This window comes from Doryrhamphus excisus, chromosome 17 (assembly GCF_030265055.1).
Source record: "Doryrhamphus excisus isolate RoL2022-K1 chromosome 17, RoL_Dexc_1.0, whole genome shotgun sequence".
Lineage (NCBI taxonomy): Eukaryota > Metazoa > Chordata > Actinopteri > Syngnathiformes > Syngnathidae > Doryrhamphus > Doryrhamphus excisus.
The window spans coordinates 2,724,648-2,865,744 of NC_080482.1; the positions used below are offsets into that span (position 1 = coordinate 2,724,648).

The window sequence follows — 141,097 nt, forward strand, 5'->3', positions numbered from 1 at the left end:
CGTCAAAATGGGTATTTCCTATGACTTTCATTGCTAGCTAGCTCATATTAACACATTTTAATGCACTAGAATGCACAAAAAAGGGAAAAAAAGCACTTCCCCTTTAAGATTATGAGCTGTTCAATGACACTAAATCCTTCTTCCAGCGCAAAACACGACCGCCGCCCCTACAAACACGTCAGAGGGGATCCTCACACGGCCGGCTGACGTTTCGGTGTTTTTGGGAGACCCGGCCGTGTTCATCTGTGGTGTGCCTGAAGGATCTCCTGATGTTATTTTCACCTTGTCTGGAGGCCACGGCAGCTATAACCTCACCTGCCCTGACGGACATGTGGAGGACATCCCCCAGGTCATATGGAAAACCTTGATGAGTATTCCATCAAGTATTCCAAAGTGGCTGTGTTGGAAAATCACAAACATTTGCAAACCTCAATACATTTTCTGTGTGTGAAACTTTACTCTGAATTATGTGCGTTGCCAATAATAAGGGATTGATTTGGTCCTTTTTTTTTTATTCCGTCATATCTGTCATCAGGCTCTGTACGGAACTTGTGAAACCAAAAGAGGAAAGTCGCTGGCCGTGTGGACCTTCAAAGGAACTTCTTCTTCTGACAACAACACAAGAGTTGATTGTCAGTTGCCAAACGGTTCCGACTCTGCCACGGCCTTCCTGCGTGTTTATGGTGAGAATGGATGCTCTTTCTTTTACGTCACACTGTTTGAATGCAAGGGCTGCACGGTGGTCGAGTGGTTAGACCTCACAGCTAGGAGACCCAAGTTCAATTCCATCCTCGGCCATCTCTGTGTGGAGTTTGTATGTTCTCCCCTGGGTTTTCTCCGGGTACTCCGGTTTCCTCCCACATTCCAAAAACATGCTAGGTTAATTAGCGACTCCAAATTGTCCATAGGTATGAATGTGAGTGTGAATGGTTGTTTGTCTATATGTGCCCTGTGATTGGCTGGCTCGTCCAAAGACAGCTGGGATAGGCTCCAGCACCCCCTGCGACCCTCGTGAGGATAAGCGGGAGAAAATGAATAAATGAATGAATATATTTTTTGCCAAAAATCTGCTATAGTATACAATAAAAGTAAACAATAACATAGATAAAACATAAAATATAAAAATAAAATTATATATTGTAATAAAAATTAATTTACATAATTGTATTTTAATATTAATATGTATGTTATAATATATGTAATTATTTATTACATAAATAATTATAAATATACAATGATTTATCATTATTTATAATTTAAATTATAATTATTATATAAATAATTATAAATAAATTATTTATATATTGTTTAAATAAATGTGTTTGATTATGTATTAATATTCATTCATTCATTCATTCATTTTCTACTGCTTTTCTTCATATTTGCCACATTTCTTATTAAATATCATTTTTTATTATGGTATGAATGTGAGTGTGAATGGTTGTTTGTCTATATGTGCCCTGTGATTGGCTGGCCACCAGTCCAGGGTGTACCCCGCCTCTCGCCCAAAGACAGCTGGGATAGGCTCCAGCATCCCCGACCCTCATGAGGATAAGCGCTAGAAAATGAATGAATGAATGAATGTTTGAATACAAATATCAGAGGTGAGTAATATGATACCATGGACATTTTAATATACTTCTGCAAATATAGAATTTTTTTTACAGCAGAAAAAACACATTTATATATACATAACGATGCAGATACCAACAAATATTGTCTTTATTCTTCTGTATCTCTCTAAAGTCTGATGTCTTTGTTTAGATAATGGCGGAAACTTTACCATCCTCCTTGGCTGTGCCATCGGGGCCTTCTTTGGCATTTCTCTGGTGTTTGCTTTGTCGTACACCCTTCTGCAAAGATCAGAAACACTGCAGAGATGGTTCCGTAAGTTTAAGTTCCGTAACTTGTGCTGCTCAAATCAGCAACAAGGATGAGACAATATTGTTTTTTTTTCCTTGCAGGAGGAAAGGAAGGAGAAGATGATACATTGTCAATAGTATCCAAGGGTTCGTGAAGCACAATGGCTGACAGTGGAGAAGCTGCTGGGGTGTGGCATAAACTTCAAATGAGCAAATCTGATTTTATTTTTAATTGTCGAAACAATTAATCTGACTCTGTGAGGAAAACACCATGTCATAACCATGTCACTTTTTTATGTAATCAATGCTTAACAATAACAACAACAATAATACATATTCATATGTGTGATTTCAATGACATACTACATGAAGTAGGGGAGGAATCACATGACTGTTCCAGAGAAATACAGAGGGATTATGAAGATACACTTTGCTGCTTATTCACCCCTTAAAAAGAAGAAATTAAATGTATTTATGTGTGAGTGTTTATTAAAAATTCTGTAATACTTTTATTTCTACCTACTTGCAAAATTGTTGCACTACTGTGGAAAAGTTTTACTTACCGACATTAGAAATGTTGATTTATCAATACTTTAATAGTTTGAATATCATTTAATAGAGAGCAAAGGCACCTGACTATTAATTTGTACAATATGTGATTGACAGCAGCAGCTTTTACTGACGGTATCTTTAGTGCTACAGGCCATTGTTTAAAAGGCGCTATGGCTCCCTCTAGCGGTCATTTAGATTAACAACAATTCAAGCTTGTGGAAATGCTGCTCCTCTGTGTTTGGACTTCATTTTGCAAGTCCTGCCTGGATTTTAATTCTTCATTTCATCAAGACATTTTCAACAACTGCATGAATCCGAGTTTTGTGGGAAGGCCCTTTTCATCATGTTCCAACATGATGGAGCTCTGACGCACGAAGCAAGGTCCATAAAGGCATGTTTGGTGTGGGAGAACTTGCACAGAAACCGAGGGGCAATAAAGAAAAATGAAGGACAATAAGGAAAAGTATGGCCTTTCCACCACAATTTCAGCAATGTTTTATTGTTACAAAATGTCTTGGACCAACAACCGCAAGTTAAGGGCTGAAGAGGGCCTCCAGGCCGCACTTTGAACACCCCTGGTCAAGGGGTCAAGGTCCGGACAATTGCTGTTTTTATTCAGTATGTATACAATTGTTTAAAACTAGTTTCCATAAGCTAAAATATTCATTCATTCATTCATTTTCTACCGCTTATCCTCACCAGGGTCGCGTGGGGTGCTGGAGTCTATCCCAGCTGTCTTCGGGCGAAAGGCGGGGTACACCCTGGACTGGTGGCCAGCCAATCAATGGGCACATAACTACCACTCAGAAGTTTGGGATCACTTGGAAATGTTTTTGGCCAGTCTGAGAGACCGGAGAAAACCCACGGGAGAACATGCTAACTCCACACACGAGTGGTGGCTGAAGACTTATGTTAATACTAAATTCACAAAAGAAACAAGAACCATCATGAAGATCTGCAAGTACACACAATTGTGATTGCTAAATCACCCAGATCAAGTCGCTGTATTTAATATTTCTTCCTCATTTTCATCATAATAGCTTACTACAGCCCTGAATTGAACGTCTGAAATCTGAAATCATTTGCATCATGAAGTCCAAATGATCGGTAAACAAAGAAACAACGCGGCTTTGTGCTCGTTATCAAGTTATCATTTGTGTTGTGACACCTGTGTCAGACACACACGTGCACGTCAGCGGGAGAGAATTCTCTCTCGACGCGTCTAAAGTGTTGCTTCAGCTGCTGAGTTAAAATGGCTTTCGGCGTCTGACCGTAAAGTCTCTCCTCGACTCGGGATTTCCAACCTGCTGATGGACTCGGTTTCAGGCACAGCGTCGGTTAACCTGTTCTAAGCCCCTTTTGTTCCGCTGTTTGGAGACAAACACACAAAATACCACCATAACGACAAGAATGCTGTGCAAGAGTGTGTGTGTGTGTGTGTGTGTTGCCACTGATAACCTCCACTGTTCGGCGTGTGTTCTCAGGACGACCTCCAACTGACAGTGAGCGTATACCTTCCTTACCTGAGGAAAGGAAAGGACAAAGTCCCTGAAAAAAGAATGGAAGATTTTAACGTTGAAGTCAAACAAGACAAAAAAAGACTTTCATTTGAATTTGAGTGTATAGCATGATTGTTTTAAAGCAGGGGTGAGCAAACTACGGCCCCTGGGGCCACATGCGGCCCGCCAAGCGTTTGAATCCGACCCCTCCAGTTGCTTACTAAGGATTTCAACTTTTAACATGCAAACTGGCAACATGACTTATCACTTTCGGAGGTCTTATTTAGTAAAAAAAAAACAGCAAAACTGTAAAATTAAATGACATAGTTTGATTTGGTCTGATGTTAAAATGCTTCTGAAAAATTGACATGAGAACATACAGCTGATAGTATAACAGATAAGAGATTACAGATAAAATTAGACAAATAATTCAACGAAAATTCATTAATTTTCTGCTGCTAATCCTCACTAGGGTCGTGGGGGGGGGGTGCTGAAGCCTATCCCAGCTGTCTTCGGGCGAGAGGCGGGGTACACCCTGGACTGGTCAATCACAGGGCACATATAAACAAACAACCATTCACACTCACATTCATACCTATGGACAATTTGGAGTCGCTAATTAACTCAAGGAAAATTGTAACCATAAAATAGTGTGTGTATGTTAAATATATGTTCTGGCCCCCCAGGACAATTTTGTTAACTCAATGTGGCCCACGAATCATAATATTTGCCCACCCCTGTTCTAAATCTCTTCACTTTCAGTCACTTTTATTTCAAATGTTGATCCGAAATCCGAAAGCTTTACAGGAGGATTTTGAAGGGGACAGGCTACATTAGCTAGTATATTGGTGTCATCACGTCTATCGTCATTTAGCGTCTTTGAGTACTCTAAAAAGCGCTATACAAATAAAATGTATTATTATTTATATTATTATTATTGTCGTCATGCTATGTACTTTCAAATGAAATCCCATTCACGCACCTCAACAACACACTCTTTGGACTATTAGTGGATGTCACTATCATACCTGAGGATGCTAGCTTATCACCAAACAAACATGTGTGGTAACTGATGTCATTGACAATTGAAAGGTTGTTAAACATTTGTCCGAAACCCTTCCTCCCTCCCTCCCTGCCTGACCACCATTAAACTAACACAGCATTGAGTGGGACGGAGTCAGCCAAACATACTGAGTCAGCATAAAAGGGTTTAATCATTGAAACTAAATATGTGTGTATTAATTATTATTAAAATGACCTACATAAACTAAAAACAAATTGCAGACAAGACTAATGGGTATTTATTCGGTATGACCCTGTGGTATGCCGTGTCTCAGTATCATCTCATACCTCGAACTGTACACTCAGCGGCCTTGCAGGAAGAGCAACAAAGACATTAACACTTGGGTATAGATACGGTGTGAAGGCCTCAATGACAATCGGTTGTTTATGGAAAAAACACTATCTTCGAGTGGCTCCTGCATGCACATACACAATAGTTTATACACCAAACAAAGAGGAGGAGCAGGCGCTTCAAATTAAGCTCAAACAAAAGAAAATAGGGATTCGTATGTAGACGCACACCCCAGCAACATCCACGCACACTTCGCCCTGCGGTACGCATCAGTTCAGGTAAGCCCAATTAGGATTGAGCAAGGCATGATGGGAGTCAGAGTCATACAGATTTATAGTTTTGAGCGTTTGAGGTATTGATGAGACTTTAAAGTCAAACTCCAGCATGACCTTTATCTTGCTGGCTGTGCAGTGACCTTCAAACAGAGGTCAAGCTGGAAGATAACAAACAATGAAGGATTAGAGGACTAATTTAACATCTTTATTTTATTTTATTTGATGTTGTTTTAAGTTGTGTGGTTTGCTATCATTATATTTGTGGTTGCAACGGCAAGGTCATTTAGAGGTGAGTGGAATTTTTTTTTAATAAAAACATTACTTATGCTCTTCAAACGCATTAGGAATATTTGGAAAAAGAATATTTTCTTGACGGATGAATCACTATTCTACTGTGTGATACTGTATATGGGGCGTGGCTTGCAATGATTGACAGTTTTTTGAAGCACCGTTAAAATAAGTAGTAATTACATAAATACGTTAAGTATTTTTGACCTTGATTTCAGATGTTTCATCTTCTGGAATTTCAATTTTTACACTGTAAACATGTATATAGAAATATGTCAATATGCTAAATTTAACAAAAATAGAATAGAATTGGCACTAATGACATATTTTTCCCGACAATACGGCCCATGACGCTGTTTTGACTAAAAGTTTTAAATCTTTTTTTTAATTCTTTTTGTTGACTGGAAACTTGGTGCCGACTGTTTATTCTCCAAACACCCAAAATGCATCCCTGCTGACGGAACTCTGACCTCTCACACCACAAAGACATTCCCCCCCGAGGAGATGGAGACGTGTGTGTGTGTGTGTGTGTGTGTGTGTGTGTGTTAGTGTGTATGAAACTGGGGAAAAGTCACGAGAACCAAATCTCTTCTGCTATTCAATTTCACACTCGTATGTTTTCTTTTCCTCTCACTGGTTTGTATGTCTTAGCCGTGTTGAAGATGGGACGTATCACTCTTGTGGCTGTTATAGCAGGTAACTACAAGTACAAGTCACATCTATTACGCGGCAAATAATCAAGAAAGTCGCAAAGACCAAACAACTGATGTCTATATTGCAACAACCTCCACAATTAAGACATTCTCCGTCTCCTTTTCTTACAGCGCTCTTCTCTCTTTTCACTGAAACGGAAGCAAGTAAGGCCAACATCTTCTTCTTGCCTTTTCATCTCTTTAAGATAATATGTAAAATGCTTTAGGGGAACGCTATGAAATATAAATGTAAAATGTTCTTGTGTATTTAGAGACCCTTTCCCAACCAAAAGTCTGATTGTTACATGCTTCTTGGGACTGATGTTTTTTTTCTATATTCCAGGTGCATTTGTTTATAGTAAGTACACATCTCTTCTATCATCATTTTTAATAACCAATTTCCTAAAAATGTTATCCTACAAGAGAGGAGAAATATGATCTCAGGGAAGACCTAATTTTTAAACACTTATATGCTAGGACTATGTTAAAAAGGCATAGCATTTCAGTATGTGGAATCATATACGTACTTCGGTACGTGATGAAAAATTAAAAATTAAAAATTAAAAATTAAAAATTAAAAATTAAAAATTAAAAATTAAAAATTAAAAATTAAAAATTAAAAATAAAAAATAAAAAATAAAAAATAAAAAATAAAAAATAAAAAATAAAAAATAAAAAATAAAAAATAAAAAATAAAAAATAAAAAATAAAAAATAAAAAATTAAAAATTAAAAATTAAAAATTAAATTAGGAAAGCAGGAAGTGAACAAATGTAACAGTTACTGATTGTAAAAGTACCAGATGGACTCAATTGTAATCCGATGCATGTTCAAATGAAATAAAACCATTACCATTACCAATTGTCACAGTCGCAAACCATGCGAGATGATGTATAGTCATAAATCCAATGTATAGTAATATATAAATTCATCCATGTACTGTATATACATTCAGAGAATATGATTATTGATCAGCAATAGAATGATGATGTCAGGACATTTGGTGATATTAATAATGTACTGTATTTCTTTTGTAAGAGCTAATTTCTGCTTTAACCTGTGAAATTGTTTTCTGACAGACTACGAGAGACTTCGAATCGTCGGCCTGGTTTGTTCGGGCCTTTTATTTATTGGGGGACTAAGTGTTTTACTGTGTAAGTACCACATCCAAACAGTTAATTAGTTAATGTGTTAGTAAGGTCAACTTGGTGACAGCTCGTTTTTTTATTGGTTTGCTAGCTACTCATTCCAAGAGTACGACAAAGCAGAGTTATTTGTACTCATGTTGTTTACTGATGCAATTCGGACTTCTTTATGTTGGTTGAAGATTGCCTGCACTCCATAAACGTAGAGTTTTAACTTACACAACCGTGTTATTATTCTGCCTTTTAACTCAAACCCGAACTAAACGCCTGTGGTTTCTGGTGCTTGTGCATCCCATTTCATTACATTACACCATGACACCATCAGTGTAAAATACTACATATCATCACAGCGTCTTTGTATACGTTTTCTGAATGGCTTATATTTGTATTTTAGACAGGGGCGTCACTAGGTTCTGAGGACAGGGGGGGCTTAGCCCCCTGGAGATGCACAGGATATGAATGAATGTATAGTAGACATTCCAAAAGATCCAAAAAACTAATAAAGGACAAAAACCGGGATATAACTTTCCCACTTTTGGACAGATTTAGTAGAGATACTCAATTGTTTTAGGCCACCATTAAATGTACACAAGTACACACAATATACACTGCAAAACCGCTGGACAGTGATCAATTATATAATAATCATTATTATATTATTAATTAGCCTATTATTATTACTATAATCATTATTTTTCTTCTGATTATTACTACTACTACAAGTACTAGTAGTAGGCTAGTATTATTATTATTGCTTATTAGCCTGCTTTTGCCCTATCATATGAAATTTTTCTGAGATTTTTTTTGTAAAAAAAATCAATAAAAAATTTGATAAAAATCTATAAAAAATATCAAATTATTTAGGGGGACTTAAGAACATTAGGCCTATTTTAGGGGGTCTGAAGCCCCCCTAAAATAGGCCTAATGACACCACTGATGTTGGACTTTTTTTTGTTGCCATTTTAATGTTTAAAAATGCTTCATTGAACCAGAAATACATACAATTTCATATTTTTTGTGTACATTGTGTACACGGGCCAATAAAAAACAAGCCAAGGCACCTTGACCAGACTTTGGATAACCCTGCTTTAAATGGTGGCGATTTAAAGTCAATAGTTGTTGTTTTTTTGTGTGAAAGCGTATCTGTTTGTCTCGGCATTGACCCCATTCCGTTCCTAACCTTATTGTGAATGCCCGTCTCTAAGCATCCTCACAATAGCCACCGTGCTAATAGACGCTTTCTTTCACAGACAACAAGTGCAGCAGGAAGCCCAAGTAAGATTTTTGTCCCTCATAGTCCACCGAATTATATTGTTTTATAAACTGTCTAATGCTAATTGCGCCCCGCCCTCCTCTGTGGCTTACCTCCCATTGCAGGAAAGAAGATGACAGCAGTGAAATCTGATATGGAACCTGACAAACCGGTTTCCTGGTAGAACAGCAGACAGGGGAAGGGTGGAGATGAAGGGTGGGAGGTCTTTTGGAGGAAAACACACCATCTCAGTGAAACCTGCACAAAAAAAATTGTTAAAGAAGTCAATGTGCATCCCAATACCATCATCCATGTTCCTTGAGTTGTACAGAGGAATGATATACAACTGACATATTAGAATGCATGAATTAGCTACTATTAGCTACTATTAGCTACTATCACTATTAGCTACTATTTAGCTAATTAGCTACTATTATTGTTTGTAGAAGTAACTTAAATGTACTTAAATGTGGTCAAACATTTCAATCCTGAAAACATGTTCTAATAAATCAATAAAACATGTTTGTTTTGTTTTCAACAGAGTAATTTTAGTGTGATACTGTATTGACTTTACTGCATTTTTTCCAACTTCCCTGTCCTTCGACCACCAATATTAGCATCTTTATCATCACATCACCTTTATCATAACAAAGCATAATAGTCGGTAACCGTCACAACAACGGTAAACGATATCTTAGCCTATCCTTCACTGAAGCTAATCAACCCCCTGAGCAAACTTTTGACATGTTCTTTCTCGATAAGCAAACACAACATCGCCACTCCTTCTCTTCACTGGTAAGCCCCGATTCAGGACCAGCGTACACGCCCCTCGTGCGTGTCCTCCGGCGCTCGTGGCGCAACCGAAACAGATCCGAGATCAGAACTCTTGTTTGGCTTCTCCGTTGTAAAAAGCCTTGCCAACCTGTGGAGCATTTCAGTGGAGAAGGGTGTTAACGCACCGAGCGGTCGACCGGGCTCACTTTATTTGACATTATCTTCGTTTTAGGACTTCAGCTCGTCAAGGGTGAGTTTTATCGAACACATTAGTTTCCGTGTTTCAAGCGAGTTTATCCTCTCAAGACTCAGGAAATATGCTAATGAATCTGTGCATCTTTTTTTTATATAAACTCAGTTGTACTCATTTTAGCTCCTTGTGTTCAAACACGTCTTCTTCGCACTCACTCAACTGGTTTAAAACTGTTTTTTAATCAGAAACATTTTTAAAAAGTGTCAAATATATTGTATATGCTGTATGTAAAACCTGGCATTCAATATTATTAAGGGACACATGTAGTAAAATGTATCCCAATAAATGATGCCATACTAATTGTGTATATTGCTGTTCCATTGCTGTTGTATCCTCCGTGTTTTGCGTGTGTCCGGGTGTCCTGTGTGAAAAGGCCACCTGATAAAAGCAGTGCTGATAACATTTGGCTACTATGTGACACAAGGACATAAATGAAGTACATAAATATCCTTTCTTGAGGACAAATATTGTTATCATAAGGGCTGTCAAATAATTTAAAACATTTTTTATCGATTAATCACGGTTTGAAAATTAATTAATCTTGATTAATCACCACGGATTAACATCTCCAAATCAAATTAATACAACCGCATTAGATACCTCTTTAATACGAGCAATGTGGGGTTGCATTCAAAGACATCATTTAAGATAAATGTACTTGTTTTCAGTGTATTTTACATAGATAAATACAGCAGATTTATAGCAGATTGTCCATTTGTATTAAGAATTATGAAGTGCGTGTAATTGTTGTTCTCGGCACACTAATGTACTCCGGCACAGTGCTTGGGAATGACTGTTCTGTTGATTCATCCTGACTAATGCTTTCCATTATAAGATGGGATATTTTCTAAATGGCATTTCACAGTTCGTTCTTAATGGCGACTTGAAACCACACAGGAAGTTTTTTTTTAAATTATTAATACTAATACAGCACAGAATTAGATGATGAATGTAGAATCTCGAGGAAAATAAGTACGGCTCCATTCTCTTGTATTAGTTTTTCCACACAGTTCCACCCACTAGGGATGCTCCAAACCATCAACCACCGATTGTGTGTTTGTATTTTAGCCATTTTCATGCTTGAAAATGCTTAATTTAGGAAAAATATGCATGTTTTCTTAGGCCATACTCCACCATGAAGCATCATTTATTCAGTAATTAATATTTGCAGTAATATTTGAGATGTGTGGATACTATGTGTGGATGAAATACCTGTGTGAAAAGGATAACATGACATCTTGTGGTTGTAGAATAACATTTGACTCGTTGGTGTGACTCTCATTATTGACATTATTACTCTTTAACATTTCTTTCTCGTCCAAATTTGGACATTTGAATGCACCCCGGCTCCTTTCAAGCGACTACGGTAGATGGAGGATGGGAATGTGGGAGGATGAAATGGAGAAAGGGGTGACAGACAGACAGAGTTGTCTTTCCCATCCCAGGCGAGACAGACCCGTTGTTCTTCTCCCTCTTTGCATGACCGCAGACTTAGAAAAAAAAAAACAAAAGAAGGGTGAAGCCGGTGGCGAGGAGAGAGGGACCTTCAGAGGACTTTTTGTAGTGACCTGCACTGGCTCCTCACCTTTCCTTGCATCCTTTTGGCGCCTCGCAAACACACTAAATTTAGAAGCTTTATTAGAGAGGAGGCCATTGATTTATTTTCAGGGATGCACCCGTGACCTTCAAACCATCTTATATAATTTGCTAAGGTGCATGACCACACCCATCCATCCATTTTCTATGCCGCTTATCCTCACTAGGGTCGCGGGTATGCTGGAGCCTATCCCAGCTGTCTTCGGGCGAGAGGCTGGGTACACCCTGGACTGGTGGTCAACCAATCACAGGGCACATATAGACAAACAAACAATCATTCACGCTCACATTTGGGAGTCACCAATTACCCGGAGTACATGGAGATAAAGTACACACAACAGGGAATCAAACCCAAGTCACATGTCAGTAATGTTACCACTGAAGTAAAAAAAAAGAAGCAAAATCTTCCAATGCTGACATTCATTCATTCATTCATTTTCTACCACTTTTTCCTCACAAGGGTCGCGGGGGTGCTGGAGCCTATCCCAGCTGTCTTCGGGCGAGAGGCGGGGTACACCCTGGACTGGTGGCCAGCCAATCACAGGGCACATATAGACAAACAACCATTCACACTCACATTCATACCTATGGACAATTTGGAGTTGCTAATTAACCTAGCATGTTTTTGGAATGTGGAGTACCCGGAAAAAACCCACGCATGCACGGGGAGAACATGCAAACTCCACACAGATGATGCCCGAGGGTGGAATTGAACCCTGGTCTCCTAGCTGTGAGGTCTGCGCGCTAACCACTCAACCGCCGTGCCGCCCCAATGCTGACATGTGTGTCTTATTTTCTATTATTATGTCTACTATAGTGAATAGTACAGTGTAAGAATAACTATAGGGGTGTTATTTAATATCTAGAGGGCTCTAATAGAAGAATATTTAGAAGGTCTTAACTAGGTTTTTTATGTTTAAGAAAATGTTCCATTCATAAATAGGGATTCACTTATCACGGTTGGGTCTGTAATAAATAACAGTGATAAACGAGGGACGAGTGTACTTGCATTAAGATAAGCACTGACCCAAACGACTTTTGTTTGGTTTGTTCCATCGTCTAAGTCGAAGTGTTTTTACGTACTTGTTACTTACTAGTGATGACTGCTGGTCTGAAACTGTCGGCATTGACGACCTTGTATGACCTTCACCGACTTCACTGGCAATACCCTGGTTACGTGTTGGAGCACATTTGTGGCAGACCACTCCTTCATTCCTTGTCAAACTTTGCCTGTGACTTATGGAAGGGCGCTGTGATGTTGGAGCTATACACCGAAGAGCATACAAGCTAGCGCTGCGTTGTGTGACTCACTGCCTCAGTATGCTCCACTCCCTCTTTCCGTCTTTCCTATGACCGTATCCCTCCTTCCTCTCCTTCCCTTCCCATTTTTTCCTGTCTCAAACCGTCACTCACTGAGTTTTTTTTTTTTATGTACTTATATCAGCTAGCTATGTCTAAAGGGAGTCCTTGAAGTGAAGTTTAAGTTCAACTTTATCTCAGCCTTGTGTCAAAAGCCGGAATTCGGTGCTGCTAATTTCGGAATAAACATGTCCCAGAACAACAGCTGTCTTTGTAGCGTACGACAGGAACACACACATGCACGCATACCGGTGGGTGTGCAGTATTCAAGTGGGTGGGTGTAATGAGGGAAAAATAGAAACAACAATGTGAGTCAGACGTTGTGTGCAACATGTTCCATATGGTGTACACATAAAGTTGAGTATGCGCAAAAAGTAGTAAGTATGTACTTGTAGAGTTTTTGTGTGTGTGTAAATGACCTCCATTTTTATCCAATTACAAAACAATTGTGACATTTGGTGTTGATTCTGAAGTGAATGTTCTTTCCACTCGCCGGTGTGACTCTTTTCAACATGTCATAGTTTGACGATAAGCGCCTTAACAAGTCAAATGTTACATAAAGGCTCCTCTGTTGACCTTTCCCCCACTGCCACTCATGCATTTGTTTGTGGTTGCCGGTCATGGGAGTTGAAGGGACTCCAACCCAGACTCGTACATAAGCGTATTAAAGTATTGTGACAGCCTCGCCCGATTGTGCAACTTCATGAGGAGAGTACATGAGAGCGGGAGTGGGTACGCAACGCCGCGGTTGTACCGTTTTGATGAACACGCCGCAACATGTATATACACGGGTACGCTCTCATCTGGTTTGTGTCTTCATTGTGGAGTTGTGTGACATCATCACGGATGAATCGGCATTGAATTGAAAGAACAGTACCCACACTGGTGTTGTTCTCGTTCTATTGTTGTGGTCGTACAGTGCCAGTTACCAGTTCAGTGTGTAGTTCCTCCCGTCGGGTATCGTATCACCGTAGTTGTTACGCCAAGCGAAGCATGCCAAATAGTGTGCAGTTAGTTTATTCTAATACTTTTTAGTGACTGTTCGAGTATGAGCATGGGCTTGGAAGAGATGAATGAGAGCAGAGAAAAGGAGATTGAAAGAAAAAAAAAGGCGCAGCATAGAACAGAAAAGTCTTTATCCTGGGACCACCAGGCACAGCAAGAGAAGTGGCTCCACGGGGGGATTGGAGGCCAATGGGAGGACAATGTAACCTCAATGGCGTCTCACTGGCATTTTTATCATTTTATCATTTTTGGTAGTTCTGTGGTTGTCATCACATTTTTATGCTATTGCCCGTATCCTTCTGTGGTTGATTTCCAGGCACTCCAGCATCCTCCCGCATTCTTAAAATATGCATGCTAGGTTAAGTGGGGACTCTAAATCAAGGGTCGGCAAACTACGGCGCAGGGGCCACATCCGGCCCGCCAAGTGTCTAAATACGGCTCGCCCGTTCTTTCAAAAGTACAGTAAACCTCGGATATATCGGACTCGGATATATCGGAAATTCGCTCACAACGGACAGATAAAAAAGAACCAATTTTTCTGTAATGCATTTCCAATAAAAATTCATTGCATATATCGGATTTTTTATAACGGATTTCGCCTATTTCGGACAAAATCTCCAGTCCCGTTCCAATGCATTTCCATTAAATTTCCCTCGCATATATCGGATGGCCGCATCGTGGCGCTCCGATTCGCCGAATCGTGACAGGCCGCTATACGACGTCATTTGCAGCGTTTGCAGCGTTGACTGCGCGTCCAGGTACATTGGAAACATAGTCAAGGAAGTGCCTTTTTATAACGGATAAAATCCGATTTACGCATATACCGGATATAAATCCGATATATGCGTAAAACGGACATTTTCCGGTATACGCATATAACGGATTTCGCTTATATCGGACAAAACCAGTGGGAACAATTGAATCCGATATATCCGAGGTTTACTGTATTTAATTGAAACTTAACATAAACCTTGCATCATGGCTTGAGTCAACCTTTTAATGGTTTAGGTAGCTTTTTATCAATATGGTTATTTGACATGGCTGCGCGGCGGTCGGGTGGTTAGCACGCAGACCTCACAGCTAGGAGACCAGGGTTCAATTCCACCCTCGGCCATCTCTGTGTGGAGTTTGCATGTTCTCCCCGTGCATGCATGGGTTTTCTCCGGGTACTCCGGTTTCCTCCCACATTCCAAAAAAACATGCTAGGTTAATTGGCGACTCCAAATTGTGATTAAGGTATGAATGTGAGTGTGAATGGTTGTTTGTCTATATGTGCCCTGTGATTGGCTGGCGACCAGTCCAGGGTGTACCCCGCCTCTCGCCCGAAGACAGCTGGGATAGGCTCCAGCACCCCCCGCGACCCTCGTGAGGAAAAAGCGGTAGAAAATGAATGAATGAATGAATGAATGTGAGTGTGAATGGTTGTTTGTCTATATGTGCCCTGTGATTGGCTGGCCACCAGTCCAGGACGTACCACGCCTCTATTTGATCTCAGGCGCCATCACTTATACCTGCCTACATTACACTTCTTTGTCCTTGCACTATCCCACGCCCGCTCACCCTTGAGGTTCACCTGCAGTTTGCCCCCCTCCCCCTCCCCTCAGGGGGCTTCTCTTCTCCCCCTGCCCTTCTCTCTCCTGTTTCACTCTCTGTCTCCTCCTCATCGACACTCCTCGGTGTTTACATATTCTCTCCTGAGGTAAACCGTCCTCTAGTGGTTGTTGGCTTGTTTCCCATACGCAGCATTCCCGTCGCGTCCTGGTGGGTTGCTGTGGTGAGGCACCAGGAGAGAACATTTGCCTCGCTCTTCTTTTCCTCCTCCGTTCCAAGTTTGAAATAACAGCAGCAGATGCTTTCTCTCTCACATTGTCCTTTATTTCTATACGACAACTTTTACACAGTTATCAATTGTTGTGCACAACAATGGCATAAATTCACATACATATCTGTAGATCATAATCAGCCATCGGAATTAAGAGTACAGGTATGGATAACAAGCGAGTGCATGTTTGCAGACGTTATCAAAGTAAAAGCATATAACGATGGAAGTGCTGCATGGAAACAGGCGCAGGTGTGTTTGCTCTTAAGTGAGCAAGAATCTGCTGAACGGAAAAGGGCAGCAGTGGAAAATCACTGCAGTGATGCAGAAGGTGTTTGCTTGACTTTGTGCTGCGCCGTCGTCGTTGTCGTTGCATAGACACGGAAGACGGGTCAGGCGCACCGTGGAATCTAATTGCAGTTGTCACAAACCGCTTTTTGCAGTAATAATGATGTAAAAGCACAAGTCGATACACTCTAATATTAAGAAAATAATACGATTAAAATGACACGACAGACAAGAATAACCTTTGATGGGTTAGTGCAGTCTAATAATGTTTTTATGGATTTTTGTGTCAGCTGGGAAAAATAAGTATTGGATGGCAGCCCCACATATCTACGGCATATGCATTATTCATATTTAATTTAATACACCCATACTTTAAAAGACAAGGCTTTTACATGATGTAAGTGCAAAACATAGAGTATGTTGAGCTAAGATGCATACCAAAAATGTCCCTGTGTTAATTAATTGCAGCTAAATGCTAATATTTGATATGAATGTTTCTCTTCTCAGGCAGAACAACAACAAGTGAGAAGATGTCAAAATCCTGTGCTTTGGTGGTGATGATGACAAGTGAGTAAAATGTTACCCCAGAGTATGAGGTTTCGTGAGGTGCTGGAGCCTATCCCAGCTGTCTTGGGACGAGAGGCGGGGTACACCCTGGAACGGTCGCCGACCAATTACAGGGCACATATAGACAAACAACCATTCACACTCACATTCATACCTATGGACAATTTGGAGTCGCTACTTAACCTAGCGGGCGGCACGGTGGTTTAGTGGTTATCGCACAGACCTCACAGCTAGGAGACCAGGGTTCAATTCCACCCTCGGGCATCTCTGTGTGGAGTTTGCATGTTCTCCCCGTGCATGCGTGGGTTTTCTCCGGGTACTCCGGTTTCCTCCCACATTCCGAAAACATGCTAGGTTAATTGGCTACTCCAAATTGTCCATAGGTATGAATGTGAGTGTGAATGGTTGTTTGTCTATGTGTGCCCTGTGATTGGCTGGCGACCAGTCCAGGGTGTACCCCGCCTTACGCCCGAAGACAGCTGGGATAGGCTCCAGCACCCCCCGCGACCCTCGTGAGGAAAAAGCGGTAGAAAATGAATGAATGAATAATTAACCTAGCATGGTTTTTGGAATGTGGGAGGAAACCGGAGTACCCGGAGAAAACCCGGGGAGAACATGCAAACTCCACACAGAGATTGCCAAGGGTACAAAATCCTTCTTTTTTACTAAATATCTGCTAACACAAAAAATGCTAAGTATCAAAGTAACATAAACACTTGGAAGAAAACACAAAACTTACCATAGGAGGTGGAAACGGGAACGAGAAGAATTCCAGAAAACAGGAAACTGTTTGATGGGGATGATATCGGCCGATACCGATTGATCAGAGCGATTTATGTCCTATTGATATCAGACAATTTACGTTGTGTAAAGTCTGCGTTTTATCTGTTGACTATTTGATTTGTCTTTTTACTGTACAAGACCCACAAAATGTCTCCAAACTAATGGTGCTTCTCCCCTTTGATCTCTTGCAGTCGTCTCACTGGTGTTGGCTGAAGAGAATTGTAAGTGCGCTTGATTTTTACATCAAATGTTTTCTGGATGTCAACTAACTTTATGTAATTGTTTAAATGTCTCCATCCCCGAAATTGCCACTATATTGTGTTCTAAATATACCAGAAAGTAAACCTTGCAGTGTCTGAGCGTGATGGTCAATCATTACTGAGGGAACACAACGAGGACATAGTGTGTGCTCGTCTTACTTTGTACTGTTGACTCGATAATGTCACTCTTTGATATTTGGATGGTTGTACCTGCCACTCATGCTAACATATGACCTACTTTGTTTCTGTCTACAGCTGAAGATGACCCATTTACCTTTGGTAATGTATTTGTTTTCTACCTACTACTTTCTAACAAAGTATTTATACATTCATTTATTCATTTTCTACCGCTTATCCTCACGAGGGTTGCGGGGGGTGCTGGAGCCTATCACAGCTGTCTTCGGGCGAGAGGCGGGGCACACCCTGGACCGGTCGCCAGCCAATCACAGGGCACATATAGACAAACAACCATTCACACTCACATTCATACCTATGGACAATTTGGAGTCGCTAATTAACCTAGCATGTTTTTGGAATGTGGGAGTACCCGGAGAAAACCCACGCATGCAAACTCCACACAGAGATGCCCGAGGGTGGAATTGAACTCCGGTCTCCTAGCTGTAAGATCCGCTAACCACTCGACCGCCGTGCAGCCGAGTATTTGAACAGTGTACCTTTACGCACCATCACAACCAATTTGACAGTCATTTAGCGTAGCTTATTTACTTCCATGGCAACACTCGGGAAGCAAGCATGAAAGGTGCTGACGCAAGTAAATAAAACCATCATTATGCTGAAACTAAATAAGCCTCACAGAGTTGATGAAATATCCGAAAGCAAACAAAAAAACGGGAAGACTGCATTGATGAGCTAAGTACCAACCGAAGGCCTGGCAGACCACCAACAACCAGCGAGAAGAAGGGTTCATAGAATTCACAGGAACACTTGTCGAGAATAGGGGCCTCCAAGCGGTCGCTCTCGAGCTACCTGTAGCTTGCCAGCCGCTATTGAGTGGCTCATCAAAGGGTCAATGAATATTTACTCTGAATTCAAACATTATGTTTCTACTTCCGGGTAATGAAAGATGACCAACAGTTCGTAAAGACCGTGACTGCGGCTGCAGTGTAAATAAAGTGCAATTTGAATTCTTACGCCACCTGGCTGGCAATCACAGGGCACATATAGACAAACAACCATTCACACTCACATTCATACCTATGGACAATTTGGAGTCGCTAATTAAACCTAGCATGTTTTTGGAATGTGGAGTACCCGGAAAAAACCCACGCATGCACGGGGAGAACATGCAAACTCCACACAGATGATTGCCGAGGGTGGAATTGAACCCTGGTCTCCTAGCTGTGAGGTCTGCGCGCTAACCACTCGACCGCCGTGCCGCGCCAATGCTGACATGTGTGTCTTATTTTCCATTATTATGTCTACTATAGTGAGTAATACAGTGTAAGAATGACTATAGGGGTGTTATTTAATATCGAGAGGGCTCTAATAGGGTTAAAAGGATATTTAGAAGGTCTTAACTAGGTTTTCTATGTTTAAGAAAATGTTCCATTCATAAATAGGGATTCACTTATCACGGTCGGGTCTGTAACTAAATAACAGTGATAAACGAGGGACGAGTGTACTTGCATTAAGATAAGCACTGACCCAAACGACTAGTAACCGCACTTTTGTTTGGTTTGTTCCAAGTGTTTTGACGTACTTGCCACTTAGTAGTAATGACTGCTGGTCTGAAACTGTCGCATTGACGACCTTCTATGACCTTCACTGACTTCACTGGTTAATACCCTGGTTACGTGTTGGAGCACATTTGTGGCAGACCACTCCTTCATTCCTTGACAAATTGACAATCCTTGACAATTTGGAGTCGCTAATTAAACCTAGCATGTTTTTGGAATGTGGGAGGAAACCGGAGTACCCGGAGAAAACCCACGCATGCACGGGGAGAACATGCAAATTCCACACAGAGATGACCGAGGGTGGAATTGAACCCTGGTCTCCTAGCTTTGAGGTCTGGTTCTAATACTTATGAGACAAATCTAAAGGAGAAAGACCCACATACGTTTGCCTAAATGTGCCCTGCGATTGGCTGGCAACCAGTACAGGGTGTACCCCGCCTGTTAGGCTGGGATAGGCTCCAGCACAGCCTTTCCCTGATACTCTCATCCATGGATATGCACCTCTACGTTTCCGTATCAGCTGATGGAAATCCTGATTTTCTTTTCACAGACTACCACAGACTCCGTGTTGGAGGTCTGATTTTAGCAGCTGTCCTTTGTCTCATTGGCATTACCATCCTTCTCAGTAAGATGATGCGTGATACACACACACACACACACACACACACTTTCTTGAACTGTTCTAAAAACGGAATTTCTCTTCAGGTGGCCACTGCAGGTGCAAGTTCAAGCAGGACAAACGGTGACACTTGCAGATGAATTCTTATTTCTATTTGCAAAATGTACCATGGCCAAAAACTGAAGTGCTTTTTGTTGTCTTCTGTGTTTTTTTTTTTGTGCTTCACTGCAGGAGGAGAGCAGGAAGCAACACTCAGGCTATGCTGGCTGAGCAAGGTAACGTATACACAGCTATAGATGACAGATCATGCCGCAGTTTATATTTATATTTATATTTATATTTATATTTATATTTATATTTATATTTATATTTATATTTATATTTATATTTATATTTATATTTATATTTATATTTATATTTATATTTATATTTATATTTATATTTATATTTATATTTATATTTATATTTATATTTATATTTATATTTATTTGGGCAAATACACGAAGCACCACAGTGCATCTCCCACACCAATCAAAATACAACTCTCCATTATTTATATTTGTATTCAGCTATCTGATCACAAGCCCAAAAGGAGTAGGCTGAAGCAAAAGCTTAAAAATGCCGACCCCTTTTTGCCACAGTCTCGTTTTCTCCTGTTATTATTATCATTGTAATATTATTATTGTTATTATCATTATTATCATTATTGTTATAATCTTTATCATTATAATCATCATTAATATTACCATTTTCATCATTATAGTTAACATTTTTTTGATTTTTTTTTAATTATTTAATTTTACAGACTTCATTGCTTCTTGTAGAGTGCAGTATCATTCCATCGGTTATTTTCTGAAATCCGCAGTATTTGTGTTTTTATTGTCAATTTATTAGCCCACTTTTTTGTGACATTTACATATCATTTTCTTCATTGCATGTGTCTAATCTTGAACTTGAGACTGTGTCTGAACAGGTGACCAACCCAAACATCAGTATCTTCTTGTTAAGCCCTACCTGAGGTTTTTAGACGTGTTTATTAGTTTGTGTGTGTCTAGTCTTGTGCATTAAAAAGCAAGGTTTTACCGATGACCAGCAGCTCTAGCGCCAGTCTTCACTTGCCGTGCCTAATCTGGGTTTTTTTTTTGTATTGTATTTTATTGTATTGTATTGTAATGGTTGTTATATTTTGAGGTATATGTAGATAATGTGTTTAATGTTTTTTTAAATGAGTATTTTAAATCACCAGCTTTCTTTGTTTTATCATCAACAACCAATTGTTGCAAACTCAATTTTTGAAGCAATGATGTACTAAAGTTTGAGATCAGATTATGAACACAACAATAACCTGTGCGTATACTCGGGCACGGCAAGATACTCCACTCTATTCCTGATTAAATATTGGCGATTACACCACCCATTGGCCATCCTGCCAAAGTCTAAAGTTCTGTCCATCTATCCATCCATTGAATATTTTGCTTTTTCTTCTTCTGAGCAGCAGATTAGGGGATTTGGAGCATGACTGCATACATTATCATAGAATAATATATTGATAAAGATGTGTGTACCCGAGACTTTTTATCCATAACGCAAGTGTCTCGCTATTTGTCTGCAGCTCGTGGCTGTGATTGCTAGAAGATGACAAGAAAAACAATGACTCCCAGAAGTCAGATCCTGAGGAAGCTGCAGCGTTCGAGACCCATGCAGAGGCTTTTTCATTGTTCCAGGAAGCAACAGGAGGTTATAAAAGATGTGGGCCTGTTGTGATTTATTTGTGCCTGACAACTGCTCTGCAGCCCGCTGTTCTATATACTCTCTCACACACACACACACACACACACACGGACATGAACACGCTTATAGACACACAAACCTAGCACCAAAAATGTTCTTCATGTAGGTTGTGTCAAATGTATCACAGTGCTATTTGTAGCTGTACTGTATCTGTGTGTGTAAGGTTGTTGAGCTCGCCTGTAGATGTTAATTACTGCAAACAGCCTAACACGTTATGCATATATTCATGTCAAATACAGCGAATAGAAGTGAATAGTCGTGTTAATAATTTATGGTGATCATCTTTTTAGTTTTGTTGAACATTACGGTGAACGGCAGTGCAAAAACACAGAATCTGTCATGTTTAGGTTATTAAATAATCTTTGAAATCACAATGAAAACGTGTTACATTCTTGTGTTCTTCTTTTGCATAACCAGGACCATATGTTGTATGTTGTGTGTGATATGTATGTCAAATATCTGATCTACAGACATAAACACACCAACATGCAGTGGTAGATGTTCATTAAAGGCTTTACTGCATAACATGACAGTTGAGTAATACTCATTAATATACAAACGTGTCCATCTTACTTCGTGATAGGGGCCTGAATGAATACAAATAAAGACCAAATTGTTACTCGGGCGCCATCTAGTGGCTGAGACATCTACCTGCAATAACAGTTTAGGCGGCTAGTACCTTCAGTACGGGTCAAACACGTTGATGTGTTGAATGAGAACGTGTGATGCTAGCATAGACATGCTAGCTAGCCAAGCCGCCGCATCGAGTGAGTTTGTCCACTGCTGCGATATGTTCATATAGCCGCCATATTGGATGGGTCACGGCTGTGCTCTAAATGATTCCAAGTCTTACGGTACTTATGTTGATAACGCGCCTTTCTACAAAGACATTTATGTTAATTCCTCTCGCTTATACATTTACACGTACATTGATACACTTGTTATTGGTGCCTAACTGTTCCCCAAGTGTATTAGTGCGGGAGTAAATGTATAAACGAGATGAATTAACGTATTTTTGTGGAAAGGCGCTTCATGGAAGTAGGTACATTGACTTGTTTTCATTTACAGAGCAGCCCTGAACCTGTCCAATATGGCGGCGACGTTGACGTACGGCTCAGCGCTCAATGCGGCGTCTATCCATGTCTATGGGTGCTGGGTATAGCAAATCAGATAGCGCCCTCTAGTGGCTGTGAGCAATGTGACTGAATGATGAGTATGTTAGGATCTTCCAGCACGCCATCAACTCAATACTTACATTTCAGAGACGAATAAAAGCAGCAATAAACAGATAGTAACATCTGTGTGAATGGCGTCCGTCCAACCAAAAGTTGGGATGCTTTCTCATTCAACAACGACAAAGTTTGAAAGGCGTTATAGTTGACATTTTGGAGCGCCAATAATGAAAAAAGGAAACATTCGTGTTTGATTGTTGGGTTTATCTATACCAATACTACACGCTATGATGTTTTGTAGCGTTCGAGTGTGCATTGTTTTTATTATTATTGGTTGTCATAAGGACTGTTTATTATCAAACACACACAAAAGCGACACATCCCGTCAGTGGCGTTGCTTTTATTTTGAAAATCTGGAGAGGAAAATGGGTCGTTATGTCTGGCAACTGGACACCATCCCATTAAAAAAAAATCCACACCCTCCCTCAGTTTGTCGAGTCGCCAAGTACCGTTGGTTGATTCTTGATTGGAGTGTACAAAAGTGTACAACATATTTGAAAACTACCACTTATACACGTTAAAACTTTTTTCACGTTTTTTCCAAATCCCTTGTTTTTCAAGACCCACACCGTTATGGACCCCAGCGCCCCTCCGAAGGATTGGACGAAGGAAAAGTCTTCCATGGGCCAGGCGGCCCCTCCGCCCTACCATGATAATCCGTACCCAGGATACCCTCAGCCTGGCCCGGGTTACCCTCAGCCTGCGGCGGGATATCCTCATCCCGGGTCCGGTTACCCTGTTCAATCGCAGGTAAGCAACCAACTCTAAAATAATAACTGAAACTAAACATGTCTTATCTATACATTTATTATACACACACATATATATATATTGTGTGTGTGTAGATTTGGAAATAAAGAAATGTATTATTTATTGTATACACTGCTTCAGTGATGACTCGTAGTACCTGATTGTTCATGTATTCACCCTGCACGTGAGAAACGAATTTTGGGGCTTAATATGCTACAAACATGCTAACTGTGATATGGAGGCTCACTTACATTTCATTTCCTCTCTCATCATTGGATAAGCTTGAGCGAGCCTGAAAAGTTTCACTTCCCGATAAGTTTCATTCTTATCTATGCTGACTCACAGAAGTGAATTTTTCCCGTGTGTGACGTACAGGACTCTACCTATCCGCCACCATATGGCGGTGCTGGGTACGGACAGCAACACTACACGCCGGGTCAGCAGTACCCACCCCAGCCTGCCACGGTCACTGTCCAGCCCACGGTGTTTGTCACCCAAGGTCCGTTGGCTAACCCTGTCAACGACTACCTGTGCTACTCCATCTTCACCATGTTGTGCTGCTGCCTGCCCCTTGGAATTGCCGCCCTCATCTACTCTATTAATGTGAGTTACATTCACTAGCATGTACACGAAGTACATATGAGAACTTTGGAGTGGGGTAGGCTTTACTTCAGAACTACTTTTAATCATACTGTACCACTTGTGGTGTCACCTTACCAAGAACACTAAACTCATCACACAGCAACTTAACACTCCAAATGTGTACCTATTAAATATACAAACGAGCAACAAAACAAGTTTAAAATTAAACAACTATTTTTAAGTTTTTCGATAATGCAACGCATTCATTGGCGCCTGCCAGGGTGTTGCGATGATATCAGCCTCCCTCTGGGCTCCTCTGGCTCTCTTTACATTCACTAGCATGTACACAAACTCCATATGAGAACTTTGGAGTGGGGTAGGCTTTACTTCACTACTATTAATCATGTAAATACTGTACCACTCGTGGTGTCACCTTACCAAGAACACTAAACTCATCACACAGCAACTTAACACTTCAAATGTGTACCTATTAAATATACAAACAAGTACCAAAACAAGTTTAAAATGAAACAACTATTTTAAAGTTTTTCGATAATGCAACACATTCATTGGCGTTTGCCAGGGTGTTGCAATGATATCAGCCTCCCTCTGGGCTCCTCTGACTCTATTTACATTCACTAGCATGTACACAAACTACATATGAGTACTTTGGAGCGGGGTAGGCTTTACTTCAGAACTACTATTAATCATGTAAATACTGTACCACTCGTGATGTCACCTTACGAAGAACACTAAATTCATCACACAGCAACTTAACACTACAAATGTGTACCTATTAAATGTACAAACAAGTGCCAAAACAAGTTTAAAATGAAACAACTATTTTTAAGTTTTTCGATAATGCAACGCATTCATTGGCGCCTGCCAGGGTGTTGCGATGATATCAGCCTCCCTCTGGGCTCCTATGGCTCTCTCTGGTGGACAAACACAGCATTGCAGCACCATCAATCTTTTCTATGCTCCAATGAAATGCATTGCTCAGATGAAATGCATTATGGGATGAATCCCAAATATATGTATATATATATATAAATTTAAACTTGTATAAGTACTTGTTTGTATATTTCCACGGTATAATTTTGATGGTTAAGTTGCTGTGGGATGAGTTTAGTGTTCTTTGTAAGATGACACCGTGAGTCAGAAATGTAAATAAATAAATAGGAAATACATAATTTAGAATAAAGGAAGACATTAAAGATATGCAAATATGTTGAGAATAAGATGTCAATACAGGAGTAATGGTGGATTGTTGATGACGCCAATCTGCATCAAGTCTGTGTTTTGTGTCGTTTCTCCGCTTGCAGTCGAGATGTTGTCATCTTTAATATGTGTCCAATTCCTTGATGTCTTGCAAGTAAATTGTGTTGTACTGTAATGGACTCGGGTATGTTAGTGGTGACAGAATCAGGAACGAGAAGTGAAACTGTCACGCTGTCAAATTCACGGATTGTGACAATTTATGTATTTTCACAAAACAAACAATCAACTTTTGCTTAATATAAGGCACCAATAAGTTAATGCTCAAACCACAAAACTCCCAGCAACAGTTTTATTGTTATATAACATCAAGTGTTTATTGTACCAGATTGTGTCAACAATTCATAGGGACAAGTTGAACCGCATTGAGAGGTCTTCTTTGCCAGGTGATTGAAAGGTTGCACGCAGACAAAGACGAGAGGATAAAATCGGTGGCAAATGTGGTAAACAGGGTCTGTTTGTGTTTCACGGGTTTTGCATGAGGTACTGTACTTTTGCTGGTAAATACCACAGTTTTATTGCGTCATCGATTCTCGTAAGTACTCCAGCTCCCCCAGTGCCTTCGCTCTGCGTCTGTTCCCAGAAGCACAGGCCAGACGATTGTTATAAATTCCAAAGCTCAAGCCTGCATTGAGTTTCGTTTTTAAAACCAGGATATGTTTCGTATGGGTTTTATGGTTATTTTGGAGTGTTTTAGAAAGTACTGTTGGTTGTCATGATCCTTTTTTGGTGTTTACATGGCAATTATGAATTCAAATGGAAGTCACTTTCAAAGTGACTTTTGTGCTTTTATTAATATGTGGACATGTGTTGTTGGTCTTTGAGGTAAATGCATGGCTGTAAAGCAGTGAGTCATTGCAGTGGTATGAGGGATACACACTTCTTTAGGACAGAAAACCTCTTAATTGTTTCCATGTGGTCAGCTTGAACGGGGAAAAAAAACTCCCCCGGAGCTTTGTTTTCTTAAACTAATCAGGCGACACTTGAAGTACAGCGTTTGCACAGCTAGTGCAGACACCAGCATGACCATGGTGGTGGGGGGGGGGGGGGGGGGGTGCTTGTAGAAACTGATTGAACATTTCATGTTGTGATGTTTTGTCTTCAACATGTTTAGCGCATTCACTGGCACGGCTTCTTCGAGAGGCGGGGTACACCCTGGACTGGTCGCCAGCCAATCACAGGGCACATATAGACAAACAACCATTCACACTCACATTCAGACCTATGGACAATTTGGAGTCGCTAATTAAACCTAGCATGTTTTTTGGAATGTGGGAGGAAACCGGAGTACCCGGAGAAAACCCACGCATGCACAGGGAGAACATGCAAACTCCACACAGAGATGGCCGAGGGTGGAATCGAACTCAGGTCTCCTAGCTGTGAGGTCTGCGTGCTAACCACTCGACCGCCGTACAGCCCGTGCAACATTCATTCATTCATTCATTTTCTACCGCTTTTTCCTCACGAGGGTCGCGGGGGGTGCTGGAGCCTATCCCAGCTGTCTTTGGGCGAGAGGCGGGGTACACCCTGGACTTGTTGCCAGCCAATCACAGGGCACATATAGACAAACAACCATTCACACTCACATTCGTACCTATGGACAATTTGGAGTCGCTAATTAAACCTAGCATGTTTTTTGGAATGTGGGAGGAAACCGGAGTACCCGGAGAAAACCCACGCATGCACGGGGAGAACATGCAAACTCCACACAGAGATGCCCGAGGGTGGGATTGAACCCTGGTCTCCTAGCTGTGAGGTCTGCGTGCTAACCACTCGACCGCCGTGCAGCCCGTGCAACATTCATTCATTCATTCATTCATTTTCTACCGCTTTTCCTCACGAGGGTCGCGTGGGTGCTGGAGCCTATCCCAGCTGTCTTTGGGCAAGAGGCGGGGTACACCCTGGACTGGTTGCCAGCCAATCACAGGGCACATATAGACAAACAACCATTCACACTCACATTCGTACCTATGGACAATTTGGAGTCGCTAATTAAACCTAGCATGTTTTTTGGAATGTGGGAGGAAACCGGAGTACCCGGAGAAAACCCACGCATGCACGGGGAGAACATGCAAACTCCACACAGAGATGCCCGAGGGTGGGATTGAACCCTGGTCTCCTAGCTGTGAGGTCTGCGTGCTAACCACTCGACCGCCGTGCAGCCCGTGCAACATATTTACGTAAATACACTTCAACATCCATGCGGACAATTAGTGTGACCTGCAGAGGCAGGATTGGGAGGAAGGGCCTCCCTGATCTGAACCCGTTGGATTTCTGTGCTAACCACATAATAAACCCCATGTTCGAGCACAAGGCATGTGTCCAGCACACTATAGGCGCAGAGTCATTATCGACTTTGTAGTTGTATCTTCAGACGTGCGTCCGCATGGTGATGAGAGGTGCTGAGCTGATAAGTGGTTGTCACGTAGTGGTGAGTTGAATGGCAAGGGGGGGTGAGGGGGGGGGTGTCGGACAGACTTGGCAGACCCCAAATGTGAAGTGGGTGCGTGAGGAACATCTGGCAGAGTCTCACGTCTGTGGAGTTTTCAACTTCTAACTGTGAATGTAGTATTCTACATTGGTCAATAGGTGTCAGTCAGTAAGTGTTTGGCGAGACAAGCACCAGTCTTGATCACCAGAACAACACGCAATCAGGTGATCTACCATGAGCATACTAATCCTAATCATAATAATAACACAGGCTCTGAGACCGCGACGGCCCCCGAGGGACCACATTTACTGCGACACGCAAGTTCTTATACAGTAAACCTCGGATATATCGGATTCAATTGTTCCCACTGGTTTTGTCCGATATAAGCGAAATCCGTTATATGCGTATACCGGAAAATGTCCGTTTTACGCATATATCGGATTTATATCCGGTATATGCGTAAATCGGATTTTATCCGTTTTAAAAAGGCACTTCCTTGACTATGTTTCCAATGTACCTGGACGCGCAGGCAACGCTGCAAATGACGTCGTATAGCGGCCTGTCACGATTCGGCGAATCGGAGCGCCACGATGCGGCCATCCGATATATGCGAGGGAAATTTAATGGAAATGCATTGGAACGGAACTGGAGATTTTGTCCGAAATAGGCGAAATCCGTTATAAAAAATCCGATATATGCAATGAATTTTTATTGGAAATGCATTACAGAAAAATTGGTTCTTTTTTATCTGTCCGTTGTGAGCGAATTTCCGATATATCCGAGTCCGATATATCCGAGGTTTACTGTATGACATATTTTGTCAGATTATTATTTTATTATATTGGGTAATAGGAGTGTAAAGGTGACTGTGGGTGCTTTTTTATATGTCCGTGAATAAATCAGTTGATGTTTAGTTGCTCCTCATATCTCTGTGAAGCAGAACGCCAGATGGCCTGTTGTTTCTCATGCGTTACTCGTGTCCCAAAGTGAATTTTGAGAGCTTCAGCCAGTGTGCAATTTCCAATTTCCTGTGCTTCTTCCTCCGTTTTTTTTGTAAGAGCCAAAATTGAAAACAGACACAAAATGTTTAGCGACTTATCTTTAAGGAAAATGATGACATACATTTAAAAATAACAATTGAGCAGTTCCTTGAAAACTGAAAAATTAGATGTGCATGTGAGTGTAAATGGTTGTTTGTTTATACGTGTCCAGTGATTGCCTCAGGTTAAGCGGTTTTAAATCTGCAAAGATTTGCGGAGCATAGACTGAGAGTAACATATTGTCGGCCTCGTGCGTATCTCCGTGTTGCTGTTGCGTGGCGTGTGCTGTTGGGCGACATCTTGTCAGGATACCCACCTTCAAATTAGCAGCGAGACATTCCTGATGAAAGCCTTGAGTGTGAGGCTGTGTACATATTGTAACAGGGGCATGGTTGTGTACTGAGTATAGTAGCTATAATTGACTGCAACTTTCCATGATACTGTGGAACAGACAGTAAATATAGAAGCATTAGAGTACTGTACAGTAAAACATTCTTATTTTCAATGTTCTCTGATGGCATCATATATCATCTTGTTGATACAGGATAGTAAGTACAGTAGATTTTATGTTGTAACATTAGAAGTAAAAAATAAGTACTTTTTATGTATTTATTTTTGCCGTTCCCACTAATGCACATAAAGATTGTGTCATTATATGAGAAGGATAATTTCAAGATCACAAACACTTTGCTACAAAATTATCATATTTTTCAGACTACACGTCAAAGAACACATCATCATCAAGTTGCATTTTTTTTTCCTGAAATGAACAGCGATCAAACATTTAATCTGGAAATGTATGTAACATATTATCACTTATTCACCTACACAATAGCATAGAAGAACATACCTGCGAAGCTGAATAGGCTAAATTAACAAGCAAGTTACTAGTAAGCAAGTTCACCGAGCTCCCGATCTAATTCCACATCACTGAATTCTTGGTTGTCACGAGTCAAGAGCTCTTGGTTCATGTCTGTCAATATGAATTAACATTTAAAAACATGTTAAATTATACATATATTTGTATATATACAGTAAGTCGCACCTGACTATAACTCACACGACCAGCCAAACTATCAGTCCAAAAAATATGATATATATTTACATGTACTAAAGAAAACCGAACTATGGTATTAAATAGATTAAACGCCTTAACATGACCGTGTTTGACTCTTTAAAAGTTGGATTAACACACGCACCAAATTTTTTTAATGAATTCGAGGAACACCATAACCAAAAGCAGGTGAGAAATTGTGTACAGTGGGCCAAATGGGGACACACACACAGTTAATAACGCACCAAAATGAAAAAGAGCACTGACTAACACATGCCACTGTACCACATTTAGAGCTGCAACATTAGCCTACACACACACGGTAACGTGTAACACACTGTAACATTACACAAAAAACAACGCTTCCTAGCAAGCGCTACTAACACCGTGTTAATCAGCGTGGTGTAAGTTGAAGCCAAATGAGGATCGAAGGCAATTCATCATATGTAGAATCAGATGTGGAATCAGATGTTCTCTCAGAGGCATCACTGCATTGTCTGTAAATAGAATGGCCGCCGGCCAATCGCATGGCCACGAGTATCTAATTAATGTGGCAGAACAAAGTCTCTTTCTCCATAGATGCTAAAAAAAAAAAAAAAAAAGACGTGTTTTGGTCTCATCAGACCTCAACAAAGCTGATGTCTCCAGTTTATGATTGACATGACTATTCATAGCGGATTGTCATGTTATTGATTCAACTGTGAGTTCAACTATTATTTTTACACAAACCAAACGTTGTTGTCCCCCACTCACTGATGTTGCGAATGGTCGTCTATCTAAAGGTGTGTCCTGTGATGAACTGGTGACCAGTCCAATGCGTAGTCTGCCTTTCCGAAGTCCAAAGTCTGCTCAGATAAGCTCCAGCGATAGAAAATGGATGTTTGGGAGTATGGATGTCCTGATAAAAATCAACTCTTATGCACATACATTTAAAAATGAAAGTAAGCACAAGGGAACTGCGCACATCAAAACGCCAAGAAGGTCATCGTGTTGTATACACACCAAATCATAACAACCCCGTCATTGTCTAAATATTATCTGACTGTAAATGGAGAACATGGAAACGCATGGCCATATTTGTGTGAACTGATATACCGGATGGAGAAAAAAAAAAAAAAAGTTAGATAGTGAACTTGGAGAGGAAAAAACAGACATGAACAGAAGAGTGCTGCGGAGATACGGTTCAAGCTGCTGGAATGTCTCCTACTTAATATTCTCTGTTTGGCATTTCAACAATGGCCAAGAAAACAGAAGGAATGCTCGATCAAGCCTCTCGGAAGCCGTGTTTCCCACATGTAAGGAAGGAGGCACTTCAGCATTCACAAGAATGGAGACCTCCGGCCAGAAAGTTAAATCCCATATTTGGAATTGTTTGCCCAAGCACACTGTGACAAGCAGCAGTGTCCGCAATCAGCAATTGCGCTCTGACAAGAATGAGGGAGTAGATGGCATCATAAATACAACTCTAAACATCTCCACTGCAACATCATCCGAAGCCATTCACAATTAAAATGTCAAAACCAGGGGTCTCAAACTCAATTTACCTGGGGGCCACTGGAGCTAGGGTCTGGGTAAGGCTGGGCCGCATCAGGTTTTCCCCCCCAAAAAAATGCATTTATTAAAAACAGAAAAATATACAAACTTTTTCAGTGCTTTGGTTCCGATTTTCTACAATAAAAGCTCTGATAAAACATTCCACTGTTCTCAAATATCTTAATTTTTATTTTTCTGCGCAAAATATGATTAAAAATAAATAAACAAATCAAGAATAAAGAAAATCAATCAATCAGTAATAAATAAATATAATAATAATAATAATAAAATGGCAAATAATAAAAACTTAATAATAAAAACCACATATAGTTGGTGGGTAGACAAATTATTTTTTTCAGATTAAAATGAACAAAGCATTATTAGAGCCCTGTAGACATGACAAAACACGACTATAGTCACATTTATACTTTTTTTATTTACAACATATTGCGCAACTGCAACTGGTCTTGAGACACATGCTAACTCGCAAACTAGAGAGCTAGCGACCTAAACGGTAGCCTTCAAGTTATTTCCTTTAAACTTAAATAGCCAAAAACGTACCACTTCCACACGGATAGGGAGGATAACTATTAACAGTTATTTAACCTTTAACATGAACATTAATCAAACGTAATAATTTTTTCTGGGTACATGATACCATACAGCATCCGTATCAAACTTGCGCGGGGGCCTCAAACTAGTGTCCGGCGGACCACAATTGGCCCGCGGGCCGCGTGTTTGAGACCCCCGGTCTAAACTTTGGACAGAAATAAACGTGTAAACAACCTGAAGCACCGCAGCCAAGAAACTTGCTACAAAACGATGATAATTGGCTGATGTGAATAAATGAATAGAATTGAATGGAAGAAATATTACAATGTTAGTTTGAAATGTAGGTCAGTGCTTCCGGTCGTCGTCTCCGCCGGCCCTGATTGCACACCGCTGTAGCAAAGTGAGCGTAGCCTCTCTGATTGCTTCTAAACCACCATGAGAAAAGTATGAACAAATCTATACTATGCACTTAGGTCAATAACACAACTACTCTGAATCAGCGGTCATTTGAGAATGGCGCAATAACTCATGTTGCAAATGTGGGCCGGCGAAGGATCTTAAAGTGCTGGTGGTAAATGTGAGTCATGAAAAGATAAGGACATTTTTTCGAGAGATGAAATTTTGACAGCATCCGGTGAATCATTCGGACAAGCGAAGCATTTTGCGGGCGTCCTCAAACCGTTCTTTGTTCACCAAATCACCAGCTTGTTCCTGTGGTTTTAGCATCTAAAGTCAGAGGACAATATAGCCACTGTTTGTACTCTCTGCTCCATGGCTGCAGATATGATTAGTATTTTCTGTCTTCACATGGAACCCCTCATCTGCCACCGAGACGCAATTCACAATTAAATAGAGAACTAAAAATAATATATCATGTATTTAGGGCACAAGTGGGTTGGCAGGATCTTGTGAGCGTAAATAAATACCCACCAAAGCTAGTATGAGAGCGTTTGTGTTAGCTATACATGAACATTTATTCATTTATTCATTCATTCACAAGGGCCGCGTGGGTGCTGGAGCCTATCCCAGCTGTCTTCGGTCGCCAGCCAATCACAGGGCACATATAGACAAACAACCATTCACACTCACATTCATACCTATGGACAATTTGGAGTCGCCAATTAACCTAGCATGTTTTTGGAATGTGGGAGGAAGCGTGAGAAAACCCACACATGCACGGGGAGAACATGCAAACTCCACACAGAGATGGCCGAGGGTGGAATTGAACCGAGTCTCCTAGCTGTGGGGCGTATATGACCGATATGTACAAATTGTCCCTTTGGGTTAATTGGTTCCAAACCCGACCGCGATAAGTGCATTTCAAGTAAGCAAGTAGGATCCAATATCATCCATCCATTTTCTATCCCGCTTTTGTCCCTCGTATGCTGGAGCCTATCCCAGCTGCCACAGCCTGGGCTGGTCGCCAGCCAATCGCGGGGCACATACCGTGTATTTATATATATCCAATATGTCAGTTCGGGCGGCACGGCGGTCGAGTGGTTAGCGCACAGACCTCACAGCTGGGAGACCAGGGTTCAATTCCACCCTCGGCCATCTCTGTGTGGAGTTTGCATGTTCTCCCCGTGCATGCGTGGGTTTTCTCCGGGTACTCCGGTTTCCTCCCACATTACAAAAACATGCTAGGTTAATTGGCGACTCCAAATTGTCCATAGGTATGAATGTGAGTGTGAATGGTTGTTTGTCTATATGTGCCTTGTGATTGGCCGGCGACCAGTCCAGGGTGTACCCCGCCTCTCGCCCGAAGACAGCTGGGATAGGCTCCAGCACCCCCCGCGACCCTCGTGAGGAAAAGCGGTAGAAAATGAATGAATGAATGAATGAATATGTCAGTTATGGTTGTGATCACTGTCCACCCATGAAGAAAGCTGGTTCTTTGCCATTGTCCAAAGTCAAACAAACACGTCAGCAGACAAAGTCCTGATGAGCCACCGTGTCGACCCGTCCTTGTTTGACAAACAGCAGCTGTAAGCTTGCGCGAGAACACCTGACCCCGCTCCTCACAGCCATGTTGACTTTTTCCAGTTGGGTTGCAGACCGGCCTGTTTTTCTTCTTAGAGAATTTAACAAGGATGTTTATGGAAGTAATGCACTGCATTAGTGGCTCGTACAGAGACTTCTGCTGGGTAGTCACAGATGCTGTGATGCTATGGAAATGTCAGCGTTCCGTGTTCAAAGGCTTACCTTATTTGAAAAGTTATCATGGCTTTTTCCTTGATGTTTTTTTTATCTTTAGCCGTGAGGGAACACAGTTTGCTCCAACTCTGATTTATAAAAATAACCGGAATCTGTAAGAAACATTTACATGACCTTTTAAGACTCATATTTCCTCTGCTGTTCTAAATCTATTTTAATTCCTGGGCAATTCCTCGGGAAGTGCAGCTCTAAGCGTTGCTTCTCTGTGCTAGGGACCGTGAATAAATTCTTAGTGGTGGTGTAACTGACACTGTTTTGATGCTAACATGAGACAAAATATCTATTTAGTATATATTTCTTTGTCAAAAAACTGTTTAGCCGCTGTCTGAAGTGGTTCGCTGTATGACAGTTGTGCATTACGCAGCCAGCCTAATCAAATTTCTGCAGCTTTATGTTGTTTTTTTATTTTCTTAATGTCATTTAAGTACAGGGCTGCACACTGTTACATAAAACACAAACAAACTGCCATTTTACTGGAGGGCTCACACTGCAGGGTCATTCACGTGATGTCCGACACTTCCTCCTCACTCCGTCCCCATCCCCCAGCGAGCCTGACCCCCGAGGGCAAGTTGTGTTTTTTTTTAAACCTGACGGATTATTTACAAATATGCAGAGATTTCCTATCTGAGATTGGCTGATCCTTACATATGAAATCGAACTTAAGCAGGGGGGTCACAACTGAAAATGACGGCACGTCACTTCTTTGTCTTTCTATTAATTTCAACTGTTCTTCCAGGACCTCACATAAAGAACGGCAGAAAGACAAAATGCTGATGCCTTTCCTTCCCCGTATCTAATGTATTGTCGCTTTCTTGCTCGTATCAGCCACAGTCCCAACTTCCCAGAATGCTTTGCTACAAATAAATCCCAGATGTGGGGATTCAAATCCGAGGTAGTGGAGCTTTGAAGTTTGACAGCGCTCACTTTGACCAGTCACACGAATAGAGACCGTGGCCTTCAGGTCTTCCATACGATGTATCAGTAAAACAGCCATGTGTTTGGCAAAGAAACACAAGACATGACGGACGATGAAAGACAATGAATGTTATTGATGATGGTTGTGTTTTTTGGAGGGGAAAGGATGTTTGATGATAGACTTAGACTTCCTTTATTGTCAAAGCACAAAAACACAGCAATGAAACTGGCAACGGAATGTCGTTGCCTGGCTTCCGTATTACACCAAAGTCTAAAAAGAATGAAAAACAAAAAACTAAAACAAAGAGCTAAATAATAAGAGAATAAATCAAATGTAAACAACATAATGTACAGTATAAACAATTGCACAACAAAGAGCCCCAACATAGGCGACTCCACATTTCAACAACTGTAAACATTTTCATCACTTTTTAATACAAAAGCCGGAAAGAAGGAACGTGGAATCTGTGTGCTGGACTTTATCGGGACATTCCCACTGTAAACTGGCACGGAATTCCATTGTCGGCTGTTGTCCAGTCCCAACCGGCCTTTGAGCTTGGCAAACATGGGATAGTCAGAGGTTGTTACAAACGGCAGCATCAAGTCCAATAAAGGTAGTGTGTGAAAACCTTCAGCAGTAAACGTCTTACAGACTTTGTTTTCAGGTGTTTTTACAAGGTTTTTGTTGTGTAATTTTGTATTTATCTATAGTTTATGCACACCTGGGTGTAAGAAGTTCCGAACCTTACCTGTAGGTTTGTCCTAATCAAATATCACGACATCACTACTATTAACTCATACAATCCCAGAATGATAAGACTATCCATTTATTGGTTTTCTTTGCATTTATGAAGAGATTTATGAAGAGCACTTTAAACATCAGACCACATCAAACTATGTCATTTAATTTGGCAGTTTTGTTGTTGTTTTTTTTACTAAATAAGACATTCGACTTGCAAGTCATGTTGCCAGTTTGTATGTTAAAAGTTGAAATACTGGCAGGCCGGATTCAAATGCTTGGTGGGTTGCATGTGGCCCCGGGCTGTAGTTTGCCCACCACTGGACTAGAGTCCTGTTTGTTTCAGGTTGGAGATAGATACAGTATATATGCCGTTGGAATCGCACCGCTATTTGCTAATGGTAATGGTTTTATTTCATTTGAACATGCATCAGATTACAATTGAGTGCATCCCATAATCAGTTCACAGTTCCACATGTCCAAAAGGAGTAGGAAGAAGCATTCATTCATTCATTCATTTTCTACCGCTTTTTCCTCACAAGGGTCGCGGGGGTGCTGGAGCCTATCCCAGCTGTCTTCGGGCGAGAGGCGGGGTACACCCTGGACTGGTCGCCAGCCAATCACAGGGCACATATAGACACATTCATACCTATGGACAATTTGGAGTCGCCAATTAACCTAGCATGTTTTTGGAATGTGGGAGGAAACCGGAGTACCCGGAGAAAACCCACGCATGCACGGGGAGAACATGCAAACTCTACACAGAGATGCCCGAGGGTGGAATTGAACCCTGGTCTCCTAGCTGTGAGGTCTGCGCGCTAACCACTAGACCGCCGTGCTGCCCAGGAAGAAGCAAAGCTTATTAAATCCTACCCCTCCATCTGGTACTTTTACAACCAGTAACTGTTACATTTGTTCACTTCCTGCTTTCCAAATATAAGTAAAAAAAATTGTAATTTTTTTTGTATTTTTTTATATATGTTCTTATTTTTTATTTTTTTTTTATTTTTGTCACGAGGTGATATGACCATGCAATGACATAATGGTTACCATAGTTACTGTCAATATAGTGATATATATATAGCACATCATGACTTGTTCAATATAGTTTAAGGTTTTTTTTTTATTTTAGTTTTTTTTTATTTTATTTAATTTTATTATTTTTTATTTTTTTCTTTGTTTTGTGTGTTTAGTGTCCATTTAATTTATTATTTAAATGGATTTATCGGTATGACATCATAATTCCTCATATCAGCCCAATGATTATCGAGCCCTACAACTGTTGTGTTTGAGTCAAACAACCGATGGAAAGGTCCTGTAACAGGCGGTGTCCGGCTTACACATTTTTAAGGAGTACAGTCGAGCAGCCCTTTTTGGTTGAAGATGTTACGTAACGTGTTGTATAAATCAAGCGTGGGTCTGGAGGGCAGCGCCATAGTGTGTGAGACAATATGCAACCCTGAGTGAAAGTGAGCCAGGCAGCTGTTGGCAATCACGACTGACTTTGACACAACCTTCTCACGGCACCAGAAAACCACATCCTGACATTTACTATATTCACAGAAACACACTCCAATGTACGCGAACCCCCCCCCCCCCCCACCTCCTCAAATCGCCCACTTCACTCTCCTCTGAGAAATAATACATCCTCCTATGATTTCAAACACTCTAACTTTATTTGATCAGATGAACGCAAGCAATACAGTGATCCATGCTCGGGATGCATGCAAATGCAGAGAAAAGGAGAGTATGTATTGGGAGGGCGGGGGTTCAAACTTGGATTCTGTCCTCCACCCGAGCAACTGGTGCGTCACTCAACTCTGTGACGCACAAGGGTTCATTCACTGAGTGGGAGTGGGAAGGGTCCGGTTACATGTTGTTGTCCGGTGGGACTACAGAGTTGATTTAGAGGCTCGGATCCTTTTCTACAAATGGACAATGACGCTCTCCGCTCATTTTAGTACATATGTTGTTTTTCATTCCATTTTCATCCCGTTTCATGCTGCACTTTATTCACAATCATCACTCAACGCATCGGATTTGGATTCCTGCGTCTACAGCTGTTTTTAATCAGACGCATTCTTGCAAAGAGTAAAGAACTGAAAGGATTCTCCTGCTCAGATTCTCTTTCACGGAACCGAGGTCTAAAACAAAGCATCTACTTGTGATGAACTCCTTTAAAAACAAAGCCTTGATGAATATTAAACATCTATTTATTTATATTGGACCTGCCTGTAAACCATTGTCAAGTTAAAAGACATTACATGATTTTTAGCGCCATTACAGTACAATACAGTACTGACGTGAAGTACAATACATACACTGTAAGCACGTGCGGGAGAAGATGAGTGAAAGCTGTTACTTTGGTTTGAGGTTGTTGCAATGACGGGCGCCTCCAGGGGTGAAATCACAGATAACGCTTTCACTTCACGGAGACTGGCGATGTACAGTAAATGTTTTGTTAAAGTCAGTACAGTATGCTAACAAACTGTAGATTGTGTGTGTGTGTGTGTGTGTGAGACAAAACTAAGCTATGCTCATTCTTTGACCCTTCGATTTGGTAATGGTAATGGTAATGGTAATGGTAATGGTAATGGTAATGGTAATGGTAATGGTAATGGTAATGGTAATGGTTCTATTTCATTTGAACATGCATCAGATTACAATTGAGTGCATCCCATAATCAGTTCACAGTTCCACATGTCCAAAAGGAGTAGGAAGAAGCAAAGCTTATTAAATCCTACCCCTCCATCTGGTACTTTTACAATCAGTAACTGTTACATTTGTTCACTTCCTGCTTTCCTAAAATAATGAAAAAAAATGAAATCATTTATTTTAATTTTAATTTTTAATTTTTAATTTTTTTAATTTTTAATTTTTAATTTTTTATTTTTTATTTTTTATTTTTTATTTTTTATTTTTTATTTTTTATTTTTTATTTTTTATTTTTTATTTTTTATTTTTTATTTTTTATTTTTTATTTTTTATTTTATAGGTCAGTGTTTGTCACGAGGTGATATGACCATACAATGACATAATGGTTACCATAGTTACTGTCAATATAGTGATATATATATATATAGCACATCATGACTTGTTCAATATAGTTTAAGTTTTTTTTATTTATTTATTTATTTTTTTAATTTTATTATTTTTTTGTGTTTTTTTTCATTTGGAAATTTTAAATTTTTTGTCCCATACCGAAGTACGAAGTGATATGAGCATCCAATGCCATAATGGGTACCATAGTAAGTGTCAATATAGTGATATATATAGCACATCATGACTGGTTCAAGACTCTTCATCCTTGTATTTAGCAAACATCAACTGCTTGTATTGTTTCTTGAATTGGCTCATCGTTGTGCATTGTTTGATTTCCTTGCTCAATCCATTCCATAGTTTGATTCCACACATTGAAATGCTATGGCTTTTTAACGTAGTCCTAGCATATAAGTGTTTCAAGTGTTTTCACATTTGAGTTGTGGTCTCCTATAGAGCAGCTACACACAATAACCCGCACAGAAAACTTTTTAGATTTACCAGAATCTGCTCCTATTCCAGCTGTATTTCCTTTTTATTTGTGCTTCCTGCTAAAACGGTTTATTTTAATGTATTCCACCCACGGCCATATATAACTATAACCCATATAAGGAAGTCCCTCTGTGACGTCACAAAGGGGCAGTTTTGCCACACCTTTTCAAACCGAGCGTTCAGAGCCATCCCAAAACTTCTTTCAGAGCTCACTTCCAAATGCGTAAATCTCGTTATCTGAAACTTTGATCATAATCTGAAAGATTATGCATTTTTGTGGTAAAATTTGAATTATTTTTTGTTGTCTCCAGGCCCGAGAAGCCAACCACAGTGGGGACCAGCTGGCGGCTGAGCGGAACAGCCGGACTGCCAGAACCCTGAACCACGTGGGCCTGGGACTCGGCATCGGCGCCATCATCCTCATGATCGTCTACCTTGTGGTTGTGGTGTCTCTGGTGTCTTAATCCTGCCTAAAATCATCTTCCACATATTTAGCCATAATCATATTCTCTCCATAACATTAAAGTCACCTGATTGGCTGTTAGGTTAAAGAAGCAAGAAGGGCAGCAGATGTGGAAAAGTTATCCAAATACCGTATTTTCTGGACTATAAGTCGCTCGGGATAAATAATAATAATAATAATAATAATAATAATAATAATAATAATAATAATAATAATAATAATAATAATAATAATAATAATAATAATAATAATAATAATAATAATAATAATAATAATAAATAAACATGAACAGAAAAGGTGTCCAGTGTTTATGTAACATAAACAGATTTTTCATTTATAAGTCGCTCTGGAGTATAAGTCGCAGGAACAGCCAACCTATGACAAAAAGTGCAACTTATAGTCCTGAAAATACAATATTTCTCCAAATGTTCCTATTATTTCGCTTTTGCTTTTCTGGTTTTTGGTCCTCGTCAGTGCAATTGACTCTTTGGCGGAAGCAGCTTAAAAGTAACCAGGAAGAAAGAAAGAGGAGATGCTTAACTAGATTGCATGGACGTCCATTAAAGGCCAGTCACACAGCCTTCCTGTCCGCTACGCATGTTAACATAACGGGGCAAATTTTGAGCCCGGTCCCCTCAGGGCGTGAAGACTTATTGTCCTTAGTGTCCTACACGCCAAGTCGATAACAGTTAGTCTAGTACTCTAGTGTCCATCTTCCATCTTCCATCTTCCATACATCCTGCACTCAGTGCACCAATTGTCGGTTACAAATTGATTTCCTGCTTCTTCATTGTCTCCCATTTTTCACCGGAAACATGGAACCTACCAAAAGAAGCATGGAGCTCCCGTCTTTCTACCTTATTCCGTTCTTTAGTAATCAGCAGTAAAACATGGGTAAGTTTCAGGAAAATCTCAGTTCCTGACTAAAAAAAGGGACTTTCACTTTGACATAATTTCTTTGTTTTTATGACAGTATATTTCAAAAACTATACCACAACATTAACAACACAAAAAATAGTTGTTTTAAGATCACAATAACAATTTATTAATAAATATAAACCCGGGAATTATTTACAGTTTTCACATTGGGAACTCAACTGTGTAACGCGTAACCTCATGCATGCTCCTCCATGTTCTTGCACTTCCATTTCCAGTTTGTGTGCGTGCGTACCGGACTAAACCGGTGTGTACCGGAGTTCCATTTCGAAAGGGGCGTGGCATATTTTCGGTACTGCCAATCCAGTTTGGAGGTCGGTCCTCAAACGCTTGTTCCAGAATGCGCCATGACCATAAACAAACATTTATTTTCACTTTTGATTCAGCCCTTAGTGGAGGTGCGATGCTTTAAAGTGGTCGTGGGTCTTTCCAGATTCATATTTCATCATCCTTGTTAATTTCATTGTATTGTTGTCTTGCGTTATGAGAAGATGATGACACCTGAGGCACATAAACAAATAGTATATACTCCGATTCGCTGTAGCTTCCTTACACTTTGCCTTTTCAATGTGTTCTATGGCAGTATTCCCACATGAGAAAAAAAAAAAACACACAACATTTAGATATATTTTTAGCTTATATGTCGCTCTCATAGATGGATAAACATAAGTACAGGTTTTGTAGTAAATAAATAATTTTTAGACCAACTGAGAAAATCGGATGCTTTCCCACGGCTCATCTATCATGACGAAAATGTTGACTAAAACTTTGAAATGTATACGTTTTTTTTCCAACTAACTAAATCAGGTTCAGCATCTCCGTGTATCTCATGTTTTAGTTGACTGTATGTAAGCAATCATTGTTTTTTTTTTTATAGTGCAGCCAAATCTGCTGTTTATTCTTGCAGAATATCTTCTTATTCTCTTATCCAAAGCTGAAAAAAGCCACGTCTTTACTGTGTTACTAATTTCTTTATATACGTAAATAAAGTTTTAAATATTTTGAAAAGAAAATGTCTCACTTTGCTTAATTTTTTTCCATCAGCTTTTACAGTTATTACGGCATGAGGATGTGTTTGACATATTTATCAATATTGACTTAAGCTGCGTCTCCTGTCAAAGCAGGTCAGTGTTTGTCAAGTTGCCTTGCAGCTTCAGGTCTCATTGGCACAATAAAACTCAGACGCTGCCGTAGTCAATGATTGAACCGCAACTTGGTGCAAATTCCTTTCAAACAAGCAAGAATATTATGCACATCATGCTCAAAGCTCATATAATGCTTCTTTATGAGCGATACTGCCAATTTGGGTGACGATTCGATACCAAGTAATGGACATCTCTGAATGACTTTGCCTTTAATTTGTTGGCTTTTTAACACTGTAATAATTCCAAGAAAATAATACAAGTGGTAATAATACATTGGTTCCTCACAGCTTCTATAAAGCCGATTCTTATCATAGCATTCTTGCGTCCACTCCCTTTCACTTGGGAACTCTTGGGAACATTGGCGCAAACTTTTATTGCGTCATTTTTGTCCTCACATGGGACTTCCAGCAAGATTAAACAGGTATCAGATGACCCATATTTTTACTGGACAGGGAAGTACAGTACATCTGCTGATAAGGGGGCTGCTGTTACACAGTCTTTGCTGCCCCCTATTGGCCAGGCTAGAAAGTGCTGTGTTTATTACAGCCTTGCCATACATGATTTAAGTGCTGTTACAGAAATGCACTAAGCATAATTCTTAAATCAGTTAATTAATTTAGTTAATAAATTATTAATTTCATTGAAGCTTAAAAACAGGTTAAAAGGTTGTACATTATTATAATGAGCTGACAAATAACTTAATTAATTTATTGCGTATGTTTTCGTTGTCCCCATGGCGGAACTAAAGATTGTTGTTTTGTGCTGCTAAGTGGCAGTATTAATTGAAGGACAAAGAAGGAAGTTGTAAACGTCGTTTGCACGTACTGTCAAGGTGTGAAGCTAACAGTCACATGGATTTCCAAGACTTTAATGACCTCTTTTTCACGACCAGCAGCCAACGAGGTATATTTTTATTTTATATTATATATAAGTTGTTAATTAGTCTTTCACGATATTAAGTTTCATTTGTATATGTTTGATATGACGGGGTCATTTTGTGACATGTACTGTTTGTATCTGGTTCTCACGGCGTCATTTAAACCACTCTTTGGCCAAATTGTTTTTCGGTACTTTATTCAACATTTGAACACAAGTAGAAATGTAAGGACGATGAGAAATAACACAATAAATTAAGTCACCCTTTGAATGTTTATTGACAAGAGCATAGCACATCTAGCTAGCACTGGCCTTCTCCGGAGTCCATACTCTATACTCGTAGTATAACATCCCTATATCATCGTAATTTAACATCACTAAGGCTGATTTGTTTCATGCTTCATTTAGCTAACAATGCTAACACCGCAAATCACAAACTACACGAAGCTACATTGCATTACTTTCGACTGCTTTGGAGCACTCACACCCATAGATCACAATTATGTGCTATTCAAGGCAACAGTGGGTGAGGCGAATATATATTTCTACACGCTGAGTAGTTAGCCATGTTTATTGTACACTTAGGCAATATTTACATTGGTAAAACATCCCTGTGCTGCTTTAAAGCAACCTCGTATTGCAATTCCCACAATCTCTTGTCCAGGCTGAAGTAGAGGCGACATTTAAAATCGACATCAAACTGGCAAAGGAGAGCACAAGACTGGAGTGATGCGACATGTTGACATGATGTAGAGATGTATAAATACTTGGAACATGATGTTGTGTGTTATCAGTGTAGAAAATGACACACAAAATGCACACACGTGCAATCCAAAGCATAGTTTCCCCAACTGTTGGGGCCGCCTCCACAAATGGTGGCTAAATGAGGTCTGGTAGAGTCCAAGGGGTGTTCTTAGTACGAGCGGATGGCCGGGGGCACGTGGGCGCAGTCCTGTTCGTCCAGAGAGTGGTCGATGACAGGACGGTACTCCAAGGTCACCTTCAAAATGACGATTTCAAGTTAACAAAAAGCTTAATGGGAGTGTAACTCGTGAGGTGGAGTTTGCGGTACCTTGCCGGTTTTGGGGTCAACGTATGACATGGTGTGTTTCCTCCAGTGGTCATCGAAGGGCTTCTTCTCCTGACCCTGCAAGGGCTTTGAATAATCGTACTCGTCGATACGATCCTGCAACGCAACAAAGACGAGGTGTCAGAGGAACCCGTTAGGAACACATTAGGTATCGGCTATCGGCAACACGGACCTTGAAGTCCTCTCTGGCGTGAGCCCCGCGGCTCTCCGTCCTCTGCTCGGCGGAGTTGATGGTCTGGACGGCGTTCAGCATCAGATTCTGCAGCTCCAACGTTTCCACCAAGTCGGTGTTCCACACAATGCCTAACGAGGACATGAGTTACAAAGAATGACGTTGAAATCCAGCTAAAAAAAAAAAAAAAATCAAAAGTAAACTCCTGCAATACCTCTGTCAAAGGTCTTGAGGTCTGCCATGGTCTGGTAAATGGCGTCCATCTTGTCACATCCTTCCTTCAGGACAGAACCGGTACGGAACACGGCAGCGTGGGTCTGCATGGTCTGGATGGCGAAGAGGAACGGGGGGGTTTGTACGTGATATTGTCTGTGGATGCGGTTCATGTGTGTACCTTCTGCATGTTGAGCCTGATTTCAGAAGTACGCAGGCTTCCATTCGCAAACCTCAGCTTGTCCAGGTTGGCCACAGACTCCTCACCTGCATTGGCCTTCAGAGGGGAAAGCGTCTCTCCTTAAGGGGGAAAAAAAAACATAAATCACATGACATGAACCAGAACATAGAGTCATTTTGGGACTATTATAATCTTGGCATGGTCATCTTCTGTGGCAGAAGTCCTCACCGGGTTTGTGCTCCTCAGCGATGGTGAGGGCGCAGGCTCTGCCGAACACCACCAGGTCCAAAAGAGAGTTGGCCCCCAGCCGGTTAGCACCATGGACACTTGCACAGGCGGCCTCCCCGCAGGCGTACAGTCCGCGAACCACTTTGTCTTCTCCGTTTGTGTGGGTGATGACCTAAGATGGGATGAAGATCTAACTCGGTCATCGGGGCACATGGGTGGCGTGTGAGAATGGGATCCTTGACACGTACCTGGCCCTTGTAGTTGGTGGGTATGCCTCCCATGTTGTAGTGGACGGTGGGAAGAACCGGGATGGGCTCCTTGGTGACATCGACTCCGGCGAAGATCATGGCTGTCTCAGAGATGCCGGGAAGCCTCGTGGCGAGCTGCTGAGGAGGCAGGTGGTGCAGCTGCAGGTACACGTGGTCCTTCTCTGGACCTACACCTCTACAATGGAGACGGATTCCCAACTTGGTGGTGTTGTTCTTGCAAACCAAAAGAATGAGGACTGGGAACCCTTACCTGCCCTCTCTGATCTCGATGGTCATGGAGCGGGACACCACGTCTCTGGAGGCCAGGTCCTTGGCGTTGGGTGCGTAGCGCTCCATGAAACGCTCACCTTCGCTGTTGATCAGGATGCCTCCCTCACCACGGCAACCCTCCGTGATCAGGCAACCGGCTCCATAGATCCCTGGAAAGATGTGTGGCGATAATGAGGCTTTGCTATTTATATTTATGTATGACTTATAATCTCTTGTTAGCGAGGCATGCTAGCTATCTAGCATTCATCAGCTAAAAATGCCGACATGAAGTCAAATACAAGTAGAAGGCATTCAGAAGACACAATTAACAACAATGTGAATGATTTTATTTTTGATTTTTTGGTTTTATTGTGGGCTGCATGGCGGTCGAGTGGTTAGCGCGCAGACCTCACAGCTAGGAGACTACGGTTCAATTCCACCCTCGGCCATCTCTGTGTGGAGTTTGCATGTTCTCCCCGTGCATGCGTGGGCTTTCTCCGGGTACTCCGGTTTCCTCCCACATTCCAAAAACATGCTAGGTTAATTGGCGACTCCAAATTGTCCATAGGTATGAATGTGAGTGTGAATGGTTGTTTGTCTATATGTGCCCTGTGATTGGCTGGCTCGCCCAAAGACAGCTGACAGTGGCTGGCTCTTTACTGTTAAGGCCAATGACTTTTTGCCGTCCGGTGCATGTTTCTCACGCCTTGCAAATTCAGGAAGCGATAATAATTGTGATTTTCAGGAAGTCCTTCAAATGCGTGATGACGTTGTATTTAACTTTCTGTGTACATGAACTATGAATTCTTCTGTCTACATTAACGAGACACTAGAAGCCATATTGAGTAGCTAGAGTGGTGTGTTCCCTTTCAAAACAACCTTGTTTCTACAATATGTATGTGTGTGAGTGTGTGTGTTTTTCTCACCAGTGGGATGGAACTGAACAAACTCCAAATCCTGACAGGGAAGACCTGCTCTGGTCACCATAGCATTTCCATCTCCAGTACTAGTGTGGGCAGAGGTGCAGCTGAAATAGGTTCGACCGTAACCCCTGCACACACACACAAAAAAGACACAAAGGGGAGTGTTTTAGATACAACAGTAGAATAGTGTCCAGCAGGGGGCGTCACAAGATCTTGTGAGATTAGCAAGTGACTTGTGGGAAGAGGAACTATGGCATCACTACTGGGAATGATAATACACGTGATGTCGGGGTGGAGGTGGCGGTGCGTGAGGCAGGATTGGAATCGCACACACATGAAGCTTCTTACATTTTATATAGTTTTCAAGTCAAATCATAGTCACCTCTTGTTTCCGTGAACTCAATATCGTACATATGGGGCGTTACGTACCCGGTCGCGATGACCGTATTCTGAGCTCTGAAGCGGTGAATAGAGCCGTCCTCCATGCAGAGTGCGATGACTCCTTTACACTCGCCATCTTCCATCAGCAAGTCCAGGGCAAAGTACTCCACAAAGTAACTGGTGTCATAACGCAGCGACTGGACACACAAGGAGAGACGGAGGTAAGCATGTGATGTACACTGGAGTAGGTTTATGCAACCAGGAAGTTACGGTAAATGTGTGAGCGTACCCGTCCATAGAGAGTGTGAAGTAGTGAATGTCCAGTCCTGTCTGCTACGCAGCAGCAGCGATGAGCTTGGCCCCCTTTGCCGTACTTGAGACTCTGACCCCCAAATGCCCTCTGGTAGATCTTGCCATCCTCTGTGCGACTGAATGGCATGCCGAAGTTCTCCAACTGGTGTAGAGACGAAGAGGATACGATATGCACTTTATCAAGCAAGATGCAGCTAATATATTATTTTGTATTTTGTGTACTAAACCACAGTATTTCGGCACATTATGTCCTGTAAAACTTTATAATATATATAATGCACAGCGACTGCCACGTAGAGCAGAATGTGCATCAATGTTTACCTCCACTACAGCAGCAGGAGCCTGTTCAGTCATGTAATGGATAGCATCCTGGTCCCCCAGCCAATCAGAGCCCTTCACGGTGTCATAGAAGTGCCACCTCCAGTCATCATCCTCCATGTTTCCCAGAGCTGCATTGATTCCACCCTGGGAAAATAAACAACTTGTGTCGGAGAACTTATTACAAGGTGATTGTTTAATTTGAGCCTCTCTCTGTCCGAATCAAATTGAAATATATTCGGCTTTTAAAATATGCATAGTGGTATAGATATGGTCTTAACGAATCATGTAACCGTGCAATGCTCTACCTGTGCAGCAACAGTGTGAGACCTGGTGGGGAACAGCTTGGTGACACAGGCCGTGTTGAAGCCGGCCTCGGAGAGGCCAAAAGCTGCCCGGAGTCCTGCTCCTCCGGCGCCAACCACCACGGCATCAAACTCATGATCTACAACTGGATATTGGGTGGAGACCTGAAGGTGAAAAGGACATTTACTACTTGAGAACCTAACCCTCCAACAGCTTTTAAATAGACAATAACAAACATGAATCATGTTGCTTTACTACTACTGTTTGTGTGTAAATATGTATTTAGACTCACGCCATCTGAAACGTTGGCATTTTTCTTTCCATAAACGGAGAAATGCAAGTTCTTTGAACCTTGAACTGCGGCTGCTGGGACCTGGCAGTGAAGCGAAAACAATATTTTAAAAAGACAACACAAACTTCCCACACTTGTTTACAACCTTGAACGTAGCTAATGTAGAGTATTACAAAAGCAGTAGCAGTGGTGCTATTATATTTCACCATTGAAACCAGACTTAAAACAAATACCACCTCATAAAAACATTATTTTACAAATATATATAGCCTTTTAGAATGTCATAATAATAGATGTTCATATATTTTATTAGATGTTGAATCATGAATGTTCTAATTCACTGATGCTAATTTTGCTAACAGCAACTACAATGTTTCCCACAAGCACGACGGGCTTAACAGACAGACTGTAGTCCAGAAAAAATGACAAATTGCAATTGCTACAAATGGCTTAAAAGAAACGGTGACAGTAAAGGCACTTTGTTGTTCATTTTAGCAGCACCTTCAATGTCACATTGGAGGAGCCCCTAGCTACATAACGCAGGTTACGCAAGTCACACACTGTAGTTATGAAAGCAATGCAGCACGTTAGTATGTTTTTCACCAAAAAACAAAAAGCCAAATGTCACACACGGAATAATTTGGATGTATGTGGTGTATATAGGTCAATACTCACCGCTTTCCTTGAGGAAAGTATCCTTTTGGAGAGGAAACGGGAGGCAGCTTGAACACTCGCCATGTTGTCAGTTTCGGGATCCGTCAGTGGAGTCTTCAGAATCACAGCCCAAGCGCTTCTGCACCGGAACAGACCACTTTTCTAAACAATAGGGGTGGTTTATTTTCTATTGTGTTATTACAACCCTCCTATCGGTTTTTAAACACTGTTTACGCTGTTAGTATAGTTTAAAAAGTGGTGGATTAATTAGACTAGATATCTACAAGTGTTTTTTGTGTCACTTAAAGGATTTATTTTTTTAGTACAGCCCGGTAAAACACCCCCATGGATGTCGACGGACCGGCAACGCGTTAACGTTGCATAACCAGGAACAAATGCAGGAACAAATGTATAAGTGACCTAGACTTTCCATTGAAGGTGAGACACAACACCATAGTTTTAAACAGACAAATTGCCGGACTTACAAGCTATAAAGTCCCGTGTGTCGTTTTTAATGAATTACTCTTTACGTGTATGAGCACTAAGCTAGCACGTTAGCTAGCTTTTTCTTTGCTATTAGATATCCCTGTTTACAGTTAGCCGGGGCTGTCAAGCATGTTGCAATGTTGTTTGGGTTGCTGCTCGATTGTTGATCAGTGTTAAAGATAATCATGCTGTTTTCCGCAGCATCTTTCTACATCTCCCCCATGCAATATGATGTTTAGCTCGTTTACAAATGACTTGGAAAGATAGCCTAAGAGTATGGCACCCAATCATACAGTTTGAGTAGATGTTGCTCCATTGTAGATAATATTTAGGTTTTGATACCCCAAAATGGAGATATAGGCTATTTTAGGATACTTGAACTACTGAGATGTGATTTTGTGTCTTCAATTTTTTGTATGGGTGTAAATTTGGACACCCTTGGAGTAGACGTCTCTCAGTTCTAGATAATGTAAGCTAATTATAATGATGTTACACAAGATCAGAAGATAGTATTGATGGTAATGTGTTGGTTTATTTTGTGTACATATGTGACAGCAGCCTCCATGAACAACCTGAATGACCCACCCAGATGGAATATTCAACCAGACCAAAGAGAAAGGGGGGAGGGAGGCGGAGATGGCAACCAATGGAACTATGCCCTGCTGGTCCCCATGCTTGGACTGGCTGCATTTCGTAAGTTATACAAGGATGTCAACATTTTAACAAGATCCGCTGAAGTGATGTCAACCGAGCTCAATTTTATCAGCGTATTTTTCACCAAATGTTTGGTTGCTAACCCTTTCAGGGTGGATCTGGACCCGGGAGTCTCAGAGAGAAATCGACAAGGTGAAATCCCAGTATGACAGGGATGTATCTATTGTCAAAAGTGACATGGAGGCGAGGTACCAGGAGACACTAACCGAGAGACGCAGAGCAGCGGCTTCCTTGGAGCTCGAGCTGGAGAAGGAGAGACAGAGGGTGCAAGGGTACAGGCAGGCCATGATCTCCCAGAGCCAGCAGCTGGTGGAAGAACGTAAACGTTTACATCAGGTAACCTCTTGTCTGCTGCCGCCGCTCGTCTCTCGCTCTCTCTCATAAACCAAACACTATGTCCTATTTCTTCTAGGAGCGTGAGAGGCTGGAAGACGAGAAGCAAAGGCTTATCAAGTCTGGAGCCGCAGGAACCGTGCTGCATCAAGCCCTGGAACAGCAGAACGAGTGGTTCCATAAAGCCAACGCCACACTGAAGGATCTTGAGGCTCAGCTTGTGGAGCGCCAGAATGCCTACTGTTCCCTAATACAGCCTCGAGATAAGCGCCTGGATATGGAGAAGAACATGCTGCTGAAGGCCGTCAAAGAGCCCCTGGTGGATGAACTTGATCTGGAGGCTGATTTAAAGGATATTTTTAAGAGAGATAAGCATTGTGCAGATCTGCTAAACATGGACAAGAGGAAGAACGGAAGTCTCATGTGGGTGTATCTCAAGTACTGGCAGCTGCAGGTCACCGTTCAGAAACACAAGAGAGCCGAGCAGGCCATTCTCGGAGGGAACGTTAAACCTCAAACAAAGTGATGACAGGGCAACGCTTTTCATTTGACTTTGAGCCAACTGTTAGTCCTGTGTAGATCCGGAGCGGAATATGCATGATTGGGAATTTCTGCGTTAGGAAAAGATGAGACATTTTGAAGGTGCTGCAACGTAGGTCTCCCTAAAAAAAAAAAATACCCTAATTAAGACTTCAACTCTAAGATCAAATGCACTTAATTAAACAGTGTCCACATTGGATACACAATCAAGGATTGAAATATATTTTATTCTTGAAAACCAGAATGTGTGTACTGAAATTGTATGTGTGCCATGTTATCTGAATGCACCTTACTTTATTTGGGTTTCTTTTAAGATGTGAGGGCTGCACAGATAACAAAGATGACATAACATAACACACCCTATACTAAAAACTTGAAGATTTAAATTATGTTTTACTATATTTACAGTCTTAGAATTCATTAATTTATGCACGTGGATAACAGAATTAAAGTATTTTATTAGAACCAGAACTTTCATCTCTCCATATGAAAATATAGACCCAACATGAACAGAGAAGATGCTTTATTTTGGAACATATCTTGGTGCACGAGAACTGTCTTATTGTTCAGATAATTGCAACACTGTACAGTCCTCATAATAAAGCTTTGAAAGATAAACTTGTCAACACTGAATTTGTTTACATGGTTGAAATAGAACAGTCCACAATGGAGGGGTGTCATGAGATATCACGAGTTTAGAGCGTGGCGAGATTACTTGTTAAAAAAAAATAGGCACTAGGCTTGGGGCAAAAAAGAATTAATCACAATTAATCACAGACTGATAGTGCCACAAACATGTTTATTTTCCTAATCTCTCGCCTCCAAACGGGCAGGGAGAGTTCACTCTCAACGTCTTTACAAAGTGAACTCGGATACAAACTTGCCATTTGCACAGAATGAATCAAAGTACACTTTTTTTTTTTTGTTTTTCTTGCAAAAAAATTCAGTTCTAGACAAAACTTTGACAACGTGTATTATACATGCATACTAAATGATCATTACTGACTGAACCACGCAGGCCGCTTCCTGGGCCGCTCCACTATCCTTTTGTGTTTGTCCTGCTCGCTTGGCGTCTCGCCCGCATACAAGACAACGGTCTCCACAGCCGGTGCCTTGAGAGGACCACCCTCCATCTCTTTAATTTGATGCCGGATCAGCGCCGTCTCCTTGCATACTTTAGCGTAACAGAAGCCACACATGATGTGTTTCTGCTTTAAGTGGCCGCACTCTGGACACGGTTCGATGTTTGTCTAAAGGGAGACAGTCAGTGTTTTAGTTATGAATACTCTCAGTGGACACGCATTGCACAGTTTATGAAGATTCTATGAAAGGCCAGCAGAAAATGTCACCTTGATTTTAATAAGTTTGCTCTCGGACCTCCTCCTTGTTCGGTTGACCTCAATGGTGCGTCTCTTCTTGGGTGCTGCCATCCACAAGATGCCGTCCCAGCTTTGTTGCTGCTCATCCACTTCCTGCTGGTCGGTTGTGGGAAGGAGACTGGAGCCATTAAATGCCAGTGCTGGAGCTGCATATAAAGACGTACATATTGTATGGTTTATTTGTTTCACAAATGCTTAAAAACATTGAGGAACATCACGTTAACATTTGGCTGAAGAAATCGGTCAAGCAGCTAAAAAAATGCATCCAGGTGAATGCAACAAAACATGTGGTGGAAGCTAACTAGCATGTTAGCAAGTCAAAGCAGCCGTCAGACTCACCCACTTGTCTCTCTATTCCTGCAATCTGGAGAAGTCTGCTCTCGATACGTAGAAATGAACATCGTAAAGTGTTCACTAACGCAAGAAAATTCATCATCTCTGCCAAGCTACGGCTCCTTCAAAACATGTCAAACTGCTCACGGTCATTGATTTCGTCACTAATCGGCGACGAGAATGCTACTTCTTGTTCTACTGCTTAATCGTCGGAACCTGGAACAAATATTCGTGTTTTACTGCCATCTAGTGGTGGACATTTTATTAAAATTGTCATTAGTTTAATTAGAATCTCCCCTTTAACAGGGAATCGATTTTTAATAACAATAAATATTTATAGTGAAATTATGTGTATTCTAAAATGTATATTTTAGATTAAAAGAGTCAAAGAGCGTTGTGGTCGGACGCATTTCTACACCCTCTGTAGGTGGCAGTGTTGTCAACTTCATCTTGTGAGCTAACTCAGGATAATAGAAGAAAAAGAAGATGGCGGAACGCGGCTACAGCTTCTCTCTCACTACATTTAGGTAAAAGTCTTTAAATAGCCTTTGAATGAAACGCAGCTGATTCGGTTACAGCTCACATTTATTGCTTTTAAAAGCGTGATCTGTTTAAATACGTGCGTTGCTTTCTATTTTGATAACGGAAGCGTTATTTAGCATCTAATGTTGTCAATGCACTGTCATTGCCTGGCGGTGCAATGAATCAGCTACAAGTACTGCTAGCATGTCGCTAACTATTTATCCACACGGGAATTTGTAATGTTGTTACATTCAAGCCATACATATACAATACAATATTGTTCGACTAATGGGTTATTTTCACAAGCCAACATATTCGACATTTATATTGTGGAAGTGTTTAAGTTTTGCTTTCATTTTCGTCGTTGCTAACTGCTGAAAATGTAGTAGCGTAAAGCACTAGCACACACCAATCCGCTCCCATCACAATTTAAATGTATTATGTGTGTTTTCACAGCCCTTCTGGTAAACTTGTGCAGATTGAATATGCATTGGCTGCTGTAGCGGCTGGAGCCCCCTCAGTCGGCATTAAAGGTGACACATTTCACATTATTTTCGGTTATTTTTACTACAAGCACTCCATTCGATAACCAGTGTTCTAGAAAACTATTTGGTACTTAAATGATACAAGAATTTGGATAAAAATGTATAATTCAGACAGCAATGTGTTAATAAATAGCATTTTCTAAAATTATTCAAACTTCAGAGTGCAAATTTAACATGTCTAAAGTACTTTTATGATTATTTCTTATAAATGTATACAGGTGCAAATGGTAAAAGATTGCACCCGTAGCCCACAATGGTGAGATTATGTTTCTATTTTTTTCCAGCTTCCAATGGGGTCGTCCTGGCGACGGAAAAAAAGCAGAAGTCCATTCTGTACGATGAGCAGAGTGTTCACAAAGTGGAGCCCATCACTAAACACATAGGCATGGTGTACAGTGGCATGGGGCCTGACTACAGGTAGGGATTGTCAGCACTGCAAATAAAACTACAAAGTTTTACCTACATAAGTATTTTATACACGCACAAAATGGTTAATCGAGGTTGCATTTGCAGGGTTTTGGTTCGACGAGCCAGGAAGCTGGCACAACAGTACTTCCTTGTCTACCAGGAGCCAATTCCCACCGGCCAGCTTGTCCAACGAGTGGCATCTGTAATGCAGGAGTACACACAGTCTGGGTTAGTGATGCTCACACTGAATATTGACCATTACCAAGTTAGGAAACATTATGTCTTACTGACATTTATATGCTCTTTGCAGCGGAGTGCGTCCATTTGGGGTGTCTTTGTTGATAGCTGGTTGGGATGAAGACCAGCCCTACTTGTTCCAGTCAGATCCCTCTGTATGTTTTGTTCATTTTCATTAGATGAGTTCAGGCTGTAATGTGTTTTTCCTGTAGATGTGTCCTTGTAATGAACACAATGTTGGATATAGTGTTAAAAATCCACTTGTATTCTTTGTCTAATTTTAAAAACTTTGTGAATTGGTTCTTTTGTTTCTTCGAGTCCACTCTATATAAGAATTACAAGAGTACACTTTCCATAACTGACTTGAACCCTTTGCTCTGCAGGGTGCGTATTTTGCATGGAAAGCCACAGCCATGGGAAAGAACTATGTTAATGGAAAAACATTTCTTGAAAAAAGGTAAATACTGTATATTACATTTCACTTTCAGTTAGGATTTCAGTACGTTCAAGTGACATGAAGTATATATAATTGATTTATAATTTTCCCAGGTATAACAATGACCTGGAATTGGAAGATGCCATCCACACAGCCATCCTGACATTAAAGGTACATTTTCTAGGTTGTAACTTCATTTCTGTTGTAAAAATAAGCAATCTTTCATACACCACACATGTACGTACGGTTGGGTTGCAGGAGAGTTTTGAAGGTCAGATGACAGAGGAGAACATCGAGGTTGGCATCTGCAATGAGGCTGGCTTCAAGAGACTCACCCCAGCCGAGGTGAAGGACTACCTTGCGGCCATTGCTTAACCCCCACCGTGTCTAATGATGGCTCTCTCTTCTTTGCAACCGTACTTCCATTTGGAGATATAGCGGCGCGATACTCGACAACTGTATCAGACATGTTCCTTTTGCAGCCTAACTGATGTGACTAGATAGATGTGTGCACTTTGTAAAAGCGGCCACTTGAGTGCATTTACTATACCGTTCTCAATTATACTCCCAATAGCAATTAAGAATGATTTAATTGCATTCATTGGATTTGTTTCGGCACACAATGACTGTTGGTTATTGCACACATGCATGTAGCTCCAATGTGTGAAATCTCAAGTTCTCCATTAAATCTGACTCCCCTAGTTTAATCATCTGATTTCCCTCAAATATATTGTCTGCATTTCATCAGTGCCCAATAGTGACACCAGTGGAAGGGCTGAGAGTGTACCTCCTTATAACAGTACGGTTGCCTGTACAGCGGTTTTACACAATGTACTTCTTTTCTGACCAGGAAGGATCAAGTTTATATTTACTCTTGTGGGATCACAAATTCAAATAAAAAAAAAACTGTTCGAGTTGATGCTGTGTGGGTGTTTTAAATTCTTTGTAAACGTCATTTTAAAGCATTTGAAGGGCCAAACTTGACAGCAATATGCTTTTAACAGCGGCTTCGTGGTCTCACTACGCGCATACATGCGCGCGCCTCAACGACTGCCCGTACGCGTTTCAAACTGTACAATGTATCCTTCCGCCAAGTTGGAATTGAAAGGAATTCTAAATCTATTATATCTTCAAATCTGGTGGGGATCTAGTGTGTAAGTATGGTTCAAATATATTATATACAATCAGGTTTGGTTACCCTTAAGAGGTAACAGTGTGGACATCGGTTCTATTTTTCCTTGCGGCAGCAACGTTTGTACCTCACTACCTCCCTGATGACGTTTGTGGCGCCAGAAATCAAGGGCTGGAGCGGTGCTACGATGGCCTGTCAGCAGGCGCGAATCCGCGTCTAGCTTTTCTATGCGGATGACGTTCAACTTTACATGAATTTGAGTTCTGTAGTGACCCGCCGCCCGTCATTAGTGCGTTTATAACTTTGGACTGCAGTCAACATGGTAATCTTACGCAGCAGCGGCGGCGGCGGCGGCGGGGTTGGTCAACCAGTGGCTTCAACTCCGAACAGGCGGTCGATGGAGTTGGACACAAGCTCGGAGTTTCTCTCTCTTGTTCCCGCGTTGCAGAGAAAATCCGGCCGGTCAACACGGACCTCCCGCTCCCTGGACGATAGCTTCAGCAGCCCGGAACACAACCGTGTGAATGTGAGCGGATACACGCCTAACGATTGTTAAGCCACAATGTGTATGTATGTTGGATCGATGATGTGTTCAAGGCACTTGCGGGTTGTATGTTGCTAGCCTGTTATGCTAAGCAACAAACACACAGACGTGACAGATTAGTGGTCACTGTTTACCTCAGACTCGCACCTATGTAATATAAAGACTTACTTACATAGTTCAGTCACCTGTATGTTACGAGTTAGGCTGGCTAAGGTTTCACAAGCATCAGAGTTTGTTTGAGTAAGGAAATTCCCGACGAGTCCATGAAATGGTCCTTTCGTTCCAGCAGTGTATGAAATATAATGTATACAGTTTGATGTGAAAATGATCATTTGGAGTGAATGATCGATTCATATGGATCACACACCTGTTGTGAATTGTGCTGTTTAGCTCCTTGTTAGAGGAAGTTGTGCAAAAACTACTGAAATATTGAATAGTTTGTGGTCAAATTAACTGTAAAATGTAATGCTGCATTTTAGGTTCATTCTGAAATTTCACCCAAGGGGTGAATATCCATAACTTTTGGAGAGTAGTGCAACAGATGACATGCATATTTCAGTCTGTCTTTTATGTAAGTACTACTGTAACCATAGACATGTATTTATGTAGGCATCCTTAATAACTGTCCATTAAGTTGGAGATATTGATGGAACTTTGCCAGACCATATTGTTGATAAGTCATTTTGTGACTGTGCTAGGGAGATGTTGAGCAGGAGACAGGAAGCGGTTTCCGTGATTTTCCAAAGACCAGAAGACGACGAGTCAAACTAGAGGTGTCCTTTTCGGACATGGAACCAAAGGCTGGAGGCTACGTCACAAGGTGACCAAGGATTTGGGTGAATTATCCAACTCTGCATGTAACTAAAACAGAATGAATCTCTTTTGTTTCATACATTTGTACATAATTGACATTTAGGAAATCCTCCAGGCTACAGAGGGAAGGCCAAACATCTTGCAACAAACTGCAAGGAGGTGTGTTTTGTCATGTTTTAATTCTCCTCTCTAATGCATACAAAGTGTTTATCACTCATATTTTTTAGGAACTTATATTCTAGCTGGCCTACATATTTGTTTTTGTTCATCTTCAAGATGTCCCAGATGAACTAGAGGGGACTTCCACTCCGAAAAGAAGCCGAGTTAACCTAAGGAGCCCTGACGACGAGGACGCACACTATTTACGTCGCAGCTCCCGTATCTCTCAACACAAATTTCGGAATCAATCAGTCCTCTATGATCGCCTCATCACCAAGTGAGTTTAATAAGTCGTTTTGTTTTCATAATTAACATGCATTATCAGCGTAATTACAGTGCTAAAAAACAGGCTGCGATCCGCTTTTAGTACGGCTGAGGCTGTTCTGCAAAAGATGGATGACATGCAAAAGCTGCGACGCAGACGGAACCGAGACAACGGAGACAAGGTCATTTACTGAGTGGGAGTGACCAGTGGCTGTTTTGCTGTAGTTCATGTAAACATTCCCGTGAGCTGATCTAAGGTGTTTTCACGACCAGTTGGTCACTAGAGGCAGAGTGAGGCAGTCTTTGAGGACCAACGTGGGCAAGGATATCCAGCAGCCGAACCAAGGTGAGGTGGATTATACGTCCAATTGTGCTAATGGTTTTTAGTTAGCAACAAGAGTAAAGAAATTGCCGTAATTCGTTTTATGAAGACTATCTTAATCTCTTGGTTGCTTTTGATTTACATCTGGGAATGAAGATGACGACGACGAGGATGACGATGACGACGAGGATGACGATTTGGAAGACGAGTTGGAGGACGAGTTGTTGGGGGAGGAAGATGACGATGATGACATTGAAGATGACGACCTTGAGGATGCCGTGGATGAAGAAGAAAACCAGAGACGTTATGAATTCAGACAGCGAAAGAACGTAGTTCTCTACCAGGCACCGCAAGATGGTAACATGATGACTTCCATCACGGTCTTAACTTTGTGCACCTCCCTCTAAGACGCCAAACAGCTACTACATTAACTCTAACACCCCTCCTCTTTTGGAGCTTATTTTAATGCATTTGACGTGGATATTTCAACATTTTAATATCTGTCAATCAAAACATTAAATGTTTTGGTATTAATGGTATATTGAACAACTCCTTTAGATGCCACAGCACATGGCCATGGAGGATTCAGAGACTTGACTCGGTTTACATCTTGCGTTAGCATTCTGGCTCCAACTGCATAAATGAGCCGTGTAAGGACAAATGCATGCTAATGTAATTCTATACACTGGAGGTTGTTTTGACTGGATAAAATCCTGCAAACTGAAACCAAGAGATTCCTTGTTAAAGCTATTTTCACAACATTTCAGTTGGGAAACATAATGCGGTCTAACTAGTTTTTCTAAACTTAAAAAATGCAGAATCCTGCCATGACACACATGGTAGGAATGCTGTGATGAACGCTAGATTCTGCCACAATTAACTTAAAAATGTCAAAGCAATCAACTTGAGAAAAAACGACATTCATTCATTTTCTACCGCTTTTCCTCACGAGGGTCGCGGGGGTGCTGGAGCCTATCCCAGCTGGCTTCGGGCAAGAGGCGGGGTACACCCTGACAGCCAATCACAGGGCACATATAGACAAACAACCAGAGGATGCTAAAATGTTTTTTTTCATCATTTCGTCAGAACCTAGAGAACCCAGGGAGCCCCGTGTGCCAAGAAAGCGCGGCATGTACTTTAAAGACCACTCATCCCCATCTAGACACGGATTTCCCTTCAGTTCCACGGCCCCCCGGAGCCCCTACAATCGGAGGAAAACGAGTCGGTTAGTGGAATGGCTAAAATATCAAGAATTTATTAAAAAAAAAATAAAGTGAAACTAAATGAACTGCAATATTCTTTGCCATGCTCTAAGAATGACTATTGTATCCAACCTATGCATGTTTTACTATGCTAAAAACAAGCTAATCTTTTCCTGTTTGTCAGTATCATCCTTGCATGCTAAATCTATCCCACGTTTGTTTTTCTGCCCTAAATTCTCTTCCAACTTGAGGAGTAATTCTGAGAGGTAAGCTCAACTTGTCTCTGATAGTGTGGTGATTGAACTGATTTAACTCTACTTTTTAATTGCAAACATACTGTCTGATCACTATTTTTATACACTTTATATCAGAGCTATGTACTGTATATTATTGTGCCTATTTGTTCATATTTATGTTTTTTATATCTAATATCTTTTTTATCTGCTCGTTATTAATGCTTCATCTCCTAATAGGTCTTATTTTGTTTGTCATTTTGCTCACAGAAGGAGACACGCCCTCCACAGTAGTGACTCGACCTCCTCCTCAGAAGATGAGACCTTCCAAAGGAGGAAAAGTAAGAGCAGGAGCAGGTCGGTCAACAGGTGAGAGTTGTTCTTATGTTACCCGAGCAACCTATCTGTTTTTAACAATGCATGGCATGAATGGTAAAAATAATCTGCATGATTTTAGAACACAAAACTGCAATATATATATTTTTTTATCTCTTCAGATGTCTCCCTATGAACATTGTGAAAGAGGACCTGCTGGGAATCCACAAAGACCGCATGAAAATCGGCGCGAGTCTTGCTGACGTGGACCCAATGCAAATTGACAAGACGGTGAGCATGTGACCAAATAAATCTTGTCATGAATTTGTTAAGATGGACCTATTAAGCCAGGAAATACAGCTGGAATAGTTGCAGTACTTATATAGTTTATGTGATCGATCCAAACTACCTTTGCAATCGACATAATGGACACCACTGTGTCCATTATTAATTACTCAAAACTACAAGATTCAGATTAATCGACTAAGAAAATAGTTGCAGTCGTAAACACATTTGAAAGGTATCTTTATGAAGATTGGGTAGACTTTATGGCCCAGACAGACATCATCTGGGTTTCTGGTTTTCTGTTTTTCTGCGAGTCTGACATGAACACACTGTGACTCAGGTGCACTTTGACAGTATTGGCGGTTTGAGCAGACACATCTCTTCCCTGAAAGAAATGGTGGTATTCCCTCTACTTTACCCGGAAGTCTTTGAGAGGTTCCACATACAGCCGCCCAGGTAAACAATGTATAGACACAAGTAATGCTTGGTACAGCTTCAGTTTCAAATGATACGGTATCTGTAATGAAATGATAATCAACTACTCATCCTGGTTTCTTTTGGGCTTGTAGGGGCTGTCTATTTTACGGTCCCCCAGGCACCGGGAAAACCCTGGTAGCCAGAGCGCTGGCCAATGAATGCAGTCAGGGAGAAAGAAAGGTGTCGTTCTTTATGAGGAAAGGCGCTGATTGCCTCAGTAAGTGGGTCGGGGAGTCTGAGCGACAGCTACGTCTGCTGTTTGACCAGGTAGACAACAACTGTTTATGTATTTTTTTGTACCTAAACTAATACATTATCTTCTAACAATACAGTACTTTCACGTCTTTCCAACTCACACTACATTTCCGAATTTCTCTTAGGCTTACCAAATGCGTCCGGCTATCATTTTCTTTGATGAAATTGATGGTTTAGCCCCAGTCAGGTCCAGCCGGCAGGACCAGATTCACAGGTGAGCGTTGATCTTAAAACATATAAAAAGCACACAGTTGGGCTTCTGGGATATAAATATAATTTGGGGGATTTTTTTTCAGAATATTTATTTTAAGGATCGACCGATACATCGGCCGGCTGATATATCGGGCCGATATTTGCAGTTTTCGGTATCGGTATCGGCCGATACGCGTGTGGGTCACGCTGCGGAGGAGCAGTCATCACATTGATGCTAGATAAATTTAAACTACGAATATTTCTATGAATATAACTATGAATATTTCATTCATTTTCTACCGCTTTTCCTCACGAGGGACGCGGGGGGTGCTGGAGCCTATCCCAGCTGTCTTCGGGCGTAAGGCGGGGTACACCCTAGACTGGTGTAGCCAATCACAGGGCACATATAGACAAACAACCATTCACACTCACATTCATACCTATGGACAATTTGGAGTCGCCAATTAACCTAGCATGTTTTTGGAATGTGGGAGGAAAACCCACGCATGCACGGGGAGAACATGCAAACTCCACACAGAGATGCCCGAGGGTCTGCGCACTAACCCCTAGACCACCGTGCCGCCCTGGTTGAATATTTATTCCTTTTAAAGTTGATAATGCCGTATAAATGTGTGTTTAAGAAAGCTGAATCCTACTGTGTTCAGTGTTTACATTTCAATAATTAACCAATAATTTATTATCATGGTCATTTTTTCATGTAAATTGAGGGATCAAAAGCAGTATCGGCCACAAATATCGGCCCAAGCAAAATCGGCCATCGGCTGAGGGTATCGGCATTGGCCCCAAAAAAAAACATATCGGTCGATCCCTAATTTACTTATTAAATATTTATTCAGAAATCTTTTTAGTGTTGGTATCTTCATTATTCAACATTATTCAACATTGATGGTCAGTTCAGAATTGTAGCTCTTGCCGTTTGTCTAAAACACTTTTCTTTTTTTTTTTTGGTGACTCTTTTGTGTCAATAGTTCCATTGTGTCGACGCTGCTAGCTCTCATGGATGGATTAGATAGCAGAGGAGAGATTGTGGTGATCGGTGCTACCAACAGACTGGACTCCATCGATCCAGCTCTCAGACGCCCAGGCCGCTTTGACAGAGAGTTCCTCTTTGGCCTTCCGGACAGAGATGTACTGGAATACTGAAGAAATATTCTTATTGTGTTGTGTATAGATATAGTGTGTTGGTCCTGAATGAAAATTCTGTGCAGGCTCGACGGGACATTTTGAAGATCCACACGAGGCAGTGGACGCCTCAGCTCTCTGATAATTTTGTGGAGGAACTGGCTGATAAATGTGTTGGTATGTTTAAAATAATACACAACAATTTTTTTTTCTTAAATACATAATTCTAAGTATCTCCTGGTGCAATATTTGTGACTCCCTTGTAGGCTACTGTGGAGCAGACATCAAGGCTATGTGCTCAGAGGCAGCACTCTGTGCGCTACGCCGCCGCTATCCGCAGATTTATTCCTCATCAGAGAAACTTGTACTTGATGTGAATTCCATCGCCATCACAGCCAAAGACTTCATGTCCGCCATGTCCAAGTTGGTGCCTGCTGCGCAGAGGTACGGCCAATATAATCAATGAATCCCGTTTATGTACGTACTGTAAACATGACGCTGACTGCCACCATTAGGGCTGTGGTGTCACCAGCTAAGGCACTGATGCCTGCAGTCCGTCCGTTGCTGAGTGCCACCCTGCAGGACATCCTCCATATTGTCAGCAAATTGTTCCCACACGCTGAGCAAGGCTTTAAAAGGAAGAGGACACATGGTACTATCTTCTATTGTTTTTCGGTACTTTTAGTGTTATGTTATTATACAGCACTGTGTCAAACCTTTTTGTGTGCTTTCAGATCAGTCTTTTGGCGTGTCTGAGGAGGAGCTGTGCAGTGATGACGAGGAGCGATCTGGTCGACAGACGCCTCAAAAAAAGACTGCTTCAAAGGGGACGCTCTGCTTTGAAAGGTTAGAAAGAGTCACAAATGTGAGATTTCCTGTGTGATGGCCACTCGGCCCGGCACAATAATAAATCAATCACACAATAATAAATGAAAATGAACTCTATAATTTTGCCGGCTTCAATATATCGCTTTCCTCAAATGTGGCCCGCAGGACACTAGTTTGAGGGCCCCGCCTTGATATGAAAGTTTAATGTTAGTGCGACCCGCGCAAGTTTGATACGGATGCTGTATGGTATCATGTACCCAGAAAAAATTATTACGTTTCATTAATGTTCATGTTAAAGGTTAAATAACTGTTAATAGTTATCCTCCCTATCCATGTGGAAGTGGTAAGTTTTTGGCTATTTAAGTTTAAAGGAAAGAAGTTGAAGGCTACCGTTTAGGTCGCTAGCTCTCTAGTTTGCGAGTTAGCATGCGTCACAAGACCCTGCAGTTGCGCAATATGTTGTAAATAAAAAGAGTATAAATGTGACTATAGTCGTGTTTTGTCATGTCTACAGGGCTCTAATAATACTTTGTTCATTTCTGAAAAAAATAATTTGTCTACCCACCAACTATATGTGGTTTCTTAAGTTTTTATTATTTGCCGTTTTATTATTATTATTATATTCATTTATTTATTACTGGTTGATTGATTTTATTTATTCTTGATTTATTTATTTTTCATCTTATTTTGTGTAGAAAAATAAAAAGTAAGATATTTGAGAACAGTGGAATGTTTTATCAGAGCTTTTCTTGTAGAAAATCGAAACCAAAGCAAAGTTTATTCATTTTCCTGTTTTTAATAAATGCGTTTTTTGGGGGGGGTTTGGGGAAAACCTGATGCGGCCCAGTCACGCCCAGACCCTAGCTCCAGTGGCCCCCAAGTAAATTGAGTTTGAGACCCCTGCCTTAAATTGAAACAGCGTCAAAAAGATTCACTAAAAATAAATCTGAACTTTTTTTCTATCTTTGTCTAGAAGTGCGGTGAGCCAACCGACCTCATACCGTCCCAGGCTGCTTTTAGAGGGTCGGCTTGGTTCGGGTCAAAGCTCCCATTTGGCTCCTGCTGTTCTCCATGCTCTGGAGAAATTTACAGTATACACACTGGATATGGCGGTGCTCTTTGGAGCCAGTGCAACTGCCCCAGAGGAGACCTGTGCACAGGTAAGTCGAGCATCACTGAACTGAAGCACATATAGTTGACATAACGTCAGCAGACATCCAATCCAGACTTGCAGCCTTGTCAAATTCAGTGGGTTCTTAACAGTTGACCCCACTGGCCAAAATGGCTGCCACAGTGAGTGTAGTTGATGGACCCCACCTCCTTCTTTCATGGAGAGTTGGGATAAATATCTGCTACAGACAAATGTACAAAAACAGCCACATTTGATGTGTAAGAATTAGTTTGGTGTAATTAACTAGTTGCTTATTTTGGGTTGCTTTTTCGTTTGTGAATCCTCTGATTTTCTCCCAGCTCCCCACAATAAAGCAAAACAAAGTGCGGCAGCTATCCTGGCTTCACACTGGATTGGACAAATTGCAAATTCACACCTATGGTCCGAGAACGTGCATGTTTTTGGAGCGCAAGCACGGCTAGAATCAGTTTTAAACTCTTCAGTCGAGCATTTGTTTTTGCAATGTACCAATCATAAGCTCTATGTGGCGTGCAGTATTTATGGAGATACGTATCGCACGTGATCGCATCACATTGTGTCATATTGTCTGCAGATTTTTGTGGAAGCCAAGCGGACCTCTCCCAGTATCCTTTACATCCCCCACATCGGACAGTGGTGGGACACAGTGGGTCCTGCCTTGAGGGCCACCTTCATCAGTCTACTCAGCTCCATCCCTGCCTTTGCTCCTATACTGCTGCTGGCGACATGCAGTCTGCAATACTCTGAGCTCAGTATTGAGGTACAGAATATCAGTAGTATCATCACAAATACAAGATAAATTCTTCAAAAAAAATGTTTTCGCTGCAGGTTCAGGAGCTGTTTCGGGTAGAGTACGGAGAGGTTTACCATGTCCCCGTCCCCAACAGCCGGGAACGAAGGCATTTCTTTGAGGACCTGATCCTCAACCAGGCCGCTAAAGCACCCGCCTCCCAAAAGAAAGCCAGTGAGACAAAACAATGTATTCCTTGGAGATAACATTGTTCATTTTTTGTAAATATTGAAAGGAAATGCTGTCGACTCTCCATTGTAGCGCGTCACGACTTAGAGGTGCTTCCTGTTGCCCCTCCTCCACCACCACGTCAACTGGCAGAGCAGGAGGCCAGAAGACTGGCAGAACAAGAAGAAGACACCCTCAGGGAGCTGCGCCTCTTCTTGCGTGATGTCACAAACCGTCTGTCCCAAGATAAGCGCTTCAAGGCTTTCACAAAACCAGTGGATTTAGAGGAGGTCATTATTCCTTTGTATCCAAATGTGTCTCAAATGTCCAATATTAGCTTCACTGTAGATGCAGTCAAAAGGTTTCACTTTCAGTCGATGGCGTCACTTTGATTCTCCCACTGGGGGGCGCCAGAGTTAACTCCAAGCTACACATCTCTAACTTAATGACTTCCAGGTTTTGTTTCTTCTCAGTACTTACTGATGGCGATGTGACATTTCCAGGTTCCGGATTACGCTGCTGTGATTAAGAGGCCTATGGACCTGTCGACTGTGCTGTCAAATATTGACCTCCATCAGTACATAACGGTTAAAGAGTTTCTCGAAGATGTAGATCTCATTTGGAAGAATGCACTTGAATACAACCCGGACCGGGACCCTTCAGGTACACACTGCGGTCACGTAGGTACTCATGGCTCAACTAGAATACTGGACCGATCTTTCCTGTTTTATTTTTTCCTTTCCAGACCGCCAGATTAGGCACAGGGCGTGTGCACTGAAGGACACTGTGCATGCCATCATTCGGCAGGAACTGGATGAAAATTTTGAGAAAATATGCGACGAGATAAAAGAGTCACGCCTCAAAAGAGGTGCGTGTGGTAAACTAGTTCAAGCGACTAGGATTATTCATTTATACATGCTTCTAAAGACTCGTTAGCATCTTGGTGGATTTGCTTATTAAACTTTGTGCTGTCTTTGTCCACAGGTTGCTCCACTGCACAATTTGCACCCTCCTTTTACCATGTCCTCCCAAAACAGAGCAAACTTCTGACTGAGGCCAAAACGGTTGACAAGACCCCACAGAGAGAAGCAGCCAAAGCCACTGCAACTGCAACTGTGACTTCGTTGACTCCCAGTACAAGTTTCTTTACTCCTAAAAGCTCAGGTAGAACCTACTGGAAGTATTCTCGATAATGAATGACAGTAAGTCAAAAGAATTACAAATACATCTTCCTTCTCCAGCCCAAAGGAAGAAACGCAGAAGGAGTCGCTGGTCATCCGGCATCTACTCAAAGAAGAGGTCTTCATCATCTTCCCACATCTCCAAAGAGTACATCCAGTTTGCTTCTGAGGATGAATCCGCAGATGAAGAAACCGAGCTGGAGAAAGGAACACTTACAGAGGAAGATGAAGATAAGGAGGTGGTGGCTGTGATTGAAGCGACTATGAAGGACGGTGTTCTCTGTGAAAGTGACAAAGCGACAAGTGAGGACCAGACACAAAATAAAACGGTGGACAAAGATCTCACAGATGGAGAAACCACTGCATTAAATGCAATGAAGGACGGACAGAATAAGACCGGCAACCAAGGAAATAAACCGGGACAATCAAACACAGATTGCGGTCAAACATGCAGCAAAAACCTCCCACCGGTTTTTACACAGGAAAATAAAAGCAAGGGCACGACTCAGGAGCCTGAACCAATGGAGGTGGCCACCACGGACATAGAGCACTCTGTCGCAGGTATGAGTTTCCCACACGCTTCTTCCAAACCAGAAACTTAAGGATTCCACCGAAGATTCCACACAAGCAACATTTTCCAAGCTATGTTAACAAATTTCTCCATGTGGATTTGTGTTTTATGTCTTAGAGAGAAGTATGAGACGCACAACTCGGGGCTCAAAGAACACTTTTCAGCAGCAGCAGTTTGACATGGAAAAACCTCAGCAGATGCCGGCTCATGAAAAACCGTCATTGGTGGTGGACAGGGATAAATTAAAGGTGGGTGACTGAGAACGTTCTTGGATGTAAGGTCTTGTCTTGGCCTCTGACCTTCTTCCATTTCTTTGCATAAGTAGGAACTTCTGGACAATGTTGTGACTAAAACCGATGGCTATGAAGTACACAAGTTGGAGAAACTCTACGCTCTCCTGTGCCAAAGTATCTACAGGCACAGGCAGGAACACCACAAAGCTGCACTAATCAGGGTGGGTATACATACACTGTTATTTGTAACCATGCATGTAGACACACTTCCATAATACAACTAATGACATATATAATTCTGAATGTTTCTAATATTGATTATCAGTTTATAAATGTATTGTTTCTGATTTGTACTCTTGGTATTTTCACTCAATTAGGAGTTGGAGCAAGAGATCAACGACTTCTGTTGACATTTCTACAAAGAATGTGACATTTTTTTAAAATAATTCTGCATATAATTCTTAAAGGATCGTGGTCAGTATTCTTACAGCTGTGTAAACATGTAACCACCGGTCCCATATTCATATAAATCTGTTTACCTATGACTAGAATCTTTGTATTACCACTGGTTTATATTTAAATAAATGTATTCTTCTTTATACATAACACTGTGTACCCTTCTGTTTGACGTCTGCCAGTACTGTACAGTTGTCTTTTGTGTGTTACAAACAGCTTAAGAGTATATTTTTACTTTGTGGTTTGTTAATTTTAAGTAGTCTTTAAATAAACTGTAGAATTTAACACGAATTTGCTAAAACATGACGTTAATTTGCTAAAACATTACGGATCGAGTGTATTCAAAAGAGGGAAAGTGCAATGTCAGTTTTGTCCTCAAGTAGCTTCTCGTGCTGCCCCGACAGGTCACGTAAGGACATTTTGGCACAGCAACAAGACGAAAAAGCGCCTACTTTACATGCAGCTTTAAATATTTTCTATATTTCGTTAAAATAAAAAAACAACTTATAAAACCGGCCTTAAATCGCTAGCTTGTGAAAAATGTACAGTGTTAAACATTCTTAAAATGTTACGAGCTCAGAAAGTCGCCGGGGAATGACGTCACAGGCGTATCCGAATAATGACGCTGTTTGATCATTGTAAAAACCCGCCGTTAAAAATGAGAATTAGGTCAGGGAGCTAATGCAGCACCAATTGTAACAACCGTCTTTTTATTAATGGACCCTTCCGCGACGCTTACCGGGACACACAACCTGTTCGGAAGAGGGTGATATGCGCGGTGTTGTCAGCATCTGCAGACGGGAGTCGGGAGCAGTTAAACCGGTCCGTTTGTGCGCGTGCCTCCCGCCGTCTGGTCGAAGACACCGACGGTCTAGCCCGGTGAACGTCCGCGTTACGGTGCGTACCGGCCCGGATGGCGCTGAATAGTTAGCGGCTGGGAAGGGCAGACAACGACAGACAGCTGCACAGACGCCGGGAGCTGCTCTGGGGACACCCAGGAAATCAGTCCTCGCCTCGCCTGGATAGCCAGGCAGCAACACGGTGTACGTTGGTGTAGTTGCAGTAAGTTAGCCCGCAGACATGTCCATCAATAATGACTGCTAGCATTGGCTAGTTGGCCATTCTCCTACTCTATATGCTACATGCCCCATAACTAAAACGCGTCCTAAGTTATTAGTGGCTTTTGCTCATTGAATGTTGTAATCATCGCCAGCTCACCTCCGATTGTGAGCTGCTAACTGTTTATACACATAAACACAGCATTATTGTATTTGCACATTTCACTTGTTCTGATAAGTTAGCTCAGACGTGCCCACCTGTGTTATACTAAATGCATTATTGTAGCCGTCACGTTAAGTACATCATAATTGACGCAAAAGCAGCCAGATGTTTGCACGATAGGCGGAATCAAACCCATATGTTGTGTTCCTTCATCGATTTTCTGATTTCGATAATGTTAGTGTAGGTTAAAATGTAATCCTTGCATACGAGCGAGAACAGTTTACTTTCATTAACAACGAATTACTTGCACCATGGATGGTGCTTAATTAATACTTTATTCATCCTGTTTCATTAGACTAATGAAAAACCCAAAACAGTTATTACTGCTGTTTGTTTACTATATTTGTATACTTTTAACATGTTGTACAAATACAAACACAGACTCCACAATAACTTGTGGAAATGAAGTAGACCTAAAGAGCCTTTTGTGACATTTTCCCTTTGTAATGTTTCTGTCTTTCACCAGCCATTTGACAAGTTTTGGTATTTGAATATGGCCTCCATAGACATGTGAGACTCAAACTCTTCTGTCAGAGACTAATAACCCCGGATAGAAGTTTGCACAATTTGATGATGTCAAGCCGCAGAAAATCTACAACGCCTTGCATGGTGCTGCCCTCTGACGTGGTGGAGCGGCTAGCTTCTGATGAGCTGGAGGAGATCACTGAAAGGACAAAGGAAGACGGCGTTGATGGGGCGGAGGAGACAGCAGACGGGTTTCCAACAGCAGAGGAACTGGATCAGACAGTAGTGGTCGTCCCTACCCCACCGGATGCTGGTAAATTCATCTCGGTCCACTTCTCTCTGTGCAGTAATTCCAAAATTGCTTAAAACCGACTATCCTTTTTAGGTGAGTCGAACAACATAGAGGACAAAGATGCGCTCACTGCATCACAAAGGTGTAGCACCACAAACCCCCCGGAGAGTCAAAGCAGCGACCAGCTGACCCAGGATCAGCAGTGTGACACGGCTGAGGAAGTAGCAGATGCCACAACTGTCGCTGCCATCTCTCTCAGCAAGACCCCCATCATGAGGATGAAGACCAAATCGGAACCCAAGAGAATCGCCGTCTCCCTTAAAGCGTCAGATGAAGCAGTGGAGTGCTTCGAAGGAGGCGGCGAGGCCGAGGTGGGAGGAGAGCAGTTGCCGATCGAAGCTCCTCTGGGGCCCATGGCGTCTATGGAGATGCTGCTGCATGATTCCATGAAGCTCGGAGGAGGCAACCTAGTGGTCAGTCAAGCCTCGGAGCAGCCGAGGAAGTCATCCATTTTAAATCCCACCGTTATTCCTCCTGGCTTGGCACAGGTAGAGTCTAAGAATATTTCATTTAGCATACAGACAAAAAATGGCTTACAGATGTTTAACAAGATGTTTGCACAGTAATGTACATCAGCACACTCCTGGTCGAGTTTAATTAATTAACAGCTTAATTCTCTTTCTCACTCTTTTATTCCAGGTGCTTTCTGCTTTCCAGGCCCAGCAGAATACAGCAGCTCAATCCCAACTCCTGATTCCTCTGAGCAGCATCCCTTCTTACAGCGCAGCTATGGACACTAACCCTCTGCTGGGCAGCACCTACAAGAAGTTCCCCTACCCCTCAATGGCTGAGATCAACAGTCTGGCAGGGCAGACACAGTTCACAGAGGAGCAGATTAAGGTAGTTACAAGATGGAGGATGAGTACTTACTCCCAATGTTCCTAAATGTAAGTAAGTGACCCAATATATGTGCCTCCACTTTCAGGTTTGGTTCTCTGCCCAGCGGCTGAAGCACGGCGTCAGCTGGACCCCAGAGGAAGTCGAAGAGGCCAGGAGGAAACAGTTCAACGGCACCGTGCACACCGTGCCTCAAACCATTACTGTCATACCCGCTCACCAACTATCTGCTGCCGCCAACGGCCTGCAGTCCATTCTTCAGACCTGCCAGATAGTGGGCCAGCCTGGCTTGGTGTTCACACAGGTACGCGTGGGATAAAGGACCGGATGCTCACTAGCCTCAAAATGCCATCAATAAAATGCACCTGTGTATGTTGTGCATAACATACGCCCCCATCCACACCGTAACCTCACTGTCACCATGGGCCACTCAGTCCACATCACAGGTGCATTTGAGGGATTTGAGAGACGAGAGCCTGAGGCCCATGGTTGTGTCAGTCACCCACAACCATTACACGTTACAACATGGTAATGCACAGCCCAATGTTGGAAGCATCCCAGTACTTTGATGGCCAGTATACTCGCCCGACATGTCACTAAGTGATCATGTTTGGGATGCGATGGTCGCTCTATACGGTATTGAGGCAAAGGGTGCACACCTAAGGCACACATGCAATAATTATGCTGTCTCATCAGCATCTTGATAGGCCACACCTGTGAGGTGGATAGATCATGAATCATAGAAAATGAATACTCTAACAGATTTCACTTAAACAGATTTATGAGCAATAATTAAGAGGGAGGCCTTTTGTGTACATAGAAAAAGTTTTAGATTTAGTAAAAAATGGGAGCATTTATTTATTCTGTATTAGTCATAAAGTACTATACTGTGCTTCTGTTTTTACATAAAGTAATGCACTAAAATTGTTTTAATTGTGTACAAAGTACCGGTCAAATATCTAGTATTTCTGCTCAAAACTGGAGTTGATTAAAATATTCAATATGAAAAGTGTACAGTGTAAAATGAGTTAAGTTTATGGTGTTTTGGTTTGAGATAATTATCAGGTCTTGGTTGGTGGTCTCTCGGTACAACTCATCTGATGTGCACCTTTTTTTCATTTTTCAAAATTCACAATCAGCTGAGTGAAACTCCAATGTCAAATGTGGCAAAATCATACTAGTTGTAGAAATACCGAGAACCTATTTGGTTACCTTGTCAATCCAAATATTTTCCATTCCTCTCTTAACATAGATTTTTTCTTTTGTATCGTCCTTATGTTGGCTCTTATGCGAACTTGTGGCTTCTGTTTATTTCTTTCAATAGTAATATTAGTGTGTTCCATTCTGTGTGTTTCCAGGTGGGTACGGGAGGGAACCTCCCAGTGACCAATCCCATCACCCTGACAGTGGCAGGTCTGCCCAGTCAGTCCCAGAGTTCCAGCAGAGTTTCCTGCCAGTCAACCCCAACAAACAGTGAGCTTAAGCGGGCTACCACTGTTCAGCCCCCCTCTCTCTCGCCACAGGTGAGACTGACACTGCCTTTCATATTCCTGGAGTTTGTGCTGTTTGAGAGCAGGCTTCTCAGGTGCTGTTGGTTGTACATTTAAACTTGAAATGCTTGTATTTGGTGATCGGAATAGAAACAAAAGTAACGTTCCCTCTCTCTCTGGAAGGAGAACTCAGCCCTGAATGCAGACACATTCAGCATGCGGCCGAAGAAGTCCAAAGAGCAGCTGGCTGAATTGAAAGCCAGCTACCTTAAAAACCATTTTGTCAGCGATGCGGAGATTGCCCGCTTGATGAAGATCACCAATCTGACGAAGGGGGAGATCAAAAAATGGTTCAGTGACACCAGGTACAACCAACGCAACTCTAAGAACAATGTCATCGTTTTCCACGACGGAGGTGGCAGAGGAGGCGCCGGCTGTAGCAGCAGCAGCGCTAGCACCACCATTGTCATTGACTCAAGCGACGAAACACCTTCATCCCCGCATCGTCCCCGCACCCCCCCTGCGAGGGAGAAGGAGACACGGCCCAAGACGTGGAATCCCTTTCCCGACTTCACCCTGCAGAAGTTCAAAGAGAAGACGCCGGAGCAACTGGTTGTGCTGGAGGAGAGCTTTGAAAAGAGCAGCACTCCGTCAGATGAAGAGCTGAGCCGGCTGAGAACAGAGACAAAACTGACACGCAGGGAGATTGACGCCTGGTTCACAGAGAGACGGAAAATGCAGTCAGTCAGCACGCCCTCCCCAGATTCTTCAGAAGGAGGACGAATGGACACGAGCGGATTGAACGCCGGAGAAGCCGGGGCTTCTTCTCGCTCTGCCTCCACCTCTCGTAAAGGTAGTCAAACTCCACCCGGCGGGCGCAGCAAGCAGATGCCAACCAGCAGCGGCAGAGACATCAAAGATAAGACGAAAAAGACTCCGGAGCAGCTCCATATTCTTAAAAGTGCCTTTGTGCGAAGTCAGTGGCCCACAACGGAGGAATACGACCAGCTAGTGGAGCAAAGTGGGCTCCCCCGACCGTACATCGTAAGCTGGTTTGGGGATTCTCGGTACTCGTGGAAGAACGGGAACCTTAAGTGGTTCTTTCAGTATCAGAGTGGCAATGTGGAGGGCCCAAATGGTGGGGGGAGCAACAAGTTAGGTGGTCGAAAAAGACGTGTCCGAAATCGCGGCTGGGGGAGATCTCGAACCCGAAAGCAGCCAAGGCGGTCCGGCTCATTTAGTTCAGACTTGGACAGATGCCCCCCGCCGAAGAAATTCAAGAGTGGGCGGGACATCCTGAAGGAGTACTACCTGAAGCACCGCTTCCTCAGTGAGCAGGACCTGGATGAGCTCGTCACCAAGACCAACATGAGCTACGAACGGGTAACGACATTTTTACTTGCACATGTACTAACCTCACAGTCTTGTTGCTGGTGGTTTAAAACGGGTGTCCAAAGTGTGGTTTGCATTGCCCCTTTGCATATTTTGAAAATAAAATCCATAAGAGAACACACAAAAATATTATTTCTTATCACAACTATTAAAATGTGCTGATCTAGTACATTTTCAAACGGCCAAAAGTTGAGTTTTTCCACTCTAAGAGAGGAGGAATCACACATACATCTGTGTCTACAGATATAGAATACCACCACCAGTGACTCTGGAGTCTGAGCGATGATGTCACAACGACACGCCCACCTTTCATTACCAATTAAAATCCCCTCTTTTTCTCTCCAACAAGGTGAGGGAGTGGTTCGCTGAGGTCCAGAGACGGCTGGATATGGGGGCAGACCCCTTCCAGGAGCCGACTTTGGTGATGGCGGACGGAGTAGAGGGGACACGCGGCCTCCAGAAGGAGGCGTCGAGCGCCAACAAGGAACAAGACGCAGGAATGGGAGAGGAGGATGAAGAGGATGACGACGACGACGACGACGAGCACGACGAAGAGGATACAGATGACAGTGAGGTTTGGGAGCCGTCACGCAGTGTGAGGAAGTCCTTGTCAGTATCCGAGGACTAGGCTTTTACGGAATGTTACTCGCTGTTCCGACCCAGTCGGTGTGCACCGACGCTCAGAGGTAACAAATGTTATCTTCGTGATTGACGATGAGCTTTATCTCCCAGTCTGACAACATTCAAGCGACGTCTTACAACAGAGAGGAACGTTCGCAGACGTCGATAATTTAAAAAAGCAAATGGAATTTCTTAAAAGGAACACGGTGAGATACAATGGCTAGCCCCCCCCAATGTAAACCCCTCACTAAATACAATGCTGCATTTCTTTAAGAATTGTTTTTACACGTTTTGAGCACAAGCCCAAATTCGAATTTCAATCACCAATGAATGTTTGCCCCTTTTTTCCCTACAAAATGAAATGTGACTGTGTTTACAAGGTGCTCTTAAGCTTGCCCTGACGTCAAAACCATGTATAGCATACCTGGTGGGAGGCTTTTTATCACAGTATGTATTGCTTCTTTTAAAGCAACACACACCTTAACGAGAATGGATGCGTTTACATACACTAGATGAATCCTGAAAATCCATCACAGATAAAGGCCTAATGCAACATGAGCCAAAGTACATTAACACAGAGTGAATGCCAATGTTTTTTGTTGAAGGATGTCTATTCAAAGTCTTCCCTTGACGGTGGTTAATATTCTACATTATATCTTAACACAGAAAGAAAGATCTTGATGAGAAAATGTATGTTTAATATGCACTGCGATTGACATTTTTGCACCTTTTTGATACAACAAGCTCAATGCTGTTGTTTCCTTTTTTTTATATATACGACGGTTCAAAGAGTTTTGAGTTGTGCCAAACGCGAATGTGTTTCCGGACTTGCAAGGCAGGCCTGTTGGCCCCGCCCCCCAAAACAAACAGTGTTGTTGCAGCCGTGTTTGTGGTGTAAACGTACTGCCAAACGCCGGCTGCATCTCCATCAGCAACAAAAATCATGACTAAACAAAACCAGTCTGATCTATTTGGTCTAGAAAAACTGTCAAAACGGTATTTTAGACATTTCAAATCATGAAGCACCTGAACTAAACTTGCTTAAAATGCACTTTGTTTTTCCACATAGTGGATTAAATTATTCATTTGGCACCTTATTCGCTTAATGTATCATGAAATGGCTCTGAGGGTCAATGTTTTCTTAAATACTAAACCAGTATTTTGCCTTTAAAAAAAAAAAAGCAATCATGAATAGGTTTTCCCTAAGGAGGACTCGTACCAGTTTATCCACTTTTGTAATATGTAAATTTTTTGAAAGTTGGATGTTTATATGGCTCGGTGGAATCAGCTGACACTTTTTTTTTTTTTGCTTTATTGCACAGTTTGAGCCACATATTGAATACTTTTGGTAACACATGTGGTCGAAAAAGGTTTTGTATTGTTTCAAATCATGAGAATTGTGGTCCTTTTTGAGCGTTATCCTCCAAGTCTGTTGTTTTTTCTCAAAGTGGACACATAAGGACATTCACGGATTATTACTTTCTTGAAAGAAACAACACCAACTGCCGTTCTTTCAACCATGGCTAAGACATCGGACCCACAAACCTTGACTGTTGTTACCTTTTGCAGACATATACTGTACCTACATGTGCCTCTATGGCTTCTGGTCTTGTTTCAAGACAATTCCACCATCTCATCACAAACCACTGAAGGTAGCCTTGTTCAAACCAAGTGGTGATGCATGACCAAGCTCTGCTTTCTGCTGACACGACAAATGCCTGTCCTGAAGTTAACGTTGAAGACCTCTGTCCTTAACCCCCAGGTTGAACCTCAGTGTTCTGACATGTTTTCTTGTCATTTGCCACCATGTACTTGTCGTTCATTCTCTGTTAGCACCTTTTAGTAATCTCAAAGCATTTTCAGCCTGCCTGGCTCGCTGATTGCAAATGAATGAAAGCGGAATCACATTTGTGGTAATGTGACTAAAGTAAGTGCCTGGGCATGAAAAAGAACAAGATGTTATACCTTACATACATGTTATACCTACCGTTTATACCGTTTTTTGTCTAATACTGCATGCAATAAGTATGTCGAACAACTTCTCATTATGTACATACAATTTGTTGGCTGGCTTGGGATACTTGGAACGGCGGCTCAATAATGTGGTGTAACTTTTACAAGTTAAAGTCAGCAGTCGGCACCATTTTGATTGCGGCCATGAATTGTTTCGTTTTTTTTTTCCAAAATTATCACCTGCACAAGCAGCCTCGTCATTTACTTAGAACAGTTTATTACTTCAATCGTTGTCATTACTATTACAATTTTTTTTTTTCTGCTGCACATTCTGCTTATTTTAGCCCACAGAGTATAGCGAGGCCTAAACCCCTGAAGTATTTCACTGTTGTCTGTATGCTTGGAAAAAGGTGGGCTATGTGTGGTAGAACCGAGATGGGGGAAAAAAAAAACCTACTGTTACAAAAGTACACAGGTACGTGATGAGTGTTTGGAACATGTATCCTTTTGTTTGACTTGTTTCCATGGGTGTGATAAAAGTGCTATGTCCTCTCAATGACTTGTGGTTGTATATCATCATGTATCATATAGCCAACCTAATCTTGCAGTAGCGTTAGTATCTTGACTAGTTTACCTGCTGTTATTACATGCATACGTTGTGTCATCTAAACCGTTCACTCATCCCTTTCTTTGCACCTGTGGTCTATGAATGTTTCTTTTGACAAAATACACAATGTCACTATTGCAGTCTTTTTTCTCCCCCCATGAGGTTATTTTTTTTCTCAATGCAACACTTAATTGCTTCAGTACAATCACATGATCTGATGTTTCTTTCTGCAGTTCTACTCTTATTCAATTAAATTACAGCAGTCACTTCAAAATGGCAATAAATGTTTAGTTTGTTGTTGAGTGAGATTTTAAATCCCTTACTGACTTGTTTTGATTCTCTGTAGTCCATGTGATCATTCCAATGAAATTGGGATTGACTATTCACCCTCCTTTTTAAAGGGGAATTAAGGCCTTAGTGCAAAGAAATTTGTAATTTTGCAATATTTACTTGTTTGAGATAATTATAAGCATGTTTAAAAAAAAAAGTTCATCCTATACACTTAAGGCATGCTTTTGGATGAGGGAGTAACTTTTGAACTCATACATGTATGTATATTAATAGAAATCAATGTGGAAAAAATGTTTTCATGCTTCAGTTTGGACAAATGTTATGTATACATTCTGTATGAAAATACATTTAGTTTATATCCTGCGTGTTTTTCGATTTGTCTGTTTAAAGCATATCAATTTGACTAAAGTTTAGCTGCTTCTGCCCGGAACGGAAGTCAATGACGTCTGTGTTTCTGCGGACTTATTTGAAACGCGGTATCAATGCGGGTGGCTCGTGCTTAGCACTTAAACACATTTTAGCTAGCAGTCAAATTAAAGCGAAGCAGACGCGCTGACTTAATTCGTCATGGAGATATTTGGAAGCAACTTTGACGACTCTGTGTTTTCGGAAGCGAAAGACCGAGGTTCCATGTTTATATCTTCTTATAACGCTAAACGCTGCGAGCCGGAGGTGAGCGCTGGAAGCGAGTGTGTTTTTCCGCTGCTTGGAACTAGAATTAAAACTAAATATGGCCTATTTTCACTAAGTGGCATAGCGTTCTCATCTGTTGTGTGCTTACAGTGGTTCTGTGAGAGTGCTGTTCTCGACACAGAAGATTCTTTGGAGAAGCAGAAAGTTTTTAAATTTCGAGGTGACTTGGCTCTGAGGAAAGGCAATTACCAGGTAATACGATGCAATGCGCATGTGCAAGTCTTCATACTGCCTGTGTATTATTCGTCAATTTTTCTAGTCTACTAAATAAATGATTAGTATACTATATAAATACTATATAAATGAGAGTTCTGGCCACAGGGTTATTAAAAATTATAATAGAAAGCCGGTTTTATACCGTATAGTACGGCAGCTACTTGTTTACATAGCACCCGTTATGAAGTACCCGGATGTTAGGTGTACTTAACATACTTCTGTTTGGTTAGCATTAGCCACCATTTGCAAGCATTTTACTCCAGTATAGTATATATATTAATTTAATGTAATCTTTTTGTATTTCATTAAAAACTCATATTCATTATTTAATGATCATATTTTAATCTCAAATATTATATTTGTACCAGACAGCCCTGGATGCGTACAGTAGTTGCCTGGAATGGATCGCGGACAACAATACGTCAATAAAGCGAGACATATTGGAGGGAATGGCTCGATGTTGCGCCAAGCTGGGTGACCGCGACAGAGCGATGGACTTGGTTGACATCCTGGTACGTCGACATGACCGCACGCCGCTTCCTCTTCCTGTCATGAGCCTGTGTCTTTGTCCAGAGCAAAGAAGCTTCAAATACGTGTCACCTGACCAGCCTGCTGCTACTCAAGGTAACTCGCTGACGAGCTTCACATGCGGCATAAATGGAGACTTAAGATCTATCTCGCTCTTAAGGTCAGCATCTACCAACATCTTGGAGCCATCGGCCCGAGGATGACATCTCTGCAGGAACTGTGCAGCTTGGTGCCCTACAACCCCTGGAACTGGTTCAACCTGGGAAAGATGTGTGTGGAGCTGCTGGAGCACAACGCTACCTCAGGTAGCGTCCTCTTTACGCCAAGCTTAATCGGATTACGAATTTTATTTCTTAATTTTGGTTCAATTTGAGCAGAGATGAAGGAAAGAGAAGCTGAAGACGGCGTGGATCTCACGGAAAGCAAACTGTGGCTGAAGGCCTGCACGTCTTTCATCAGGACCAGGTGCTTCTCATAAGGATGCACCGATCCACGTTTCTTCTCTTCAGATCCGAATAACTGAATTAGGATATTTGCCGATACCATTCCGATACCGGAGATGTGTTTTTTTTTTCTTTTCAGGCTCCTGCTGAAAATCCTGCAGCAGCAGCAGTCGTCTTTTGCGCGGAAGCGTAATGAAAATGTCCTCCAATCGTTGGAAGACGCCTTGAAGCGTCTGAACGCCAACAAAATCACTTTGAAGATTCTCACTGAGGTGAGGACGGATGTGTCTTAACGTTAGAGGCCATTTTCATGGCCGCCATCACTTCATTATCCTCAAGGAAAACGACACTTTTGGGAGAATTTCTCCCATCTTCCACAATCCTCATGTGAGACATGAACACGTCGTTCTAGTTTCTAAAGATATACAAAGAGATAAAACAAGATGGATCATTACAGGATGTAATGGGACACACCCATCATTATTAGAGCATTGATTTCATACGACAACATAGAAATGAATTCTTACACCTAGCATAAACTTTTCCAAAAACAAAAATGTTTCCATGACATGTTTTCCCGTGGTCAAAATACAGTCAGTAATGTTTCTCTTTGACTTGCCAGGTGATGTCAGAGGACCTGATCCCAGACAAGATGAAGGAGGACTACCAAGACGGTGAGAGTCTGTCCAGTGTGTGCCTGCAGAGCTTCAGTGAACGCTGGTGGAATAAAATCTTACTGACGGGAATTCTGGAGGCCGATGGACGAGGAGGCGTACGCAGCGACACCACGTTGTGATGCCCCCCCCCCCCCCCCCCAACTACAAAAACATTGTACTGGTCTCAAGCGAGAGGAGATCCTGGATTTTGTTCCAGTTGTTGCCGGGAGCGACATAAAGAAGAGGAGCATTCCATTTTAACTTCATACGATGTTCCCTGAAGTACTCGTGTGGGCCCGAATGTGTCACATGATTCCCGTCACAAGATATATTTGTAAATAGTTTTTTTCTACATAAAAAATGTTATCTATGCCTCAGGGTTGCGTTCAATGAAAGTTACTATTTTTTGTTATGTTGAAACTTCTAAAAAAAAAAAAAAGTACTCCGGTTTTTGGATGATTCATGTTTCATTCCAATGAGTTTTTGATGCATTAATGATGCAGATTTTCACCTGAGTATTTGTACAGTATTGCAGTAAAGTCGTTATTTTTGTTCCACCAAATGGAGTAGCTAAACAAAGCGCACCCCATACATTGCTGACCCACTGCCCTTTTTTTAAAAAAAAAATTGAGTGCAACTTCTAAATAACCTAAGAAAGTTGCAAGTGGCAGACATTTTATAAATAAGAAAATCTTTTATAAATAAAGAAATCTTAATGAATTTGATCTCGCTAGGATCTATGGGAAGTCTGCATCATCATCAAGTTCTAATCATTCATCATTTAAAATGATTTCAGATTTTTTCTGCATGTAAAACTGTTCTCTTTTGTATAAAATGTATTTTTGTCTTATGTACTTTATTTTATGTATATTGGCGTCTGGAACAGATGGATTGGATATATATATGATGTCCAGCTGGGTACCTCACCATACGTTAATGATAATGTCTTCATACGTTGATAGGGTGAAACTAAAGAAACATTCAATAGTTTATATTTTTCCGCCTTCAGCTGGGATAGGCTCCAGCTTACCACAAACATATTGAAAACGTGTGGATTTTTTGCAGCATATTTTAACCAGAATCCAACTGTTTTAGTGCAATATATTTATAAGTGTCTGACAAACAGTGATACTTATAAACTCATTCAGAAATCAGTCTTTCAAGTAGCTCGTATCTCATGTGACGTTATTGTGTTTGCTAGTTTTCATCAAACCTTTTGGGGGGAAAAAATAAATAAATAATAATTACAAAAAATAATCTGTATGTGGCTACAAGCATTGCACCTGTAACGCAATTCAAAGTAATACATGCAAAAAATGACAGTTGAGAGTGGAGTAATTTAATAAAAACATTCATGTTAAACAGCTTAGAAAAGAAGTCAATAGAATCCCAAGATAAAATATTCACAAGTGAAGGTATTCAACCAACGCAAGACATTCATTCTGTAAAAGAGTAATAAACATGGACACGTAGGAGGAGGAGCTTCTGGTCACCGGGTGGTGGCGCGTGGCGTTAGGGTTGACTGGTACGAGCCAACGCTGCCCTCCTTGGTTCTGGTCAGCAGCCTCTGTCTCAGATCTCTGATATCCTTTATCAGTTGTCTCTCTTTGCTGTCCAAATGTGCGCGTCCTCGGTCCAGCGAGACTGAAAAACGGGAGACGATGACACGATGTAACGTACTCGCCATTTTATCCATGAAATCGGTTTAATGTTCCACGCCGTGTTGACTCACAGTTGGTGGAGGTGCTTGCCGCAGGGGACCTGGCGTTCAGGCACACCATGTTGCGTCCGGCTTGTTTGGGCGTGGCGCCGCCGCTGGCTGGTTTGGGACTGTGAGTAAGTCCTCCAACTGGACGCACAATGAAGAAGGTGAGCGTTTGAACCAAGCATAGATGAGTCATAGACCCGGTCTGGGTTTATTGGAGGACAGAAACACAATCTTTCATATTGTAAAACTGCATACAAAGACAGCAGTTGTTCAAACCCTTTTCATCTTTTGAAGGCGTTTCGTTTCTGGTCATCAGACGCACAAATAGAACATTGATGAAGATGACACCACAAACTCTTTCATGTGTGTGTGTGTGTGTGTGTGTGTGTGTGCTAATACTTGTGTCTGTTGCAGGCCGGGACTGCCGCCACTCCATTATTCGCGCTCGGTCATTCACGACTTCATCCCACTGAAATCCACACAGAGGTCACATGTTTTGGGAGGAAATCTTCCAACTGGAGTATTTCCCCCCGCACGTTTTCCCTCACCTCCCTTCCGGCCGTGTCTCTCCAGGTGTCGGTGAGACGGTCGCCTTCCGCCAGGGTTCTCCTGTCGAACGCGGCCAACCTCTCTCTCCTCCTCTCCAGCCAGTCGACGTGCGGCGGCAGCGGCAGCGGGGCCTTGGTGGCGTCTCGCTGCCAGTTGGAGTCGGAGCCCGGCTGGCTCGCCTCAGCCTGTGGGGGTGTACGGGTACAAAGTTAGGCGACGCCAGCGGGAAAGCTCAGGCCAAATTGCAATGTCTGCCTGTGCCGTGCAGCCCCCCGCAAATTATAATTATATTTATTTATTATAATAACAATTGATAAATTTTAATTATATTATTTAATTATATTTCTTAATTATAATAATAATTGATAATTTTTAATTATATTATTTAAATATATTTCTTAATTATAATAAGTGCTAAATTTTAATTATATTATTTAATTATATTTATTGACTATAATAATAATTGATAAATTTTACTTATATTATTTAATTATATTTATTGACCATAATAATAATAGATAAATTTTAATTATATTATTTAATAATATTTATTAATTATAATAATAATCGATACATTTAAATTATATTATTTAATAATATTTATTAATTATAATAATTATTGATTACTTTTAATTATATTAGTTAATAATAGTTATTAATTATGATAATAATTACTTTAAATTATATTATTTAATTATATTATTATATTAATTACTAATTAATATAGTAATTATAAATTAATATAAATTTAATTAATATAACTACTTTAAATTATATTATTTAATTATATTATTATATTAATTACTAATTAATATAGTAATTATAAATTAATATAAATTTAATTAATATAATTACTTTAAAATTATTATAATTAACATAGCCAACCATATCCATATATTAAATTAATATAATTAATACATCCATCCAAAATGGATGGATATTTTAATTTTAATTATATTTAGCTGTCATAACTGCTTTTGTGTTTTATGTCATTCGTCAAGAACATTGTCGAGGTCAGAGGTCATTGATGTTGGACCTGAGACAGGCGCTGCTGATTGAGCATATCTGTCATATCCGTCTGTGAGGTGTTTCTTGTAAATAAATATGATGACATTGCTAGCATACGCCACCGTCTGGCCTTTCGCTCGCGGCTTATTATTTTTCTTATCTCACCTTCTTCTTTGCGTCCGCACCCTGCAGCTGCTCCTCCTTTTTATCACACTTCATCAACAGCTGCTCCTTTTCGACGACCTGACGTTCTACGTGGAGCTGCTCCTTGCACAGTTGCTAACACAAGGAACATAACAACATGGAAAGTCAGCCTGTGCCGACTATTATGGGTGCATGGCTGATAAAAACAGCTTCCATGTTGAAGGCCCGAACGAGGGAAGAAAAAGACGAGTGGAGTGAAACAGAGCGAAGGTCTCACCTGCTGGAGCTGCCTGCGTTGTATCTCCAGCTCCATCTGCTGCATTTCCAGATCCTGGAGTGCCGCTGCCGTTTCCTGCTCACGCAGCTCCATCTACATGGAGCATCAGCGACGGACATCCATTAGGTACTTCATGGTACTTCATGGTACTTCATGGTATTTCAGGTAACAACATGCGATACCAAACTGCATCAAACCCTTCGCCCTGCATCGACACGCTTGTCATGAACGCTACAAAATCGGTTTGGGACTGTCACTGACATCCTGACATCTAACACACCTCATATGCACCTGTTTTGCCAGAGAATAAGAAGAGGTAGCAAGAGAGTCGCTTTTGGAAACTAACATCAAATCAAAATAAAAAACAAAAAGGCATACACAGCGTCGTCAGGCATGAGTTTGAAAGTACAGACAAACAACTGCATGTTCAAAAACCTTGAAGAAGAAAAAGTTTTTTTTTTTTAAAAAGGGATTGCCCTCCACGCATAATATCCTGTCCTGTCCCTTTAATTATTGTCCATAAAATGTGCTTTGTGTTAACAATTTTGTGTGTCTGGAACAGATGAACTGGATTGACCTTATTTTCCATGTGAAAACTTGCCTTGGTTAGAGTCCGTTTTGGTTTGGGTCTGACCTTCTGGAACGTATTAATGACGCTAACCAAGGCACCACTGTATTTGTTTTGCTTTTGCATGTTTTTTTGCTCCCGTGATTGGCTGGCGACCAGAGGCGGGACCAGGGTGTACCCCGCCTCTCGCCCCAAGACAGCTGGGATAGGCTCCAGCAACGCCTGCGACCCTCGTGAGGATAAGCGGTAGAAAATGAATGAATGAATGAATGTTTTTAGCTCACTTTTTGTCTTGTACGACACAAATATCGTATGCGGCACGGCCAATTATCCAAGTTACACAATAACACACTGAGAATACGACTAGTCGGTTGAACCCCAAAATAGTCATGCTCTGCTCAAATGTTGGCTTCACTTTTACCTTTTAGCTGTAAGCGACACACAAAATGACCAGAAGATGTTTTTGTTTTTTTTACACTTTGAAAATCAAAAACTGCGCTTTGCTTTCTCAGTGCAGCAGCTATTCCAAATTTATAGTCGATGCTACCAAGCTAACGTTTATTAAACCTTTTAATCCCTGCCAGAAGACACCCAACCAACACGCTGTCCCTGTACTAGCCATCATGTCGGATTTTCCCCTTTACTGATGTAGTGGCGAGATCCTCCTCACCTTTCTCCTGATCTCCTGGTCCAGCGTTTGTATCTGTGAGACGTGCTGGTCCTGCTGGTGTTTGTGGAGCCGTTTTTTATTTGCATCCAGCAGCTGCAACTCCTTCATCTTTAGCTCTCTCTTCATGGCTGCCAGCCTGCAAGAGGACCGTCGCCGTTAAATCCCGTTTCCTAAACATTTACCGTATGTTGGTGGCGCCTACTTCTTCCTCTGCTGAGTTAGCCTGGCCTCCTCTTGAGTCAGGATGTTTCTGCGCTGCTCTTCAGCCTTCTGCAGGAGCTCCTGTGTCGGCGTCCAAGCGAAGGCGTTACAAAGGAAAGATTGTGTTGTTGCGCGATGTCGCTCAAAAGTCCGACCTGTTGTGCAAAGTAGGCGTCGTCTTCCGCTTGGCGTTCCATTAAATCTGCGTGCAGCGTTGACACCGCTTGCCTGTTGAGATGAGACGACACGCGCTCATATTTTACACGTCGTTTAAAAAAACGATTCACACGTAATTTGCAAAGTCACCTCTCCTGGAGGTACTCCATCTCCTCCTGGCGAATCTTCTCCTTCTCACGTTTGTTATACTCCACTATGAACTCTGGGTATTTGTTGAACAAGGGGTACTGGCCTTTGGTCAGAGGCGTGAAGTCGGAGAGCATCATCCTGGGATGAATGTCATCCGGCGTGTTGCTCATCAACCAATAAGCTTCCTTAATCATGTCTTCCATGTTCAAGTTGTTCCGATGGTGAAAGAAATACTGACGTATGGGAAAGGGATATTTTCTTTCATTGATTTCATTCCTGGAGGAGAGCGTGAGAAAGAGGAGGGGGCGTGGTCACCTCAAAGTCCTGCGTCTGGCAGCACAGCAAGAGCGGCTCCCGGCAGCACGTCAGGTAGGCCACGCACGCCATCAGCAGGAAGGACGGATGGTTGGAAAAGACGTTGTCAAAGAGTCTGAGCCACTCGTCGCGAGTCAGAACCTCGGAGAATAACGTCTCCAAGAGGGGCCACAAGTAGAGCTGCGCATAGAAAGGTGAACGCCACCTTGTCATTCTAGCGGTGATGGGTCTTCGTGCTACATTACCTGTGAGGTGATGCCACAATCCACCAGGTGCTGCAGCAGCTCCTTGTCATGGTGAGCCAGGATGTTCTCCGCCATGCTCAGGATGTTCAGAGGAGGGTTGGGGAAGAAATCGAACCAGTTTTGGCACCAGTTCACTGTGACACCATACAGCTTAATCAACAAACTGGCCTGTGATGAAACATTCTTCTGAGAGTGGGACTGTACCTAAGACTGTGGCCACCACCTCAAAGCAGACCATAGGATTGTTCTGGAAGAGCTTCACAAACGGGAAGGTTATCAGTGGAAGGTACTCCACCTCTCCAAAGATGGCGGCCCAGTGAGCCGATGCAGACAAAACCCTGTTAATGGATGGAAGAGGACAGGATGATAAATGTTGCATCAGGAAGCTTATAAATGTTTGAATTGAGGGCATGTCGAGCAGAGGGGTGCGTACCTTTGCAGCCCCCTCTGGAGCTTCTGGCTTTTGATGGGATACTTCTCATGGAGGGCGAGGTAGGCTGAGTGCGGGCCTTTATCGGTCAGGCTGCTGTATGCTGCGTAGTTCTCAGGCAAGTATAACAAGGATCGCCACACAAACATCCTGGAAGGTTTGCATAGAAACAGTTGGGCTTCACAGGGAGAGGCGGGGTACACCCTCGACTTATCGCTAGTCAATCGCAGTTAACCCGATTAACATAATGTGCATGTTTTTGGACAGTGTGACAAAGTCGGAACGCCCAGAGGAAACCCATGCAAGAACAGGGAGAACAAACATGATCCAATGGAGACGTGCTAACCGCTAATGCCACTTTCTGCTCCCACATGAATCACAAATCTACAACTAAAGCACAAACTGAAACACACAATTAGAGTCTTTAGCTAAAGCTAATGTTAGCAGAGAGCTGCTGTACCTGTATTTTGCAGGATATTCTCCAAATGTTTTAAGCAGAGCCACCAGCCGCTTCTTGTTCAGACCACCAGGGAGTTGGTTCTATATGACAAGAAAAAAAATTATTATTATGCAAAAATCTGGACACCTTAGGGGATGTTAAAACACACAAAAAAATATAAATATATTTATTAATTATAATAATAATTTATTTTAATTTTTAATTTAATTTTTAATTTATTTTAATTATATTACTTAGTATTAATTAATCTATTGTATATTCATTTTATTCAGTGATGTTTAATACGTAATATATTAATTAATATTAATTAATTAATTCATTCATTCATTTTCTACCGCTTTTTCCTCACGAGGGTCGCGGGGGTGCTGGAGCCTATCCCAGCTGTCTTGGGGCAAGAGGCGGGGTACACCCTGGACTGGTCGCCAGACAATCACAGGGCACATATAGACAAACAACCATTCACACTCACATTCATACCTATGGACAATTTGGAGTGGCCGATTAACCTAGCATGTTTTTGGAATGTGGGAGGAAACCGGAGTACCCGGAGAAAACCCACGCATGCACGGGGAGAACATGCAAACTCCACACAGAGATGGCCGAGGGTGGAATTGAACCCTTGTCTCCTAGCTGTGAGGTCTGCGCGCTAACCACTAGACCGCCGTGCCGCCTAATATTAATTAATAATTAATATATTATATATAATTATATTAATTTTAATTATATTTAGCTGTCATGACAGCTTACACTTTTCTACGACATGTAGGAGTGTGTGTCAATTTGGTGAGGTCAGAGGTCATTGATGTTAGACCTGAGTTAGGCGCTGCTGATTCAGCATATCTGTTCTACTTCATCACAAAGATGTTTGTTCTTCCCCACTAAAGTTATCCAATGATGCCGATTCCGATTGATGGATTCCGGAGTGTGTCTATATTCCTACCTCTTTATCCTCAACGGTCGACCCACCAGAGGGGGCTAAGATCTGTACTCGTTTGGGCCGTGCCTTGTTTTTGGTTTGTCTTTGTGCTGTCTCTGATTGGACCTTGGCCTTTAGGTTTGACTGTTCCTGGTTCGCCGCGCCCCCTGAGGTGACGACCAACTGTGGGAGAGGAAGCTGGGGGGGCATGTTAATAACAAGCGTCAGTCTCACACAGAGCATGCTCACTTCATCCGATGTATGCCCAAATGAACGATACCTTGTTTAAGTCCTGCGTGAGACTCTGAATGCTGTAGACGCTGATGCTGCCATTGTCCAAGATGGCCACCACATGGCGACCAGTGGGGCTGACGGTCACACTGGTGATGGCGTCGCTATGGGAACCGATGTGAAAAAGCAGCTTGGAGGTGTGAATGTTAATGAAGCGCATAATGCCGTCTTGGCCCAACACACCCAATGTCTGTCAAAGACCAGAAAGAGAAGATCATGTCCAGATGCAAGTTCGTGACAACATCTGCTTTGGGCATCAAACAAAGCAAACAAACGTGAAAGGAGAGCAGCGATCCGCTGTATGTACCTGACTGGCTCCTTCATCGAAGCTGTCAGGAAGGAATTCCAACTGTCTGACAGTTCGAACCTGCGCTGGCATCTGGATCACATTGACCAGCTCCTTGGGATCCAGACACCATAGGTGCAGCAGGTTTGAGCGCCCCCCTGCTGCCAGGATTTTACCATCTCTGTCAACATGAAACATTCACAATCCAGTGAAGACAAGAGTCAAAATAACTTTATTTTGAACTAACTTGAAAATGTTACTATGACGTAACAGACTCACCGTGTCACAGCAAAAGTCTTGTAAAAGATCCGGGGTCCATAGTCGGGCACAGGAAGTTGGTATTTACACACGAGTGTGTCACTCTCCCAAGCAAAGATGGAGTCGTCATTGAAACAGCTGAGGATGGTGTTGCTGTGGGGGAGGAAGAACACCTGCAACAGGAAGTCATTTCATGGACTTGAGGTACCCGAGTGCGGCCTTAAATTTGAGGCCATTAGTCTCGCAATTGATATTAATACTGAAAATGTTGCATTTTCTAGTATTTATATTACAAAATGGTAAAATCTATTTGTGGCGTTGATGACATCATCATGGAATTTGCATAACTGATAATAGACTCCAATCCAAGCAGAGGGTAGAATGGAGTTTTTTGGTTCATCTCATAGGAAATGCGCAACGTTATGTCATGATTTTAAACCTTATTTAACACAACATGAACTTATTGACTTACGAGTGTTGCTTTAATTTTGTGCATACGCCTTTAACATGCAGACAAAAACAGTTGTGATGTTTCTTAGGTTCCATGTAGGTGTGCAGTGATTTTTAAAGATAATGTACATGTCACTGCACATATAATATCTGACAATATTGATGAAAAGATGCGTTATATCCCAATATTTGGGATTTGCCAGCTTGATCGCTGTTGTAAAAATCCCTAATTATTTAATGTAAATAATTTCTATTTAGTGCAGGCACTGTTCAGGGTGGACTTGGTGTTTTTTTTACACCAGGTACCTTGCAGGTCAGCTAAGGGTCCTGAGCTATTCAGGCAGCTGTTGAAATGCACATACTGTATGTGTTTATGTCTGTCTGTGTTGGTGATAAAAGATGCCAGACAATACATTAGACATAGGAACTGTAAATAAACACGACAATGTAAGCACAGTGTCTGACATAAAACGCTAATAATTCCAAAATGGCGAATTATTATTAATACTTGTGTAAAAACTCTTAAAATACAGATGAAAGTCAACACTTCAAACACATCTCAATTGATGGTGTACGCGATAGAGGCAAAACCATAAAAAATAAAATACTTCTGGATCAAACTGTGGTTGAAACTTTGCATACCTTCTGTATGCCCACTGACTGTTGGACGTTGAGCTTTCTCTCCCTCTGGAAGGTGTCCAGATCCCAGAGCTGAGCGGTGTCTGCGGACGTGGTGACAGCGTAGCGGCCGGAGCTGTGCATGGAGATGGATGAAACGGCCCCCTCGTGGCCCCGCATACAACTGACCAGCTGCTTTGTGTCTATGCAAAAATACAAAAATAAAATGGAGGTTAGTAATAAAAGACAGAACAGCTCTTGGCTGCACATCACCATTGAAATACCACGGCAAAAGCCTCCAAAAATAGGAAACATAAACAAGGCGGTGTGCAATGTGCCTGCCATACCTTTGTCGAAACATTTGACCGTGTTGTCAACAAGAGCCACCAGGAACTCTGTGGTCCTGCCGAGAGAGAAAGCTAAAGCAGTGCAGGCCTGTCCCGTCCTCTGCACAAGACGAAATCTACAAGCAAAGCAAAAAAACAAATAAAATCATCATTTGTTTGCTTATTTTGTATAATTCTGTTTCAAATACTAATACAACTTAAACAGAAGACAATTTAAAGAATAATATTGATCACAAATACATATACAAGCCTTTTTACATGGAGTATAGGTATCATATTAGCTAACTGATTCACCTGTTTCTACTTATGTCAAAGGCATAGATGTTGCCATGGTGATCGCCAGCCAGGAAGGAATCTCCTGTGGTGTCAAAGGTTGCATGGAGGAAACGAATCTTAGTCTGATGAGCAGTACGGCCCACTGTCAACAGTATACTGTGTGGAAAGAAAACATTAATGAAACACAAAGTACATGCATCTGTGCTGTAAAGGCTTGTCTTGGTGTACTTTATTTGACCTTAAAATGAGATGAAAGAACAGGTATGTTGTGTCAAAGCACGACGTAATATCTTAGAGTAAACCATGTGACCTATCCTTATTTTTAACCATTGATATTATTTATAATGCTAAATTAATTTGGACAGTAAACGTGACTGGGTATTTCAGTCCTTTGTTGACTCATTTCAACAACTCTAATGGAACTAGTTGAAGTGGTTGTAATTGAATATACTAGAGAAAATTCTAGAATTTGCCTTTTTGTCAGTGTATATGACTTTAAATCCAAACTTACCCTTTCCCAGGTGCTGGTTTTCGACACCAGAGCTTCCCTTCTTCTTTGTTTCCGATATCGGTCACCTCCATTTTAATCACGTTTTATTTCATATGTCGGAATTGAAGCCCCAATTGGAGCAACATGGCAAGCAAAAATGTCAATCCGCTAATCTCTTCACGAGCTCACCAAACAGCGCGAAATTTGAAAACAAACAAACAAAACAGCTTACGTTTCCGTTCATTTGTGTGTAACAAGTATACAAGTAATGAACAGTATGAGTAACAACTCGGAAATGTGTGTGGCTAGGTAAGAAAATACCTTTTCTAAAGTAAACGTATTTTCGGTTTTAGGAGCGATATGGGCAACAATCCTGTCGCTTAGCGTCTACGTCAAGTATAAACAGAGGGGTGCACCATGGGAAGTGTAGTTTAATTGGACCATCATGCACCATTGTCATCACTCCTCGTAAATGCGGACACAAAAGCTAATGTATTAAGTTAAACTAGATATATTTTACTTGTATGCATTTTGGAAATCCACCATGATTTAGACACGTAAATAAAACAAGACAATTAGAGAACAAACGGAACTACTCAAATTTATATCCACTTTCGGTCGTAACCATGCCTTCACAATAAAAGTAAAATCGTGTCAGGTCAAACATACAGGGATTATAAGTGAATGGTGTATGGTCACATTTAACTCTAATGACTTTGTAAAACAACAGAATATAATTCTCCTTTTTTGATCTCATTGTTGTTTAGGTCATTGGATGTATTTAGACATGTATTTTGAAAATCTTGACCGAATATGGTTGCCGTCATCACAATCACTTTCAGACCAGAATAGCTAGCCTCTTGTGATTAGCCACGTCATGTAAACTTTTGGAGTACTGCTTACAGAAGGATTACGAGGGTGTTCGTTATTCGGGAATACAACTTAACTTATAATTTTGTTTCGTAGTTTATGGTTCATACTCGGAAATAATTATATGGGAAGATGTCAGACATCGGGGACTGGTTCAAAAGCATCCCCCTCATTACCAGGGGCTGGTTTGCTGCCTCCATTGCTGTCCCCCTTGTAGGGAAACTAGGATTGATTGACCCCAGGAACCTCGTACTGAGACCCGAATTGTTATTAAGTAGATTTCACGTAAGTGTTATTCTTTTTTGCTTCGCTTTGGGAGGTATAATTTAATGTCAGTGTTTACAAAATGTCGGTGAGCTAGCAGGTGGCTAACTTGGGCAAGTCAACAGGCCAAGCAATTTGACAGCCAATCAGAGAGTGCGACGTGCGGGGGTCATGTAACACTTCCGGGACATTGAAAACAATGCCGGCTATGTCGACTATTAAGCCGTTTTCACACGTTATGTATCTTGTTAAATTTTCTACTTCTATTATGAACGTCTGAAAAGTTTTAAAATATGCTAATAAAAATGATAAACACTAATTAAAGTAAGTTAAGTAAACACTAATTTACGCCCCTAGCATTGACCCATGACTTGAGTTCTCCACAGCAGATATAATCCAATGTTACGATATATATATATATTTTTTTTTTTCAATCTGAATTTTTATTAGATTTCACTCTTGTGCTTTATTTCAGCTGTGGAGGCCAGTGACAGCCACCCTGTATTTCCCAGTGTACCCAAATACTGGCTTTCTCTTCTTGGTCAACCTGTATTTCCTTTACAACTACTCTACTCGGTTAGAGACAGGTAAGATGACTTGCATTCTGCCAAGTTACACACACACACACACACGTATACACACACACACTGATGGCTGTTGTGTTTGCATTTCAAGGAGCGTTTGATGGCCGACCTGCAGACTATGTCTTCATGCTCTTATTCAACTGGATCTGCATTGTTGTATCCTTTTTTTTCCCTTTCAAGTATCTCAAGACACATCAGCTCAGAGCCGATTGTCTTTTGTAAGTGAAATGCTCCGTGTGACAGGATTAGAAGCGTCCATCCATCTTCTCCAGTTGTGGTTTATGACCTTGACTGTCCCTGTAGATAACCGGGGTGATCATGGACATGCAGGTAGGGTTTTAAAAAAACTGATTGCGAGTTTGAAAAATTAACACGAGTGGCTCCTCGGTGACTGCTTGCTAACCAGTTGCCAGGCAACCAGAACTCTGGGAAGTCACTAGAAATGTCTAGACAAGACCTTGTTACCAGAAAAGAAACACTAAAAGACTAAGAATGAAGATTGATGTTTGACTGGATGCTTATGATGTTTTTTTTGTTTTTTTTTTCCAAGCTGCTGATGATCCCGTTGATCATGTCTGTTCTGTACATCTGGGCTCAGTTCAATAAAGACATGATTGTCTCCTTCTGGTTTGGAACACGATTCAAGGTAACATCCTGTTATATAACTAACATCACAAAAAAAGTCTTGTTAAAGTTATACTGCATATAACAACCATCTTCTCGGTCCAGGCACATTATCTGCCTTGGGTCATCTTGATGTTCAACTTCATCATCGGAGGCTCGTAAGGAACTTCTTTTTATTGACATGCACTATTTGAGGTCATTCTTTTATGGTTGTTCTGCTTCTCTGCTCTTTTGGTAGTTTTGTTAATGAGCTCATCGGGAACCTGGTGGGACACCTCTATTTCTTTCTCATGTTCAAATATCCCATGGACCTTGGTGGACGCTCATTCCTGTCTACGCCAGAGTTCTTGTAAGTCGTATTTGGGTGGTTGTTTGAAAATGTCAAAAGTAGGATGTTTTCATGGCTCTTTCTCCCCTGACAGATACCGACTCCTCCCTAGCAGGAGAGGAGGTGTGTCAGGCTTCGGAGCCCCTCCGACGAGGAGACCAGCAGCACAGGATCAAGCACAAGCAGGCGGGGGTGGCCGTCACAACTGGGGCCAAGGCTTCCGTCTGGGGGATTAATGAGTCAGAGGAGAGGAGAAGCTCCTCGACGCGCCTCCTTTCAGTGTGCTCGGGTTTGAAACACTCGTTTCTTCATTTTCTTCTCTGTTTGAAACTCAGAATCAGTCCTCCTTTAATTTAAACGACCAACTGAAGAACCGAGGCAGCCTGTATTTTAGCTACGCAGCAGGACTCTATATTGGTTTCTAACCATTTAAGTCACGAAACACAAAGGAAAATAGTTTTTGATTTTTAATGTGATTGCTCCTCATTGCTCCCCTTTTCTTACTGTGCTTGCTTTACTTGCCGCCAACCAGGAAGAGACGCTCGCCACCCTCTGGAATGCCGTGTGAGAGAATGGTGTAATTAGCAACATGCTGGGAGTGTGCCATAAGTCGTTTTTGTAAATATAACTATATAAAAGATAACCAGTCTGAGTGGGTTTTTTTTTCTAACTAAGAAAAACAAAAAAATATGGTTTAGTTTTTGTAGTCATTATTTGTATCCAGTCAGACATTGGCATAGTCCCTCCATTCCAATTAATTGTAAACACATCCGCTACATTAGATTGTCCTGTTGCTTGTGTAATATGTCATTGTAATTTATTTAATAAAATTCAAGTAAGAATTTCTTCACCAGCAAGCAAGACATTTGAACCGTCCCCTCAGGTTGTGACGCCTGAAGATGAAGACAGGCTTTGTGTATTTATTGAGTTTGAGCAAGAGTTAAAGTAGAAAACGAAAATGCAGGCAGTATTCCTTAAAAGCCAACTAGAATACGGCTCAAGACGGTGGCTTGAACGGGAGACTAAAGCAGGAGCAAACATGTCTTCATCCTGCTTGTTTAGATCACCGTAACGAAAGTAACAGTTGAATCTCAAACAGTGCTTGCACAAATAATGCAACTTCAAAAAAAAAAACAAAAAAAAAAACACAACCTCCCTTTAAATCTTCAGTACAAGTAAAAAATAAAAGTCATGTTTACCGTAGATTTGACTTTCCAAACGTATATCCACTGCCGTTTGAGCTTGTCTGAACAGCCTGTACAAAAATAACTGAAATTGTCTCTTTGAGAAAAACGAAAGCAGAGAGCGAACGAGACGTGTTCACAATTCACAGCCGGGCAAGATTCACACTCAGAAGAGCTTCAGTCAAGAATTTCCACCACCTTGTAACTTGTGTTAGCATCATCATCAATTACCATCATCATCATAATCATCATCATCGGTTGGTGGGGAAGCTGAAAAGGCAGCATGGTGCGATCGGACAGACTGTTTTGAAACATTAGTAGAACAGAAAGAACAACATTCTGCACCGTTATTGCCTCAGGTACTGATGCAGGAGCACACTAGCCGATTGAAAAAAAGATACAAGTTAGTGCATTCTATCATTCATTAGGCCGAGGACAGTTCGTCTTTAACTGCGCACGTGACGCCAGGATCACACTCCCGCAAATCCATTCTCACTTTCCTTCCAGGCCTTTATGTGAGACTCCTTTTATACGGGTCCGAAAAGGGCGGTGCTGCAAGAGGTACAGTTTCCTGGAACGCCTAAGCTGGAGAGATGAGGCCCAAAGCACAAGAAAGTCTTACGATAGTGCAAGTGCCATTGAATAGTACTCATATTGAGCAGTAAGCGGTTACAGTTGTCCCCCAAAATAGGATTGATTTTCAGCAAATAAGCAGCTAGTTTACACTTTGATCGTAAAACAACACAAACATTCTAAATATTGAGCAGGTCAGTCTTAAAAAAAAAAAAAAAAAAAACATGCCCTTTCCGGTAAATCTGTACAAACCTTCTTAGCGATACAGAAAAATATTTACAAGAATAATCCTTCCAAAAAAAGGTTGTTGTGAGAACAATACATCATTGAGTCCAGCTTTGGCACGCCTGGAAAAGTGAGTATCTGCACCGCACGTCGCGGACACGTGACAAGAGGTCCACGGTGCTTTGTGGCCACAACACCGACAAGGAGTTACATCACTGCTCCCACTTTTGGCATCTCGTCTCTTACACGACGTTCTGTGAGTCATGTATTGATTCACTTCATCTGGAACAGAAAGGAAACACCGACAGGAAGTGACGTCACACACACACACACACACGAGCCTGGAAGACAAGCGGTTAAAATGTGGATTTTTTCGCGCCAGGAAAAAAAAATAGGTGCATCGCTTCCGACGTCCTTTTACTGTCTGAGTCACAGCTATTGTTAATTCTATTTAACGCCTACTTGGTCGACGACGACAAAAATAGGTTTATTATTCTGGTGTCATCTCTTATGTTAACGGATCGGTTCTGACCCGTGTATTAAATCAGCTATAAAATACACTAAAAACAATAAGTTACCATCAAATTTGCTTCTCATGTCTTGGTTACCTTCTTAGGCACTAAAGAAACATCTATGGCAGGGGTTTCAAAAATGCGGCCCGCGGGCCAAATGTGGCCCGCAGGACACTCGTTTGAGGCCCCCGCCTTGATATGAAAGTTTAATATTAGTGCGGCCCGCGCAAGTTTGATATGGACGCTGTATGGTATCATGTACCCAGAAAAAATTATTACGTTTGATTAATGTTCATGTTAAAGGTTAAATAACTGTTAATAGTTATCCTCCCTATCCGTGTGGAAGTGGTAAGTTTTTGTCTTTTAAAGTTTAAAGGAAATAACTTGGAGGCTACCGTTTAGGTCGCTAGCTCTCTAGTTTGCGAGTTAGCATGTGTCTCAAGACCCTGCAGTTGCGCAATATGTTGTAAATAAAAAGAGTATAAATGTGACTATAGTCGTGTTTTGTCATGTCTACAGGGCTCTAATAATGCTTTGTTCATTTTAATCTGAAAAAAATAATTTGTCAACCCACTAAATATATGAAGTTTCTTAAGTTTTTATTATTTGCCGTTTTATTATTATTATATTTATTTATTACTGATTGATTGATTTTCTTTATACTTGATCTTATTTTGTGTAGAAAAATAAAAATTAAGATATTTTCTTGTAGAAAATCGGAACCAAAGCAAAGTTTATTCATTTTTCTGTTTTTAATAAATGCGTTTTTTTTGGGGGGGGGGAAACCTGATGCGGCCCAGCCTCGCCCAGACCCTAGCTCCAGTGGCCCCCAAGTAAATTGAGTTTGAGACCCCTGATCTATGGTGTTGGGGTGAATTTTGACCCATATATATTAATGTCAAAAAAAGGTAGAAAAAGTTATTGTTTTCAGTTACAAAACTTTAGTATAAACTGAAATCAAAAAGCAGAACAGGTCCAGATCTTGGTTCACTGTACTTCTTGCCATTCTTTTCATGATCCAAATTGTAAATGTGAAATCAGCCATCAGTCAAATGAGTGAATTCACCTCACATGTCTGGACCTTGTTTTTCTGCTGGTAGGAGCTGGTTGTCATTGTGTTGGCTAATTGTATACACTTATGATTTCAGTTGTGCCTCAAAATGTTGCTTTATAGTCATATTATTATAACCGGGTCGAAACCAACCCTAACAATACAGTGGTCATAATTTCAACCAGACCATTTTAAAATGCAGTAAAACATATTTTTTCGGTTTTATTTTGTTGAAATAGAGTTTCCTGACAAAGTCAAAAAGCCTTGATGCAATAAACAAATGTTTTTATGCATTAAAATGTAAAACGGGTTGGTGCCGACGCCAACACGAGAGGAGGGTTAAATAATCCCACTGGTTATTTAAAACCAGTATAGTGCAACACATCAGCAAAATGATGTGTTCTTTGTCATGAGTCTACACTAAACAGTGAATGTCACTGGAAGACTTTAATATCATTTAACACTACAGGCAACATCATCATTAACTCAACTGGCACCTCCAATAATAGCAGAGTGTGTGTGTGTGTGTGTGTGTGTGTGTGTGTGTGTGTGTGTGTGTGTGTACTAATGATGGCGTAGTGCAACCGTCATCCCTGCCATGCCATCAAGCTGTCCTTTGGAAGGACCAATCAGAATTAATTAGACGCAAATAACTTCCTGGGTGAATGGGACTGCAGCTGTGGTATCTTAAAGGGCCAGTTCACCATTCCCGGCCGCAGCCAATCCCGGATAGTTATTCCCCTTTTTGGGTCACACCGGGACAAGCTGCTCTCTGCATGAAATCTCGTGAAATGTAAGAATAAGCTATGGCCAAGATGGCAGCAGTCACATCTCATTTGCCTGCCTTGTTTTTGCCAAAATGAAACCTTTAAAGTTGCACCACATGGTGCATTTGGCCCACGGAGACTCTGCGCTTGTCTTTTAAGTCCCTAATAGACCGGGGATTCCAAATTTTAGCAATAAAAAAAAAGTGTCCTAAATGTCCCAAACCTAACTGCCTGGAAATTGCAATATTGATAAAATACTACTTACATGATGTACAATGCATACTGTACTACTGCCAAGTTATACAGTATTTCTTTCAACCCATTATTAACGCTTATTAGTATCACACCTTTATCTAATTTTTGCACCGGAGATGTTGCTTATTGTTTGTAATCTTCTAGTTAATACCTTTAAAGCTAGCTAATTAGCTTGAAATCTTGTGAGGATAGCATGCCCACGGCTCTTTTGTTTAAGCTTAATAGTGAACACGGCCCATAAGGATCTTTAAGGATGGTTCCTTTATTTGACCTACCATCAACCAGTGACCCTTCCAGGTTGCTCCAAGGTCAAAACATCAGCATCTGTTGCCAGCCTTTGTCTTTGTAATCCTCCATCGTTCTCCTCCCCCACAGCCACAGTCACTTGTACCCACCTAGCAGAGACGGACAGACAAATTAATAATAATAATAATAATAGACTGCACGGTGATTGAGTGGTTAGCACGCAGGCCTCACTGCTAGGAGACCCAAGTTCGATTCCACCCTCGGCCATCTCTGTGTGGAGTTTGCATGTTCTCCCCGTACCCGGTTTTCTCCGGGTACTCTGGTTTCCTCCCACATTCCAAAAACATGCTCGGTTAATTGGCGACAGGTATGAATGTGAGTGTGAATGGTTGTCTGTCTAGATGTGCCCTGTGATTGGCTGGCCACCAGTCCAGGGTGTACCCCGCCTCTCGCTTGAAGACAGCTGGGATAGGCTCCAGCACCCCTGTGACCCTTGTGTGGATAATCGGTGGAAAATGAATGACTATAAAAATAATTAAAATAAATAAATAAATACATATAAAAAATTAAATAAAAATAATTAAAAAAAATAAAAATAATAAAAATAATAATAATAAATATAAAATAACAATAATAAAATATTTTTAAATATAATTTTTAAATATATATTTTTTAAATAATAATAATCACACATTTAGGGAGCCTAACAATACCCGGAGAAAACCTAGCAAACACAGGGAGAACATACCAACTTCCACACAGTGATGTCCAACAGAGGTCGGAACCAAGATCTTCAACATCTGCTGACTGTGTGGCCAACATTGTAACCACTAAACCACCGTGCAGCCCGTATTGTGTCACATTACCACAACACGACGAGTAATATAAAATGACCTTAAAGTACAGACAACGTTCGGTGGAGTTCATACGACAAAATAAAAAGACACACCTTCCCTTGTCAGCGGTGCTTGAGCTGGTCTGGTCCAGTCTGGCCTGGCTCAGGTCCGACACGCTGTGGGTGAGCTTTTCAGTCAACCACTGCACCGCGTCCGGATTGGATAACTTGGAGTGCTCCAAAGATGCTGCAGCCGTTTTCTTCTCACCAGCTTCCTCCACTAGAGCAAGATTTGTAGCGTTAAACCACGCCCAGCTGAGTTAAGTCCAGACGGAGAACCTGCACCATACCTTTTCCAACGCTGCCATCCAACGACACACTTTGCTGGTTCTCCAAACTCCCTCCGTTCTGCTCTTGTCCTGATTTTTGCTCTTCAAGACGATTTTGGTTCTGGTAAGCTTCCAACCAGTCCAAGGTCTCACCGTTTTTGACGGCGGAGCGGTGGTCCTTAAACCAGCGGACGATGTCAGTGCGGCCCAAGCTTGTTTGCCCCTCCAGCTGGCTGTACTCCTCAGGTGTTGGCCACTGGGTCCGACAGAACATCTGCCAAGAATGGGTCAGATAATAATCACAATAATTCAAGCTCAAACCAGCACTGCATCACTAAATCTGTGACGAGCTCCCACTGACGCTCCTCTCCTCAAATAAACACAGCAGGTGGCGGAATAAGCCCTCCGTGCTCCCAGGAGGCTTCCGCCTTCTTGAAATAATAATTACACTTTGGTGAACGATTATCAGTGTAATGTGCGGCGTTTGCTTAAAAAAATGGCTAATTGTAGCATGCTTGACACCAGGTTATCAACATCATCACAATATTATCCAAATTAGCTGAAATAACTTCTGCTGAAAATTAGCCTGCTGGAGTGTATCTGTGGTTACCTCACGGAGCAGAACGAGGGACCCACTTGGGATGGGAGCCGGGCTTGTCGACACAGAGAGGACCGGGGGGTGTGGGGACGAGGATGAGGAGGACGATGTGAGAATGGGGGGAGACGCAGATGCGGACAAGGCTGGCGGATGAGGGGAGGAGGCTGCCAGTACAGGGGGGGAGGATGAGGAGGACGAGGAAGAAGAAAGGAAAGACGGAAGGACCGAAGGTTGGAGCGTTTTCCCATCCTGCTCGCGATGGGAAGAGCCGTTGAGCAACACGCCCGGCCTGTCGGCTTTGTCTTCTGTGCCTTTGGAGGTCACGCTGAGTAGAGCTTTTTCCATGTTGTCCCTCAGAGCTCTGCGCTCGGAAAACCAGCAGTCCACTTCAGTTTTGGAGAGCTTGGTCTCCTGGGCCAGTTGGTCTACGGCAGAACAGCAAAGTTTTCCTAAGAATTCCGAAGAATGATGTCTCTTCGGGCTCATTGTGTAAATGCTGTGGTCACACTAACGTTGAGATTTTATTACTCTCAACCCGCATCCGCTCTGCAATATCGGAATGATACGGAATAATGCCGCAGCCACATAATGGCACTGCCGGAAGATCACAGCACTTACTAAGGGTCTAATGTGATTGTTCTGATGTCATCTTGGTGCTGCTTCCAGCCCCCAGACGGCATGTTTGCATGCAATAGTACTATTTAGTTGTTTGGTTCTGGTAATGCATAATAATGCATAATGCATAATGCATATCTAAATAGTGGCATATTTTTAAAAACTGGTTTGCAAGTTTCCAAGTTAACAAGATGCACCTTCCATGCAAACGTGTGTGATGCAATACTTTGAGCAGTCAGTCAACTGCTGGCCCGTGTTTGCACTTCACACCTTCAAATTGAATTGTTGTGTCTATCGCCACAGTAACAGTTTGTTTAAAAAAATGAGAATAAAAAAAAAAAAAATTTAGAGACATTTTTAAAAAAAAAAATGCATTGCCACTCATGTGAGAAGCGTGACAGCTGAGTCTTACCGAGCTGTGTGTCAGTTGGAGCGCTGCTTCTGTGGAAACTCTCCTCAAGCGCCTTCAGCTGCTCTGAAGACTTTCCCTTCACTCGCTCCAACAAAGGAAACTGGCTCGGAACCGCTTTCCTGACAGGACCCTCTTTCGGTACTGGAGTCACTTCAGCTTTCACCAGCACGGGCGGAGGAGGAACACCTTCAAAAACACATTTGTATTGCATGACCCATAATTTAAACTACAATTTAAACTGATCAAAATTTCTACAACCAGTCAAAAATGTGCAAGAATTTATATTTACACAACTTTTAAAATACAAAAAGCAAGAAAAATAGCATTTCAGGTTACGCAGGGGCGTCAAACGGCAATAGCTGTTGCAGAGGGGGGCATCCCTCACGGCTGCAGGCCCTCGTCTAAGTGTTAATGACTGGGATTTTCAACAGGACGACGCTGTAGCTCACAATTCCCGCCTGACAATAGACTTCTTCCAGAGGAATACCGTCACTCTATTTCACTCATTTGGGGCTGGATGGCAAGGGAAGTTGACAAAAAAGGACATCAGTTCCGGACAGCAGATGCCCTTTGTGAAGCCATCTTCACCACCTGGAGCGACATTCCCACCAGCCTCCTGGAAACGCCAGGATCAGGCATGCTGAAACCTATTTTGAAGTGATGCTTACCGTGTAGAGAAACATTCCTGACATGTATTGAACTAAATGAGTGTACACAGGATTACTGCGACACAAACACTATTCAGAACATTTTGGTAATGGTAATGGTTTAATTGCATTAGATTACAATTGAGTGCATCCCATAATTAGTTCACAGTTCCACATGTCCAAAAGGAGTAGGAAGAAGCAAAGCTTATTAAATCCTACCCCTCCATCTGGTACTTTTACAATCGGTAACTGTTACATTTGACCACTTCCTGCTTTCCTAATATAGTTTAAGTTTTTTTTTTGTCACGTACCGAAGTACGAGGTGATATGAGCATCCAATGACATAATGGTTACCATAGTAACTGTCAATATAGTGATATATATATATAGCACATCATGACTGGTTCAAGTTTGGCAGTCAAAACTGTGAATTGTCAATGTGTTGAGTATAAGCAACAATGTGTTAAAAATTTTATGTATCCACTAAAAGGCAACACACATCTGTTTATTAAAAAGAAATATATCGTTACTCATTTGTCTTCCATCATTTATGACTATTAAAACACAGCAAGCAAATAATGGGCCTCATATTGTAGTCTAGACTGTTAGCAACCATAAGGTTTTTTTTTTTTCATGTCATTTGGAGGTGCCCATGCTGGCCCCGCCAATATTAACAGACCACCAAAAGTAGCTGCTGTGGGGTTGCCATGGCAACAACAAAGACACGGTTCTCCTTATCCCAAGCCGGTGTACCAAAATTATGGAGCTGTTATTTTAAGGCAGAATTGCTGCATGTTATTATTATTCGGTATTAAAAGTGTCTTGTTTAAAGATTATAGATTCAATCAATATGATTGATTACTTCTGATGCGAGACACCAATTACCTTTGAGATTAAGGAGCCTTTGTTCACTGAACCACTTCTTTATCTCTCCTCTGGACAGTCCGGTGGTCTCTATGAGTCTGTAGATCTGTCACCAGACAAGATGCAACATTGCATAATGTGAGAACTTTATTTATATCAATAATCAATTTACTTGAATTATTCCTACCTCTTCCTCCTCAGGGAAAGGACACTGTGTGTAGCTGGACCGCAACACAGATAGCTGCTCTGCAGTTTTGTTGGGATCGGCGGTGAAATTTAACACTTTGGGGGACGCCATCTTGGATGTGGCAATAGGCGCAGAAATTGTTTGAATGATGGAGGGCCGTTTGCTGTCTGAGGCGGTCGAGGGAGAGGCCAAAGGTCGTTTGAGAGACTGAGCCACCTGTGTAAAAGATGGTGAGTAGTGCTTTTATATTTCAATTAAATATTCCGGACATTTTCAGAACTCCCAGTGCCAAGATCAGAATTATTTAAGAATGTATTTTTTTGCACCTGGTTAGCCAGCGTTAGTGCCAACGGCGCACATGTGACCGTGGAGCCATTGGCTACAGGAGTCAGCACAAGGCTGGTCTGTCCCAAGAGCTGACACGGGACGGACTGGAGGACGGGGGTTGAAGACTGCGCCGATTTAGCGGCTGTTGTCACCGCCGGCAGGTTGGTGGATGACTGAGTGGTGAGCTGAGGCGTTACAACTGTGAAGGTCTGAGGCACAGAGGAGATCGTTCCATTGAACATCTTCTTTCTGGCTTCCTCTACCTGGTGGGGGGGGAAATGTACGCTTTTAATTACATTGAAACATTAAACAATATTTCATCTTCTTATCTTTGTGAATGTATCATCTTTGATGAATCCAATCCACTTTATTTATATAGCACATTTTATGAGAGTTTCCAAAGTGCTGCACAGACTAGTAAAATAAAAACATACAAAATACAGGAAACCTTGGATATATCGGATTCAATTGTTCCCACTGGTTTTGTCCGATATAAGCGAAATCCGTTATATGCGTATAGCGGAAAATGTCAGTTTTACGCATATATCGGATAAATTGGGTAAATCGGATTTTATCCGTTATAAAAAGGCACTTCCTTGACTATGTTTCCAATGTACCTGGACGCGCAGGCAACGCTGCAAACGCTGAAAATGACGTCGTATAGCGGCCTGTCACGTTTCGGCGAATCGGAGCGCCACGATGCGGCCATCCGATATATGCGAGGGAAATTTAATGGAAATGCATTGGAACGGGACTGGAGATTTTGTCCGAAATAGGCGAAATCCGTTATAAAAAATCCGATATATGCAATGAATTTTTATTGGAAATGCATTACAGAAAAATTGGTTCTTTTTTATCTGTCCGTTGTGAGCAAATTTCCGATATATCCGAGTCCGATATATCCGAGGTTTACTGTACAATGAATAAAGGTACAAATTGAATTTAATCCAAAACTAAAAAATAAAATAGTAAAATAGATATTAAAATATTAAAAACAAGAAGCAAAGCAATAAAAATATAAAAAATAAACCAATTAAAATAAAAGAAAGAACTAAAAGACACAGGACCATACGACTCACTCCGAGTTAAAAGCCAGAGAATAAAAGTGGGTTTTAAGACGAGACTTAAAGCTTTCAATGTTGGGGGCCTTTTTTTACTTGGGAGGGGAGAGAGTTCCATAGCTTGGGGCCAAAAACTGAAAAGGCTCGGTCTCCCCTGGTCTTAAGTCTCGTCTTAAGCACCACAAGTTGGAGCTGGCCAAGTATGAAGCATATACTCTTATTGTTACATTGTGCGTATACACATTTTTGTGGTAACCAACATTAAAACTAATTCCACTAAGCATACATTTATAATAAAGTGACAATTCCTACCTCTTCTGGTGACCAGCTAATGCCTTGTTTGAGCCTCTGTGTGGTAAACCAAACTTTGATTTGCTCCTCCGGATGTTTGGATACAGCAGTGAGCCAGGAGAGCTCAGCCTGTGTTGGGTACGGGAACTTGTTAAAGGAAGATATGAGAGTCAAGTTGTCGTCGAGGGAAGGATTGTATTTGGTTGTGTTGAGGGGAATGGCGATCTTCGGCACCTGGAATAACATCGTAGACAATACGGTTAGGATCACTGATAAAAGGGATGAAATGCTAATTTTAGTTGAATTCTCACTTCGGTTTTGGCTATGACGGTTTCGCAGCACTCGTTTTGATATAGTAAAATGGAAAAAATTCAGAACAATGTAGGTTCACAATTAGGGGTGGAAGAAAATATCATTTCGGCGATATAGCGTGATACTTCATTCCATGATACTGTATCGATAAAAAGTATGATATCGATATTTTTAGGCATTTATCAAAGACTGTATATTGTGTTTATTCAAGTGCAGACACGGCAAATTTCTGATTTTAATTTAAACCTCCAATCGTTAGGTGGCAGCACTTACGTAGTCGATTAGGCAAAGAACGTTGAACGAGATTCACGAGTGAAACGTCCTCACACATAAACACAGTTCAACATGGCAGAATGCGAGCACATAACAGCGGCCCCTGCGGCGTACAAAGGCTGAAGTGTGGACACATTTTGTTCTGTTTTTTTTACACAAAGTAGGGTGTGCAGAAATTGACAAAACCCATGCCGTTTGTAAAATGTGTCGTGCCCGAATAAAGCATTCGGGAAACACGATAAGTCTGTGAGTCCACACCATGAGAACCTGCCGCTAGCAAGCAATGCAAAGGTCCTTTTGTATACTACAAAAGTAGTACTGTGATGTTGCAGGTATTTTGTTTTTCAAATTGATATCACTATTTTGTTAAATAATGGTTATTTCATTCATCCTAAAATGACTTTTTACTGATGTTAGTTACTTTGTTCCACAAAAATACTATTCTCACAGTGGATAAGCCAGGGACTGTATACTCTGAATTTGTGAACATTTGAACAGGATCTTGAGACATATTTTAATTTATTTGTTTTTTTATGTTTTTTTTTTTTGGTAAATTTAAAGCTGGATGTTAAAGCTTTATTTATCCAAATGCTACATTTATTTTAAGTTTGTGATACATCATAACATACTGTTATGTAATCGAATAAAAATGTGTTTAGTAAGTGCATATTGTTGGTGTAATTCAGTTTTTTTTCCAGGAAATAATCTTTAACTGCAAGAAAAACAAAAAGAATATCGCCTTGTTGACAGTATCGTGATATATCGTATCGTGAGCCTAGTATCCTGATACGTATCGTATCGCCAGATTCTTGCCAATACACACCCCTATTCACAATTTCATAAGAGTGTCCCTTTCCATAATCCAGGCATTATCTTCCAACTTAGCATCGCACCATTTATTAATTACATTTCCTTAAGTATTTATTCAGTCAAACGACTATTCTGTTTTTGTGGCTTTCTGATCGTATTTAGAGAGAAAAAAATAAATAACATATATGGTCCTTAGATGTTTGAAATTGCTAAACGACTTGGCAAGAGCAGCCATATTTGTCCTACCTGGGTGTAGTTTACAGGCCGCTGCAGGGAAGGCATGATGTGAGAAAGGCTGTCAGCTTTGAGGAGCGTCGACTCCGGGATGATTACCGTCCCGTTCACGTTGAGTGCTGTGATGGCTTTCTTGGTCAGGTCAGGGTTCAGTTTACACAACTGAGGCTCCATCCGTTTATTATCCGAAGACGTGACTTTTTGTTTTCCTATCTTGACCGTAGTGGCTTTGCTGAGGGGCAACGTGCTCTGTCCCGACACCGGGACCACGCCGGAACTGTTGTAAATGACCGCATTGCTGCTGCAGCCCTCTATTGTCTGTTCCAGGATTGTCTGATTGTTCATTTTGATGCGCTTGAACTTAAAGTTGCTCTCGCCGGGGTGATTCCTTTCGTTGTGTTCCGTCAGGGAGTCAAACTTTTTCGTGTTGAAGTTACAGACCGCACACAGGTACAGCGGGTTAAGGATGACGTTGGGGTGGTTGGCGTCCACGTGTTCCTTGAAGGTGTTGAGGTTCTGAGTGGAGAATGTGCAGTATTTGCACTCGTAGCCTCGCTGCTGCTGCTTACGTGAAGGTTTGGAACAGTCCTGTGACTCTGTCACTGAGATGTCTGGAGCTGCTGGAAAGTCGGAGGTCTTCCCCACCGTGTCTTGGTCATCGGATGGATCTGTCTCCATAGCGTCCTCCTCGGCATGGTTCCCTGTTGTCTGGTAGAGGGAGACAACTGGTTTTAGATTGAAGACCACATGGCATGATACTTAGTAGTATAGTACGTTTCCTGAATCTGAAGTTGTCCATATTTATGATAATAAAGGAAAAATAAGGAAATAATTTGCTGAATGTCAGCCATACAAAACCACTGTAATAACTGAATGCCATATTTATATGAAAATTTATATGAAATTACAAAGATTACAATATTAAGATCCCAGACATATGAAAAGAGTACCTCCTCCTCCTCGTCATCCAGTTCAACCATGGTCTCCAGTGGTCGGATCATGCAGGGTGTGGAAGCCTTCCGCCGGCTAGACATGATGATGAATAATGAGGATTGCTTTCACTTTTCCTTGGCCAGGTATTCTGTAAAGGAGACTGCGGCTGGACAGCAAAAGATGCAGTATGGCCACCACAGCGTGAAAAGACTAGCCAGGAGGATGGGCTTGTACTGGGACAGGTCAGACCCTTAGAACCGGAGAGCTTGCTCCCTGGGGCAGGATGAGTGGCTTGAGCGAGGGCAATGGAGGGTGAAGTATTGGGCTTGTCTCGCTGACAGCGTCAGCTCCACGGCAGGCTGACCTTGTGGAAATGCATGACAGGACACCACCTGGACAACCAAAAAAATATATTAGAGATTCTTGCTTGTACTTGCCTAAATCCTAGCCTCAAAGCAGGGAGAGGGCAGGATACCATGATTAAAATATGTTTAAAAGTTAGCGCCCTTTAAAGCGCAGCTTTAATTTAGCTACATAAGATCAATACACTGCCACTTGAAATCAGTCTGGAGTGTGGAATGGATTGTTGAACAATTGATGGAGTGTGCTATTTGCCTGCCGCCAGCAGCTGTTGATTCATTCTCAACCTGTTCGAGTCAACAAGCAACATGCGGCCACCAAAACGTTAATATAACACCGGCATTGAAGCAGGAGTTGAGGACATTCAGAAAGCGATATTCTCAAGTGGGGTGTTTATAGAAGATACCAAAACTACAACATACAAAAAGTATGTTCAATATGGACAGCGGCGGCACGGTGATCGAGTGGTTAGCATGCAGAAGCTAGGAGACCAGGGTTCAATTCCACCCTCGGCCATCTCTGTGTGGAGTTTGCATGTTCTCCCCGTGCATGCGTGGGTTTTCTCCGGGTGCTACGGTTTACTCCAAAATCATGCTAGGTTAACTGCAAATTGTCCATAGGTATGAATGTGAGTGTGAATGGTTGTTTGTCTATATGTGCCCTGTGATTGGCTGGCGACCAGTCCAGGGTGTACGCCGCCTTTCGCCCGAAGACAGCTGGGATAGGCTCCAGCACCCCCGCGACCCTCGTGAGGAAAAAGCGGCAGAAAATGAATGAATGAAAATGGACAGCATCTCTAACAAGTATGATTAGTGAACTGATGGCTAAGGTTGGGCATTGATCCATGGTAACCAGGACTAACATTACCATTATCCCAGATGGTTAATTAAAAAAATAAAAATTCCAGATTTCAATAGTCAACCAGTCCGTTGACCCCCCTGGAACTGGAATTTGAAAGGAGGAATCGAACTGGATGCCCAACCCAACTGATGACATCGCTACAGAACCAATACAAGACATGCAAACAATGCAAACACTGAATAACGCTGCAGGCAGAAAAAGAACCAGGTGCAGATAAGATTTTCGGAATATTGCTACATTTTGTGGACTATCACGTTCGTCTGACTGGAAATAGTCGATTGATATTCTACAGGCTCCACACTGAGGCTTCATTCTCATATTCTCGGAAAACAAATGAAAAGGACTCGACGGAGTCAGTGCTCCTCTCCAATAATGAGCACATGGGCCTTCCATTTTAAATACCCTCTTCATGACAATACTTGGGTCTCTGCGCAGACATGACTACAATTAGCAGTCACACTTAAGTGTTAGGACTTTTGTGACAGTTACGCACAAATCCCATCAAAGTACATGCACGGATAACGCAACTCCTCAAAAGCCCCATTGAGACGTTATTTGAATGCAAACTCATTACCACGGTGTCGCTATAGCAACTGAGCATGCAGAGCTGGAGCGGAGAAGTTGCTACATGGACAGTATATGCACAGCGACGACTCGTATAGATGATATTTTAGAGGTTGACACAAGTTGGGAGGACACCGCGTGAAACAGCAGACCGGATGTTTGCCTTGAAAGTGTAAAGAAAATGTTCTGCCAAGATTCCACAGTGATGGACTGCTGGTAATGGGGTTTTTTTTTCCCCTCCTCAATGTGACTCCCTGCTAACGGAGAAGGTTAAAGGAAAGTCATGAGGCAAAGCAGTCCGATTGTAGAAGCACCCTTGTTGCAAGAAACATTTTGAGGAAGTGGCGTTTTCAAAATTAGCAGTCTGGCCCAAAGAAAAATAAGATGCATTTGTCAGCGGCAAATTTAAATACACTTCAGAAAACCTGCAGAATTCAGATACCTTCATCAATGTCACTCAGCAGGAAGTTAATAACCAGTTGTTCCTTTAATATTAATTAGATTGTTTTTGTTCGTGGCTTAGGAGAGTGAGCATTTTTCAGACCGAGGCTTGGAGCTAAACATGTTCCCATTGAAATGCGTGTAGCCATGGTGGTGGCAGAAAAAGGCTGAGTCAAGCTGGAGAGCTGGACAATCTACCACCGATGTGTTGTGAGCCCACACAACAAGAATAATTCCCTTTATTTCACATCCATATTAGTAAGCCGTGAAGACAAAGGCTTACACAAATTGATAATCAGTGTTAACTGAATAAGGCATCACAGGAATGAAGTCAGACGCGGGTTATTATGGATTATTAATGTAGATTCCGAGTCATGTTAGAAATGAGTACTGACAAACTAAGAATAATAGTCTTTGGAAGAACACATTGTCTCACATAAAAAGAGAAAAGTGTGCAGACACACATTGGCACAAACATCCTCTTTATCCCTTTTCTATCTTTTTCAGAAGTTCAGGGTGGGGTGGATTCACAACATTGCGATAAAACATGTTAACTGTCCCAGTCATCACTTAATTGTAAAGTTTTGTCACCCATCGGCTGTTTAGTGGGTTTAACCTTTGTCCTCCAGTTAGCTTCAATGTGCAGAGGCAGCTAGCTCTGTGCTGGAGCCCCAACTCCCTACTGCCTGGATGTTCATTAAACTTGTATGAATACTTAGCCTGGAAGTCACTTGCAGTGTGTCTCTCTGTGTCTTTGCGTATTGTGCAGCTCTTTGTCAGATTGGTGCATTACACCGCTGGAGCCGTTGTTTCCGAGGAAGTCAGACAGTGACACCAAAGGCGCTGATGAGTCTTTGCAGTAATCACTTTGAGTGAGCATATTAGACTGGGGAGGTTCCAAACAAATATTGATTATATCAAGACGATATCAGCAAAAATAAATAAAAATATTGGACTATAGCGGCCTGCATCTCAAATCTCTGATATGAGATTTGATTCCAGACTCAACACAGCTGTTGAGACACTGCAAAACAATTTTTCCATGTAGGCACACACGAGTAAAAAGAACAAAAGAACAAAAAATTGCCTTTGAGCACCTTGAACCTCGCTACATTAAGCCTAGCTTCCACTACATTTTGAATAACATGCATAAAGAAGTAAATGGCTGTTGCTCTGTTTGAATAATATCACTTGATCAAGACTTTTCTGACATTCCGCACTCCAAAATAAGTACTAAAGGTATGTATGACATGTGTTGATATTAAATCAATATCTGCATCGGACAATATTCAATATCTGTATTGTATCAAAAGTGAAAATGTATCGGCACCAGCCTATATTGGACAGAATAAAACACAGGGAAATTAGTAACGACCTTCTCTATTGTACAGTATAAAGTCAGATATAATATGAGAAAAGTACTGCACTGGAGTTGCAAGTATAACTGTGATAGGAGCAGCAACAAGAGTAGGACATGGTGTGGATGAGTCACTGCAGCACATCCCACTCAGTGAAGCAAATACTGGAAGGTAAAAAAAACTAACTAAACAAAAAACAAACACAAAAAAAACCACACAATTTGCACTCCAAACAAGAGAATTTTAAATAGCTGTGTCATCATGTGTAAAACTCAACACATGGTCAGTTTGTCATTTTTGTTTTGATTTTGAATCATCACGGTACTACACACATATTGCACAACATACATGCAGCTGAAGGGTATAATGTTCTCAATAGTCCTCAAACAGATTTATTTAAAGCAGAAATAAAACAAAAAAGGAACTGAATTTATGTGGGATAATTTCTGAAAAATAGCCAAAATAATTCACTTCATTTGTTTACTGCATTTTTTGCCAAGGTTTGTCATGTTTCAAGTCAATGAACTAAATAAAACAACCCATTATATAACATTCAAAATATCTTATTTAATATATTACAGGTGATTTTCTTTAATGCATGCCATATTTTCATGCCTTTTCATGTATATGATATTGAATAGAACAACACATATGCAGGCTAACCTTAATGGCAACTGCAGTGTCTTTATTATGTTTGAAGGACAAAAGATAACAGCTAATGGCTGTCATGTTCCAGGACTTGAACTTCCTTGAACATGAATGCATGTTTGCTGCGGACCAGGGAAAAGATTGCATTGCCACAATCTGCCTGCTGCACAAAGTTTTCACACTGCTGCAGGTAGGTAAAAATCTGACCAATCATTTAAACCAAGCGTTAAATTCCCACATTAAAAAATAACCCTGATGACAAACTAACACAATTTGAAGACATGGGGTGTTTACAAACTGCTGGAGGTTGTTCCCCTCTGGACCGCCGTTTCTCCAGGTTGGAGCACAGGCTTGAAGCACAATACGTGTGTGTGGGTGAAAAGCAGTGCCACCGTTTACATGGCGTGTTCCAGCAAGAGTGTCTGATGTTGCGTTTTGGACCATCGCAGAATTAATTCAAACCTCATCACATGGCTCCTCTAGGGCAAAGCAAAGTGCTGCACTGAGCTCTCAAGTGCTGTTCTATGTTCTGCACAGCAACAGAGCAGGCTTGCTTTCACTTGGGCTGAACTGCAAAATGAATCACTACAGCGGGTTAGCTATTTTATGTACAGCGGTATTAAACAATATGTGAAAGCATATTTGACATTAAAAACAAAAAAGTACTAGGCTTGAAACAATCAAAATCTTAGAATAAGCACTTTGGTTGCTGAATAAAGTTGAAACTCACAGTCATGGTGACGTCAGGTGAAGCCTCCAGCATACTTAGGTGATGTTTATCTTAAATGTTAAATTATGTTATTAAGCATCAGCACAGAGACTGAAGGTGTTTCTCATCACCAGATGGTCCTCGGTCATTATTTTTCAAAGCAAAACGTGCACGACTAGAACGAGTGACCTAATTCGGTTGATATTAACTGTCGGCGACTGTGGCCTACATAGATGATGATAGAAAAGTGTCAAGTTAGGAAACACGACATTCAGTCAAGGATCCAATGTTTCACGTAATCCGACTCACGGCACCTGAAGTACACATTACAAAACCAAATAAAACAATTCCGCTCAGACTGACATGTGATTGTATGCAATGTGGGCAATTAGCGTCAACAGAGCAGTGATGCGTAAATGAAGCTCAGCCACACTTAGCACACGCTGCCTGTCACCCCGTCTGATTGAAGTATAAATGAATGTTTGACCAGGCAGCCTTGACACTACTATCATCCTAATACATATTTTTCCATTCAACACCAACTCAAAAATGACCCCGGTTTGCAGCAAAACCATCACTCCAGTTTCTCCAAGTTACATTTTTAGATATTTATTCACCAGCGAATCCATTAAAAAAAGCCATTACAAACACTGCTTAATGCTACAGTACAGTAGTTCAACCAAAGAGGCGCAGCATCTGCACCAGCGACCTTCTGAACACATCTTTACCTGCACCAAGCACAACAATGCAAGAGTGCAATATGTTGTCGTTGGGGTTGACCTACTGTGTATTGTGTTTGAATTGTACTATTTAAAGTCGTGAACTAGCTCTTAGCAGAATAGCGATACCAGTTGTTGCCGTTTTGTGTGGCTTCACAAAAAGGCCTTTCATAAACCGTCAAACGCCTCGTTCTTTTTAAGTTTCCTTGCCTGTAGATCTTGGTGTTTCTGAACAAACCAATGTGCCCTTGATTGATACACAAGCAACAAACCTGGATTTATTATTAGGGATGTCACAATACACTCGGCTCAGACGATGAGACGATGCACGATATTGGTTTAAAATAGAAATAGATTGCGGTAGATCCGTTTGATCAAACGTAGAATTACTACAGCTTCTGCTTGGACATTAACGCCACGGCAGCTGTTGGAACTCTGATGAAAAAAAGCACCCGCTGAGTGACAAGTGGCGCTCGGAACACCGAGGTAGGATGGTTTGCAAGGGTTATAGTGTGCATAAAACACTTAATGTGTTGTTCCAATCCCGTCTCTGGCGGCGCCACTTCCATATTATGTGTATTATCGTAGTAGTGATGCCATAGTTCACAGTATCGAGACAGCGTTTCTCTAAACAATAAATATAATTGTTTTGGTCTTTTGAGACTCCAGATCTTGTGACCCCCCCACTCGTTGTCATGCTGATTTGCATATCATGACGAAAGGTTAATTAATTTGTTCCAACGAAGCTTTTGCAATTATCTACACTGACACAGTAGCTGCATGTAAAGCTCTTGGATGGTTACTGTATGTTTTGGTAAATATGTTTGGGGAGAGGATGCACGGTGGTCGAGTGGTTAGCGCGCAGACCTCACAGCTAGGAGACCCGAGTTCAATCCCACCCTCGGCCATCTCTGTGTGGGTTTTCTCCGGGTACTCCGGTTTCTTCCCACATTCCAAAAACATGCTAGGTTAATTGGTGACTCCAAATTGTCCATAGGTATGAATGTGAGTGTGAATGGTTGTTTGTCTATATGTGCCCAGTGATTGGCTGGCGACCGGTCCAGGGTGTCGTCTTGAATCCAGCAGCAAATGAGGTCAGCGTGGCAATGACATCATCCCCATCACAATCTGATGTGTATTTGTATACGCCAAGACAAAACAGCTGATGTTTCTCCACAACCAGGAAGTCTTTGTATTTGTCCAAGTCTCACTGATGCTGTGCAGCCAAATCTCCCCACCTGTCACTCTGTGCCTTCCTCACATGTGAACCGTTTCAACCCTCACGCTACTCGGGGAGGTGGGGGATGGCGTGTCTTTGCTCTGCCCGTGGCTGACGTGATGCAGTGCAGGGAGCCTGTGAGTGAACTCTCTACTGCCTCTCCTTGCCGGCTTCCAAGTTGAAATTTGCAGGATGGAACAGCAGGAAAAGGAGGAATCTCCCTTTCGGGATGACCAGGCTGCAATGGATGTCGAGTGGGCAACATATGACACACTATAAATATATACAAAATAAATTCAAATAGCATAATAATCCAGTCCATAGATGAAGTAGACTCTACTTTGCCTCTCGAAATGACATCTCAACTTCCAAAGATTTCTCTGCCTCAAAAAAACGGTGATGACTTAATGTGTGTCGGCGCTTCAGATACCTAATACCACACCTAAAAACAATAAGTAACGCATCACTATTGGTGCCATTCTAACAGTGCTGAGCACATTCACTTCCATCTTGCAAATACGCAGTCATTCGGCCTTGCGGAGTGACTGCACATTTGCGGACAAGGACGGTCTGAAACCGGATTGGAATGTTGGATGTGAAGTCAGCAGATGTTGGAAGCTATTGATGTCTGCGGGGAAGAAAGATGCAAGTCGGCCAACACGACTAAATTAGATATAACGGATGGTGTGTGATGGACTATGTTAGCATGAATAACAAAGAATAATAAAAAAAGAACGTATTTGTTTTCCCTGTGAGACAATGTCTCCTTAAAAGACCAATATAATAAATCAACATTTAATTATCAGCAGTCTTTGTGTTACAGATGTGTTCTCAGATATCAGGCCCATCCAGTGGCTAACTGTGCTGCATGCTTGACAGCAACAATATGAATAAAAGAACTGCACTTAGCCATTATATATACAGTAAACCTCGGATATATCGGAAATTCGCTCACAACGGACAGATAAAAAAGAACCAATTTTTCTGTAATGCATTTCCAATAAAAATTCATTGCATATATCGGATTTTTTATAACCGATTTCGCCTACTTTGGACAAAATCTCCAGTCCCGTTCCAATGCATTTCCATTAAATTTCCCTCGCATATATCGGATGGCCGCATCGTGGTGCTCCGATTCGCCGAATCGTGACAGGCCGCTATACAACGTCATTTGCAGCGTTTGCAGCGTTGCCTGCGCGTCCAGGTACATTGGAAACATAGTCAAGGAAGTGCCTTTTTATAACTGATAAAATCCGATTTACGCATATACCGGATATAAATCCGATATATGCGTAAAACGAACATTTTCCGGTATACGCATATAATGGATTTCGCTTATATCGGAAAAAACCAGTGGGAACAATTGAATCCGATATATCCGAGGTTTACTGTATATACAGGAACTGAAAAAGGAAGAGAAATCCTGGCTCTGTAACCTGGACAAAGACTAAAGACATAGGATACATTCACACTACTATGGTCTAGGCCAAAACTTCAAAGAAAGATACTTGGGTGGTTTGTGGTTGACAGTGGAGCAAATAACGGTCTAAATTAGCACCTCAATTAGACTTCGTATTGACGTGTACATTATCTGACAAGCTCACGCACCCATACGACATAACGTCCTCCAGGTCACATACACTTGCAGCACTTTCTATGTGGGTCATCAACACTAGTCAAGTCAAAGCAACGTCAACGAACCATACTAGCAGAACAAACGCACCAAAAATAACAAGTGTGATTGCACCCATATTGACTCCATTTCATTGACTGTGACCTTTTGTCAATATAAACCAGTAGTAAGTTTATACAGTATGCACATCGTCAATTGACCGTAATCCAATTACACATTTTGCTTCTGGGTAAGTATGCGACAGCGTCTCTTTGTGTGCTGCAATTTTCTGTTCCACTAAATTTGACCGACCGAGTCTAGCTCAATTTCCAGCCTTTGACTAAAAAGGACAGAAGGAACCAGGAAACATGCAGGAAGCATACAGAGAGGAACCCCCACAGTGCTGGATGTTCAACTGTGACATTCTTTGCATTTGTGGCGCACGGTGAAACAATTCAGGGTTGGGCAAAATGAGGGTGCAACAAATTTGACCACACGCTTTGCTAAAATAGCAACAATTTAACCATATGCTGAACATAACCAAGCGTTCTAGATACGGCTGATACAAGGCCAAAAGGAAGCCGCCATTACAAACTGGTCAGCAAGTCAATTACAAGGCAATGAAAAACACCACATTGGGTTGGATTTAATCCATCACTACGCATACAAGTCAGCTGTATGAACCTATATTACCCTATTATCAACAGAGAGATTTTCACTTGCACTGAAATGCTCTCTGTGTAGCGATGATGATGATGAGACATCTGTTTGCAATCCTGTCATTGCCCCATCCCCCCCTTCATAAACACATACAGTACAAAACTCACTCTCCACCTGTCATCATTGATATCTCATTTGGCAGCTGTTCATTTCTTCATTATTCTTTTTTTTCACAATGGTGTAGTTACTTACATTTAGGTGCTAAGTTTAGCTTTTCTGTGAAGTAAAGTAACATAAAAATCGAGCTTTACTTTGATCAACAGGAGATGGTTTTCTTTGATTATTCCTACAATAAAAAACACAATGCTGCTGTCACTATAAATTACACATTAACTCACATTTTGCACATCACAAGCGAGGAAACATACGAACAAACATGAGCTAAACCGCTCTTCACGTGTAAAGAGCAGTAGTGCGAGGAGTCAAGTTTATACCCTGAGGAATTACAGGTAGCGGATATGACAGGTGGGTTAACTGTGCTGTGATCAAACCCCCTTAGATCTCTCCGGGATTGGGAGCCGCGACTCAACAGTGTGTGTGTTCCCAAAGAGAGCCTCTTAGGTCATCCCAGTGCGAGGGGGGGGGTGTTGTCTCGTGAACGGCATACTCCTTCAAAAGGTAACGTTGTCGTTGTAAATAATAAACGGGATGATTATCTTGACAGTTATACTAGGCAAAACAACCTCCACAACACAGTAGTGTAGCTCTCGAGGAGCGAATGTGACTATGTGTCTATTGCAACCAGGATGACACTTTTTCCCTCCATGTCTACTTTATTACTCTACTTTCTACAACTAAACAACATTTGAACAAACCAATCTGCAATAAATAACACTGTTACGGTACATTTAAAACCAAAACAATGCTAGTTCTATTGTTCACGCTGCAATATGAACAATGTGCGTAGCAAACAACAAACACAAAACGGTTAAATTCTGTAATTTGGTGCACATTTATTGACCAATCAAAACATTACCACGGCAATCCACTGAACTCCAATGCAATAATGTGCAAGGATAATTACGCAGTCTCTGTATTTTGTATTGTCATAATATTATGGAAACCATTGTGTTGTGATTGGAAGAAAATGACACGTAAAGATGATAATATTGCTGGAATGACAACATTGACAGCAGGCGAATATGGTAATGAAAGCAGGAGAAACACCATATACGATTCACACCATATAATTTTTAAATACGGACATTTAAACGATATATTTTTTACATAATGTGCTGCATCACAAATGTTACCATTGTACTCAAGGACTTGCGGCACACTGTCGTTCCTCGAAAACAGAATAATACAAGAGGTCTGATATTAACATACTATTATTAGAAATAGTACACATAAATATTATAAATAATCATACAAAATAAGTGACTTCTTCTAAATGAACGCAAATGGTCCTGAACACGGCGTGGGGGAAAAAATCACCTCTTTAGAAGATCGTGATTCCCAATTTTTGCAGAATTGTGCAGATCGATTAGAAACATCTTTCATCACAATGTAAGGAAGTTCAAAAACACGCTGCAAACTCCAGCCGTAATAACGTTTGTTACACGAATACCTCCATGACAAAGTCGTTATCTTTGTGAGGAAAAACCTTTCATTGATAGCACTTAATGCTTTGTACAATTTAAGGATGTGATGATGCTGACATCTGCCAAAAAAAGAACTGGTAGTCTGTTCACATGATGGCAGGCTGACCTAGATCATTGTCCTCAGAACAAGAAGAACTGTGGGTGTGTTATTGTGCATCCAGTCTTCATTTTAAAAAGGGGGCTTGTTAATATGTCGGATGGAACTCCTCACCATCACCACCCATCTCCAACAGTATCTCAGGGTGCCAGCGTGTGTTGGCTTAACGCAGGAGGCACCGGGATCGGACCCAAAGTTGACATTGGGAACAGAAAGAACCACGCCTGGCGTCTTGCAGCGGTCCACTGCAGTGAAAGTCAGCCCAGTCAGTGAGCTTGCACGCAGGCTCAGGCTGCTCTCCGCGGGGAGGAGGCGTCACCGAGCGGGCGCGTTACGTCTACATCACACGCACACACAAATCAAAGTATATAAACAACACCGAGCACCAATAGTTGCACTCAGACCTCCTTGCTGCTTCGTGGGGAGCGGATGCAGCAAAGGTGGTGAGAAGCTAGACGCTCTCTTTCCGCCCGAGGTGTGACGGAGCGGCGCGGGGAAACACTCGCCCCGAATGTTTCCCCTCCTCCTCGCCAGCGACGTAACAACATGTCGGCGGAGGACGGCCATGTTTTGCTGGTTATGTCGACACAGGGAGGAGGAGGAAAAGTAGACCCGACGGTTCTCGTTCCCAGACTCTCTGCCCGGCTAGCTTCCTTCCCTCGCCTCGGTTAAGGCGTCTCAAAGTGCAACTAGAACACGGGGAGCGTCCCCCCACGGGAGGGTACCCCCCAAAATGTCCCAAACTTATCGGACACGTTAGCGCGCAGGTGGAGCTAGCAAGACAAGCAAAGTTGACGCGGCGAGACAAGTTAAACATTTTCACGGAGACTCGGGGATGTTTAGAAGACACGCAAAGCTCCAGAAGAATCCCACATTGACAAATACACACACTTTAGACTTACGGGTACTTTCGAGCCAAGTGAAACGTATTATTATTTATATCTTACCTGCTTACGGTTCCGTCGCGGTGCGCAGGTATCGTTCGGTACAATCCCAAAGCGATAGAATGTAGCAAAAAGCTGTTTATAACACTGTAGCTCCGGTAGCTAGGCAGACAACAGGCGACAGGAGAGGGAAAATTGGCGATCACAAGGAGGATCTACGCCAAAAGCCACATGATCGCCGACGTCAGAGTACGTATTTGCATGCCGCACCGGGGCGCCGGTGTCCGTCCATCGCGGCTGCGTGGTGCTGTAGCCGTGGAAAGTTGACGAGAAGGCGGCGGGAAGTGAAGCAACTCTTCTGCCCGTCTGACAGAAGACACACACGGGGCTCCATGGAGCATGACGACCGGTGTTTAGGTCAATGAAGTCCGTGTTGTTACTGTGCTGATGCCTGCCACTAGTCTGTTCCGACCTGATTGAATATGAAATCATCACGGTGGGCGTGTCTTTCCCAACAAACCCCGCCCATTCGACGTCCCATCTACAGCTCCGCGTCATCTGAGCGTGCGTGACACACACACACACACACACACACACACGTTTGATCCTTGGCGTCTGGAAACCTATCACGCAACAGTGACCTCCTCTGGACTTATTATAGAACTGATGGTGACCTTGGCCCACGCAGGCTTCCCACGCCCACATGCAGATTTATTAAACCTCCCAAATGAACGTGTGGCTTTGCTGCAGTGGCGGATTGTTTCATTTGTGTGATGTTGCTTCGATTCACAGGCAAGGTAACACTTGAGGATGCCTGACAAGAATGTAATAATCGCCTAGAATCCCGAAGTCGATAGTCGATAATTAATGCTCTGTTGGTACATTTCATTTCTGTCAGATTCCAATGCCATTTTTGCAGTTTTGGGGTTGATAATATTTAAGATATCATTAAAATAAATATCACTTTCGTTATAACATCATTAAAATTGATTCCACTTGATGTCCCTGCATGGTGTGGTGTGTCCCAGTACAGTCCCTGTCTTCAGGCAAGAGGCAGGGTACACCCTGGACCGGTCGCCAGCCAATCACAGGGCACATATAGACAAACAACCATTCACACTCACATTCATACCAATGGACAATTTGGAGTCGCCGATTAACCTAGCATGTTTTTGGAATGTGGGAGGAAACCGGAGTATTCGGAGAAAACCCACACAGAGATGGCCGAGGGTGGAATTGAACTCGGGTCTCCTAGCTGTGAGGCCTGTGCATTAACCACTCGACCACCGTGCAGCTTAGCCCCAAAACAAACCAAAAAAATAAATGCTAACCTGTGCAACTTGTACAGATGTACTTGATGTTGGTTTAACTGCAATCTAGTTAGACATACTGATTATTAGAATTTTGAGGCATATAGTTTTGAGGGATTTTCCTACAAAATGCATAATAACATAAAACTGAAACATTGTCAACATCAGATTACAATCGAGTGCATCCCATAATCAGTTCACAGTTCCACATGTCCAAAAGGAGTAGGAAGAAGCAAAGCTTATTAAATCCTACCCCTCCATCTGGTACTTTTACAATCAGTAACTGTTACATTTGTTCACTTCCTGCTTTCCTAATATAGTTTTTTTTCGTTCTTTTTTCATGTACTGAAGTACAAGGTGATATGAGCATCCAATGACATAATGGGTACCATAGTAAGTGTCAATATAGTGATATATATAACACATCATGACTGGTTCAAGACTCTTACTCAATCCATTCCATAGTTTGATTCCACATACTGAAATGCTATGGCTTTTTAACGTAGTCCTAGCATATAATTTAGTTCTTCCCTGAGATCATATTTCTCCTTTCTTGTAGAGAAGTATTGGATGACATTTTTAGGTAATTGGTTATTTTTAGCCTTATGCATTATTTTAGCTTAAGTAATATCCTGGTAAATAAAACCCTATTAAAATATTTCAAGTGAATTCTACACTTCAATGTAGAAGACACAGTACAGATTTAACACTGAACAAGTTATTTGTGTTTGAGGATCAGAAGTCTCGTCTGAGGATAACTGCGATGGAAGTCAAAAGTCAGTAGATGGTGCTGCATGCTTGTATGATCACTCAGACCTGAAGGGTTCCTTAACCCAAAGAGACCATTGCAGGGATTCCATGTTTTACATGAAAGGCAGAAGTGTGTACCATTAGTCCACTAGGGAATAATGTGAGAAAAAAAACAGAACATTGTCAGTGCCTGGTCAGATTATATCGTAGTAATGGCGTACACTGGAATACTAGGTTCACTCTATCATTCTACTGTACCTCATCAAAATAATTGTACTTCATGGGAATTACGTCTTAAGGAAGAGACAGATCTGGTGGCTCCAATCTGTTCTACTGTAGTTGATTTAAGGTGACCACAGACAAAGAATGATTGTAAATACAATCTTCTGGTGTCCAGTTCCGAACACATAGAGCAGGGGTCTCAAACTCACGGCCCGCGGGCCAAACGCTAGTTTGAGGCTCCCGCCTTGATATGAAAGTTTAATTTGTTAATTAGTTTCATTTGTTTTTTGATTTGCTTTTCTATTTTTCAATCTTATTTTGTGTCAAAAAATAAAAATTAACATTAAACATTTATTTAATAATTTAATAATGAATAAAAAATAATTTATAATAATTTATAATAATTTATAATAATTTAATGTTTTATCAGAGCTTTTCCAAAGAACCAAAGCACCGAAAAAGTGAAGAGTATAGCAGAGGCATTGAAGACTATTATATAATATATATTTATTAATATTTAATATAATTAATATGTATTAATATTTAATATAATTAATATTTATTAATATTTTTATTATATTTTTATTATATTTTTATTATATATATAATTGTTTATTTTATTTTATTTTTTTTAACCTGATGCGTCCCAGCTTCACCCAGACCCTAGCTCCAGGGGCCCCCAGGTAAATTGAGTTTGAGACCCCTGACATAGAGTATTTGCACAATGATATTTAACAGTGTAAATCTGAGGGAAGAAACAATAACAAAAATCTATTTTGAGGTGTCTATGCAGCTGCCTGTTGAAAATCATCTGACACAATAAAAAACATATCATTTCAAAACTAACCATTAACGCTGAAATGAAAGGTTTAGTATTTGCTGACTGGTCAATTATAAAGTTTAATCACTGCCTTGTTAATTACTTGTTGGAGCAAGTCCAGGTAGTGAGTGTGTGCTGGTGTCAGTGGGTGTGTGTCATGCATGTGCTTCCCCAGTGGGTTGCTTTGGCTCATTCGCATAGCAGACTGTTGGACGGTAGTCAAGAAGCTCTTTGGTAAAGATGCATTCACAGACAACATGTTCATCAGGGATTTAAGAAACATCCCTTACAAATTCTAACCTGCTTCCGTTCCCACATTCAGGTTCAGACGTGACACGGCGAGTGGAGATAAGGGAGCAAGCAGTTGTAAAGAAGGAAAAATAGTCAAGTTTTTTCACACAAAAGATTTTTTGAGAAAAATGCCGTATCACGTTGCATTCTGTATTTTGTACTTTTGTACTTTATTTTGTATTTTGTACTCAAAGCAAGCATTTTGTCTAATGTTCAATATCGGAAAAGGCCTCATGGGTTGTTGGCATAGGCTACAATACATCTTTTTATTCTCAACGTCTTTAGTGTTTTAAGTATGGAAGCCCGTTTCCACCATTGAAAAAAAATTATCCCGATGGTAGGTCGAAATAATGAGATAAAAAGTCAAAATTCTGAGATAGAAACTCGAAATGATGAGCTAAAAAGTTGAAATAACAAGATAAAAAGTCGAAATAATGAGATAAAAAGTCGAAATTTTGAGATAGAAAGTCAAAATTATGAGATAAAAAGTCAAAATGATAAGATAAAGAGTCGAAATAAAATAAAAAGTCAAAATTACAAGAAAGTCAAAATTTTGAGATTTTTTTTCAGTGGCGGAAACAGGCTTCCATAAAATTTTTATTAAAATTTATTAAAATTACACCATATTAAACCACCAATTAAATTTGTAAAAAAACTTTTTATCTTGTTATTTCAACTTTCTATCTCGTAATTTTGACTTTCTATCTTGTAATTTAGACTTTTTATATTGGAATTTCAACTTTCTATCTCGTAATTTCGACTTTTTATCTTGTAATTTCTCACTTTCTTATCTCGTAATTAGGATTTACCATTGGGTTCTTCTTTTTTTCATGTGGCAGAAACGGGCTTCCATAAAATTATGATTTTTTTATCTCATTATTTTGACATTTTATCTCATAATTTCAATTTACCGTTAGGATAATTTTTTTTCAGTGGTGGAAAACAGGCTTCCATACTTAAGTGTTGTGCCCCTCTAGTATCTATTACCAGTATTCATAAAAAAGTCATTTTTCATACCGACACACAGCGCTTGTTCTGCGTGTTGAGCAAGGCAGCTTTGGCTGTGCCAACTCACCCCCCTCGGTTGTCATTATTGGTACACCACAAAAACTCCTCGTACTTGCAGTGGCCAGTACTTCCCCCTTCGTGAAGCCATCTTCACCAGCTGGAGCAACATTCCCATTCGCCTCCCGGAAACGCTGGCATCAAGCTGCCCCGAACAAATGTTGAAAGTGATTAACAAGAATGGTACAACTACTCATTACTTAGTCCTTTTTTGGACATTTTATTTCTATTTTAGGGGACTTGCAGGGGTTTTGAGCTATGGTCTTAAACTGATCAACAGGCAACTTCAGTTTAAGGGTCGTTGCTTACTTAAAACTTAATTTTGTTTCACTTTTATTTCTTAATTTTTGCATTTTGAAGCTCTACTTAGAACGTTCTTAAGATCCAACAATGCAAAATGTAAGTTTTTGCTTCTTTTCAAGTAAAGTCGAAATGAAAACTGGTTTATGACTCCAATGTTTATGACTCCACGGGTTTCAATCACTGAATAAATCCATAACTAATGCCTCAACACGACACTCGTTTTTCATTTTCCATAAAGTGTACATTTTCTAATTTTTATTGCAACTGGAAATACTGCGTGTAAAAAGTAAAAGTAATTGGCCTAAAATGGCTTAACGACTCTTCTGGCCGATGGTGTCGTTTTACAGCCAAGCGAATCAAACCCAGCAAAGGAGTGGATGTGGAGTGGATGTGGAGTGGATGGGGGCACTGCTGTGACCGCAGCCTGAGCCAGTCAACTTGAATCCAACTCACCTGGAAAGCAGGATTTATTCCAGCTTGATTCACTCACTCATTTACTGGTTTAATTGAAGGACTGACCCGCGGTCAGAGACTCGGCTTAAACGACTTTCTGAATAATAGGCCGAGAAGTGGAGCAAATGGATGTGTACTCATTGGAGGGGAAAATTGTTTGAACCCTGAAAACATTGTTTGATGTCTCGTGTGCAATGACTTGATTTCACGCTGCGTCTTCTCTGTGTTTTGGAACAATGTGGGCTGATTGCTCAGGCGGCCGTCATTTCCAGACAGGTGTGATGACAGGATCTCACCTTTTCCAACAATCGTCACAATGTTGTTGTTTTTTGTTATTTTTTTCCACATTTGACATGTGTATCCAGTATAACATTCCAGACAGAAATTCCCATGCCGTCATTGATTGACATACAGGGCTGCACGGCGGTCAAGTGGTTAGCATGCAGTCCTCACAGCTAGGAGACCTGAGTTCAATCCCACCCTCGGCCATCTCTGTGTGGAGTTTGCATGTTCTCCCCGTGCATGCGTGGGTTTTCTCCGGGTACTCCAGTTTCCTCCCACATTCCAAAAACATGCTAGGTTAATTAGCGACTCCAAATTGTCCATATGTATGAATGTGAGTGTGAATGGTTGTTTGTCTATATGTGCCCTGTGATTGGCTGGCCACCAGTCCGGGGTGTACCCCGCCTCTGGCCCGAAGACAGCTGGGATCTAGCACCCCACGACCATCGTGAGGGTAAGCGGTAGAAAATGAATGAATGAATGAATGAGTTCTCCCCCTATTTTGTGTGGAAGTGGTAACTTTTTGGCTTCTTATTTTGTTTTTCCCCACCCTCGGCCATCTCTGTGTGGAGTTTGCATGTTCTCCCCGTGCATGCGTGGGTTTTCTCCGGGTACTCCGGTTTCCTTCCACATTCCAAAAACATGCTAGGTTAATTGGCGATTCCAAATTGTCCATAGGTATGAATGTGAGTGTGAATGGTTGTTTGTCTATATGTGCCCTGTGATTGGCTGGGGTGTACCCCGCCTCTCGCCTAAAGACAGCTGGGGTAGGCTCCAGCACCCCCACAACCCTCATGAAGATGAATGAACTCCACACAGAGATGGCCGAGAGTGGAATTGAACTCGGGTCTCCTAGCTGTGAGGTCTGTGCAAAATATACATGTATTGCACAAATTTAATAGTTAACCAAAAACTGGGTCCAAATAGACATGTAATAGTATCTCAGGGTGGGGGGGGGGGGGCAGGGGGTGTAACCGTAGTTTCTGCCCCATCCAAACGTAACCGTAGAGGATTATGTAACCTTGCGGGACTCTCATGATCCCCGGGTGCTCTCCAGACTGGCAAGTTGGGCTGCAACATAATAAATGTCTATAATTACTGACATGTTTCAGACCCCCTGCCTGGTTTTAGGGCTCTTTCATCACGGGGCCCCCCTCCCCCCTCTCCAGCAACAACACAGTACTATTGTCCTTGAGTTGTTCTCTGTCTATTGTTCTTCTACTTCTTTGGTTTTAATTCATGCAACAATATTTTACCAAGCAGAGCTGAAATCGAATGTCTTATAAATGCTTGGAAATGTGAGTCTGCAGTCTTGTGTCCTGTGACAATAATTCTTTAACCCAGTGATTTTCAACCACTGTGCCGCGGCACACTAGTGTACCTTGAGAAACCGTCAGGTGTGCCGTGAGGAATTATCCAATATCACTTTTTATAGTTAACATTGATTAATCATCATTTGCACATATTATTTCAATAGCCATGAATATATGGACCCAAATATTCCAATTGCATTTGGTATATTTGCTCAAACGGAAAGAATTGAACAGGGATGGAATATTCCTTTAACCAATCCGATTGAGGTATCTTGGAAAGTTGTCAGACTGCGTTCTTCTTCGTGGTGTTTTTCTTCTTCTGTTGTTTATTGGCGGTCGGCAAGCAGCTTTTGTGTGCATTAGCGCCATCTGTGGAACAGAATCTAAACCCTTCTATACGCCATTCACAAGTCCAGTATTATTAAAAAAGAAAATATATATCTATATAAAACATGTCCTGAGTTTAATTATAAAATATTAGCAAGATTGAATGTGATCTTTTCCTATTTAAATTGATCCCGGGTGCGTTCTTTCAGCGCATGCTCAGATATGACGTAACACGCAGATCCAGACATTCTTCAGTTTTAAAAATGGAGGCCAGCAATCGGCACTGGACTAAGCAAAGTTTATTTTTCATTCAAACTAAATTTCAAGACTGGACAGACGAAAAAACTGACAATACAGAGTTATTCCAACAAGTGAAAGAAAAATTCGGGGAAGCCGATATCACGTGATGTTGATGTTTACGTTTTATCGCACATGACCCATTGACTATCCTGTTTGATTTTCACGGCGCATGTAGACAAGAGATTGGAATATTCCTTTCCATGGATACCATTGTTTCCCGAAAGGTCATTTGGAAAGAGAAAACTCGTCACGTAAACGCGTCTACTGTGGAGTGTCTGTGGTGTAAAGACTGGCATAGCAATGTAATATTGGTCCGTGTGGCAACACCTACCTTGTTCCTCCCATAGACTTATTATATATATATAGACATTTTGTAACATTTTTGGTTAGTGGTGTGCCACAAGATTTTTCCAATGTAAAAAAACGTGCCGTGGCTCAAAAAAGGTTGAAAAACACTGATTTAACCCACCTTATAATTTTGAGGAGGGGGCCCGCTCAGTACACTCAAGATGAAAGTGTTTCTGATGTTGATCGGTTGCTGTCAGAACTGTTGAAATGAAGGATTTTGAGTTAAAAAAAATGATATTCAGATACTTCCTGATTGAAATGCACCATCATGCTGCATATTGTACCTGATAGAATCAAACAACACAGGAAAAGCACTTCCTGAATGGATATTCGCTCATCACCGGCGGTCCGGACGTGACTTGTATTTTGCAATATGCATCATCACGCGTGACTCATCACGGCTTTAGACTACATCCCACTTTTTTGTTCAGGGACTATTCGTCTTCCTTTGTGACACTGTTGAATTCTTCCACTTCCGTTACAGCTGGCCTGTCCTAAACAAAAGATAAGATGGACTAAAATCCTTAAACAATAAATATATACATGCACACCACACATTTAATGCGTTTATCTTTGCATAATGACTAACCGGTAACAGAAACGTACAATGACGTACATAACAAACCTGGAGTCATATGGTGAAAACATGACTTCCTAAGCAGCGTGAACACATTCATAGGAATTCTAAAAAAAATATATATACAGTATCAAGATGATAACAACGGATGCTAGATGTTTCTGGGAACATGCTTTACAACGCTTACCACAAACTAGAGGAAAACTCTAACAAAGGCGCTATGAGGTTTTTAATAAATGCCTACAAAACTAATGGCAGCCCCATTAGTTGTGGTTTGGATTAGAAATATTAAAATACCGTCATAACATGTAAAACAAAGATGACCGTGGGGAAAACTCTTAAACAGCATGTTAGAATGTTAGTAGGCCGACATTGGGTAATGTGTACACCCCCACAGACTGGCAGCAGTTGGTTAAATACCTCACATTCTCAAGTGAATAACCTTTATTTGTAGTTTTTTATTCTTATTAGCAAGAGGATGGAGAATAGGAGTAGGAGTTGGAGGTCTCGTATGGTACCCATCACTACGTTGTCTGATGTTATGACGCACGACTCGATAATAATAACAACTCATCCTGCAGGGACACGAGGACAATTAGTGGAATTATAAACAACAGTGACCAAGACAGAACCTGCAATAAAAAGGTGGCCATAATGTATGTGCTTTGTGATGTCATCTGGATATGAAAGGTCAAGGGAGTTCACACGAATTCCTACCTTGAACTGCATTTAGCTTTGTTCACTTTGTGAGTGTTCATTTGGATCTTTAAACAAAAAATTAAAAAATTAAAAAAAGTAAAATAAAACAAAATAAAATTAAAAAAATAAAAATTTAAAAAATGCATTAAATGTATTATATTTTAAATTAAATAAATAAATTCAACAAAAAATAAATAAAATAATGTTAAAAAAACACTTAAATTATATTGTGAAAGCAGGAAGTGAACAAATGTAACCGTTACTGATTATAAAAGTACCAGATGGAGGGGTAGGATTTAATAAGCTTTGCTTCTTCCTACTCCTTTTGGACATGTGGAACTGTGAACTGATTATGGGATGCACTCAACTTGAACTGTATTTAGCTTTGTTCACTTCGTGAGTGTTCATTTGGATCTTAAAAAAAAAAAAAAGATTAATAATAATGAAAAAATTTAAAATATACATTAAATATACTATATTTTAAATTAAATAAATAAATGTAACAAAATAAATAAATAAAATAAAGTTAAAAAAAACACTTAAATTATATTATGAAAGCAGGAAGTGAACAAATGTAACCGTTACTGATTGTAAAAGTACCAGATGGAGAGGTAGAATTCAATAAGCTTTGCTTCTTCCTACTCCTTTTGGACATGTGGAACTGTGAACTGATTATGTGATGCACTCAAGTTGAACTGTATTTAGCTTTGTTCACTTTGTGAGTGTTCATTTGGATCTTTAAAAATAAATTAAAAAAAATAAAATAAAATATACATTAAATATGTTATATTTTAAATTAAATAAATAAATTTAACAAAAAAATAAATAAAATACAGTTAAAAAAACACTTAAATTATATTATGAAAGCAGGAAGTGATCAAATGTAACCGTTACTGATTGCAAAAGTACCAGATGGAGGGGTAGAATTCAATAAGCTTTGCTTCTTCCTACTCCTTTTTGGACATGTGGAACTGTGAACTGATTATTGTAATCTGATGCATGTTCAAATGAAATAAAACCATCACCATTACCGTCATAAACAGACCGGGGGTCTATCTTGGTGGTGGCCTGTTACAGTAAAATACAGTGGGAGGCTGAGTACACACACTTAGGACGTACGACTGAAACACACGTGTGCGTCCATGCTCGCAATGGCTTGGCCAAAGTCAGCCTGATGGGAAAAGCTACTTGGGGTAATTGTGTCAGCTTTTCTGTGAGTGAAGGAGAGAACAGAAGAAGGGAGAGGAGGGAAAGAGGAAGCTGAAGCTTGGAGGGGGGGGGCTGCTAATTGGAGCCAAATGGGCTGCAGATGAAGTGGTTTGTTATGATGCCTGGACCCCAATTCTCTCACACTCGCTACTATGCCCATCTGTTTAGTACACTGTAGGGAAGGACTCGGTCTCAGCAATATAAAATAGCCTATTAATTGAATCATAATCATACATTTTATAGGGCAGCACAAGATTTTTGATTATTAATTCGTCCGTCCTTTGTTTTTTCACGGCGCATTTGACTAAGCAGTTACGAAACAGGATTTCTTCCTTGTCAACAACATCTCACATAGCAACAAGTGTCATTTTATTTGCGTGCTTTCATCTGATGAGATTTTGCTGCAATTGGACAAAAAAACATCAGCATGGTAGGAATGTGAGAAATCCTGTTGATCCAATTAGCTGCTGGCCTGCAGTGTCACAGCCAGTCGGGAGCGAGGGCACCGTGGGGGCCCACTGAGCCAAAGCAGAGGTCAGTCACTAATTGGCCGGTAAGCTTTTAGTTCTAGCCGACCGCAGCCGTGTGTGCTGGGGAAGAACGGCTAGCAAGCACATCTGATGGGCGCGCGGTCAAATCATTTCACGTGGCACACTTCCTGCGGAATACGACAGACGTCGTGTTGTTACGGATGAACCTACACACAAGTACGACATTATGCAACAAACAAGTGATTTTCTTGTGATTTCTGTCAATTATCCAAGTTGCAAACTACATGAAGAGTTGATGCCCTCAAAAACAGTAGGGTCAGCAAAGCCTGTGATTAATTATTGAAGGTTAATTAACCTCTTGTGAGTCAAGGCTCATACAAATATACATGTCTTGCTATTCTATTTAATAAATCAATCCGCCCCAAAAGTTTATTTTTGAATAATTACCATTTGAACTTGGAACTTGGAACTGTCCAATGGAGCCCCCGGCCAATGCCGCTCATAAATTAGAGTTAACGTAGAGTTAACCGGAAAAAGTAACCCATATTAACTCATCCGTATCATAATCGGAACATCCCGATTTTTAATGTTTTCTTTTAGATAAAAGTGCACTACCTCATGTACTGTATTAGCTATTTAACGGTAATACGACGTTTTTTTGACCACAACATCCTATCGGTGTCAGTGCCCGTCACATTCCACTGACACACGCATTCCTCCATGCAGGGGTGGGGGGGGGACCAGCTTCACCTTGCTGGGAAATGTTGTGAGTCAATGTTACAGATACAGTGTGTGTGGGGCTGTAGCATGGTTTGCATATTCATCATGAGGATTTCCTGTCCAAATACAGTATAAGTCCCATAAAACCTAAAGGTGAAACTGAGGGGGGGGGGGGGGGGTACAAAGACAGATTTCTTTCTTTTTATTTCATGAATTTGACCGCCACAATGAATTGGACTTCCACTTCCACAAAAAAAAAATCTTGTCGAACAACTTTCACATGTTAAAAATAATCATAGAGTTAAAAGTATCATTTCTAGTGTGTAAGTCACTTTTTTTTTTTTAACTTTGAACACTGTGGTTAATGGCCAATCACAATCTAAGTGAACTCCCAAATGAGTTTGTCAATCCACTGGAAATCACATTGAGGTCATTATTCAATATCTGACTCACTGTGTCATCGCACTAAGAATACTAAAATCATCACACTGCAACTTAACACTGAAAATGCAGCTAATAAATACATGTTACAAGGACAAATACTATACCAATAGTTTAAAATAATAACATAAGATATTTTAGCTTCTCATCCTCCATTTCATCCAAGCAAAACATTTAATTGGACAATCAATCATCAGCTGCCTTTGTCCACCAAAGCCTCCCTCTGGCCTCCTCACCCCCGGCAACCATGTCCAATGAAATGCTTTGCTGGGCCGAAGTGCATGATGGGAAGCCGTTAAAGTAGTTGTTTTGTTTTAATTTAATTTAATTTAATTTAATTTAATTTAATTTAATTTAATTTAATTTAATTTAATTTAATTTAATTTAATTTAATTTAATTTAATTTAATTTAATTTAATTTAATTTAATTTAATATTTCTGAGCCAACTAACTCTCCATTTTCTCATGTGATGTTTTGTTGTAGTGTGGTGTCCGATGGCCAATAAAAACTCTAAGGTGACAAAAAATAAGAAATCCTTTTGGACCCTAGCAAACAGTGCTGGATCTTAATCAAACCTGAGACAGCACTTTTTTGTACTTAGTGTTTTATTTAGCGATCTGGGGGTTCTTTTTCAGAGAGATGTGTTGTAAGGCCGCCAGTTCCTTTGTTGATCCAGTTTCATTAAAGGCATTAATGGATAACAAAATAAATCACATCAGTTCAGTTGTTTGCAGATGTATTTGCTGAAATCAACAGAACTTCCTGGTTTTTGTATTTATTATTGAATAATTCTCATTGTTCTTGTTAGAAAGCCTTAGATTCAGGAACAATGTAATGTGTCACAGGATATGAAGACACCACTTCAAACAACGATTTCCTCATCCGTTGAGTTCTGCAAGTCGCTTCATTGAGGTCTTTGTTTCTGAAAAAAAAACAAAAAAAAAACAAAAAACGTCTCTCTGCAAAAACACATGGCCATTGTTGACTGTGACTCAAAGATTGAGGATTATTGAAGATTTTTTTATTTTTTTATTTTTTTATTTTTTTATTTTTAAACCAAATTTATTGTCTCAGACCGAAAAACATCTGTAATGTAATGGGCGCAAATATGAACAGCTTGATTTTTTAATTGCTCCAATTGTCGTACTTGTAAGTATTCAACGTCAGAGCATTTACCACTGCCCAGTTACAGATGTGCAACATTAAAAAAAAAATGTTTTTATGTATATGTCAATAGAAAAAGAAGTCACAGTATTCACTTCGGAATGATGTCACTTACAGTACACGCTATGAGAACAAAGCTTTTTGGGCGAGGTTGACTTTGGCGCTGGAGGTGGCGTACACGTTGAACCATCGGTCGCCAGACAACCAGCAAACAACAATTTAGTCTCCAATTAGTCTAATTATTGTTTTACAATGTTCTTAGGATGTGGGAAGAAGCAGTGAAAAATGCATGGGGGGAACATGCAAACTCCACAGAGATTTGAACCCTTCATTTCCTGATCGTAGGCGAACATGCTATTCACTCGGCCACCACGAACTGTCCGAATCATTTTTTTGCAATATCATAAAAAGGAGGAAATGCTTCAAAGGGTGTAGAATATTACATAACTACCACAATTGGGAACACATCATAGAACACACAATAGAAAATTATGGTAATTGTACACAATGGTAAAACAAAGACACACAATTTAAGATGGATGCAGAGTTTGCACATCACTAAGGGAACAGGGTTTTTGGTTAACCTCATTTCGCATTTCACACAAAATGACTGCTTCTAACTAAATTTGGGTCACAACGCAAATGCAGCCCATTTGCTGTAGAGTGAAATAGATAATGCATTTACAGTATGAGCATCTTAAAATCTTAAACCTCAGTTAGTGACACTAATGCATTCCAGAAGGTTTGACTCAAACCAAATCGTCCTTTAACTGAATACATTTTTCCAATAAGAAACAATGTAAACCTAATTAATCTGGTCTGCACACCCAAAAAAAAAAAAAAAAAAGTCATGACCAAGGCTGACAAACAGATGAATAACTTCCTCTAGAGCAGGGGTCTCAAACTCAATTTACTTGGGGGGCACTGGAGCTCGGGTCAGGTTTTCAAAAAAAAAAAAAAACCCAAAAATGCATTTATTAAAAACAAAAAAAATAATTAAAAACTTCGCTTTGGTTCCAATTTTCTACAAGAAAAGCTCTGATAAAACATTCCACTGTTCTCAAATTATTTTTTTATTTTTCTACTCAAAATAAGATGAAAAATAAATAAACAAATCAAGAATAAAGAAAATCAATCAATCAGTAATAAATAAATAAATAAATATAATAATAATAAAACGGCAAATAATAAAAACTTAAGAAACCACATATAGTTGGTGGGTAGACAAATTATTTTTTTCAGATTAAAATGAACAAAGCATTATTAGAGCCCTGTAGACATGACAAAACACGACTATAGTCACATTTATACTCTTTTTATTTACAACATATTGCGCAACTGCAGGGTCTTGAGACACATGCTAACTCGCAAACTAGACAGCTAGCGACCTAAACGCTAGCCTTCAACTTATTTCCTTTAACTTAAATATCCCAAAACTTACCACTTCCACACGGATAGGGAGGATAACTATTAACAGTTATTTAACCTTTAACATGAACATTAATCAAACGTAATAATTTTTTCTGGGTACATGATACCATACAGCGTTCATATCAAACTTGAGCGGGCCGCAGTAACATTAAACTTTCATATCAAGGCGGGGGCCTCAAACTAGTGTCCTGCGGGCCACATTTGGCCCGCGGGCCGCGTGTTTGAGACCACTGCTCTAGAGATTCAGAACAGTCAGACCTCACTCAGTAAACAAGTTTCATATTTCTATATATTCCATAGAGCTTCCTTTCTGGGAATAATGCACTACTATCACATTATTCCAAAAAAACACAATCAGTACTAGATGTTTGACATCCATCATGAGTTGAAAAGAGTTGGCTCTTTGAATTGGATGAATGTGACGATTTAAACCAGCCAAACATTTCCTCACCATATGAAATCGTGTCAAAACTGCTGGACAGCTGGATAATTAATATTAATCTGTGCATTGTTAGCCGCCGGAGACTCTCTGAGTTTACAGTTTAACACTTATTGTGGATGCACAAGCCACAGCTTTAAAACAGAATATGCAAAAAGCACAGAATATGTGCTTTCAAACAGAATATGCAAAAAGCACAAAATGAGGCACCAGAAATTTACCACTTCCACACTGAATGGGAGGAGATCTTTTTTCATGTCAGACATGCCACGGCTGACATGGCTGCAGTGTGAAGGTAATTTCTCATCATTATTATCATTGATGCCAAATGACCAGAATACTACACATGACTTATCTTCAACCACGAAACAGCAACAGCATAGTTTAGCCACTTGAGGCCACGGAATTGGGCTCGTGTAACTGCTCTGGATTGCATCCAATATGAAGCAGTTGCAGGCCTTCAGCTAACTTAACATTTGTTAAACACGCATCATGTAAACCTGCACCCAATTTCCATCTGTATGTGTCTTATAAAGTCTGATTAAGAGACTAAAGAGGCTGAAAAATAACACGGAACAAAGAAGACACCGAAATTAAATCAGGTCTGGTTTTTTTAATTAACTTACAACTTAAAGTAAATCTTGTTCCCAACAAACCCAACCCCAACATATCATGGTTGGTGAGAACTGAGGGGGCCGACCTACTGACATCAATCTCGAACGTATCTTCTACTCAAGACGACATTTAGTCTCCATTGTTTGATGCTTTATATTGTAATGCAAATTGGTACCAAAACTTGACTATTACGTAAACTGCGGTTTTCTTTGTCCTCTGTGTGGTTTTATGACACACTCGAAATGTTTCAGTGAGTCTGTTTGTTGTGGTGTCGCATCGACCAAGAGATTGGAGGGACAACGATGAACTCTGGAAACTCTGAAAAGAACAGATTGACATGAGTGGCTCAACCACAGATGCTGAGTATCGTTCATTCATTCAATTTCTACCGTTTTTTCCTCACGATGCTGGAGCCTATCCCAGCTGTCTATGGGCGAGAGGCAGGGTACACCCTGAACTGGTCGCCAGCCAATCACAGGGCACATATAGACAAACAACCATTCACACTCACATTCATACCTATGGACAATTTGGAGTCGCCAATTAACCTAGCATGTTTTTGGAATGTGGGAGGAAACCGGAGAACCCGGAGAAAACCCACGCATGCACGGGGAGAACATGCAAACTCCACACAGAGATGGCCGAGGGTGAAATTGAACTCTGGTCTCCGAGCTGTAAGGTCAGCGTGCTAACCACTAGACCGCCGTGCCGCCCTGCTGAGTATCAAAAAGAGCAAATATATGCAAAACACATATACACCAAATATTTCATGGTGACAGACTCTCCTAACTTGGCAACCAATGAATGATACATAAAGTCGTAGCTGTCATCCAACGTCATATTTAAGTTTTTGTAACCAAAACGTTGCAATTTGAGGCTCTGCTACCAAGCAGAGGTACTCAGTATTGACACAACCTCGAGGGGTCACTTCTCAGGAAGGACAAAGTGTACATCATTTTACAATAGTCATGACTGCATGTGGGCTGCACGGTGGACAAGTGGTTAGCACACATGCCTCGCAGTTAGGAGCCCCGAGTTCAATTCCATCCTGTGCGGAGGTTGTATGTTCTATGTGCCTTAAGTGTAACAAGTTGGATAAAATGTGTTTTTCGTTCCAGCCGTCCATTTTCTACGCCGCTTATCCTCACGAGGATCACGGGCATGCTGGAGCCTATCCCGGCTGTCTTCAGGGGGAGAGGCGGGGTACACCCTGCACTGGACCTTCTGTGTTATTATTAGTTATTTGTATCAATGTTTCATTCATTCATTCATTTTCTACCGCTTTTCCTCACGAGGGTCACGGGCATGCTGGAGCCCATCCCGGCTGTCTTCGGGGGAGAGGCGGGGTACACCCTGCACTAGACCTTCTGTGTTATTAATAGTTATTTGTATCAATGTTTCATTCATTCATTTTCTACCACTTTTCCTCACGAGGGTCACGGGCATGCTGGAGCCTATCCCGGCTGTCTTCGGGGGACACCCTGGACTGGACCTTCTGTGTTATTATTAGTTATTTGTATCAATTTTTCACCTTTATGTTAATATGCGTTTTGTGGGAAAATCCCCCAAACTTTATGCCTCAAAATTCCAATAATAATTAAATAATTATAAATAATAATAATAATAATAAAATAATAATAAAATAAATAATTCAAATGAAATCAGTATGTCTAACTCGATTGCAGTTAAACCAACATCAAGTACATCTGTACATGTTGCACAGGTTAGCATTTTTTTTGGTTAGTTTTGGGGCTAAGCTGCACGGCGGTCGGGTGGTTAGCACGCAGGCCTCACAGCGAGAACACCGGAGTTCAATCCCACCCTCGGCTTTCTCTGCGTGGAGTTTGCATGTTCTCCCCGTGCATGCGTGGGTTTTCTTCCGGGTACTCCGGTTTCCTCCCACATTCCAAAAACATGCTAGGTTAATTAGCGACTCCAAATTGTCCATAGGTATGAATGTGAGTGTGAATGGTTGTTTGTCTATATGTGCCTTGTGATTGGCTGGCGACAGGTCCAGGGTGTACCCCGCCTCGCCAGTCCCCACAAACAAAACAAACACTGTTATTTTCAGCTTCTTGAAAATATGAATACACTGAAAAACTCTCTAATAAAAATGAAATGAAAGTGGTGGATTCACTGACATTGAAGGGAGACACCAACTTTCTCTGACTTTGTTTATCAAACAAGCATTTCCATAGTAATAAGGGGACGATTACCCCAAAGCAGAACTGATGTTGCAACATCTGCTGATCAAATTTAAGGGTGGAGCAGAGAGTGGTGCGAGAAAATACATTGTTTTTTTGTTTTGGTTTGTTTTGACACAGGATGGCTGCCAACTACCATCATCAGATACAAACTCAAAATTGTGCATATACTGTGCATTCACTGCGTGTATGTATATAATTAACAATGAAAATATAAAATATGATACATTAAATTGCACACAATAACAGTATTAATCATTTTATTTACCAGTACATAAAAAAGTAGTAAAAAGAACATTTACCTTGTACTTAGTTTTTATTAGCTAAAAGTAACTGTTAAGTTCAAGTCACAGGGAGGTAAAGGACGCCGAGTGTGAAAGAACCTTTGTTCTATTTGGCCCAGCCACAAGGTAATGTGTCTGCTATTTCAGTCCATAAACTGTAATTCATAAACGCCCGGCCAACCCGCCCCTCCCCCAACAAAGACCTAACCCGACCCCCCACATTCGCCCCTTTACTAGTTGACCTCACTTTCCTCCTCACTGCACTTCTCTCAGTGGCTTGATTACTCGGAGTGAATACAAGTCTGGTGCCTGTTGCTGGAGCCTATCCCAGCTGACTTTGGGATGACCCTAAATTGAGTGCATATGTACAAACAACCATTCACACTCACAATTTGGAGTGGCTAATTAACCTAGCATGTTTTTGGAATGTGGGAGGAAACCGGAGTACTCGGAGAAATCCCACGCATGAAGAACATGCAAACTCCACACAGAGATGTCCAATTCTAACTGAATTGTTCAGCTGGAATAGGTGCAGATTCTGGTAGATCTGGAAAGTTTTCCGTGCCGGTTATTGTGTGAAGCTGCTCTATGGGAGTCCGCAACTCAATGGGGCTGCAAAATGAGCACAATAGTTCCCCTTTAAAGAGACAACTGTCAGGTTTCGGTTTGGCGGCGTAGCGTAGCGACGCCAGGATGCAGAGATGAGGACCCAAAATGGAGGTAAAAGTGTCCTTATTGGCTGATGCAATACAGCAAGATGACTAGCATGTACAAACAGAAAAAAAACGACAAAGCAATGACAATGATCCCACAACAGAAAGAGCACACACCTGAGCTAAATAGACGGGGGTGAAATCAGGAACAGTTGCGTGAGATACGAAAAGCGGGTAAACAGAAACAAGGCAAGACAGGAAGTGAAACCAAAAATAAGAGCATAAACAGAAAACTAAATGAACCGAATGAAAACGAAATTTTCTGATTGGTGGGAAATTGTGTGTCATGTTTTGCATGTACTGCTGCATATTCTGCTTTATTCTGAAATGCTGAGGATGATCACGGCATGTACCCACAGTTCACAGTTCCACTCAGGGTGGGACCCAATGATTCACAGAAATGGATCTTGTAAAATAAAAGAAACTTAGTAAATGTTTACCTCCACTATTTAGCTCGTAACTGTTCCCAGTTTGTATTCCCCAACATCGGCTACAGTCACTAAGTGTATGTTGTTTATTACACTTATGAGACGACACACACACACACACACACACACACACACACACACATGTAAGGACCTCCAATAGAATGGAAAGCCCCTTTCACTATTTCCTGTTGTGCCGAGGAACTATTGACACCCATGGACAAGATGATCAGATGATTCAAACGACACAGTTACCTGTTATTATGAAAAAAATATGATATTTCCTGAGGTAATCCTCATAAGAGGAGTTCGATGTTGACATGAAAAGAAAGCCACCCTGTAGTCCGGGTAATGTAGTTCCAGACTGTAGAAGTAAAACTAAACACTTGAAGCAGCTGTTCTGTTGTACTCAGCAGGAGTAACACATGACACAACACAACACTGTTTGACATGTGTTTGCTCTGCATGTTATTATTATTATTATTATTATCATTTTATGACGTTTCAGTTGCAGCACATTGATTTTAAGATGGCTCTTTATTTTTGTCACTTGAACAGAAGTACAAGCAAAATTGTGCAATCATCCGTCCATATATATATATATATACAATATACTATACTGGGAGACAAGGGGTGATTGATTGGACGATGAAGGAGGGGGAGAAAGGGGTACGACGAGAGGAGATGTGAGGGGAAAAAAAATTGCAATCATAAACTAAACACTTAAAATGAAGGAGCACAGTGTGGGACTGTTAAAAAAAACTCTGCATACATTTGCACAAGTAAACACATCGTTTACACAACATGAACACAAGACTAGCACCAGCGTGATCAGCAACCTTGTGTTTGTGTTTGCTTATGCCAGGGAGGCACAACTGGTCAACCATACCTACAATTTAACAAAAAAAAAAAAAAGACCTTTACACCAGCCAATGAGGATCCACGTCTGGTTTCAATAATGAAGACATTTTGGTATTTTAAATAATTGTTTGTGTTTTGGTTGAATCACATGAAATGGGTGGCATGACTGGGTTTGTTGGATCTTTAACCACTACAATTTAGAGTGGTTACTCCAGTCTCCTCCCACATTCCAAAAACATGCTAGGTTAATTAGCGACTCCAAATTGTCCATAGGTATGAATGTGAGTGTGAATGGTTGTTTGTCTATATGTGCCCTGTGATTGGCTGGCCACCAGTCCAGGGTATACCCCGCCTCTCGCCCGAAGACAGCTGGGATAGGCTCCAGCACCCCCGACCCTCGTGAGGAAAAATCGGTAGAAAATGAATGAATGAATTAATTTCTGGTAGACTGCACAGCGGTCGAGTGGTTAGCACGCTGACCTCACAGCTAGGAGACCCCAGTTCAATCCCACCCTCGGCCATCTCTGTATGGAGTTTGCGGGTTCTCCCCGTGGAGAACCCTTGTCGGTTTTCTCCGGGTACTCCGGTTTCCTCCCACATTCCAAAAAGTCCAGGGTATACCCCACCTCTCGCCCGAAGACAGCTGGGATAGGCTCCAGCACCCTCTTGACCCTCATGAGGATAAGCGGTAGAAAATGAATGGATAAATTTAGAAGCCATATTATTCCCACATATTTCTTGTTGAATATATGGAATGTCTTTGGAATTATTCATTCATTCATTCATTTTCTACCGCTTATCCTCACGAGGGTCGCTGGAGCCTATCCCAGCTGTCTTCGGGCGAGAGGCGGGGGAACACCCTGGACTGGTGGCCAGCCAATCACAGGGCACATATAGACAAACAACCATTCACACTCACATTCATACCTATGGACAATTTGGAGTCGCTAATTAACCTAGCATGTTTTTGGAATGTGGGAGGAAACTGGAATACCGGGGGAAAATCCACGCATGCACGGGGAGAACATGCAAACTCCACACAGAGATGCCCGAGAGTGGAATTGAACTCTGGTCTCCTAGCTGCGAGGTATATGTGCGAACCACTTGTCCACCGTGCAGCCCATGTTATAAAATTGAGTTTTAAAATGTATCTTAAAAACAATACTAGTAACTGAACTCCCTTCAAGGTGCCTTGTTCTCCTCCATGAGTTAAAACCAAGCCAGGGGTCTGACTTCACTCTCAAGTGACACTTATGGCCGTGTGCACACATGTCCCTGAGAATGTGTTATTTTATCATCTGTACAAAAACCACATGGGGTTAAGGACTTTGACTGACCTGTCTGAGCAAAGCATCGGGAGGGGGTCTTGAATCCATCAAGAGACGAAATGTAAAAGATGGGTCATGGCCAGAAATTGATTGAGTTAGTCAATAATGTGTGCATAAAAAAATCACGTGGCTCAACAATTGAAATCATGTGGAAAACCTGCTATTTTCGATATGTATAAATTATATATGTCAGTCTGTAGCGTATTTTCTGGACTTTAAGTCACATTCTATATTCATAACAAGGATCCATAAACACCAATCAGCACATTGAACCACACAAAGTTTCAGTTTTTCAAACGTATTTTAACAACACAACCTTATTTTGAAAAAGCCTTTCTCCCCACGAGGTAATAAAGTTATGAATACTACAATGAAAAACACCTGTTGAATTTAATGATAACCTTGCCCGTATCTGCAGGCCCATAAAGTGTACACTTAAATGAATGTCCTTTAGCTTTCTGGAGATTGGAAAGGATTAAAGACATATTGGATTATTTAATGACGTTAAACACGTGAGATTTGCAAAGCAGCGGGTGTTGGAAGGACTCGAAATCGAACAAACTGGAATGTTGTACTTTGTGGCAGAAATGGTTCCCACCATTCAATCATCCATCGGCACTCAATAATCTTTGTCGTAATAGTCGAGCACTAGGGACCAAATGAACGGCTTGGCTGCACGGTGATCGAGTGGTTAGCGTGCAGGCCTCACAGCAAGGAAACCTGAGTTCGATTGCATGTTCTCTGGGTTTTTTTTTCGGGTTTACCGGTTTCCTCCTACATTCCAAAAACATGCTAGGTTAATTAGTGACTCCAAATTGTCCATAGGTATGAATGTGAGTGTGAATGGTTGTTTGTCTTTATGTGCCCTGTGATTGACTGGCCACCAGTCCAGGGTGTACCCCGCCTCTTGCCGGAAGGCAGCTGGGATTGGTGGTTGTTTCTCTTCCGCCAGTATTACCGTTTTTTTTTTCTGGACTACAAGTCACACTTTCTTTCATAATTCTTACATAATCAATTTCTGTCAGGCATTCACACTGTCATCATCTCTTGATGGAAAAGGAAAAAAAAACTTTCATATACATACTCTTACTCAATACTCGATACAGTAAACCTCGGATATATCGGATTCAATTGTTCCCACTGGTTTTGTCCGATATAAGCGAAATCCGTTATATGCGTATACCGGAAAATGTCAGTTTTACGCATATATCAGATTTATATCCGGTATATGCGTAAATCGGATTTTATCCGTTATAAAAAGGCACTTCCTTGACTATGTTTCCAATGTACCTGGACGCGCAGGCAACGCTGCAAACGCTGCAAATGACGTCGTATAGCGGCCTGTCACGATTCGGCGAATCGGAGCGCCACGATGCGGCCATCCGATATATATTCGAGGGAAATTTAATGGAAATGCATTGGAACAGGACTGGAGATTTTGTCCGAAATAGGCGAAATCCGTGATAAAAAATCCGATATATGCAATGAATTTTTATTGGAAATGCATTACGGAAAAATCGTTTCTTTTTTATCTGTCCGTTGTGAGCGAATTTCCGATATATTCAAGTCCGATATATCCGAGGTTTACTGTATTAGTATTTTTACAAAATGAACAGAGTTGCATGTGTACACACATTCAACACTTGCATTTATACTCATAACTCATAACTCAGCGTTTAATCAAAGGTCCTCAAACATATTGTTTATTACTAATTTTATAACCTTGGGACCTTACAAAACCAGATTTTTACTTTACATTAATATGTAGTTGCATTACATCACTTTCTATGTCAAACAAAAACAAAACACACATATGAAATACAGGAAGTGAA

At 41.3% G+C, this 141,097-nt stretch overlaps 12 protein-coding genes and 1 non-coding gene across 18 annotated transcripts; 9 read left to right on the forward strand and 4 right to left on the reverse strand.

The window, feature by feature from the left end:
- The first annotated feature begins 9,070 nt into the window (after positions 1 to 9,070).
- Positions 9,071 to 22,259, forward strand: LOC131105556 (phospholemman-like). The gene is made up of 8 exons (XM_058053761.1): positions 9,071 to 9,942; positions 16,520 to 16,579; positions 17,554 to 17,583; positions 17,878 to 17,901; positions 19,870 to 19,944; positions 20,025 to 20,061; positions 20,170 to 20,213; positions 21,551 to 22,259. The coding sequence occupies exons 2-8, from the start codon at positions 16,543 to 16,545 to the stop codon at positions 21,568 to 21,570; spliced, it is 267 nt and encodes an 88-aa protein (XP_057909744.1). The 5' UTR covers positions 9,071 to 9,942; positions 16,520 to 16,542; the 3' UTR covers positions 21,571 to 22,259.
- Positions 22,260 to 23,371: 1,112 nt separating this feature from the next.
- Positions 23,372 to 41,992, forward strand: LOC131105749 (proline-rich transmembrane protein 1-like). The gene is made up of 3 exons (XM_058054171.1): positions 23,372 to 23,711; positions 24,087 to 24,314; positions 39,892 to 41,992. Exons 1-3 carry the CDS (start codon positions 23,535 to 23,537, stop codon positions 40,042 to 40,044), a joined length of 558 nt encoding a protein of 185 aa, XP_057910154.1. The 5' UTR covers positions 23,372 to 23,534; the 3' UTR covers positions 40,045 to 41,992.
- Positions 41,993 to 42,898: 906 nt separating this feature from the next.
- LOC131105746 (coiled-coil domain-containing protein 127-like) lies at positions 42,899 to 51,287 on the forward strand. 5 transcript variants are annotated; one of them, XM_058054167.1, is made up of 5 exons: positions 42,899 to 43,027; positions 47,653 to 47,812; positions 49,630 to 49,767; positions 49,880 to 50,124; positions 50,201 to 51,287. In XM_058054167.1, the coding sequence occupies exons 3-5, from the start codon at positions 49,638 to 49,640 to the stop codon at positions 50,645 to 50,647; spliced, it is 822 nt and encodes a 273-aa protein (XP_057910150.1). In that variant the 5' UTR covers positions 42,899 to 43,027; positions 47,653 to 47,812; positions 49,630 to 49,637; the 3' UTR covers positions 50,648 to 51,287. The 5 variants fall into 5 exon arrangements, with proteins under 5 accessions (XP_057910150.1, XP_057910151.1, XP_057910152.1 ...); XM_058054168.1 differs by having other exon boundaries at positions 49,633 to 49,767; XM_058054169.1 differs by lacking the exon at positions 42,899 to 43,027 and adding an exon at positions 46,992 to 47,524.
- Positions 43,192 to 48,723, reverse strand: sdha (succinate dehydrogenase complex, subunit A, flavoprotein (Fp)). The gene is made up of 15 exons (XM_058054163.1): positions 48,610 to 48,723; positions 47,935 to 48,015; positions 47,645 to 47,806; positions 47,340 to 47,483; positions 46,996 to 47,160; positions 46,755 to 46,903; positions 46,329 to 46,453; positions 45,404 to 45,572; positions 45,133 to 45,328; positions 44,885 to 45,056; positions 44,657 to 44,775; positions 44,477 to 44,588; positions 44,263 to 44,393; positions 44,073 to 44,186; positions 43,192 to 44,000 (listed from the first exon to the last, which is right to left on the reverse strand). Exons 1-15 carry the CDS (start codon positions 48,670 to 48,672, stop codon positions 43,914 to 43,916), a joined length of 1,989 nt encoding a protein of 662 aa, XP_057910146.1. The 5' UTR covers positions 48,673 to 48,723; the 3' UTR covers positions 43,192 to 43,913.
- Positions 51,170 to 52,582, reverse strand: mrpl32 (mitochondrial ribosomal protein L32). The gene is made up of 3 exons (XM_058054172.1): positions 52,380 to 52,582; positions 52,011 to 52,186; positions 51,170 to 51,911 (listed from the first exon to the last, which is right to left on the reverse strand). Exons 1-3 carry the CDS (start codon positions 52,474 to 52,476, stop codon positions 51,660 to 51,662), a joined length of 525 nt encoding a protein of 174 aa, XP_057910155.1. The 5' UTR covers positions 52,477 to 52,582; the 3' UTR covers positions 51,170 to 51,659.
- Positions 52,583 to 52,740: 158 nt separating this feature from the next.
- On the forward strand, positions 52,741 to 55,440 carry psma2a (proteasome 20S subunit alpha 2a). Its single transcript, XM_058054170.1, has 8 exons — positions 52,741 to 52,900; positions 53,352 to 53,428; positions 53,725 to 53,857; positions 53,954 to 54,076; positions 54,159 to 54,240; positions 54,469 to 54,542; positions 54,635 to 54,692; positions 54,780 to 55,440. The coding sequence occupies exons 1-8, from the start codon at positions 52,860 to 52,862 to the stop codon at positions 54,894 to 54,896; spliced, it is 705 nt and encodes a 234-aa protein (XP_057910153.1). The 5' UTR covers positions 52,741 to 52,859; the 3' UTR covers positions 54,897 to 55,440.
- Positions 55,441 to 55,786: 346 nt separating this feature from the next.
- Positions 55,787 to 67,384, forward strand: LOC131105741 (ATPase family AAA domain-containing protein 2-like). 2 transcript variants are annotated; one of them, XM_058054158.1, is made up of 30 exons: positions 55,787 to 56,179; positions 56,896 to 57,017; positions 57,114 to 57,169; positions 57,287 to 57,446; positions 57,537 to 57,615; positions 57,707 to 57,779; positions 57,912 to 58,112; positions 58,842 to 58,980; positions 59,209 to 59,223; positions 59,461 to 59,559; positions 59,688 to 59,796; positions 60,131 to 60,246; positions 60,360 to 60,534; positions 60,648 to 60,736; positions 61,704 to 61,863; positions 61,944 to 62,034; positions 62,124 to 62,301; positions 62,373 to 62,509; positions 62,592 to 62,703; positions 63,659 to 63,845; positions 64,410 to 64,595; positions 64,664 to 64,799; positions 64,887 to 65,083; positions 65,297 to 65,456; positions 65,539 to 65,661; positions 65,778 to 65,957; positions 66,035 to 66,535; positions 66,663 to 66,793; positions 66,871 to 66,999; positions 67,156 to 67,384. In XM_058054158.1, exons 1-30 carry the CDS (start codon positions 55,973 to 55,975, stop codon positions 67,186 to 67,188), a joined length of 4,281 nt encoding a protein of 1,426 aa, XP_057910141.1. In that variant the 5' UTR covers positions 55,787 to 55,972; the 3' UTR covers positions 67,189 to 67,384. The 2 variants fall into 2 exon arrangements, with proteins under 2 accessions (XP_057910141.1, XP_057910142.1); XM_058054159.1 differs by lacking the exon at positions 59,209 to 59,223.
- On the forward strand, positions 63,915 to 64,049 carry LOC131105759 (small nucleolar RNA SNORA5). Its single transcript, XR_009119991.1, has one exon. It is a non-coding gene; the product is annotated as a small nucleolar RNA SNORA5 (small nucleolar RNA).
- Positions 67,385 to 67,798: 414 nt separating the features above from the next.
- Positions 67,799 to 76,181, forward strand: LOC131105743 (zinc fingers and homeoboxes protein 1-like). Its single transcript, XM_058054161.1, has 8 exons — positions 67,799 to 68,296; positions 68,982 to 69,293; positions 69,366 to 69,820; positions 69,972 to 70,172; positions 70,258 to 70,473; positions 71,528 to 71,692; positions 71,843 to 73,042; positions 73,401 to 76,181. Exons 2-8 carry the CDS (start codon positions 69,086 to 69,088, stop codon positions 73,677 to 73,679), a joined length of 2,724 nt encoding a protein of 907 aa, XP_057910144.1. The 5' UTR covers positions 67,799 to 68,296; positions 68,982 to 69,085; the 3' UTR covers positions 73,680 to 76,181.
- Positions 76,182 to 76,968: 787 nt separating this feature from the next.
- zgc:101716 (uncharacterized protein LOC492784 homolog) lies at positions 76,969 to 79,700 on the forward strand. Its single transcript, XM_058054164.1, has 8 exons — positions 76,969 to 77,195; positions 77,307 to 77,408; positions 77,801 to 77,944; positions 78,006 to 78,056; positions 78,121 to 78,265; positions 78,338 to 78,425; positions 78,543 to 78,675; positions 79,026 to 79,700. Exons 1-8 carry the CDS (start codon positions 77,091 to 77,093, stop codon positions 79,197 to 79,199), a joined length of 942 nt encoding a protein of 313 aa, XP_057910147.1. The 5' UTR covers positions 76,969 to 77,090; the 3' UTR covers positions 79,200 to 79,700.
- A 686-nt stretch (positions 79,701 to 80,386) lies between these two features.
- Positions 80,387 to 90,282, reverse strand: tbc1d31 (TBC1 domain family, member 31). Its single transcript, XM_058054160.1, has 23 exons — positions 89,894 to 90,282; positions 89,401 to 89,538; positions 89,107 to 89,222; positions 88,784 to 88,962; positions 87,713 to 87,864; positions 87,455 to 87,614; positions 87,137 to 87,337; positions 86,881 to 87,054; positions 85,941 to 86,020; positions 85,484 to 85,630; positions 85,255 to 85,388; positions 85,051 to 85,184; positions 84,806 to 84,985; positions 84,491 to 84,723; positions 84,340 to 84,412; positions 84,186 to 84,265; positions 83,984 to 84,119; positions 82,746 to 82,838; positions 82,490 to 82,603; positions 81,316 to 81,501; positions 81,167 to 81,236; positions 80,792 to 80,908; positions 80,387 to 80,703 (listed from the first exon to the last, which is right to left on the reverse strand). Exons 1-23 carry the CDS (start codon positions 89,962 to 89,964, stop codon positions 80,549 to 80,551), a joined length of 3,123 nt encoding a protein of 1,040 aa, XP_057910143.1. The 5' UTR covers positions 89,965 to 90,282; the 3' UTR covers positions 80,387 to 80,548.
- Positions 90,283 to 90,700: 418 nt separating this feature from the next.
- Positions 90,701 to 93,657, forward strand: derl1 (derlin 1). The gene is made up of 8 exons (XM_058053378.1): positions 90,701 to 91,027; positions 91,482 to 91,593; positions 91,682 to 91,746; positions 91,894 to 91,920; positions 92,141 to 92,236; positions 92,320 to 92,372; positions 92,453 to 92,563; positions 92,637 to 93,657. Exons 1-8 carry the CDS (start codon positions 90,875 to 90,877, stop codon positions 92,776 to 92,778), a joined length of 759 nt encoding a protein of 252 aa, XP_057909361.1. The 5' UTR covers positions 90,701 to 90,874; the 3' UTR covers positions 92,779 to 93,657.
- zhx2a (zinc fingers and homeoboxes 2a) lies at positions 93,448 to 118,360 on the reverse strand. The gene is made up of 13 exons (XM_058053376.1): positions 117,943 to 118,360; positions 106,101 to 106,475; positions 105,163 to 105,858; positions 103,543 to 103,755; positions 102,169 to 102,432; positions 101,843 to 102,058; positions 101,677 to 101,761; positions 100,145 to 100,330; positions 99,130 to 99,542; positions 98,541 to 98,793; positions 98,305 to 98,470; positions 97,385 to 97,504; positions 93,448 to 94,806 (listed from the first exon to the last, which is right to left on the reverse strand). The coding sequence occupies exons 2-12, from the start codon at positions 106,182 to 106,184 to the stop codon at positions 97,387 to 97,389; spliced, it is 2,694 nt and encodes an 897-aa protein (XP_057909359.1). The 5' UTR covers positions 106,185 to 106,475; positions 117,943 to 118,360; the 3' UTR covers positions 93,448 to 94,806; positions 97,385 to 97,386.
- Positions 118,361 to 141,097: the final 22,737 nt, after the last annotated feature.

Coding starts and splice junctions, on each gene's coding strand:
- tbc1d31 (XM_058054160.1), bottom strand. CDS start 89,964: ATGGAGGTGACCGATATCGGAAACAAAGAAGAAGGGAAGCTCTGGTGT. Junction 89,539..89,893: donor AAACCAGCACCTGGGAAAGG/GTAAGTTTGGAT, acceptor CTTTCCACACAG/TATACTGTTGACAGTGGGCC. Junction 84,266..84,339: donor ACGCCTACTTTGCACAACAG/GTCGGACTTTTG, acceptor ACGCCGACACAG/GAGCTCCTGCAGAAGGCTGA.
- zgc:101716 (XM_058054164.1), top strand. CDS start 77,091: ATGGAGATATTTGGAAGCAACTTTGACGACTCTGTGTTTTCGGAAGCG. Junction 77,945..78,005: donor TGGACTTGGTTGACATCCTG/GTACGTCGACAT, acceptor GTCTTTGTCCAG/AGCAAAGAAGCTTCAAATAC. Junction 78,426..78,542: donor ACGTCTTTCATCAGGACCAG/GTGCTTCTCATA, acceptor TTTTCTTTTCAG/GCTCCTGCTGAAAATCCTGC.
- LOC131105741 (XM_058054158.1), top strand. CDS start 55,973: ATGGTAATCTTACGCAGCAGCGGCGGCGGCGGCGGCGGGGTTGGTCAA. Junction 59,560..59,687: donor AGGAGCAGGTCGGTCAACAG/GTGAGAGTTGTT, acceptor TTATCTCTTCAG/ATGTCTCCCTATGAACATTG. Junction 64,800..64,886: donor CGCCTCCCAAAAGAAAGCCA/GTGAGACAAAAC, acceptor TCTCCATTGTAG/CGCGTCACGACTTAGAGGTG.
- mrpl32 (XM_058054172.1), bottom strand. CDS start 52,476: ATGATGAATTTTCTTGCGTTAGTGAACACTTTACGATGTTCATTTCTA. Junction 52,187..52,379: donor AGGAATAGAGAGACAAGTGG/GTGAGTCTGACG, acceptor CTTTATATGCAG/CTCCAGCACTGGCATTTAAT. Junction 51,912..52,010: donor GCAAACTTATTAAAATCAAG/GTGACATTTTCT, acceptor GTCTCCCTTTAG/ACAAACATCGAACCGTGTCC.
- zhx2a (XM_058053376.1), bottom strand. CDS start 106,184: ATGTCTAGCCGGCGGAAGGCTTCCACACCCTGCATGATCCGACCACTG. Junction 99,543..100,144: donor TCCAACTGACACACAGCTCG/GTAAGACTCAGC, acceptor GTTCTGCCGTAG/ACCAACTGGCCCAGGAGACC. Junction 98,471..98,540: donor GGATGGCAGCGTTGGAAAAG/GTATGGTGCAGG, acceptor ATCTTGCTCTAG/TGGAGGAAGCTGGTGAGAAG.
- LOC131105749 (XM_058054171.1), top strand. CDS start 23,535: ATGGACCCCAGCGCCCCTCCGAAGGATTGGACGAAGGAAAAGTCTTCC. Junction 23,712..24,086: donor GTTACCCTGTTCAATCGCAG/GTAAGCAACCAA, acceptor TGTGACGTACAG/GACTCTACCTATCCGCCACC. Junction 24,315..39,891: donor CCCTCATCTACTCTATTAAT/GTGAGTTACATT, acceptor TGTTGTCTCCAG/GCCCGAGAAGCCAACCACAG.
- LOC131105556 (XM_058053761.1), top strand. CDS start 16,543: ATGTCAAAATCCTGTGCTTTGGTGGTGATGATGACAA. Junction 20,062..20,169: donor AAGTTCAAGCAGGACAAACG/GTGACACTTGCA, acceptor GCTTCACTGCAG/GAGGAGAGCAGGAAGCAACA. Junction 20,214..21,550: donor GGCTATGCTGGCTGAGCAAG/GTAACGTATACA, acceptor ATTTGTCTGCAG/CTCGTGGCTGTGATTGCTAG.
- sdha (XM_058054163.1), bottom strand. CDS start 48,672: ATGGCGAGTGTTCAAGCTGCCTCCCGTTTCCTCTCCAAAAGGATACTT. Junction 48,016..48,609: donor TACTTTCCTCAAGGAAAGCG/GTGAGTATTGAC, acceptor CTTCACTGCCAG/GTCCCAGCAGCCGCAGTTCA. Junction 47,807..47,934: donor ATGCCAACGTTTCAGATGGC/GTGAGTCTAAAT, acceptor TTTCACCTTCAG/GTCTCCACCCAATATCCAGT.
- derl1 (XM_058053378.1), top strand. CDS start 90,875: ATGTCAGACATCGGGGACTGGTTCAAAAGCATCCCCCTCATTACCAGG. Junction 91,028..91,481: donor TGTTATTAAGTAGATTTCAC/GTAAGTGTTATT, acceptor GCTTTATTTCAG/CTGTGGAGGCCAGTGACAGC. Junction 91,921..92,140: donor GGGTGATCATGGACATGCAG/GTAGGGTTTTAA, acceptor TTTTTTTCCAAG/CTGCTGATGATCCCGTTGAT.
- LOC131105746 (XM_058054167.1), top strand. CDS start 49,638: ATGAACAACCTGAATGACCCACCCAGATGGAATATTCAACCAGACCAA. Junction 49,768..49,879: donor GCTTGGACTGGCTGCATTTC/GTAAGTTATACA, acceptor TAACCCTTTCAG/GGTGGATCTGGACCCGGGAG. Junction 50,125..50,200: donor AACGTAAACGTTTACATCAG/GTAACCTCTTGT, acceptor TATTTCTTCTAG/GAGCGTGAGAGGCTGGAAGA.
- psma2a (XM_058054170.1), top strand. CDS start 52,860: ATGGCGGAACGCGGCTACAGCTTCTCTCTCACTACATTTAG. Junction 53,858..53,953: donor GGCATGGGGCCTGACTACAG/GTAGGGATTGTC, acceptor TTGCATTTGCAG/GGTTTTGGTTCGACGAGCCA. Junction 54,543..54,634: donor AAAACATTTCTTGAAAAAAG/GTAAATACTGTA, acceptor TAATTTTCCCAG/GTATAACAATGACCTGGAAT.
- LOC131105743 (XM_058054161.1), top strand. CDS start 69,086: ATGATGTCAAGCCGCAGAAAATCTACAACGCCTTGCATGGTGCTGCCC. Junction 70,173..70,257: donor TCACAGAGGAGCAGATTAAG/GTAGTTACAAGA, acceptor CTCCACTTTCAG/GTTTGGTTCTCTGCCCAGCG. Junction 70,474..71,527: donor CTGGCTTGGTGTTCACACAG/GTACGCGTGGGA, acceptor GTGTGTTTCCAG/GTGGGTACGGGAGGGAACCT.